Source organism: Eurytemora carolleeae, unplaced genomic scaffold, assembly GCF_000591075.1.
Source record: "Eurytemora carolleeae unplaced genomic scaffold, Eaff_2.0 scaffold134, whole genome shotgun sequence".
NCBI classification, from domain to species: Eukaryota; Metazoa; Arthropoda; class Copepoda; order Calanoida; family Temoridae; genus Eurytemora; species Eurytemora carolleeae.
The window spans coordinates 13668-157846 of NW_019396059.1; the positions used below are offsets into that span (position 1 = coordinate 13668).

The following is a 144179-nucleotide window of genomic DNA, read 5'->3' on the forward strand; positions in this document are numbered from 1 at the left end:
TTCAACCCAAACTCAACAAAAAATGCCTCTTTAAAGGGACTGTCCTTGTAATTTCAAGTTACCGTCCATTTAAAAAGAGCAGCATGCCCGATGTATAACGGTACCCTTGAAACCTGTTTATGATCGAAAATGTGAAAGATAATTTACTCTGTCTGTAGCAAGTCACGTATATATAAAAGCCCCAAAATCGAGAATAATCAATTTTTAAAGTTTGTTTAAAAAAAAATCTCAAATATTTTGTGGGACTCTTAGCCAGTCTGGATTTAAAAAAGAACCCAAACTTGATTTTTATTTTTGTTAAGAAAAGAATACAATTTTGAAATAAAGCTTGCCACACACAATTCGGTCCTTATCCCAGTCGGCATATGGGTTTTAAATGAAAAATTAAAAAAAGACATTTCGTAACCTTATAGGCTTTTGAATTATAAACTTAAACGGGATTGAATTCAAGTAACAAGACGCTTTTATTGTAAAGTAATATTTGAAAATAATCTATTTTTGAGAGACAAAGAGGGATATATCATTCATCCTTGAGCCGACACTGGTTTTAAGAGCTAGTACCGATGTGCATCAGACATTCTACTCTATCAAGGAAAGGCCACTTGAAATTACGTTTACAGATCCTTTAAACACAGACTTTTATTATTGTATATTATTGTATATTATTGGATATTATTGTATATTATTGTATATTATTGTATATTATTGTATATTATTGTATATTATTGTATATTATTGTATATTATTGTATATTATTGCATATTATTGTATATTATTGTATATTATTGTATATTATTGTATATTATTGTATATAATTGTATATTATTGTATATTATTGTATATCATTGTATATTATTGTATATTATTGTATATTATTCTTGTATATTATTGTGTAATGTTGGTTGGATAAAAATGGCGGAGGGGCGCCTAGTTAAGGAAATTGGCAAGATTTGTCTTATTTTAGACATAAACTCGGTAAAATGAAATAGTTCCACAGATTCTAGTTACTTGGATACTTTTGTGAATCGTAATGGAAGTATTTTATAACAAAGGAAATATTGCCACGTCTTTTTGGGGTCTGGGAAAAAATCATCATTAACTACTATTGGAGATCCACTTTCTTTGGAGACCCCTCATGGATGTCTCGTTGGAGACCCCCAGATGTCATTGAAAACCCCCATATTTTCATTTGAGACCCCATTTTTTCGTTGGAGACCCCCAGATTTTCATTGTAGACCTCCAGATTCTCGATGAACACCCCCATATTTTAATTAGAGACCCCCCATTTGAATTGGAGACCCCCATATTTTCATTGGATACCCCCATTTTTCATTGGATACCCCCATATTTTTATATTATTTATATTAAAGACCCGAAAATTTGGGGTCACCAATGAAAATATGGGGGCTCTACAACGAGAATCTTAGGGTCTTCAATGAAATTATGGAGTTTTCCGACTAGAATTTCGGGGTCTCCAACGAAAATCTGGGGTCTCTTACTAAAATATGGGGTCTCTCACGAAAATCTGGGGTCTCTCAAGAACATCTGGGAATGTCCAATGCAAATATTGGGGTCTCCAACAAGAATCTGGAGGTCTCCAAAAAAAAATATGGAGTATTCAATGAAAATCTGGGGGTCTCCAACGAAAATATGGGGTCTCCAATTAAAATTGGGATATCCAATGAAAATATGGGGTTCTCTAATGAAAATATGGAGGAATCCAACAAGAATCTGGGGGTCTCCAGTACGAGACGTCTATGGGGTCTCCAATGAAAGGAGGTCTCCAATGAAAGGTGGTCTTCAATAAAAAGAGGTCTCCAATGAAAGGTGGTCTTCAATGAAAGGAGGTCTCCAATGAAATGTGGTCTTCAATGAAAGGAGGTCTCCAATGAAAGGTGGTCTCCAATGAAAGGTGGTTTCCAATAAAAGGAGGTCTCCAATAGTACTCTAATAATGATGATTTCTTCCCAGATTCATTTTTTTGCATATTAAACGCATTTTTAATATTTTCTCCCCCGACCCACCTCCAAATGCTTTGGATATTTTCTCAAAGTATGAATAAGTTAAAAAATGATGTTGTTTCCTCACTCTTTTCTGTACACACTGCACAATACCTTGAACCATGTAAAGAATAAACAAGATAAAAGATATGAAAATAAATCATCCTGATATATTTTAAGCATCCTTGTATGTTCCGTCTCAAGTATGGGGAGATATAGTAGAAGCCTAGGTTTGGATAGTGTATCCCTGGTTCCAGCTGTACCTTGAGCTCCTGGTGTCCAGGTAGAATGGGTTCCTAGGGTTGATATCTCCGGGATAAAGATTGATTGGATCATCTCCTAAGTAGACTTCGAGTTGTAAATCCTGACAGTTTAATTTTGTTTACTTTTCCCTCGGGGATAAATTGACTCGGATTCCCCCTGCAGCCCCCCCCCCCCCCATCTATGGGGTCTCCAATGAAAGGAGGTCTCCAATGAAAGGTGGTCTTCAATAAAAAGAGGTCTCCAATGAAAGGTGGTCTTCAATGAAAGGAGGTCTCCAATGAAATGTGGTCTTCAATGAAAGGAGGTCTCCAATGAAAGGTGGTCTCCAATGAAAGGTGGTTTCCAATAAAAGGAGGTCTCCAATAGTACTCTAATAATGATGATTTCTTCCCAGATTCATTTTTTTGCATATTAAACGCATTTTTAATATTTTCTCCCCCGACCCACCTCCAAATGCTTTGGATATTTTCTCAAAGTATGAATAAGTTAAAAAATGATGTTGTTTCCTCACTCTTTTCTGTACACACTGCACAATACCTTGAACCATGTAAAGAATAAACAAGATAAAAGATATGAAAATAAATCATCCTGATATATTTTAAGCATCCTTGTATGTTCCGTCTCAAGTATGGGGAGATATAGTAGAAGCCTAGGTTTGGATAGTGTATCCCTGGTTCCAGCTGTACCTTGAGCTCCTGGTGTCCAGGTAGAATGGGTTCCTAGGGTTGATATCTCCGGGATAAAGATTGATTGGATCATCTCCTAAGTAGACTTCGAGTTGTAAATCCTGACAGTTTAATTTTGTTTACTTTTCCCTCGGGGATAAATTGACTCGGATTCCCCCTGCAGCCCCCCCCCCCACCCGGGGGAACTGTACGAGACACAAAAGGTACATGGGGAAGTTTAGGGCTAAGATCCCCCCCGGGGTAACCTTGACTTTGCTTCCTCAATATTTAGTATCTGCCCCTCACACTTGGTCTAGTATTGGAGCTGAACACTATAGGACGCATGCTCCGGCTTCTGTGTTCTCTAGATCTCAGATCCGCATACTAGTCCAACCTCGGCTCAGCCTCAGTCTACAAAGTGAGATCTAACTGACAGAGGGTTGATCCAAGGATGGGATAGCTCCTAACACCGGTTTAAGACAAGGGTAAGGAACCGGTTTAAATTTACATAGTTCAAGTTGTAAATATCCTAAAATCTTGGTCCGTAGACTCTAACTATATAAGGAAAATACAGTGTGTTGATAAAACATGAAAACATGGTTTAGAACTATACTTGTAATAAAACCCTCCCCCCGCCAATCCAAATCACTTTAAAACATTGTCCTGACACGGGGGGGAAGAAAGTTTGTTAGAACATTGTTCTCCTGTATTCCAGGCTTCCCAAGATACAAGTTTTATTCCTCTTCTCAGCCAGGGTTTAACAACCGGGGTTTAACACTCCGGTTTAGTTTAACAGATTGCTCCTTGGTTCATGAGATATATTATCATATAGAACAATGTAGGAAGATATACACGCTACAAGGGGAAACCATTTTTATTCTTTTAAAAACTTTACGATCTCTCTAAAGCTAAAATAAAATGGCAATTTGTTTACTAACGGAATTGCAAAATTAAAAGTTTTGTTTATTCAAACACTTTTTAAAAATTTTATTTGAAAAATTTATTTCAATGTTTTTTCTAAATTATATTACCTATAATATGTTATATAGTTAGCTTAAATACTAAAATAGAATGGATAGGATGGATAGGATGGATAGGATGGATAGGATGGATAGGATGTATAGGATGGATAGGATAGATAGGATGGATATGATGGATAGGATGGATAGGATGGATAGGATGATAGGATAGATAGGATGGATAGGATGGATAGGATGGATAGGATAGATAGGATGGATAGGATAGATAGGATGGATAGGATGGATAGATTGGATAGGAATGGATAGGATGGATAGGATAGATAGGATGGATAGGATAGATAGGATGGATAGGATGGATAGGATGGGTAGGATGGATATGATGGATAGGATAGATAGGATGGATAGGATGGAATAAATTAAGTATCTCCGATACCGATAAATGTATCTGGGATGGTATGAGCTTATGTAAATGAGATGAATTAAATGTATCTGGGATGAAATAAACGTATCTGGGATGAAATAAATGTATCTGGGATGGAATAAATGTATCTGGGATGAATTAAATGTATCTGGGATTAATTAAATGTTTCTGGGATGAAATAAATGTATCTGGGATGAACTATTGTATCTGGAATGGAATAAATGTATTTTGGATGAATAAAATGTATCTGGGGTGAAATAAATGTTTCTGGGATGAATAAAATGTATCTGGGATGAAACAAATGTATTTTGGATGAATAAAATGTATCTGGGATGAATAAAATGTATGTGGGATGAGTTTAGTGTATCTGGGATGAAATAATTGTATCTGAGATGAGATAAATGTATCTGGGATGAAATAAATGTATCTGGGATAGAATAAATGTATCTGAGATGAGATAAATGTATCTGGGATGGGATTAGGTTATGTATATCTGGGATGAAATGAATGTATCTTGGATAAATAAAATGTATATGGGATGAGTTTAGTGTATCTGGGATGAATAAATGGATATGGGATGAATAAATGGATATGGGATAAATTTAGTGCATCTGGGATGACTTAATGGAATCTGGGATGAAATAATGGTATCTTGGATATGAATATAATTGTATCTGGGATAAAAATAATGTCTTTTGGATGGTTTGAGTGGGATCTAGTAAAGTGTAAACTTTAATACCCTAAAGTTTACAGATTTATCAAAGTGAACTGTAACAGAAGTTTATATATGTACATAAATATAAGATAAGATATCTATTCTATAGAATTACCTTCTATGGGGTCTCCAATGAAAGGAGGTCTCCAATGAAAGGTCTACCATCTATTTATCTATTTATGATTTACTTATCTCTCTATGATATTTATTTATTTATGATTTACCTATCTAATATCTATTTATGATTTACTTATCTCTCTATGATATATTCTCCTTCTCCCATTGTAAAGAAAACTAGTGAAGTCCTCTCAGCAAAGCTTTCTGTTCTTAGGTCAGGTTATATGAATAGCGACAATGTAGTTAAACTAGGAAAGACTACTTTAACTACTTTTCTAGTTCACTACATTTTCAAGTAGTTTTCAGCCTATTTGGAAAAGTAGTTCATTGCCATACTTGGAAATGTAATTCTTCGGCTACTTGAAAAAGTATTTCTTCTGCCTATTAATTGGTTATTTGGCCTACTTGAAAAAGTATTTCTTCTGCCTATTAATTGGTTATTTGGCCTACTTGAAAAAGTATTTCTTCTGCCTATTAATTGGTTATTTGGCCTACTTGAAAAAGTATTTCTTCTGCCTATTAATTGGTTATTTGGCCTACTTGAAAAAGTAGTTCATCTATTCGTACATGGTTTACCAACAACTCAGTATTTATGTAAAATCCGACCCAGACCCTTCGTTTTTATCAATATTTATATCCTCATAATGATTACAGACCTATTAGTTATGCTTGAAATTAGGGAATAAATAATGAATATTTACAAATCCAATAATCTACCCCCCCCCCCCTACCCTCCCCTAGTTACTAATATTAATGGATTATGAATGATGAGACGGATTTGGAAACAATGGATTATCATCAACATATTTTGCATATAATGAAGAGGACATTTGTACTTTTAGAATAATTGTGGGAAACCACGTTATATTTATTTAATGTCTAATTTTTCAGATTTTTTAAAAACAATTTATTTTCTTTGAATCTAAGAATTTAAGATATTCAGAGATCAGAACTTTTGAATGAAATTTCGGTAATTTTTCGGCTTCCGCAGTGGAAACCTTTACTAATTCAGCGATTAAGTGCTTAATCTGTAAAAAAGATACGAGTGTTAAGAATACAATAATTCCGACCTTTGGGGTAGATAAAAATAAAAAGCATAAAAATACATCAAACCTTGGAAACCATTAAAATCGTAATCTGATCAAAATGTTTTAATTCTGATCATTTCTCCATTGCTTCTTATTTTCAAGAAATACTCAAGTCACTTTTTCAAAGAAAAATAAACAGTTTTAACAAACAAAAAAATGGATCTTATTCATACTAGTTCTGACAAAGCTTTCTAGGGTACCGTTGTAAATCGGGCATTGCCATGTCTTTGCATGGAGGGTCACTTTACGCTTACAGTCCTTTAACACGATAAAAAATTCAAGTTACCTAAATCCATTTTGATATTACCTTGACGTGAAAATATTCTTTCCTTGGAGATTTCAGAATTTTGTTTGTTCTGTGAGTTTTAATTCCTGGGGGAGGGGNTATAGTTCAATTTCTTAATGCTGTTAAAAAATTGATTTTTAAAGGTTTGTCAAACAATATTTTCTTTTTGCTTTTCGATTTTCAACGAGGCCTCCACATCCATTCTAAAATTAAAGATAATTTTTACATTTTCAGTTTTAATCCCAAACTGAAGAATAATTTATTTTCTATAATTATTTGGGAGGAAATGAAATTGATCTTGAGGTTGAGCTCCAGGATTGTCTGAAGCTAGATTAGAGAAGATTTCATTATAATTTTCATAATTAGTTTCCCCACCTTCAAGTCTACCCGGAGCTAAGGGGTTAGTTGAGACCTGGAGTATAGTTTTCCCACCTTCAAGTCTACTCGGAGCTAAGCGGTTAGTTGAGACCTGGAGTATAGTTTTCCACCTTTAAGTCTACCCGGAGCTAAAGAGATAGTGGAGACCTGGAGCTAATTTTACCACCTTAAAGTCTACCCGGAGTTAAGGGGTAAGTGGAGACCTAGAGTATAGTTTAACCACCTTTAAGTCTACCCGGAGCTAAAGGGTTAGTGGAGACCTAGAGTATAGTTTACCCACCTTTAAGTCTACCCGGAGCTAAGCGGTTAGTTGAGACCTGGAGTATAGTTTCCCCACCTTTACTACCCGGAGCTAAGGGGTTAGTTGAGCTCTGGAGTATAATTTCCCCACCTTTAAGTCTACCCGGAGCTAAGGGGTTAGTGGAGACCTGGAGCTGTAAAGCTACCGTGGAACCCATAAAAATGTGGAATAGGAAGACGACATTTATAAATAAGTTTTGATCAAATAGTTTTTGTTTCAGAACATTTTAGACATAGGTTTATCTTTATACACTCTATTCTTATAGATTAATACACTTTATATAAAATGTTTATATTTAGCTGTAAAATTATTATATTAAATTTTACCTGAAAATTTTACACTTGTCGAGTTTTTGCACGTGCATTATACGGTTTATTTTTAGAATTCTAAACTTAAATACAATTTCATCGTATTGAGATATTGAAGAATCTAATATAAAATTCTAAAATTAGATCAGCTCAAGAACCATATTTGTCAAGTTCTCTGTTTTATTATTTTATTGGAGTGTAAAACAAATTTGAATTTGTTTTATTTCACTCCGTGGAATTGAACAAATCCAGTACTTTGTATACTACAGTGAATCCCGGATATATGAATACATGGACCGTCATACGTTTTTTTGATAATTCTAAAGAAACTTCTTTTTATTTTTAATTAATTAATTAAATTCATAGACCTGAAATATGAATGCACTTAATATATCATAATTAAACTCATTTTTCCGCGGCATTTGATCTTAAATATGTAAATACGACATATAAACTTGCTATGTATTCATATATCTGGGATTCACTGTATATAAATGAATATATTGACCACATTTTGAAAACTATAACTGCTAGACCAAATTGGCTAAAACGTTTTGAAGGAACCCATGCATTGTACCCCTCTGCGCCCCAGGGCATTTAAGCTAAAATTGTGATGATGTAATATGAAGCTCGGGTAAACGGCGGAAATAACTATGAATATTAATATAAAATTGGGCAACGCCGAGACTCTAGCAGTGTATATATATACATAAATACTATATTATTCCGTTGAACTTGCTGCGTATTTCTCTTCCTCTGTTTTTGCTCTTTTACTCTCCAGTCTAAACCAGAACAGCGTCATGAAACTAATTGTTTGATCTTTTCATTCAAAATAAAAAGCAAATTTACAAGTTTTAGCTTTTTAAAAAATAAACTATTATAATAGCTCGGGAACTCAGCTATGGCTGAAAAATAAAAAGTTAATCCACACATTTTTTAAGTCTAACAGCCTAGTAGTTCTTTCGTATTAAAACTTGAGACAAAGGGTTCCTGAGTTATGATCGAAAAACAAACAGAGATTATTACTTTAAATAATTAAATTGATTATACATATTTAAAAATGTTATGCATAGAATTTAAAGTAAATTGAAATTAAATTTTGCATATTTCAAATCATAGCTTCTCTTATTAAAGAGCTATTGCCAGGAAATAAAATATGAAACCGGATAGATTTGCTTCCCTCACACTTGCGCAACAAATTTAAACTTTAGGAGCTACGAAGCTATAAAAACGTTCATGTAACGTCCGTATATTTGACCTTGTCCTTCTGTCTAATATGTATATATGTAAGTAGGTTCCTGGAATATATAGGAAGGAAATGAAGAAACGGCCGAAATAATAAAAATGATTTGTGCCCAAAATGGCCTCCAACTCCCAACTCCTAGAGTTCCGGCTTCTTCTTACTTTACACCAGAATCAATAAGCTAAAATCGTTTTACATGAAACGGAGAAAAAGTGATTTTGTACGAAACAAAACTGTAAAATATTTAATTTAAAATACAATATTTTTGAAAAGCTATTTCTATTAACTTTTTTCATCTGTATTATAATACAATCTTCATTGATGATTTCATATTTGAATAAAATATTACGCTTTGAAATTGGCATCGGCATGTATCTAAAAAATATGTATTCTTTTAAACTATTTCGTTAATGATTAAGAAATAATAATCAAGTCAGAAAAGATTAAATTTAAAAAAAAAAAATTTAAAAAGAGAAATCAGCGTACGCTTTCAGTCATAGTAATCTGGCACTTTCAACTACATATTCTATTCTGCCCCCCCCCCCTGAGTCTAGCACAAGATGAAAAATGATAAATTGATATAATCCAACCAAAATCTTGCTGCGGGGTAAAACATTTCACCAACGGAGGGTGTACTTTGCAGTACATATATTTACTTTGCAGTACATCTATATATATACTTTGCTTGATTGTTTGTTTCTTTCTTTTTTGTATTGTTTGTGTGTCAATAAACGTAAGACAGCTCAACCGATCGGGCCCAAATTTTGTGTGGGGCTTCGCATGAACCCAGGGAAGTGAATGAATGCTCAGAATTACAAACACTTGAGTCCAAAAGCTTTTGATTTTTGTGAAATTTTATAAATGCGCTAAAAAATATTTGAAACTTCGCGAACTTTTTGTTGTTGTTTTATACTTTACTGTACAAAGGAAAGATGCTCAATTAAAAGTTAAAATAGAGGTTGGGCGCGAAGCTCCCTATGAGCCTAGTTTTAATATATAAGAAAGATAGACCAGGAACCCCTATGAATTTGTTTACAAATAAGTGTACTGCAGATTCTGGGAAAATCATACAGAGCGTCCCATAACATATAAGATTATCTACAAGCTTTAACGCCAAAATAAAAGTTTAAAATATCAAAGTTTTACATCATCAGGTTCCAAAGCGTATAAGAACTAGAATATTTCAGTTGGTGGCAAAGACTCAATTCCTTTCCTTGGTAAACCAGGACCAAAATCTTTATAGCAGAGAGAACACAGTTAACCAACGAAGCGTGTATTTTCATGAAGTACAATATAATCCGGGAAATCTTACTGGGAGAAAGTAGTAAAAGCATGGATATAAGAGAATTTATGTAAGTCAGGAAAAAAGTTCCTGGAAAAAAACTTTAAAAAAATATGATGTCAAATTTTTGCCCAAACAAATTTTAATTTCCAGATTATAGTAATCAACATCAGTCAAGTCTATTAGAAGCATCAAGAATGAATTTACTCCCATTAATATGCTGAAAAAGTCTGTATGCAGTTTGAATGTGTTTTAATTACGAGCTGACTTGTTCAAAATATTGCTTACATTTTTACTGTTACCAAAATTTGATACTTTTCTAAATCAACTTATTCAAGTGCAAGGAATTTAATCCTGAAAAAAAATAATTATCTAAAGGCTGATTATAGATTTCTTTAAAATAGCAGGTTTATGAAATTGGATACTATAAGAGCAATGAATACATCTAATATCATTCCTAACAAAACAAATTTAAACTATACCATTAATATATGCAATATGCAATATATGTATGTATATTAAATGTGTGTGAATAAATCTTTAATAATAATAATAATAATATAAAGATTGAAAGGACTGTGGAATGATATTTATGCAAAAAAAATTAATGCAAAAAGCTACCCACCTTGCCATAAATAAGAAAAGGCAGTTTGAAATTTTGCAGCTTTCTGAGTGAGCAAAATATGTGCAATAATGATTCAGCATTAAAAACAAAACTACGGATTTCTGAAACATTGAGGAATTTAATGCTTATGGAAAATGTAGAGAGAAATTCAAATTTAATCTAGAATAAGAAAAATCTGAAGTTTGATTAATATATTTCTTGTTTATCTTTTTCTTTATATTAATACAGGGTTACCAACAAAGAATGAAACTGTAAAGATGACTTGAAACTCTCAAAGCACAAAGATCCCAAGGTTGAATAAAGTCTTCTCTCACGTATCTCTGCCCCTTTAGTGAAAGTAAATTCAACCTATATGAAGCATAAAGTCTGACCACGTTAACCTTGTTGCATCGGCTAGTCCTGTCCGTAGAACAGTACAAACTGGGACCGGAAAGGTTGACCCGGCTCGGAAATTCAAATGTACTACGGCTGCCTGTGTTGTCTCAAGTGTATTCTTTCAATTGCTTATTTCATGATCTGACAGAGATAGGAAACCAGTTTACAGCCACAGGGAACCATGTCCCTAAGGAAACAGACAGTATTAATTTCGGACAATCGTCTCTGAAGTCTCATCCTTACAGGGTCACATATATACAGGGTTACCCATATAGGATGAGACTGCAAAGACGACATGAAACAGTTACAAGTTTAAAACAAGTGTTCTGCATTGCATATTGTCTTGTAACGGCCTGTTAATGGACATGGAAAAGAAAGAAACCAGTTAACAGTTGCTAAGAATCATGAATATAAGGAAATAGACAGAATAAATTATGTAAGGTAGTCTCTGAAGTCTCATCCTTTGTGGGTAACCCTGTATATATATATCCGAAAGTCTAACTGTCACGTAGAGCACAGCATGAAGGAAGAGTTAGATTTGATTATATCAGATTATATTAAGATCATGTTTAATAAATATCATTCTATATTAACCACGATGTATCCTATACTATCTTCAATATAGAAGATTGAATATTGTATATTGTCCTTTGGTTCCATCTAATTCATGAACTGTCAAGACCGTTTCAATCTTTATTTGAGCAACAATGAAATGTACAAAGTGACTTTTCTATTTCACTGTTTCTGTTGCAAAATCCGCGAGACACCCTTCTAAAAATCTTCAGTTCAAAATCATACAATTTTAGGTGTAAAAAAACCCCAAAATATCCATTACTTTTGCCCAAACGTATGTTAAAAGGGCTCTCTTGTAAATCTAGCACCCTCTCTTTAAGTGAAAGGGAGTGTTCGCGAAAAAGGAAAGGGGGTATAGGCTAACGTCGAAAAATTATCGATGGTGATCGCTACTAATCTTACTTCTATCTGTTGCGTCTGTAAGGAGAAAATTGGTTAAAACTGACTCATACTCGAAATTTTGTCGACAGTAATCTCCAGGAACTGTTCAATTTTTACACACATAGTGCATCTTTTTTTATAAAAGCAATATTCATTGTTATTTTCTCAAGGTGATCTAACAATATTAGCAAAGAAAAGATTCACTTTGTCCCTGCAGTTTTCAGTTCAGAAGCATTTATTTCCAAACAATGATTGGTATCTCCCACATAACCAATTTATCCTGAACTTTCCCTTTATCCGTGTATAGAAGAGATCTAGTGTTTAAAACATCTCTATGTTGGTAAAGTTGTGAATTAAAACTGTCTCATTGTAAAGTTTGTAAAGTCGAATGATAAAGTTAAAGGAGAAGGATTAAAGAAATATGGAAGAAATGAATGGAAAATGAAGATTAAAGTTTGATTAAAAAGTTTAAAGAAAATTACAGGACAATGAAAGCAAAACAAAATTCAAAAGTTTAAGAATAGGTTGAAGAACTGAAAAAGAGGGAGTCAAAGTTAAAATGATATGTAAGAGAAAGATGGATGAAGGATTAAGGTTAAAGATTGAAGGCGAAGTGGGGAAGGAAATATAAAAGATGAATGAAGGATGAAGGATGAAAGATGAAGGAGAGGAGGGGGGAAATGTGAAAGATGGCTGAAGAATGAAGGATAAAGGAGGGATAGGGAAGGATATATGAAAGATGGATGAAGGATGAACCTTGGTTCTTGAAACCAGATTCATTTCCTTCCTCTGAGAAATCCCAAGTGGAGATGACAGATCTTTAAACATAAGCTTTCAGATAAAAATATATAATAGCGCACGCTTTGTACTCTCATGTTCAACATACTTTCTTATTCTATTATGAGAAAATAGAATGAAAAACATACTTATTGTCTGGCAATGGAACATCAAATGCAACATTAAATCTTTCAGTCTTCAATAAAACCACAGAAAACCTTACATAAGAAAAGATCGAAATATATAATACGAAATATAATAATGAACTTAATACAAATAACAGATTTACAAATAAATGATTTATTAATTATCAACATCCCTTCTAGATATATTTATGAACACCTGAATCCTATTTACCGTGACAAGCATGGGAGATGAAACTAAACTGAATCCAATTCTGAAGAGCAGGGTGATAAAACTAAACTGAATCCTATTTGCCGTGTCAAGCATGGGAGATGAAACTAAACTGAATCCAATTCTGCAGAGCAGGGTGATAAAACTAAACTGAATCCTATTTGCCGTGACAAGCATGGGAGATGAAACTAAACTGAATCCCTATTCTGCAGAGCAGGGAGATGAAACTAAACTGAATCCTATTCTGCAGAGCAGGGAGATGAAACTAGACTGAATCCAATTCTGCAGAGCAGGGAGATGAAACTAAACTGAATCCAATTCTGCAGAGCAGGGAGATGAAACTAAACTGAATCCAATTCTGAAGAGTAGGGAGATAAAACTAAACTAAATCCAATTCTGCAGAGCAGGGTGATGAAACTAAACTGATTCCTATTCTGCAGAGCAGGGTGATGAAACTAAACTGAATCCAATTCTGCAGAGCAGGGTGATAAAACTAAACTGAATCCAATTCTGCAGAGCAGGATGATGAAACTAAACTAAATCCAATTCTGCAGAGCAGGGTAATGTAACTAAACTGAATCCAATTCTGCAGCGCAGGATGATGAAACTAAACTGAATCCAATTCTGCAGAGCAGGATGATGAAACTAAACTGAATCCAATTCTGCAGAGCAGGATGATGAAACTAAACTAACTCCAATTCTGCAGAGCAGGATGATGAAACTAAACTGAATCGAATTCTGCAAAGCAGGATGATGAAACTAAACTAAATCCAATTCTGCAGAGCAGGATGATGAAACTAAACTGAATCCAATTCTGCAGAGCAGGATGATGAAACTAAACTGAATTCAATTCTGCAGAGCAGAATGATAAAACTAAACTGAATCGAATTCTGCAGAGCAGGATGATGAAACTAAACTAAATCCAATTCTGAAGAGCAGGGTGAAAACTAAACTGAATCCAATTTTGTAGAGCAGGGAGATGAAACTAAACTGAATCCAATTTTGTAGAGCATGGTGATGAAACTAAACTGAATCCAATTCTGCAGAGCAGGGTGATAAAACTAAACTGAATCCTATTCTGCAGAGCAGGGTGATAAAACTAAACTGAATCCTATTTTGCAGAGCAGGGAGATGAAACTAAACTGAATCTTTTTCTGCAGAGCAGGGTGATAAAACTAAACTGAATCCTATTCTGCAGAGCAGGGTGATAAAACTAAACTGAATCTTGTTGTATGAGAGGCTAAAATGAATATTTTATGAATGAATGCGACATTAAAGAAAAAGATAAATTATTTGAGTTTGAAGATGAATAAATGGATGATTTGGCAGAAAGTTTATCCAGTATTTGCTGAGGACCTTCTTATACTAGAATTGATGGGAGAGGAATACTTGGGAGGAAAATAGACAGAAAGATAGAGATTAAGGGACAATCACATGATATGAAATATGATACAGGATACAGGATACAGGATACAGGATACAGGATACATGATACAGGATACAGGATACAGGATACAGGACACAGGATACAGGATACTGGATACATGATACAGGAAACATGATACAGGATACAGGATACAGGATACAGGATACAGGATACAGGATACTTGATACATGATACATGATACAGGATACAGGATACAGGATACAGGATAGAGGATAGAGGATATAGGATACAGGATACAGAATATAAGTTACAGGATATAGGAAACAGGACACAGGATACAGGACACAGGATATAGGATACAGGATACAGGATAGAGGATACAGAGTACAGGATACAGGATACAGGATACAGGATACAGGATACAGGATATAGCATACAGGATGCAGGATACAGGATACAGAATACAGGACACATGATACAGGACACAGGATATAGGATATAGGATATAGGATACAGGATACAGGACACAGGATATAGGATACAGGATACAGGATACAGCATAGAGGATACAGGATACAGGATACAGGATACAGGATACAGGATACAGCATAGAGGATACCGGATACAGGATACAGGATACAGGATACAGGATACAGGATACAGGATACAGCATAGAGGATACAGGATACGGGATACAGGATACAGGATACAGGATACAGGATACAGGATACAGCATAGAGGATACAGGATACGGGATACAGGATACAGGATACAGGATACAGGATACAGGATACAGGATACAGGATACAGGATACAGGATACAGGATACAGGATACAGAATACAGGATACAGGATACAGGATCGGATGATTGAGTAGCCTATGACTACTGGTGATATACCTGCTTCAATCCTCTTAGTTGCAGTTTTTGTGCATTTAGATTCAACCTTGGACATTTGCATAAATTTATCGTTTATAGGAGAACAAGAGGAATACCTGATTTCATTAGAGAAATATATTGTGTACATATTTTCTTTTTCCTGTTCTTGCTTATCTTACTATTATCCTCATCCTCTTTTTTTTCTTTTCTTAATTCAACCATATTCTTGAGCAGATCATATTTGTAATTCCATTTGGTGAATGCATTCCGTTTCCTTAGTTATGCAATAAGCGTCCTTACTGATGTAAATAGATAGAAGAATATCTATCTATATTGATGGTATAAGTTATACTATAGTTCTACGTGCCAGATGCACAGAGGAGATTATTCTTTTTCAAACAAGAAAACTTTATAAGTGTAGAGGGGAGAAGGTTGTATTTAGGCAGGCAAGGGAAGTTTCCTTACAGTAGGAGGGATAGAGAATGAGGAATGGAGGGTTTCTTACTGTGAGAATAAGGGAGGAGAGCATCTTTAGTATAAAGAATGAGGGATGAAGGTTTCCTTGGTGTAGAGAAGGATGGATGAAGGTTTCCTTACTGAAAAGACGAAGGAATGATGGTTTCCTTATTGTAGAGAAAGTGGGATGAAAGTTTCCTTAGTGTAGAGAAGAAAGAGGGATGGAGGTTTCTTTAGTATAGAGAAGGAGGGATGGAGGTTTCCTTAGTGTTTAGAAGGAGAGATGGAGGTTTCCTTAGTATAGAGAAGGAAGGCTGGAGGTTTTCTTAGTGTTGAGAAAGTGGGATGAAGGTCTTTAGTGTAGAGAAGGAGATATGGAGGTTTCCTTAGTGTTTAGAAGGAGAGATGGAGGTTTCCTTAGTATAGAGAAGGAAGGCTGGAGGTTTTCTTAGTGTTGAGAAAGTGGGATGAAGGTCTATTAGTGTAGAGAAAGAGGGATGGAGGTTTCCTTAGTGTTTAGAAGGAGAGATGGAGGTTTCCTTAGAGTAGAGAAGGAGGGATGGAGGTTTCCTTACTGTAAAGAAGGAGGGATGGAGGTTTTCTTAGTAGAGATAAGAAGGGTTTCCTTAGTGTAAAGAAGGAGGGATGGATGTTTCCATTGTGTACAGAAGAAGGAATGAAGGTTTTCTGAGTGTTGAGAAGGATGAATGAAGGTTTTCTTAGTGTAAATTAAAAAATTTAAACCAAAAATTAAAGAATTCAACGAACTGTTAAAATGTTTGAAAAAAAAATGTAATTGAACTGGGGTCCGAATCCTTCATACTTTTAACAATCAAAGTTTTTATATAAATTTTGCCGAACTGCGGGAAAATAGAACAAAAGAAGAGATTAAACTTTAAACTCTATTTTTTTTATTATTTTATACAGCTTGCAGGAATTTTTGCTACTGTTTAATTTTCAGAGCTTTTTATGGCCTAATTACATCCAGATTTCTAATTTTGTTACTAGTTCCAATATATTACTCCTCTCCTCTGCTGAACAATTACACCTTTGGAATTGAGGAGGATATTTGATAAATTAAAATATATTTAAAACTGAGTAATCATCAAGGTTTTTCTAAGCAGTCTGAATTCTCATCTAGTAATGGAAATTTATCCAGTTTAATTATATGTATCGATAAAGGTGACAGGTTGGAGGACATGGTTGGAGAGGACAGGGTTGTACAGGACAGGGTCGGAAGACAGGGTTGAACAAGACAGGGTTGGAGAGGACAGGGTTGGAGAGGACAAGGTTGGAGAGAACAGGATTTGAATACCGGGTTGGACAGGACAGGGTTGGAGAGGACAGAGTTGGAGAGGACAGGGTTGGAGAGAACAGGGTTGGAGAGAACAGGGTTTGAAGACAGGGTTGGACAGGACAGAGTTGAAGAGGACAGGGTTGGAGAGAACAGGGTTTGAAGACAGGGTTGGACAGGACAGGGTTGGAGAGGACAGGGTTGGATAGGATATGGTTGGAGTGGACAAGGTTGGAAAGGACAGGGCTGGAAGACAGGGTTGGACAGGACAGGGTTGGAGACGACATGGTTGGAGAGGACAAGGTTGGAAAGGACAGGGTTGAAAGACAGGGCTGGAGAGGACAGGATTGGAGAGGACTGACTTGGATAGGACAAGGTTGGAGACGACTGACTTGGAGAGGACATGGTTTGAAAGGATAGGGTTGGATAAAGTAGGGTTTAAAGGACATATTTGGATGGAACAGTGTTGAAGAGGACAGGGTTGGACAGGACAGGGTTGGACAGGACAGGGTTGGACAGGACAGGGTTGGAAAAGACAGGGTTGGACAGTACAGGGTTGGACAGGACAGGGTTGGACAGGACAGGGTTGGACAGGATATATATATATATCGATGATAACAGGAAGGAAGATGTGGGCCAAAATTATATTTGATATAGATTTGAAGTGTGATATTTAAAGCCAGGTTAAGGACAGGAAAAGAAGGATTTTGTGAGTGAAGCGTAAAAATAGAAATTCTGGATAAAAATTTTGAGAACAGGGAAGAATACATTTTCTTTCAACTCCATAGAAACTATTTGAGCAAGTTTTGTCAGCAGTATTAAAAATAAAGTTCTAGGATTTATTCAGCATTTGAAACTAGACTTTGATACAGCTTTTACAAGTTAAAATATGAATCAAGATTTTTATACAGCTTTTGAGTCGGGACTTTAATATAGTTTTTGACGCTAGGATTTGATGTATCTATTAAAACCGAACCAAGCCATAATTCTCAAATTTCTCAAAATGGAGAAAAAAATATTAAAAAATTGGTAAAATCTAGATATTTTATCGATGTTGTATCCATCCCTTCAGAATATTTCTCATGACGTTTAATGAGGTTTGTCACGTAGAAGAAGATTTCTGTATGCTAAACCTTAAATTTATGAGATAGTATTCCTCAAATACAGTCTTAGATTTGAACCAGCAATTTCCTGTGCAATGCACTGTAACAAAAGTTTGTATGAATAGTTTGAAATCCTGGTTTGTACTTTGTAAATATAGAATTATCCTCTCCTCTAGATCCCCTACCCTTATAGTTACTAGTTTCAATCCCTCTAGATCCTACCCTTACAGTTACTAGTTTCAATCACGTTGTACTTTTCAATTTATTACCTCAAAGCTATTCATATGTGGTAAATGAAACGGTAAATGTGGTATATATGTAAAAGTTTATTATAATGTTAAATTAAACGGTAAATGTGGTATATATGTAAAAGTTTATTATAATGTCGATGTGGTAAATGAAACGGTAAATGTGGTATATATGTAAAAGTTTATTATAATGTTGATGTGGTAAATGAAACGGTAAATGTTGTATATATGTAAAAGTATATTATAATGTTGATGTGGTAATTGAAACGGTAAATGTGGTATATATGTAAAAGGGTAGTAAATGTTGATGTGGTAAATAAAAAAGGTAAATGAGGCTAATGTGGTGAATAAAAGGTATGATAAATGTGAACATGGTAAATGAAAGGGGCATATGTGGTTAAAAAAGGGGTAAATGTGGCAAATTTGGTAAAAAAAAGGGGACATATGTGACAAAATACATGTATATTAAAGACATATCAACAAATTGTCACTATTTATAAGACTATTCAATGTTTTTAAAGTTCCTTTTACCAGCTTTATGAAATTTTAGATCATTTTTTGTTGAAAATTAAATTCTAAAATTCTTAAAGACTATTTGAATTATTTTTCTAAAGACATTTAACACTATTGACAAAATTTGATGTTTATTGAAACTTAGAAAAATTAAATGGATGTTTCTGATCGAAAACCGATGAGAATTGAGCCAGGGAACCTGGAAATAGAATATTGAATTTCTTAATCACTCAAAACTAATTTCTAATCAAGCAGAAATGTTCTCTGAGAGATATATATATGAATTTGTTATTTTCTCGATCTCCTAAAATAACAATGTGAAAAATCTCTAGATATTTACGAAAAAATAGTTTTGTTCGTTATTTGTCGATTCGATGACCGAGAAAAAATAGGAAATTTATTAAAATATATGAGACTATTGTGCACTTTATCATTCTTCCTCACTTCATCGTGATTTCATATGAACGTGCTATAAAGTAATCATCGTGCTATAACATTAAATTAGCTGTACATTATAGCACGTGTGCTATAAAGGATTGGGTCCGAGATTTTCTCCAAAAAATTTAGGATATTTCCAAAATATTTTTTTCAATTGAAATGAAAATAAAATTAAAATCAACTTATCTTTTGACTTCTGCTTTGTTTCAAAGCTTATTTGATCTATACATAGCCATTGAAATAAGACAAGTATAAAATTAAGTGTTTTATAAAATTATCTAAAACACTATTATTTTGGCACGACGTGCTATAATGTTTTTGGCCTTAAATTTTCTCGATATAGAGAAAATTTCTGTCCAAAAACTTTATAACACTGCGAACCAAAATAACAGTGTTACAAATAGTTATTATAGAAATATAAAGGTAAACCTCATAAAGATTTATATGACAGGCTTCGCTGTCAAGGATTATCTTTAAATGGAAATAAAAATAAAATGTTAGTAAATAAATACAAGCTTTGTATTAAATGCATTAATATTTAAATATCAGTTTTTATGTTTGAATCAAACACAATTCAATATAAAACATTTTTTTCTTTTCTCACTAAATCATCAGTTTAGTATTTTAATGATAAAGGAATAGAACTTTATAACCTCATATAATTTTTAAACCTGAAAGTATAAACCATTTATATTTTAAACTTAGATTATTTGAACTAACAGAATCGATTATTTGGCCTAACAGAATTGATTATTTGATGAAGCAGAATTAATTATTTGATCTAACAGAATTGATTATTTGATCTAACACAATTGATTATTTGTTCTAACAGAATTGATTATTTGATGTAATATTATAAAAATAAAATATTATAGGTTTACGACTATAGGTGGCAAAGATGTCGGGGTTAGAAAATTGTTGATTAAAATAATTTATTTTTATTTCTTACTTTTGATTGCAAAAACAATTTTACGTGTTTACAGCGTTATCCTCAATTAGACCGTTGTTAATCGGACCTGTCCCTCCAGAAACGGAGTATAGGTTGTAATTAAGTGTACAGTCCCTTCCAGTAATGAAGTTCTAGGCATGAATATCATCTTATTAATTAATTTCTAAACTGTAATCCATAGATTAATTAAGAATAAGAGACAGAACACTATATGTCGTCTTTTCAAGGGGTTTTTCGTTCACGAAAAACCCTAAATCTTGAAAAGACGACATCTAGTGTTTTATCTCTCATTGTTAATTAATCTATGCTATAAACTATCAAAGAATGAATAATGATGATAAATATACTCACTTCCTAAACTTTTCAGTCTAAACTTTACGGATCATAAATATAGCTGAAAAAAAATAAAAATTAATTCTTAAAACATAAAACTATCCTACACAACCTGCCAGGTTTTTTGAAAAATTATAATCTAAATTAATGGAAAAAATGCATACAGCTCAAGTTAAAATGGCTAAATTTAAAATTTATGAAGGATAATGAAATCGCTTTTAATAATTTTGATATACTAGAAAAGGTTTTAGTGTAAAATCATGTAGAGCTCTTACAAAATGTCGAACTTAATCTTGATATATGTATATTGAAAGTAAAAAATTAAAATGCCCTATAATTTTAAATTATAGAACATTAGGTTCTTATAACATTACTCAAGAATCATTAATATCCTTTTTCCGAACTTGTAAACCAGGCATTTAATGAAAATGTAAACATGACTGAATAATAGTTTTCAGTATATATAGTATTCCATAATGAATAGTAAAGACCTCAAATTATTACAGACAGACAATACTGTTTAGCGTCCACAATATACGCATTAAGTTTACTGTTTTGCGTCCACAACCAACGCAATAATCGTCCACTGTATACGCATAAATCTCATCGTTTTGTGTCCTCAGTATACACAATAAGTTTACTGTTTAACGTCCTCAATATGCACAATAATTTTATTGTTTAGCGTCCACAATAAGTACGATAATTTTACTGTTTTGCGTCCACAATAAGTACAATAAAATTATTGTTTTGTGTCCACAATATACACAATAATTTTACTGTTTTGCGTCCACAATATGCACAATAATTTTACTGTTTAGCGTCCACAATATGCACAATAATTTTACTGTTTAGCGTCCACAATAAGTACAATAATTTTACTGTTTTGCGTCCACAATAAGTACAATAAAATTATTGTTTTGCGTCCATAATTTTACTGTTTTGCGTCCACAATAAGTACAATAAAATTATTGTTTTGCGTCCACAATATACACAATAAGTCTACTGTTTTGCGTCCACAATATACACAATAATTTTACTGTTTTGCGTCAAAAATATACACAATAAGTTTACTGTTTTGCGTCCACAATTTACACAATAAGTTTACTGTTTTGCTTCAAAAATATACAGAATAAGTTTACTGTTTTGTGTCCCCAATATACACAATAAGTTTACTGTTTTGCGTCCACAATATACACAATAAGTTTACTGTTTCACGTCCACAACATACACAATAAGTTTACTGTTTTGAGTCCACAATATACACAAAAAGTTTACTGTTTTGCATTCACAATATACACAATAAGTTTATTGTTTTGCGTCCACAGTATACACAATAAGTTTACTGTTTTGCATCCACAATAACGCAAAACTTCCACTCTACACACATAACTCTCACTGTTTTACGTCCTTAGTATACATATTAAATCTACTGTTTTGCATCCTCAGTAAACTCATTAAGTTTAATATTTGCGTTCTCAGTAAACTCACTAAGTATAATGTTTGCGTCCTCAGTAAACTCAATAAGTTTAATGTTTGCGTCCTCAGTAAACTCATTAAGTTTAATGGTTTTGTCCACAGTTCAAACATTAAGTTTATTGTTTTGCATTCACAGGGTAAATATTTAGTTTACTGTTTTCATTGAGTTTCTAATATTTTTATCTATTTTAGGAGATTTGTGAGAACATGAAGTTCCCTGGTCTAATACTCTGATGTAGAGATGAAATGCAGGATCAAAGATGGACCAAAGATAAGGTTGGTTTCACTCCTCACTCTTTTCTCGTGACCTAGTTTTATTTCAACCCGGAGTTTTTATATAAATTAATTCATCATCAAGCTAACAATCTAGTCTTTAAAAAAAACACTTTTATTAAACATTGTTGAGAGCAGTAGGTTTAGAATAGAGAGAATTAGGGTTAAAGGAGTGAGAGGTGGGTTTAAAATAAAGAAGAAAGTTTAGAGTAGAGAGAAGTAGGGTTAAAGTAGAGAGAACTAGTTTTAGAGTAGAGAAAAGTAGGTTTAGAGTAGAGAGAAGTTCAATGTAAAGGGTATAGATTAAAGTAGTAGGTTTATAGTAGAGAGTAGGTTTAAAGTAGAGAGTAGGTTTATAGTAGAGAGTAGGTTTAGAGCAGCGAGTAGGTTTAGAGTAGAGAGTAGGTTTAGAGTAGATAGTTGGTTTAGAGTAGAGAGTTGGTTTAGAATATAGAGTAGGTTTAGAGTCGAGAGTAGGTTTAGATTAGATAGTTGGTTTAGAGTAGAGTGCGGGGTTAGAGTAGAAAATAGGTTTAGAGTAAAAAGAAGTGGGTTTAGAGTAGAGAGTAGGTTTAGAGTAGATAGAAGTAGGTTATAAAGAAGTAAACTTAGATGAGAGAGTAGGTTTAGAGTAGAGAGAAGTAGGTTTAGAGTAGATAGAACTAGGTTTAGAGTAGAGAGAAGTAGGTTTAGAGTAGAGAGAAGTATGTTTAGAGTTGAGAGAAGTAGGTTTAGAGTAGATAGAACCAGGTTTAGAGTAGATAGAACTAGGTTTAGAGTAGATATAACTAGGTTTAGAGTAGAGAGAATTAGGTTTATAGTAGAGAGTAGGTTTAAAGTAGAGAGAAGTATGTTTAGAGTAGAGAGAAGTGGGTTTAGAGTAGAGAGAACTAGGTTTAGAGTAGAGAGAAGTAGGTTTAGAGTAGATAGAACTAGGTTTAGAGTAGAGAGAATTAGGTTTATAGTAGAGAGTAGGTTTAAAGTAGAGAGAAGAGTAGAAGCAGGGTAAAGTAGAGAGAAGTGGGTTTAGAATAGAAAGAAGAAGGTTTAGAATATAAAGAAGTAGGTTTAGAGTTGAGAGTAGGTTTAAAGTAGAGAGAAGAGGGATTAGAGTACTTAGAAGCAGGGTTAGAGAAGAGAGAAGTGGGTTTAGAATATACAGAAGTATGTTTAGAGTAAAGAAGAAAAAACTAATAAAAGAAAAGAATGTGATAAAATTTTACATCTTGTATTTTATGTTTTTATGTTTCCTTGTTTAGTTACGAGAGAATAATGAGGTTCCAGGATACTCCAGAAACCAAACACAGAGCAGGAAATTCATCTATTCATCCTTGTTCATCCTTTCATTCTTTATTCATCCTTTATCCTTTATTCATCCTTTATCCTTTATTCATCCTTTATTCATTCTTTATCCTTTATTCATCCTTTATCCTTTATTCATCCTTTATCCTTTATTCATCCTTTATCCTTTATTCATCCTTTATCCTTTATTCATCCTTTATCCTTTATTCATCCTTTATCCTTTATTCATCCTTTATCCTTTATTCATCCTTTTATCCTTTATTCATCCTTTTATCCTTTATTTATCCTTTTATTTCTTTATTAATCCTTGAATTCCAGTCATTTATTTCGAAAATCGTCAGTCATCTCTTTCTTCATTCTTGAGTTTCAGTCTTTCATTTCTTTATCCTTCCTTGAATTTCAGTCTCTCGTTTACTAATTCATTCTTGGTTTTGTCGTTCATCTATTTACTCTTAAATTTCATTCTTTCATCTCTAAATATATTCATTCTTGAATTTCAGTCTTTCATCTATTTATTCATCCTTGATTTAGTCTTTCATCTCTTTTTTCATCCTTGAATTTCGGTCATTACTTCTTTTCCCCATTCTTGATTCAGTCAATTATTTCTTTATTCATCCTTGAATTTCAATCTCTAAGTTCTTTATTCATCCTTGAACTTCATTCTTTTACTTCTTTATTCATCCTTGAATTTCAATCTCTCATTTCTTTATTCATCCTTGTTTTTAATTCTTTCACTTCTTTATTCATCCTTGAATTTTAGTCTTTCATTTCTTCCTTAATCCTTTAATCTGCTATTTATTATTTCATTGATTCAGTCTTTCGCTTTTATCCGATATCCAAGCATCTTCAATTCTTTAAAACATATTTATTAAATCTATAAATTTTCATCAATCATTCTCTTATCATTCATTTTATATTTTTCCTTCCTGCCCCCCCCCCCCCCATCCATTTATTTCTCTATGTTTTTGGTTGGATAAATTCTGGTCTAAAAGCCAGAATATTTGCCAACTTCAGTAGATTTATTTTTAGATTTTCATATCAAACTCCTTGAATGTTTTTACATTCTGGTAAATTTTGTCTAGTAGATGTAAGGAATGGTTAGATAGAGATTGCAGAATATTTCAGATATAAATTCTCACTGTTGAGTGTTCTGAAGTGCTCACTGCTCTCCTTAATCTGACCTTTCCATCCTCATTTACATACATACTTACACAGTTCATTTCTCACTGGTTGAATGGTTTAATAACTCCAGGTCTCAACACTCAACCCTGTCAGGTTCTGTAGGACCTGGAGCAAGATCTAGAGAGAAAAGTGGAGGTCGTTCACAATCTTCAGGAAATTTTAAAATAAGTCTATTTCTCGCTCTTTTGGGTCAAATCGTAATTTCAAATGAAAACTTAGTTTTCTGTCTCATCTAAATATAAATTTGGCTTGTCTGACTGTTTGTTTGTATCCAATAAACGTCAAAACGGCTGAACCGATCGGGCCCAAATTTTTTGTGGGACATCACGTGACCACAGGAAAGGTTTATGAATGATAAAAATTTTTAAAAAAATGTGTTTAAAGGTTTTTAATTTTGCAAAAAATTAAAATTCTTGAAAATCCGCGAATTTTTTTTTTAAAAATGCGCAAAATTTTCTTCTTCTTTGTTTTAAAATGTAAACAAAAAGAACATGTTCACAATTTAAATAGAAGATGGGCGCGAAGCGCCCTAAAAACCTAGTAAGCATTAAATCAGCAAATGGCTTTTATAGAAAAACTAGCATAAGAAATGATCAAAATTTACATATTAAAGCGATTATATTTTTTACCATTTTTAAAGGTATCGTTTTGAATCGGTTACTTTCAACAAAATTTCCCTTGAAATTGTGTTTACAATCCCTTTTAACTGGTTCCAGTTTTAATTTTGTCTGTTTGTTTGATTGATTGATAGAGTAAGAAAGAGAGAAGAGATTTTGGCAACCTAGATCTCGGCACAATGCCACAAACATTCTGTTGCAACCTGGTTCTAGTTCTTCTCCTTGTATGAGATTGAAGAGAAGGTTTAATGAAGGAAAGGGCTTGGGATAAGAAGGGAAATATTAAGGAAAAGGACGGGGGGCGTTGGAGGGTGCATTACAAAATTGTATATTTTGTATTGTTTAAAAAATAGTTAATATAAGTTATACAAACAGTTTGTATATTAAACTCTTTTAAAATGTAAAGTTAAACCGATTAATGACATCTTAAAGAAATGAATACATGGTTGAGCTGATGTTCAAAATCCCTCCCAAGAAAAAAAAATAATTGATAACTTATTTTAAAAGCGTGTACCTAGATCACCGAACTCTACCCCGTTCTTTTTCTTCCTCCCTACCTCGGAACTACTCCGACCATCCTCCTCCTCCTGTTCCTCCTCACCAGGGATACCTCATCCCTCCCTCTCCTCCTCCTAGACCTCACTCCAGGCACAACCCCGGCAGATCTCATCCCAGGCCGGAGAACCAGGTTCAGAGAACTAGTTCAGCTCGAACCAACTCCGAGCAAGTGATATACCGGCCAGAGTCAGGTCGGACTAATTATAGATCCGATCAGTATAATGATCATGTGATTCATCGCTCAAGTTCAGTTCGACGATCATCGGATAAAGGATCGAGGAACCAGGATCCTAGTCATAGAACTAACCTTCAGGATCAATCTCAAGCTCGTTCTGATCAGAGATCTTGTGAAGAGAGAAGATTGATCGAACATCCTGTCCATCCTGTCCATCCTGTCCATCCGGTCCATCCGGTCCATCAGGTCAAGCGTAAATCGAGCAGAAAAGGTGAGTGAAGAATTTCTATGTTTTGTTTCAACTATCCAGAGCTCGAAACTTTTGGGTTCTATTTGTAATCCAAAGGATTAATTTGATTTATTTTGAATATCCCGGAGAAGGAAGTCATCAACTAAAAATTAAGGGTTAACCTCTCAATATAAAAGTTTGAACAGTGTGGATATCAAGATCAACCCAAAGTTTAGACCTCTATTTCCCTAATGCAACGTCAGTTGACAAAAACGTGGATATAAATAGTTTTCTCTTTTATTCTTCTATTCTGGGAGGATTCCTGGTCCAAGAATTTTATTTATATTTATACATAAATCCTTTGCATAGACATCATCTAGTCATTTATTCGACCGTTCTTTTACAATTTTAAAAGTAACAACTTTATTTGCACATTTAATTTGGTTTTAAACGTTTTAAATTAGAAAAGGAAGGAAAATAAAAATTTTAAAAGACGGAAGGTCAGAGAAGGAAAAGAAAGTATGGAGGAGAAGAAAGGAAAGGGAAAGAAAGGAAAGTAAAGTATTGAGAAAAAGGAAGGTAAGAGAAGGAGTGGAAAGTAAAGAGGAGAAGGAAGGGAAGGGAAAGAAAGGCAAGTAAAGTATGGAGAAGAAGGAGGGGTAAGGAAAGGAAAGGAAAATGTATAGAGAAAGGAGAGAAGTGAAGGAAAGGAAAGGAATGTATGGAGGAGAAGGGAGGGAAGGGAAGGAAAGGATAGTATGGAGGAGAAAGAAGGTATGGGAAGGAATGGAAAAAATAGAGGAGAAGGAAGGGAAGGGAAAGAAAGGAAAGTAAAGTATGAAGGAGAAGAAAGGGAAGGTAAGGAAAGGAAAGGAAAGTATGGAGGAAAAGAAAGGTAAGGTTTATTTAAGAAAGAAAGGTTTTCAACAGTAAAATCTCTTAATCAAATATGAAATATTTTATACTTTGCTCTTCAAACCAGAGAAACCTTTTGATGTCTGATTAGAGGGTTGAGTTGAAATTTCTAATTTTGTGAAAACATAAATCTGCAGACCCAACATTTGATTAGGATCTTCATGGGATGAAAACCAAAAAGAGAAACTTTGCCAAAAATTATAAAAAAATGGATATTTATTTTCTTATACATCATGTTCCCAACTTACTCCGTCCATACCTCTATCCTCCAATTTTCTGCCTCAAGTTTGAAAAGAATAAAAGAATAAAAGAATTATGATTATGCTGGTTAAAAATTCGGATCAGCATTTCTATTCTTACTTCACCCTTGAGTCCGAAGAATGGAAAATCCGAGAAAAATTCAATATCATCAGTCTTGGATATTAACACTTTACATTTTACACCGATCGCTGAACACTGAACAGTCTTATATATATATATATCTCCATGTATACATCTATACTGAGGAATACTCTATGTTAAGGAAGAACCGGAGAGGTTGAGGTTCACAGATATATTGACTCCCATTCTCCTCCTCCAGAGTTGAGACAGGTCGTTAAAGTAGTATATAAACACCCGATAATCTTATATTCTTGGCCAGACTAGAGACTAGAGACTAGAGAGAACTTGATAAGAAAGAAGGAACAGATGTCAGGAACGGTTTACCAGTAATCTAAACGGATCAGCATGTCTAGAGGCTAGAGGCTAGAGGGACAGAAGAAAAATCTAAATAACAGGGTAATGAATGCAGGACAGGGAAAGGGGTAAGATGTAAAGATAGTTTGTGGATCGAGAACAAGGGTGGGATATGAAGGAGGTAAAGGGGAAAAGGACTGACATTATAACCCGTAGACGATAAAAAGAGGGTTAAAGTAGAGTAAAACGTAGTTTTTAGGCTGTAGATTGAGAGAGAGGAAAGTACATAGATGGGGCTATATAGAGGCAAAGGGATGGGGCTAAAGGCCACGGGATGGGGCTAGAAGCCTCGGGATGTGGGTGAAAGCCAGGAGATGGGACTACAGGCTATGAGATGGGACTATAAATGTCACGAGATGGGACTATAGGCCACGAGATGGGACTAGAAACCACGAGGGAGGACTAAGAGACCACGAGGGAGGACTATAGAGGCCACGTGATGGGACTAGAAACCTAGAAAGAGGACCAAGAGGATAACTGAACTAAGATGGTTAAGAGGGTAAAGTAATAATAACATAAACAAGGACAAGAGTAAAGAACAAAAAGAGAGATGGAATGCTTAGGACGTAAAAGGACCAGAGAACAAGATTGATGGTGTAGTAAGTATATATAAGGACAAGCAGTTAGAGGACAATGAGAATGCATAGAGGAAAGGCAGGACGACCAGTAAGGAGCGTGAGAGCCTAGAGGACAGGGAAAAGGGTCTAACGAACAGCATAAGCGCTTAGAGGACAGTCTTAGAGGCTAGATAACGGAATGGTATGGATTGAGTACTGGTATCAAGGTTTGTGTATGAGACATGGATGAGTTCTAGTCTGGAGTAAAATGAAGAGAATTGTGTACAGAATATTAAAATCTTTACAGTTTATAGAGTGCTTGGTTGTAACAAAACCAAGCTCTGTATATCAAATTATTAGATGCTGCAAACTTTTCTTTTCTTGCTAGTTTGTAGTTTAAAAGTTGATATTAAATTATTAATTCTAGAATGATGTAATGAAAACATGTAAAGTAGTTTTCCACAATAAAAATAACTGGAAAGGAGTATTTTTTTCATGAAAATGAAATCTCAGTGAGTGTTTTTAATAAGATTAAAATACGAGGGAGTGGTTTCTAATTAAGATAAATACCAGGGAGTGGTTTCCAATAAAAATAAAATATCAGGGAGTGGTTTCTAATTAACATAAATACCAGGGAGTGGTTTCTAATTAAGATAAATATCTGGGAGTGGTTTCTTATAAAAATAAAATATCAGGGAGTGGTTTCTTATAAAAATAAAATATCAGGGAGTGGTTTCTAATTAAGATAAATACCAGGAAGTGGTTTCTAATTAAGATAAATACCACGGAGTGGTTTCTAATTAAGATAAATACCTGGGAGTGGTTTCTAATAAAAATAAAATATCAGGGAGTGGTTTTGATGTCTCCGTCCTTGGAGACCAACTGTGCTCTGGTGCCCGGAGAACAGACCCAATATGCTCTCCTTTCTTTCAGGAATATATTTCATTATTCTTCTCATTCTGCTTTACTATACTCCTCTTCAAACAAGAACTGAGTACTCGACTCAAACCTGATTTTTAAAATCGTATAACTTCGCAGCCTGATATCTTGACCTTTGATATTTTAAACTCTAAATTCTGCTGGATCAATAGGCTAAAATTTGGAATAAAAAAGTTAAACCATCAGGTAGCAAAGATATAAATATTAGAAAATTAGAGTCTTGGACGAGTAATCAGTTCATTATTGGACCATTGGTTTCTGATAGTTCATTTCTTACACTCCCTTGCTTCTATATTCTTTATTCTCTTTTTATCTCTTTATCCAGAGTTCTCTTCCAATCCGTACTCCATCCAGTACCTAGAAACAGTACTGGTAGTAGTACTCCATCCAGTACCTAGAAACAGTACTGGTAGTAGTACTCCATCCAGTACCTAGAAACAGTACTGGTAGTAGTACTCCATCCAGTACCTAGAAACAGTACTGTTAGTAGCACTCCATCCAGTACCTAGAAACAGTACTGGTATCCGTACTCCATCCAGTACCTAGAAACAGTACTGGTAGTAGTAGTAGAACCTGGAAACTAGAGCAAATAATTACAAACTTTCTATTCTTTAATTTTCCAATGTTTCTTCAGCAAACACAATAAAAACTTCTCAAGGAGAACTAGGCAACAAATTGAAATTTGTTAGTTGCAACCTTCCTGGTTATCTTTCCCTAATTATTGCATCCGTCCTCTCATTTTGAACTAACTGTTGCATCCTCCCACTACTTACTATTTTTTTTGCAATTTTTTTCCTTAGGAATTTAGGAAATTTTTCATGTGCGCTTCATGTCATTTATTTTGTTTCCTGCCTAATTTCATTTAAAGTTTGTTGCATCTTCCCTGCAAAGCTTTCAGGTTTGTTGCAACTTCCTTGATCGAACTATACCTAACAAGACTAATTTGATTCCTTCCTCCACTTTATTTTGACCTTCGAAAATGCAAGAAAATTTAACTTTTAAAGGGAAAAGTTTGATAGAGGGGGACGAAAGGATAGGAGAGGGAGAGGAGGGAATGGGAGGGGAGGTATGGGGGAGGGGGAGGGGGGCTGGTATATAAAGAAAACCTTTAGCTTTTACACGATCCCATCTACTTATCCTGCAGAGTTTTCAGGAGAATAAAGGAATCTAAACTATCAGAGAATCCGCAGTAAGAAATCCACCCAGTGCTGTATTCTCTACCCGGAGTTCACAATCCCAACCCAGCTCCAGGAGCACGACCCAGCAGAGAACTTCAGTATCCGGGATAGTCCAGAGTAGGAACCAGCAGTCTTCTAGAACACAATCTAATGGGGTTCCACGGGGTTCCGAGCAGAATATGGATCCTACAAGAGGATTAATGTATGCTAGGGATCAGATGAACGGATCACAACACAGTTTGGATCCCATGAGAGGATCAGATTTTAACCGGGGATCCCAACTGCACCGGGATCCAATGATGGGATCTCAGTATTCTATAGATTCTAGGTTAGAATCTCAGGATGGATTTAGAAGATCTCAACCCAACCTTGATAGGAGGAGAGGTTCCCCTTCATCTTTATCCAGGGCAGAGCAACCAATGAACAAGGCAGGGGAACAGATTTAATTCTTTATTAGCTTCCATCCTTCACAATATGACACGGGAAAAGTATATATTTGCCATTTTTATTAGGATTTAGAAATAATCACAGAAATGTTAGTTTGGTTTGAAAATTAAGTAGGTTGACTTATAGGGAAAATGTTCCAGACCAAGCGGGGTTCCCAACTTAGCACTTAAACAAAATCTGTTGAATAAAAAGCAATAATCAATTGTCCGTTGGCTGTCCGTATGTTGTCCGTAGGTTGTCCGAGGGTTGAAAAAATACATATCTCCTTGAATAGAATTCAAATTAGGTAAAAAATTATAAGAATAATGAGTGGAAAATTTGAAAGTAAGGATCTTCTAATTATTTAGTTAGTTTATATATCTCTTCAGAATCTAATTGGTTTAATGGATTGAAAGATTAAACCAAAACTTTGTTCTCTTTTCCCAGCAGTTTCAGGTCCATTAGAAATTACAGGGGTCCCAGGTCCATTATACGTTAAAGGGGTCCCAGGTCCATTTCAGGGTTCAAGAACACTACTTTAATATGTCGTCCATTATTATATTACAAGGCAAATTTTTTATTCCATACATATCATTAGTCATTAATTACCCTTTACCCTAATATGAGGTAAATATTGTACAATAATATTTATATTTGCTGGAAAACTCAATTTATTGGTTCTTTTCTAGATCTAATAACAAACCGCTGGGTTTATATTTAGATATATCTAGCTTTTATCTGTCTATCCATCTAGGTATTTGATCATGTGATATTTATTTGATCATTGTATATTTGTGTTTGATCAAGTAATGTCTATGTTTGATCATGTTGGGACGCCTTTGATCAATTTGGGTTTAAACGTGTTTATGTTTCTATATAACCTAGTTGTGCACGACAAAATTATGTATGTTTAAATGGAGATATTTGAACTTAAAGTGCATTATTTTAGAGAAAAGGATATACATTTTTTAGAATATCTCTTTAAAGACAGTTCTATAAACCCTGGTTATAATTTATCTTGATAATACACATAAATAGATAATTTGTTTGAAAGAACCGGACATTTTGCATCTGAAAGTTTGAATGTTGAGAGAAGAATGTTTTATGTTTGCTAAGTTTGATTATATTATCTTGTTCCCTTGAAACAGATTCCCGGGAAGTTTCGGAGAAATGGTTCACAACCTTGTCTCAGGGTACCTCATCAAACCTTCCAACGTCAGAGCTCGGCATCTGATATTCTCTCCGGAACTAGACACAGACAACCCTCCTCCGATACTCTGCATACCAATACTGTTAGGTAATATACTTACAGTCCACTCAAGTACCCGGAGTAAATGTATTCATTCTTCTCTATTTCAGATTTCTCTCCAAGTCTAGAAGTTTCTCCGACGATGGATTGGATGGAATGGATAAGCAGACTGCCCTTGAAGTTGTCAGACATAAAAGAGCTAAACAACTCCAACCGGAGAAGACGAGCAAGAACCCGTCCAAGGTTGGACAGCAGAAGTATGAGTCCGGAGAAGGACTAGATACATCTCCACAGAAACTTTCCCAACCTCTCCTCCCTCCCCTTCCTCCAGTACCACACACACATCCTACACACTGCCATCCTTCTATACCGGTTCATGTTTTATCTCCGGACTCTAGTGTACCCCCTCCACCTTCTCCCCCATGCACCTGTGGTAAGGTGCTGGGTGATATGGGACCTCCTCCTCCTGCCTCTGATCCCTGGGACTCTCAGAGTATAGACAGTCATCTGACAGGGGAGAGTAAAGGAACCCTGGAGAGTAGAAGATCTCAAGGATATATATCTATGACAAGTGCTAGCACATATCTCATAGATGCAACCGGTGCAGATCCTGTTATACTTCCAGGGGACGGATACCATTACAGGGGTCCAGGGCAACCAGGGCCCTCCTATCAAGGTCAACAAGGCCCCCCCTACCAGGGGCAACCAGGCCCCCCCTACCAGGGACCCCCGGGGCCCCACTATCAGGGTCCCCCTGGTCCCCCCTACCATGTATATAAAGAAGTAGAGGATACGGATGGATTATATCATCCTCACCCTGCTCCTCCTCAGCTCAACGGTAGATCAGGGCATTGTAACCATATGGACGACGGCTGTGAATGTTTTAGAGAAAATTACTCAATAAATAGAAAGGTGAGAGAACTTTTTGTTTTTTTTTACAAAACTTTTAATTTTTTATTGTGGTGATTAAGTAAACTCATTTTATTTTAAGCTTCTGATCTCTCTCGACTGAATATGAAAGTGCAGTGCACATTTTTGCGATAAATTCTGGCGAATTAATACTTTCCAGCTTCTTTTTCTCCAACCTTTCCCACCATATTCCCCTCCTATCCCTCGCTCAAAATTATAAGTTTTTCAGAATGATTTTCAAAAAAGCATTGATATTAATTAAAGTTCTAAATGGAAGAAAAAGTGAAAAAGTTTCTCCTGATGTTGGTTGAGAGAACTGTAAGAATGAATGAATGTGAAATCGATACAATAGTTTTCTTTTTCTTATTGAGGTTTAGATTGCAAACTCTGTTAATACATCAACCTGAGAGTATGGAAGAAGGAGAAGGTTAATGGTTTCAGCTTTCTTGGATCATTAGTTCACAGCAGAAATATCATGCATAGACCTTCTCCTGTAGTAGAATACTACCGGAGCTGAGTTTAGTGTGAATATTAGTATCCGATATTTATTATTTGTATTTTTTATACACTGCACCATACCACAGATTTTTCATTAAGATTGCTTAGTATAGGAAACAGGATTAGATTATCAATTTACTGTCCAACGTTAGTTTTAGATTATTGATATCCTGAACCTGCTACAGTTAATGGATATTCTTAACCTAGTACAGTTTATCGATATCCTGAACCTACTACAGTTTATGGATATCCTGAACCTAGTACAGTTTATCGATAGCCTGAACCTACTGCAGTTTATGGATATCCTGAACCTAGTACAGTTTATCAATATCCTGAACCTAGTACAGTTTATGGATATCCTAAACCAATACATACGAGTCGACCCCTATGAGATAGGTTTTGTGTTCCCACGAGGAAAGAATAAGTTTAAATTGTTCTACCCTTGTAGTTTCAAGTCGCCTTCCAAATAAATAGGGGAATGCCAGATTCACAAAGGTACGCCTCATCCCTGTATCTCATCAATAATGTTGGAGATGTCTAGAAAAGTGTTTGATTCTAATAATTGCATACACTGATTATAAATCAGAAATCAGTAAGTGATTTCAAGGAGAAACCACAATAAAATCATGGGAATATCATGCTTTCTTTATCAGTCAAAACATTCAAGGGTACCGTTGTGAATTGGACATGCTACTTTAAAATAGTGAGTTCTTTGAGATTGCGACTAACTTCTAATATGTATATCCTGGACACAATTGTTATATAATCCTTATCCTCAAGACCAGAGATTACATCGTAGAACCGGGAGATAATTTATCTTGATTCTAGAGAAATAACATTTGATTCAATGAATTATGGATACTAATCACACATATTATGTATCTTGCACTAACAATTTGTACATATATCCCAAACCTATATTTTGGTTCTCCTACCTCTCTTGGTTCTCATGGTTCATCTAGTTTTCATGGTATTTTTGTTTCTCTTAGTTTCCCCAAATTTCCTAGTTATCCTAGTTTTCCTGGTTCTGCTTTTTTCCTGGTTTTCAAAGTTCCCCTGTTTCATTTGTTTTCCTGGTTTTCATAGTTTTCCTGTTTCACCTTGTTTTCTTGGTTCTCCTGCTCCTCCAGTTTTTCCTGTTTCTCCTTTTCTTGTTCTCCTAAATCTTCAGGTTTTCTCCACTTAGCTCTTATGCTTTTTTAGATATTCTAGTTTTCCTATCTTTCCTGGTTCTCCTAGCTATCCTGATTTTCCTTGCTAATCTAGTCCGCCTGCAGGATCCTGGTTCTACTGGTGTTTTTGATATTTCCGCGTTCTCCTGAATTTCCAGGCCCTCCTGGTTTTCCAGCTCTTCTGGGATTCCATGTTCTTCTTTGATTCCAGGTTCTTTTGGGTTTCCAGGTCCTTTTGGGTTCCAGGTTCTTTTGGGTTTCCAGGTTCTTTTGGGTTTACATTACAGACTCTTTCGGGTTTTCAGGTTTTTCCGGGTTTACAGGCTCTTTCGGGTTTTCAGGGTATTTTGGGTTTCCAAGTTCTTCTGGACTTCTAGGGTTTTCTGGGTTTCCAGGTTTTCCTGATATTTCTCTTTGATGTTCTGTTCACTAATGATTCTCCGAGTTGCGCATTGCAGAACTATATTAGAGTCTATATTTCAATATTAATGTCTTCAATCTGAGAAATGAATATACTTTCTTCTTATTCAATAATATCAAAAACGAAACATAAATATTTTTAACCATGGTATTCTTTAAAAATTCTCTTGGTTTCTTAATTTTCAATCTTCAACGGTTGATTCATAAATGTAAAGTTAACATTTTTCTCTGCTACTTGTACAGTGTTATTTTCTATATTTTGTGAATATATGTACAATATACAATATACAAATTTATAAAACTTCTTCAAGGATTTTCTTCCAAAACTTTTTAAATCTTGAAAAACATTTGATAAATAAGAAATGCGAAACGTCTAGAACAAAGTCTTATTTGTTTTCATTCTTCTTTGTTTAGTTGGCTCGAGCTTCTAATGGCAGCTGCTCCAACGGGTTCTTGAAGGAGGTGGAGGAGGAGGAGGAAACAGGGATCACCTTCAGGGTCGGCAAGTTCATCGGGCAGGTCACCATTGAAAGTAAGTTTTTATTGGGTAGGTCACCATCGAAAGTAAGTTTTATTGGGCAGGTCACAATTTAAAGTAAGTTTTTATTGGGTAGGTCACCATTGAAAGTAAGTTTTTATTGGGCAGGTCACCATTGAAAGTAAGTTTTTATTGGGTAGGTAACCATTGAAAGTAAGTTTTTATTGGGTAGGTCACAATTGAAAGTAAGTTTTTATTGGGTAGGTCACCATTGAAAGTAAGTTTTTATTGGGCAGGTCCCTATCAAAAGTAAGTTCTAATAGGCAAGTCGGCAGTGAAAGTAAGTTTTTATTTGGCAGGTCCCTATTAAAAGTAAGTTCTAATCGGCAGGTCGGCAGTAAAAAGTAAGTTATTTTTACAGAGCTGAAAACTTCAGAATTGTAAATATCGAGATCAATGCATAATCACCTCTTCTTATACATCTTCAGACTAATTTAATCCTACGTTAATATCCGAGAAATTGGCTAAACTGAAACAACTGATTGTCTATATAGATGTATATATAGATAGATATAGATAGATATATAGATAGATATAGATGTATATATAATTAGACATAGATGTATATATAGATATAGATGTATATATAAATAGATATAGATGTATATATAGATAGATATAGATAAGAAAACAGTTGCCTAGTAACAGTACACTGTTTACATACATTTCTATATTGATAGCTGATGCAGATTCAAGCTAAATAAATAAATATGTTTGCACAGTATAAAGATATATATATTACATTATGCAAGCAATATTAAATGATAGATTCATAATATACAAATACTTGTCTCGCCTTTGATAAAATGTTTTGTAAACAAAAATTCTTAACGCCAAGATTTTCGCCGTAATTTTAGGTCATATTCCATTTAAAGAGGGAAATGCCCGATTCACAACTGTACCCTATAAAACTTTATTGGATCAATAATAGAGAAGATATCGTCGTTTTAAGTCAATTTTTAGAGAAATCATATATTTAGTTTTCAAAGAGAAGAAAATGGATATCTAATGCATTCTTGGAACAGACAAAGCTTTCCATGGTACCATTGTGAATCGAACATGAATGTGGAGTCAATTGAAATTAAGTCAACTGCCCCTTTAGTTAGAAAAATGGGAATTATTCAACCGGTTAAAATTGGACGAAATTCATAAATTTTTATCTGAGTTCGGATGTCTAACACAAATAAAAGGGTATAGTTTATAGGATAGTAAAGGATAGTAAACCATTCTCAGGTTTTATTGCTCTGTAGATTGGAATACTCGGGAATATTATTGAACAACCTTCAAGATAAATCAATAGGACTTCACCAACCCCAACATAAGAAAGAATTTGTCTAATTTCCAATCTTTGCACCCTAATAACATCTCTGTTATCTATATATAAATTTGGCTTGTCTGTCTGTTTGTTTGTCTGTCTGTTTGTATGTTTGTTTGTATCCAATAAACGTCAAAACGGCTGAACCGATCGGGCCCAAATTTTGTGTGGGACCTCACGTGACCCCAGGGAAGGTCTATGAATGATCAAAATTTGAAAAAGTTTTATTTGAAATTTTTTTATTTTTGTAAAATTTTGAAAATGCGCGAAAAAATTTTATGAAATCCGCAATATTTTGTTGTTTTTGTTTTATACTATACAAAGAGTAGATGCTCACAGATATAGCCACAATTAAAAGTTTAAATAGAAGATGGGTTCGAAGCGCCCCGAAAGCCTAGTTACTCTATATTTTGAATATATGGCTTGTCTGTTTCCTAGAGGGATAGGAATTCCTTATACGATCTCTAGCAGGGTTCAAGGACAGGGATTTCTTACACGATCTCTAGGAGGGTTTATGGACAGGGATTCCTCATAGGATATTTAGGAGGGTATATGGATATGGATTCCTTATACGACCTCTAGGAGGGTATATGGATAGGGATTCCGTATACGACCTCTAGGAGGGTTTATGGATACGGATTCCTCATACGATCTCTAGGAGGGTTTATGGATAGGGATTCCTTATACGACCTCTAGGAGGGTTTTTGGATAGGGATTCCTTATACGACCTCTAGGAGGGTTTATGGATACGGATTCCTTATACGATCTCTAGGAGGGTTTATGGATAGGGATTCCTTATACGACCTCTAGGAGGGTTTATGGATAGGGATTCCATATACGATCTCTAGGAGGGTTCATGGATAGGGATTTATTATACGATCTCTAGGAGGGTTTATGGATAGAGATTTCTTAAACTTTTTAAATTTTTAGAATTTATGTGAAAAAATCTGTGCAATAAGAGTAATATTTAAACGCTAAAAAAAATTGTTTCAAAAACGAGAGGTGCCCGAAATCACAGTTTAATTTATTTTTCTATTATTAGTACACCAAAAGACTGGCAGTTTTTTTTTTTATTTTTGCACGAAAATATTTATTTAAATGCTAGGTAAAAGTAAAATTAAATGTTGTGTTTGGATCAAATATATTCTAGTTGACAGGTCTACAAACATGAAAACATGAAAACATGAAAGGTTAAGGAGAAGAAAACATGAAAAAGAGGGGAATGCCAATTGTTAAAATAAGATAAAACAGGAGTGAAACAGTTCAGGAAAAGAACAGATTTAAACAGATTTAAGATTTAACTTGTGATAAATCTGGAATAAAACAGAAAAGAAAAAAAATAAATGGACAGAGAAAATCAGAATAAAACAGAAAAAAATGATGAGAAAGTTTAGGGTCAAATATTTTATTTAAAGTCCTTTAAACTATCTATATACATTACATGCATTAAATCTTAAAAATATCTTTTTAATAATTTTTGTTATTGATTCTTGAAAGACAGTACTATTTGTTTTTCTTGTGTGGAGTTAAAAGAATTTTAATTTAATTCAAGCATTCAAGATTTTACAAGTTTAAAACAATTTAATCTATTGAATCCTGGAATTTCTCAAGGTTTCTGCAAAATGATTTGAATTCCGGATAAATAATTTAGAGTCCCCCCCTTCCCCCCCCCCCACGTCACGTCACCACCTCGTTATAAATTCGGTTTAAAATAACAGTTTATTCTCTATAATAAGGGTGAACCTATTCCATGGAAAAAAATAAATCCTTATCTATATATAAATTTGGCTTGTCTGTCTGTTTGTCTGTCTTTTTGTCTGTCTGTCTGTTTGTATCCAATAAACGTCAAAACGGCTGAACCGATCGGGCCCAAATTTGTTGTGGGACATCACGGGACCCCAGGGAAGGTTTATGAATGATCAAAATTTCAAATATTTGTCTCCATCAAAATTCGATCGTCATTAAATTTTTTTAAATTTTGAAAATCCACGAAATTTTTTGTGAAAATCCGCGAATTATTTTTGTTTTGTTTTACGATGTACACAAAGAGAACATGTTCACAATTAATTTAGGAGATGGGCGCGAAGCGCCCTCTAAGGCTAGTTGTATAAAAATTAGATGCAAACATTCGATACTGAAAATTGGCTACTTGGGAAAACTCATTCAGTAATTAACGATTTATGAAAAATTAATATTTTTTTCAAAACATCTTTATATGGTTATTAAAGATGCACCATAAACTGCTAACTGCCGTCCATTTGTATAATTATAAAATATTTGATTTAAGTCTAAAAAACTAGCTTTGACTTATTTCATCGATTAATATTTTAATAAGGCTATTGTATACGTACAACAAAGCTAAAATATGAATGATTTTTTAAATTAAAAAACTAATTTCTCAATATTTTTAGAAAATTTTGAGGACTGAGTGCCCCATAGTTTCATTTTTTTTTATTGAAAACTTAAAATAATTTCTAGGTTATAATTAGAATATTTGAGAACTTGAAAGTGTAGAATGAATAAAGTAAAAAAAAATGTTTAATTGAATAGAATTCAACATCAAACACTTAGTTCTAATCTTAATCAGTTCGTTAATTCTCATCTTTTTTCTTAATTGAACTGAGGTCGTCTGTTTGTATTTAGAATTGGATTAATGTTTAAGCTCAAATGAAGAATGATCGGGTAATCGTCATGGGTTTCAATATATACAAAGTCAATGAGTTAAACTCCTAAATTAAAAAGTTTAAATTAAGAATAATGAGTTAAGCTATTTAGTTGCATTCAACATTATCAACATTTTCCGCTCAGGACAGATTACAAATATCTTTTTTACATTTTCGTTAGATGCTTATAATTAAATTTATACTGAGAAAAATACAGATTCTATAAAATCCTAAAAGTTGATCCTCTACAAGATTTTTGATCCCACAGTTAAGTACAAACTAACTTAAAAGTGAGGAAAGAAAAAATTTTTAAACGTTAAAGTTTTAAGAAATAAACTCATCACAAATACCCCCCCCCCCCTTCACACCTACTTGGTTTATATTTAATGGCTGAATGTTGTGCTTCGAATAAAAATAGATTAGTTTCATCTTGATCTTGATAATTTATCTTTCTGAATTATTATTCTGACAAGACTTATTATTTAGTTCTTATTATATAAATAATGGGTAACCCCCTGATATATATATTAATATTTATCAGAATCATTTTAGTCACACACTACATATTCGCATCTTTATATATATATATATAAATAAAAAAGTAATCTCTGTTTGTCTGTCTGTTTGGTTGGGTGTCCGATCATAACTCATAAACCCCTGGACCGATTTGCCTCCAATTTTGATCGGAGAACTCGGTATGATAAAGGGAATGTTCTTATTATTACAATTGCTTCAAATTTTGATTGGAAAAATCGGCAAAACCACGGGAATATTCCTAGCTTCGTTTTCAATTTATAAGATAAGTGAGTTGACTTTTACCTACCAGACAAAGCTGGGTTCCCAAGCTAGTTATTCAATAATTGTAAAAATGTTTTATTTTATTTGTGCAGTAAAAAGTAAGCTCCGATTTCAATAAAAGTGTCACAGTATAGTAAATATATAGAAAATATCTTTGGGTTAGTCCTGGCTGTTTAGAACAAGTGTTTATCTGATAATATTCAAAAGTTTAGACCAACTTAGGTTAATCTTATAATATTCAAAAGTTTAGACCAACTAAGGTTTTATCTGATAATATTCAAAAGTTTAGACCAACTAAGGTTTTATCTGATAATATTCAAAAGTTTAGACCAACTAAGGTTTTATCTGATAATATTAAAAAGTTTAGACCAACTCAAGAAATATATAGACCAGGAACCGTCAAATCTGTGTACTGCAGTGGGAGGAGATCAAAACAACGAATTCAGGGGCATAACATCAATTATGTGGGAGGGGGGATAATAAGATATTACGCTGTCCTAAAATGATGTGCAAAATAAGAATCAGGTGCAGTAAGAAAACTAATTAAATAAATTGAGTTTACAGCTAGTGACACCTGGTACTCTTCTTCATATATACAAATTGGTATTGTATTGGCTTCATCGAACAAGAGTAATAGAATCTATTGTTTTTCCGACCTAAAACTTTGCTGGTTAGGTCTTTAAAAAAGTCGGATAACATAAAGATTGTCTGAACGTCAAAACGGCTAAACCGATCGGGCACAATTTTTTTGTGGTAACTTACATGACTTCAGGGAAGGTTTATGGTTTGTCAAATTTTAAAATATTGCCTAGAAAAATATGAACTTAAAAAAATTGGAAAGCCATCAATCCCTTTGATGATAAAATTAAAGGGACTGTTAGCGAAATGACAATTAAAAATCTGTGAACGTGCGTAGTAATATAAAGATTATCAACATTTTCTGTCTTCCAATATTGTCAGATTTGAGCTAAAAACTAAATAAAGAAAACTTTGCATTTTCCAATTGTACCAGACAAAACATCAAATTTAGGGAAAAAATATTTTTTTTCTGTAACATTAAGTTCAAGATTGAATTCCTTTAAGTGTTGTTGACAAATTAGAAAATAACCTAAATAACATAAAATTCAGGCTAAAATTACTTATGCAGGGGGGGGGGTCTGCAACTTCGGGCCCCGCCTCGTTTACTACGTTTCACTCGGTGCTCCTGAGCCCATACTACAACACCCCTCTTTGCACCCCTCTTGGTCAAATCCTGGCTACGGGCCTGGTCATCTTTGCATATTTAAAATTAAGCTTACAGTCCCTTTAAACCCCCTTCACTGTGATTTAATGGTCTCACGATCTCAAGCAAAAATCGTTGAGAATTTTGCCAATTACTTCTAAAAAATCAAAGCTAACAACAAGTGCTTTACAGTGCTAAAATGTATATGTAAAGGGCTACAGAAAAGCATAAGTGAGTTAGAGCGGTAAATTCTAAGCTTAGGGAGTTTAGACACTTCAAAGTCAACCCTGTCTTAAAAATTGATGAGATATTTTATAAGCAGCCTTAATCTATGTGCCTTGTTCTTACTCTCTGAAGTGATTATATTGTTTCTTATGTTTATGTTTTGAGAATAAATAGCTGTGTTGCTCCTCCCCTAGTTTCAATATATAGAATATTGATAGTACTAAACAGATTTAACTTTACTGTGGAGAATTTAGAACAGTGGGTGCAACATACAAAACAAAACACCCAGTTAGAAAGGAACTGACAAACTTTTTTTCTAATCCCCAAAGTTTTGCAGCCTGATGGCGTTAACCATCATTATTTCAGACTTCGATTATTTCCCCTATAAATATTACAAAGTATAGAAAAAAATGTTATTTTATTGAACATTGCTTCTTTTTAATAATGTAAATTAAGAATTTTCTTACTTACTCTGAAGTATGAAAAAGATATCTATTTGATTCCTATTACAATGAGAACGAGAAAACTGTGGAATATGAAGACGACATTTTTGCGATGATGTCGCAAAGCAAATAGTATTTCTAGTAACTTATTAAAATACTTATTAGTCAAATGGGTCTTTTATACTACAAAATTGCGGTGTTTCATGTTCATTAAACTATTTAAAAATATGACTGGAGTCGTAAAGACGTCTGCATATCCTAGAGTTTTAAGGTTCTCACTCTGGAAATTTAATTCTTCTCAATAGCTCTTTAAAATGACGAGCTATTACTAAAAAATAAGTAAGATTTCAATCTGGCATGAAAGTACTTTAATAATTGTCGTTGACTGTCATTTTAATAAAATCTCCAAGTACTTCTTTTCATCCTTGTTTTTCCTCATTTTTAATAATATGTGATGTATCTGTCTATCTATATATCCGTCCTAACCTAGAAACTTCTCTTGGGATATTGGTTCCATCAATCTCCATCAGCTGGTGGAGATAGGTTGCTAGATAGTAAATACACAATAATAGATATCTGGAGATAGACAGATAGATAACAACATAGTTTACTAAACAGATTTAGATAAATATTTATGTCCTCTTAGATCATGGTGATTCAGATGTCAGGGTTGAATATAGTCAATGAGCCTTCACTTTCAATCTAAGAAATGTCAAATTTTCTTCTAAGAAAATTTGTTGGAGCACTGCACTGGAGCCAACTGAACTTGTTAATGAAAGATAAAAGAATTGAGTATTTGCCACAAACTTTCTAACCCTATAACTCTGCAATGATGGAAACCTTTGATATTTCAAACTTAGATTATTTGATCTAACAGAATTCATATTTGATATTTCAATATCTAGATCAAAAATTCAAAGTTCAAAATATGAAAGGTTTATAGTTGTGCAAAGATTAGGGATGAAAATATCTGAGTTTGATACAAGTAATTATTATATTTGATAAATGTATTTTTGTTTAGGTGTACGGTTTCGGAGACAGCATTGGTTATTCCTATTCGCCTGTCTTCTCATTCTTGTCATTATTCTCTCCGTATACCTGCCCATTGTAACAAGAGGACCTGATCTTCAGGTACCTTCATATTCTTGATCTTCAGGTATCTTCATATTCTTGATCTTCAGGTACCTTTATTTCTTGATCTTCAGGTACCTTCATATTCTTGATCTTCAGGTACCTTCATTTTTTATCTTCAGGTATCTTCATTTTTTATCTTCAGGTACCTTCATATTCTTGATCTTCAGGTACCTTCATATTCTTGATCTTCAGGTACCTTCATTTCTTGATCTTCAGGTACCTTCATTTTTTGATCTTCAGGTATCTTTATATTCTTATCTCCAGGTATCTTTATAATCTTGATCTCCGGGTATTTTTATATTCTTGATCTCTAGGTATCTTTATATTATTGATCTCCGGTTATATTTATATTCTTGATCTCCGGCTATCTTTATATTCTTGATCTCTGGGTATATTTATATTCTTGATCTCTGGGTATATTTATATTCTTGATCTCCGGGTATCTTTATATTCTTGATCTCCAGGTATCTTTATATTCTTGATCTCCGGCTATCTTTATATTCTTGATCTCCAGGTATCTTTATATTCTTGATCTCCGGCTATCTTTATATTCTTGATCTCTGGTTATTTTTGAAGCCTATTTGTAGCTTATTTATAAAAAAAAGCATTTCTGATGAATTTAACAGAATTTGAATTTTCTCGGGGAACTAGGAACTAGTGAAAGTGTAAAGTGTATTTAACTCTGTTTTGATAAGTTTGAAGGGAGGTTTATAGTTATGAACTAAATTTATCCTTCTGTTCACTTCTATAATATCAAATTTGATCATAAATATAATTTATATATCATATCTATATATTATGGATTCCAGATTTTATACGCTTGTACAATCTATCAGTCAGAGGCATATACGGAGAGGGTCTATGGGGGCTTAGTAAAAACTATGATTTTCAGAGGAATCTATCACNCCCCCCCCCCCCTTAGAGAGGAATCTATCCCCCCCCAGAGAGTTCAAAAAAGGGTCCACTTGGACATATTCCTATATTATCTCGTATCAGTCTAGGCAATGTTTGAACGATAAAAACTTTAAATCTTTTAATTCTTATTTTAAATCCTTTTCCTTCCAGAATTAAAATATAATTGTTAAAGGTAAATTGGGATAAGATCGGAATAAAGAGGCTTTTTAAAAAAAATTTTATTTCTGAATAGTTTGTTTGGAGTTACATCAGCTCAAAGCAAACTTTACAACTTATAATTTCCCCGGATTTCTGTTCTGAATATTTGGTTTGGAAATATGTAAATACAATGATAAATTAAAAACTATCAGCTGTAAACGAAGTTTATTCTATTTCTAATTGCTGTTATTAAGTTCATTCATCCTTAATCATTACATTAATGTTATTACTTATATTTTTCCATCCACAGCTTTTTTTCCCTCTACAGCTTATATTTTTCCCTCCACAGCTTATATTTTGCCCTTCACAGCTTATATTTTTTCCTCCATAGCTTATATTTTTCCATCCACAGCTTTTTTTTCCCCTCCATAGCTTATATTTTTCCCTCCACAGCTTATATTTTGCCCTCCACAGCTTATATTTTTTCCTCCATAGCTTATATTTTTCCCTCCACAACTTATATTTTTCCCTTCACAGCTGATATTTTTCCCTCCACAGCTTATATTTTTCCCTCCACAGCTTATATTTTTCCCTCCACAGCTTATATTTTTCCCTCCACAGCTTATATTTTCCCCTCCACAGCTTATATTTTTCCCTTCATAGCTTATAGTTTTCCCTCCACAGCTTATATTTTTCCCTCCACAATATACTTGTTACCTATAGCTGGTCAAACGGCTGAACCAAATCAGATGTATTTTTTTAGGGAAACCTTGAGAACCCTGGGGGTAACATAGGCTAAATCAATAATTTTTTTTCCAAGAATCGAAATTTTTTAGAATTAAATTTTTTTTCTTCAAAATTCTAAATTTTTTTTCAAGTGTTTCTTAAATTTCACAGGTAACGCTAGTATTTCTTTAAGACTCAAAATACTTTAGATGTTAAAAAGCAGGGATCAAACCATTTCAAAAACAGATCACCGATTCAAATCCTCAAGAGTCTTTAACTTTGAATCAGGGATTCAGGATTTGAATCGATGGTAACAACCTCTCTCAAATTTCTTGCAAATATATATATATATATATAATCTATATAATAAAGCAAGATATTAGTCTATATGTTCCCTATAGCCGGCCAAACGGCTGGACAAAATGGGCTTAAATTTTTTTAGGTAACACAGGGGTAACATAGGCTAAAAAAATAAAATATATAATATAATATATAAAATATAAATATAAACCTTGTGTTTAGAATGCAGAATTCAGAATGCGGGTTGTGAAACAACTACTCAAGGAGGTTCCTTTAATAGACGGGTGAGTTAACGTAGATAGATAGATATAAATAGATATATAGATAAAGATAATAAATATAGACTAGATATAGATATAGATATAGATATATATATAGATATAACTACATAAAATACCCATGATTGTTTAAATTTCGTCTTATTTTGGGTTCCACAGTAGATAGGAAGACAACGAATAATCTGAGAAGAAAAAATTATTCCAGGATTATGCACTATATGCAGCATATGCAGCATACTGAATTTTAATATATTTTGTATAAGATACTATTCCCTACAGATTCAGCAGACAGATTGATCATTACATATTTATATTGCGCAAACAAAAATTACAAGAACGGTAGAAGAAGAAATATTTAAAAAGATGCCTACAGGGTTACCCACAAAGGAGAGACTGTGAAGACAACTTAATAATCTTCAAATATGATACTCCCAAGTCTAAATTAAGTCTAAATTAAGTCTAAATTAATTAGATTAATTAAATCATGAATTAAGTCTAAATTAAGTCTAAATTAAGTCTAAATTATTTAAATCCATTAGATCATGAATATAAGGAAACATGGCTTTATAAATTAAGTACAGTCGTCTCTGAAGTCTCATCCTTTGTGGGTAACCCTGTATCTGAACATTTCTGAAGTGGAAGGTAGTGAAGGGAGGAAGCGGTTTTAAAAGGAATTGCATAGGAAGGGGGTTTGAACGCAATTAAAGGGGGAAGGCGTGTTTGAAAGGGATTGACAGGGGAAGTAGGTGTAAAAGGGATTGAAGGGAGAAAAGGAGATTAAAAGAAAAACTAAGGAATAGAGTGTTAATGGAATTGAAGAGGATGGAAAGAATGGCCATTTTTAGTGTTAATCTATTCTATATGTATATTGTATAATGTATAAGAAAGGTATATGTAATGTATATGTATACAAGTATAGCAATATTGTTGCGTGATAATAGAATTAATAATGAATATATTATTCAGAAAATATCATTTCATTATTCATTTATTCACGGAGAGTAATAACTGTGATAATGATGGTGGGTGGTCCTAGTAAAAGTTAGGGGACATTTTTTAATCTTCTTTTAATGACTTAATTTATAACTTTAAAGAGCCCAATGAACATGACACACAGCAAAATTTCACTTAACAAGTTCATTTTCAAACTACTCTCTTTATAAAACTATTATATACAAAAGTATGCTTTTATATCGTCTCCGTATTCCAGAGTTTTATGGGTCCCACTATAATTGCCCTGTATTTAGGCACAATGATCTGGCCTGGAATATCCGGAAGTTTGTTCACAATAAACTCGGAAATGTAAACTTCTCTCAGAACCTGGCAGACGTAGAACCCTGGTCTATTAGTAAATGGTCGCATACGGATATTCCAAGACTCGTCCAGGGGGGACTAGGAGCTCAGGTATAAACTCGTCCAGGAGGGACTAGGAGCTCAGGTATAAACTCGTCCAAGGGGGACTATGAGCTCAGGTATGGCTCAGCTACATTTTGCCTAGTCACAATTTGCCTAGTCACATTTTGCCTAGTCACAACTTGCCTAGTTCACTTTTGCCTAGGTAACTTTTTGCCTAGTTCAAGTTTGCCTAGTAACATTTTGCCTAGGGTAACATTTTGCCTAGGTAACGCAATAGCATAATTTTTGCCTATTGCTTTTTTATAACAAATTTTGTCAAAAATTAAACATTTAGCTTAACCAGTTCAATTTTAATGAATTAAATGTTATAGGACAATTGAATTGTATCTTGTAAAGGTTATATATGTATTTATCATTATTTATCTTATTTCTCAATCTTTTCTGTGGCTTTAATTTTCAGCAGCTTGTTGGTAAGGCCATGGTTATTCTTATCCCTGTAGTTGGGCTTACCCCGCATGGTAAGCCCTGCAGTTATCATGGGAGCCAATTTCAATGTGTCTCTCGATCTGATTGGTTTATAGAAAATTGAATTATTAAAAACAAATTGCGCAATTTTTGCAAAAAAAAATTTGCGGATTTTTAAAAAAAATTATCGGATTGTTGAAAATTTCTTTGTGAAAAATTATAGACTAGGCGAAAAATTCGCTCTTTTGTTACTCTAGGCAAAATGTTACCCTAGCCAAAATGTTATTAGGCAAAATGTTACCTAGGCAAACTGTTACCTAGGCAAAATGTGAGTAGGCAAGTTGTAACTAGGCAAAATGTGACTAGGCAAAATGTGACTAGGCAAATTGTGACTAGGCAAAATGTAGCTGAGCCTCAGGTATAAACTCGTCCTGGAGGGACTAGGAGCTCAGGTATAAACTCGTCCAAGGGGGAATATGAGCTCAGTTATAAACTCGTCTAGGGGGGACTAGGAGCTCAGGTATAAACTCGTCCGGGGGGACTATGAGCTCAGGTATAAACTCGTTTAGGGGGGACTAGGAGCTCAGGTATAAACTCGTCCAGGGGGGAGAAGGAGCTTAGGTATATTCTCGTCCAGGGGGACTAGGAGCTCAGGCGTATACTCGTCCAGGGTGAACTAGAAACTCAGGTATATTCTCGTCCAGGGGAGACCAGGAGCTCAGGTATAAACTCGTCCTGGAGGGACTATTGGAGCACAGGTATATACTCGTCCAGGGGGCGTCCAGGAGGGACTATTGGAGCACAGGTATATACTCGTCCAGGGGGCCTAGAAACTCAGGTATAAACTCGTCCAGGAGGGACTATTGGAGCACAGGTATATACTCGTCCAGGGGGGACTAGAAGCTCAGGTATAAACTCGTCCAGGAGGGACTATTGGAGCACAGGTATATACTCGTCCAGGGGGGACTAGGAGTTCAGGTATATATCGTCCAGGGGGGACTAGAGGCTCAGATATGTTAAAGTAAAGAAACCAGATTTAATATATAGTGAGATATGATAGAACCACGTAGACGGGGTTTAAACACCTCTCTGTTTGAACCAAATTAAATCGCCAATAAAAACATTAACTTTCGTTTTTGAACGAGATTTCAAAATAAAACTGAAAATATTCCGGACAGCATGTATTTTTTTGTGATTAGGTGATTAGTTTTACGCGAAACAGACCTGTGTCATTTTTTTAAACCTGAATAGTTCTCATCCTCATTAGCTATTTGTTTAGTTTTACTACTAATCCACAAGTATCTGAGTAACTCCTTCTTAAATACTCTGATCCCACCAATTATACAATATCTCTTTCTAATCCCTTCTCATTGTGTATACATGACTATACTATGTGTGTACATGTATATGATATAATTATATTTATATATATATAAATATTATATGCATAATTATATTTATAATGTTCCCAACTACTATGTGATGTTCTAGGCCCCATCTGCTCTATAGATATATATATTAATATCAGAAGTGTCTCCGACTTCTTTTAGTAAATTTTCTTCAGTAATTCCCTCAGGACCCCCGTTTCCACTTCTTCCTTCCTAATCACCTCCCACCCCCTCTGACGTCCCTCCTGATTCAACAGCCCCCCTACCTTCGTAGTCATTAAATGTGACCACAATATTTCGAAAAACATGAATTTGTTTTAAGTTGGGCAAAAGAACGTTATAGATCAAACATGAAAAGCAGGATAAATTCTTTAAATAAACTAGCTAACTATCACGGGCAGCTGTAGTACATTTGAATTTCGGAGCTGGGTCAACCTTTCCGGTCCCAGTTTGTACTGTATCGCCCGGACATTGGGTAAATAAAGCAGACACTCAATAAGGACTAGCCGGTGTAGCAAGGTTGACGCGGTCAGACTTTAGGTTAAAGGAATTGAGTTTTGTCACAAACTCTACTTTTCTAATCTCTATATCTTTGCAACCCAATGTCGCAGACCTTTGATATTTCAAACTATGAATTCTGTTAGACCAAATAATCTAAGTTTGAAATATCAAACGTTATCATCATCAGATTGTAAAGATATAGGGATTAGACAATTTGAGTTTGTGACAAAAACTCAGTTCCTTTACTTTTACTAACGGGTCAGGGGTGCGTGCTATGATCACCATTTTAAAAGAGATTGAAACTTTTATATTGGTAATCCCTTGACAGAGTAGATCCGTATCTTTTGCGTCTAGCGATGGATTAAGTTAAATTAATCAAATAAAACTATTTCAGATGGTTTGACAAATCAGATAAAGTAAAAATATGGGTTAGCTCATTTTAATGGATTTAAGACTTAATCACTTCAAAATAAAAGGTTTCTATTGTGATAACTGAGCTGAGACGTTTATATAGTTCCGATCTCTGGTTAACAGAATAAGTCTTCAGACATGATACCAAGATACTTCGGTTTCCGAACTATTCTATCCTTTATCTTTGCTTCTGGATAAACAAACAACAAGGATTAATGAAATTTTGGTTTATGGACGCCAGATTTTATGGATAGGTTGGTTTCTGTCTACCAGAAAACAATAACATCTTTGTTTATGGATACCAGAATACAACAACCTTTGTTTTCTGGATACCAGAATAAAGGATATATTTCTTTCTAGATACCGGAACATAGGTTTACATTGGTTCCCGGATACAAAGGCAAAGGTTTACATTGGTTACCGGATACCTGAACATAGGTTAACATTGGGTTCCGGATACCAGAGCAAAGGTTTACAATGGTTCCCGGACGAAAATATTTATTTTTAGTTTGGTTTACAATACTTATCATTTCTGGGCTCAGTAATATAACCATAAATAGTTAATATCATAATTAGTTCATAAATATTTTTGCTTAAATAACTAAACAGTCCCTTTAAATATTAAAGATGCGTCTACCCAATCTACCTGTTTAAATATAAAGGTTGAAACTAAAACATGTGTGTGGTCATCATTGTTTGCACAGTGGGTTAATATCAGGCTGTCAGCTCCACACTGGGCCAACATCAGTTTTTTCAGTCCTCAAATTAACTTTACATATTACTTATTGCGGGTATTTATTTAATACCACGGGTGTCCCACATCATATTTGATCGTTTATGGCTCTAAATTTAGATTTTCGGGACTAATCAGAAAATTGTGTGAGCCATCTTTATATAAATTTGGCTTTTCTGTCTGTTTGTTTGTCTGTCTGTATTCAATAAACGTCAAAACGGCTGAACCGATCGGGCACAATTTTTTTGTGGGATATCTAGGGAGCCCAGGGAAGGTTTATGAATGATCAAAATTTCAAATATTTGTCTCCATCAAAAGTCGATCTTCATTAAATTTTTGAATATTTTGAAAATCCACGAATTTTTTTGTGAAAATCCGCGAATTATTTTTGTTTTGTTTTACGATGTACACAAATGCAGTAAATCATCAAAACCACATAAAAACCTGCACAAACTCTTACACACTCGAATTCCACACACTCGTTTCACACATCACACACGCTACACCCTCTTGGGAAAACACACAAACACACAAATATTAACAAAATATGTTGTGAAAAGATCCGGTCAAACATAGATCTTTCCTAGTCCTGATACTAAACACCTGCTTAACACAGCTGGAGTACTTTCATCCGTACTCATACTTCTCATCCTACTCATCCTATCCATCCTACTCATCCTTTACATCCTACTCATCCTATCCATCCTACTCATCCTTTACATCCTACTCATCCATCTCATCCTACTCATCCTATTCATCCTACTTATCCTCCTCATCCTACTCATCCTATTCATCCTACTCATCCTATCTAACTCTTCTTACTTATCCTACTTACCATACACATCATACTCACTTTCTTATTATATTCATTTTTCTTATTCTGCTCCATCTACTAATTTTATTTATCCTACTAATCCTACTCATCCTTCACTCCTCTTTTAACCCGATCATTTACTATTACTCACCTAAACCCTTCAGTACTCTTTTTGACCCCTGATAAATGATTTTCTAACCCTTGATTCTTCACTGTTCTTCTAACGTTAAATCCTTCAGTAATCCTTTGGACCCTTTCAACCTGTGATTCTTTCAAAACTTTTCTAACCTTTGACCAATCACTACACCCCCAACACCCCTTTATCCTTCATTTCTCCCCATGCAGCACCATTGATCCTTCACTACTCCCCTACTCCCCTGAGCTGAACCGGGATCCTTTACTTTTCTTCTAAGCTGAGCTGTGATCCTTTACTTCTCCCCTGAGCTGAACCGTGATCCTTCCCTTCTCCTCTGAGCTGAACCGTGATCCTTCCCTTCTCCCCTGAGCTGAACCGTGATCCTTCCCTTCTCCCCTGAGCTGAACCGTGATCCTTCCCTTCTCCCCTGAGCTGAACCCAGATCCTTCACTTCTCCCCTGAGCTGATCCCAAATCTTTCACTTCTTCCCTGAGCTTAACACTAATGCTTTACTCCCCTAAATCTCTGTTATATCTTATTGAATCTAAATATAAGGTTTTGATGTTAATATGTTAATATTGATTGATTGGAACTATTAATAATAAATAAACGGAGAATATTTATGGCCATTGTACTCAGTTTAGATGGATATAGAATATAACAAGAATCGACTAGGGAAGAAGGGAGGGTGAAAGGGAGAGTATGAAGAGAGGAGAGAAGGTAGGGAGAGAAGAGAGGGAGAAAAAGGGGGGGGGGAGAGTATGAAGAGAGGAGAGAGGAAGAGATAAGAAGAGGAGAAAGTGAATATTGAAGGGATATTGAGGGGAAAAGTGTATTTCAATTAAGGCTAAGCCCGAGGCTGTAAAAAGATAAAAATGTCCCTGTAAACTCTAAAAGTTTATTCGTCAGCACTGGACGGGAAATTAAACTGATGAAATCTATACTTTGTGTCCACTAACATAGTGAATACGAACATTTCTATTTATCTACAGTGATATCCAAAAACTCTGGAATAGGAAGACGACTTTTAATTAAAATATTCCAATGAGCATGGGACACAGCAATTTTGCAGTGTAAACAGACCTATTTTACTTGATAAGTGATTTAATAAGTGTCTGTAGTGTCTAATTGCTTTTTTAACAACATCAAATAAACTGAAGTACTGCTATGAAGTCGTCTTCCTATTACAGAGTTTTTCGGTTATCGCTGTATCATTTACAATACTTCCAAAAGAAACAAGAAAAAGAAATGAACCTCCACTCAAGTTTAAAGTTTAAAAGTTCAAATAGTTAATTTTGAGTTGTTCTGCTCTTGACTCTAGATTATAGAATTGTGGTTTAAAATTAGCTATATAAACTATATAAACTGTAGACGTATATTCATGCACTCTCCATTTATAGAGTGAAATATCTCATTCACAATAGTACCCTTAAAAAAAGCTTTATCTGATCAAGAATTTATGAGATATCAATAACTTTCTCTTTGAAAATTTACGACTTTCGTTTGTGGTTTTTTTAATCAACCCGCATATTTGTGGTATAGAAAAAATGTCGGAAATTGTCAGTAAGTAAACAATTTTTAAAAAGAAAAATGACAATATCTTTGATATTTTCGTTTAGAGAGAAAGGTTTCAAGAGTACCGTTGTGAACCGGGTGTGCCACTCTTTAGGATAACTTGAAATTACAATGACAAATTCTTTAAATATATTAATTAAATTGTTTACAATTTAGTTGTGGGTTGCATATGCTCCATGTGGATCCCAACACAAGGACGCAGTTCAGATCACCCTGGAGCAGATAGATCTCATTAAACGGTTTGTGGAGCAGTATGGAACACACCTAGAGTTTGTTACAACATCTGAAGGTAAATATATTTATTCAAATATACATTTTCACTTGATCTAACAAATCAAAATCCACAAAAAAATTTTCTCTCCGCCGATGAGAGATGGCGAAAATACAAGTCAGCTATTTTTTCTTCAAAAGGTATACCTCTCGATAAACAGCTTTTTCTATTATTTTGGTTTAGTTAATTATCAAAAAAAAACACGCATTATTCTGTGAGAAAAATTAATAATAACTGATTTATGGCATTCAATTCTATCATTTTACTAAAATCGTTGCTTTTAAGTATAAATTTCTTAATATTGTCATAATTTTGTGATTTTATTCAAGAACTAGTTGCTGTTCATCAGAGGGGTAAAATATCCAGCCTAATCTCCGTAGAGTCCGGACACTCTATAGGGACCAGCCTCGGGGTCCTCAGGATGTATCAGAGGCTGGGGGTCAGATCTCTAGCTCTAACTCATAACTGCAATAATCCATGGTTAGTAATTAGTAATCGGGTTTTAGAAGTTGTCTAGAATCAAGCGTTGGTTAAAAACTGAGAGTTTTTAGCATGATTTTACGTCCTTACATTTGAATTTAGGTTCTATAAATACTTACGGCGATAACATTTGATGTATTATAATTTTTGTAAAATTCAGCGGGCTTTTAATGCCAATGCGCAATTATAAAACGGATATGAACCAATTAAAGTTTTTTTTTATTTATAATTTTTCTGTTTACTGATCACTCTGTTGGAAAGAAAAGATTAAAAAGACATTTAAGGGTGTCAATTAATTGATTAAAATTGTTTTTTAACAAAAAAGTTTTTTTGTCTAGAATTTTTTCCATTAATATAAAAAGTATTATTTTTAAAAATTCCACAATAAGTCAAAAGCTTTGAATAAGTCCAAACTCATCTCGAATCATTGTGTACAAAAATATACACTATTAATTTTACGGAAACATCTGGCAACAAATTCTAAGAAAAAAACTACTTGCCTCAAACTCTAATTTCTAATTCCTATATATGGTGTAAATCTGTATTTCAAGCTTTGATTATTATTACTGGCTTGAAATATCAGAGGTTCATGACGTTATTAAATAAAGTTTACAGTTTCCTTAGAAATATAAAGTAAAAAACCATTTTGTTAAAAGTTGCGTAGAATACCTTTAATTCTATGCTATTCTGTTTGTGGTGGAGAATCCCTTTAATTATATGGTATTCTGTTTGTGGTGGAGAATCCCTTTAATTCTATGGTATTCTGTTTGTGGTGGAGAATCCCTCTAATTCTATGGTATTCTGTTTGTGGAGGAGAATCCCTCTAATTCTATGATATTATATTTGTGGAGAAGGATCCCTCTAATTCTATGGTATTCTGTTTGTGGAGGAGAATCCGTTTAATTCTATGGTATTCTATTTGTGGAAGAGAATCTCTTTAATTATATGGTATTCCATTTGTGGAGGAGAATCCCTTTATTTATATGGTATTCTGTTTGTAGAGGAGAATCCCTTTAATTACATAGTATTCTGTTTGTGGAGGAGAATCCCTTTAATTCTATGGTTTTCTGTTTGTGGAGGAGAATCCCTTTAATTATATGGTATTCTGTTTGTAAAGGAGAATCCCTTTAATTATATGGTATTCTGTTTGTGGTGGAGAATCCCTTTAATTCTATGGTTTTCTGTTTGTGGAGGAGAATCCCTTTAATTATATTGTATTCTGTTTGTAAAGGAGAATCCTTTTAATTATATGGTATTCTGTTTGTGGTGGAGAATCCCTTTAATTCTATGGTATTCTGTTTGTGGAGGAGAATCCCTTTAATTCTATGATAATCTGTTTGTGGAGGAGAATCCCTTTAATTCTATGATAATCTGTTTGTGGAGGAGAATCCCTTTAGTTCTATGGTATTCTGTTTGTGGAGGAGAAACAAGACATAAAATCTTAATTACAAAACTAAATCTGATAAATGGGAACAGTTTGTTTAAAATTAGATTTCATTTATATATTCATTAATAAAGGGACTGATATTGTAAATTCTTGCCTGATTCAAACTCCTATCCTTCAAACCATTATCTGATCAATAATGAGGAAAATATTGAATATTCTAGCTTAAAAAGTGTTTAATTCTGACAGTCCCTTTAATATTGAAATTACGTGCACAGTCCCTTTAATATTGAAATTACGTGCACAGTCCCTTTAATATTTAAGCTACATGCACAGTTCCTTTAATATTGAAGCTACGTGCACAGTCCCTTTAATATTGAAGCTACGTGCACAGTCCCTTTAATATTGAAGCTACGTGCACAGTCCCTGTAATATTGAAAATACAGTCCCTCTAATATATCAGGGCTGATTCAAGCCTGGTTGACCGGCCTGGAGGAATACCTCTACATAACGGGCTTACAGAATTCGGCAAGGTAACATTTCCCAGTTTTATGAGACAACCCAACCCTTTCAAAAAAATCTAAACCTTTTTAAAGTCATAGTAATTGAGTTATTGTCACAAACTCAAATTTTCTTGTCCCTATATCTATTCAACCTGAAGTCGTAAGGTTTACAACATTTGGTTGCAAAGATATGGGGCAAAAACTCAATTCCTTTGTTTGATACTTACTAAGTTGTCCTTGAGAAATCTTGAATTGATCTTTACCTTGACTTTCACGGTGATTCAGATGTCCAGGTTTAAAAGTCAGTCAGGCTTCAGTATCAAGCCCATTTTCCTCATTTAACGTGGACATTCTACACTTACTAGGATATTTAAAATCAAAGATTTCTCTTATACAGGGGAAGATGGGGGGGGGGGGCTCAGACCAAATAGCCACATCCCTGTCCATGCCCTGGCTTGATCACTGATAAGGTTTTAATTTTTCAGGAAATGCATTTAATTTTTTCTAGTATCTAGAACCCTGTAAATTTATGGGAATAGATTCTCTTAAATACTGAATGAAGAATTTATCACAGTTTTCAAACAATGGACGAGTTTCTGAAATATAGGATTATGCTAAGACGGAAAAATATTCGAATAAAAATGAATAAAATTTAGACATTCATGAATATTTATCAAATATAGGATTTTAAAAGGTTTGGTTTCTGAACTAATCTTAGGCAAACCTTTTAATGTCTTAGCATAAATAGAATTGATTGATTCAATTTGAATTAAAATCTAGTTTTTTCTCTTAAATATTCTTACATTTCAAAATGTTTCCAAGTTTTGTTTTGTTGATTTTTTTCAGATAAAACAATACGACATCCCAATACAATTTAATTCTTTGATAACTTCCAATTTAATATTTCTGAGAAACTTTTGTAAGCAGAGGACAAATCCCTAGGGGATTCCTGCTAGCCCCTCCCCCCCATCTAACAAATCCCTAGGGGGACTCCTGCTAATTCTCCCCCCTCTAAACCTCCCTCATTCCAAAATTCCCCCTATTATGATGATTTAATTATTAATTTCAGACTGTGATTGCTGAGATGAATAGGCTTGGTATGATTGTAGATTTGTCGCATAGTTCTTTAAAGGTAGGAATATACCTTGAACAGTCAGATTCTAATTTAGAAAATTTGGATATTTTAAAACAAGCTAGCTTCAAGCTTGTTGATATTAAAAAGTAAGCTAGCTTCTAGCTTATAGATATTAAAAAGTAACCTAGCTTCTAGCTTATAGATATTGATAAGCAATCTAGCTTCTAGCTTGTAGATATTAAAAAGTAATCTAGCTTCTAACTTGTAGACATTAAATAGCAATCTAGCTTTAAGCTTGTAGATATTAAAAAGTAAGCTAGCTTCTAACTTGTAGACAATAAAAAGCAATCTAGCTTCTAGCTTGTAGATATTAAAAAGTAAGCTAGCCTCTAGCTTGTAGATATTAAAAGTAAGCTAGATTCTAGCTTGTAGATATTGATAAGCAATCTAGCTTCTAACTTGTAGACAATAAAAAGCAATCTAGCTTCTAGCTTGTAGATATCAAGAAGTAAGCTAGCTTCTAGCATGTAGATATTTAAAAGTGAGCTAGCTTCTAGCTTGTATATATTGAAAAGCAATCTAGCTTTAAAGGGGGTGTTCGCGAAAAATGAAAGGGGGTATAGGCTTAATGCGATAAAAAAGCGCCTTTGATCGCTACTAATCTTACTTCTATCTGTTGCGTCTATAAGGAGAAAATTGTTAAAGACGTCTCATACCGAATAACTTAGCGCCCATACAAATTCAGAAAATTGCAACATACGACTTAGACCGTAAAAAATCAATTTAATTTCAAACAAATCATTCAGATATTGCAATCTATAGTCATCGATTATCTTTCGCCACATTTGTATATAGTTTATATTTTATAATATTTTTTAATTAATTTGTTTTGAACTTGATTATTTCTCTTGTCGCTTGCGCAACTATCTAAGAATGCCGCGCACCACTCACATTTTTCGAAATCCGTTAAAACGTTTTCAAAAAAATGAAATATTATAAATATTGAAAAGTAAGATAGCTTCTAGCTTGTAGATATTGAAAAGTAAGCTAGCTTCGAGCTTGTTGATATTAAAAAGTAGGCTAGCTTTAAGCTTGTAGATATTAAAAAGTAAGCTAGCTTCTAGCTTATATATATTGAAAAGCAATCTAGCTTTAAGTTTGTAGATATTAAAAAGTAAGCTAGCTTCTAGCTTATATATATTGAAAAGCAATCTAGCTTTAAGCTTGTAAATTTTAAAAGTAAGCTAGCTTCTAGCTTGTAGATATTGAAAGTAAGCTAGCTTCTAGCTTGTAGACATTGAAAAGCAAGCTAGCTTCTAGCTTGTAGACATTAAAAAATAAGTTAGCTTCTAGCTTGTAGATATTGAAAAGCAAGCTAGCATCAAGCTTGTAGATATTGAAAAGTAAGCTAGCTTCTAGCTTGTAAATATCGAAAAGCTAGCTAGCTTGTAGCTTGTAGATATTGAAAAGTAAGCTAGCTTCTATCTTGTAGATATTGAAAAGCTAGCTAGTTTTCTAGCTTGTAGAAAAATTAAAAAATAAGCTAGCCTCGAGCTTGAAAACCTAGTTGAAAAGCCCTGTATATATTACGAAGGATAGATTAGAAAATATGAAATTAATCCTGCTATATCATCAATCCATTAGAAATAATTTCTTTAATTTATAAGCTTTATACTGATTAACCCTTCATTATTAATCATTGAAAATTTAATAAATAAAATATAAATAAAAAAGTCCTAAGCCAGCAAAAGAACGCTTCGAATAAAAATGTAGGTGATTGATCGATAGATTGCTTAAATGTTTATCAAATCAGACTGGTTATTAAAAATGAATTTTTAGTTGGTTATCTTTTACTTTGTTGCGAAGTTTATTGATCACTATGTTGAGTATATAATTGATTAATTGATCATGTAATTAAAGGATTTATTGATTGATTGATTATACTGCTGAGGACAGTAAAGCTTGATTGATTAATTAATTATCAATCGATTGATTGATTGATTAGACTGCTGAGGATGATAAATCTGTTTTAATCAATTTATAAATTGATTGAATTATTAACGAATTGATTGATTGATTAGACTGCTGAGGACAGTATATCTGTGAGTTTAGCCCCTGTGATATTTTCCCATTCTTCTGCTCAATCTCTCTGCAACTCCAGTAGAAATGTACCTGATAAACTAATAAAAAAAGTGGTAAGCATTTAAAAAAAAATTAACCAAATGTCTTCGATGAAACCGACTATGTAACAAGATGATTTCATAAGCCTACTTTTCTAGTCTTTTTAGTAAAAATAATTTAGTTAAGATATCTTTTTTTGCCATTCTAACGGCTTTCACACATCTATGAGATTAAACGTCATTTTTCATTTTTAGTCTAGATTTTTGTAATTTTTTCCTACTTGTGAGTAAAATCATCACAAGGTCATAAAGTCGCACCAGCACTGTTGCATAAATATGACCATCTTCTTCTGTCTTTAGTTTTCGGTGTGTAGGGAGAACATATACATTATCAGAATAGAACGTCTAAACTATATATCTGTATTTTGTTCATTTATCTATCTATACATTTATTTATTTATTTATTGTTGAATAAATTCCTTGCTCTATTTGAAATGTGCATCTCGGCAAAAAGTTGTAAAGGGAATGGTCACGAATTTAGATGTTTACTTTTGTTGCTCTGATTTTAACTCCAGTTCTTTAAACGGAAATTATTCAACTTTTAAAATAATTTAAAGGAAAATGTCTGAATACTTTTTAAACATGATATTAAATCTTTTATAATGAAATCCATGAAGCTTCTTGTCTGTTGATTGATCAGCCATCTTGACGTCAGCTGATCAGTAATCATAAAGTCCGCTGATAAGCCAGCTTAAAGTGTACCGATCATCTTAAAGTCAGCTGGTCAGCCATCTTAAATTCAGCTCATCAGTCATTTTAAAGTCAGCTGATTAGCCAATTAAGAGTCAGCTGATCATCTTAAAGTCAGCTGATCAGTCATCTTAAAGTCAGCTGTTCAGCCATCTTGATTTCAGTTGATTAGCCAGCTTGAAGTAAGTTGAACATAATGAAGTCAGCTGATCAGCCATCTTGAAGTCAACTGATCAGCCATCATGAATTCAGCCAAAAAATACAAACAGTCTTCGGAAAATCTTAGTTATAGAAGACATGTACCCCTTTTTAAAATTTGTGACCCCTCCCTTTAAAAGGTTTAATTTTCTCCCAAGTTCTGGAAATTTTCATTGTACCATAAATCTTTGTTATTCTTACAGTCTGACAGAAGAATGATAAAACGGATATTTATTGATATTTAGTCGGAGAAAGATGGGTTGGTCATAATAAACCTATATTTAGTCGGAGAAGGGCGGGTTGGTCATAATAAACCTATATTTAGTCGGAGAAGGGCGGGTTGGTCATAATAAACCTATATTTAGTCGGAGAAGGGCGGGTTGGTCATGATAAACTTCTTCTCCTACTTCATCACGTGTTCAAATATGTCTACCATTACAGATGTGATAAGTAAGTATATTTTATTATTTTGTGATTTATAGACACCAAGACAAAGTTTTCCGAATATAAGATACTAATACAAATTGATTGTAAGTCAAGATCATAGATCTTTTGGGTTTCAATAAAATACACAAATATTATTATTTTCAGACCATATCAACCACGTACGCAAAGTTGGGGGCGTCGACCATGTTGGAATAGGTGCCAGCTATGACGGAATAAATGCGTAAGTATATTGTTAATTAGAATTAAGAACTTTACATCTGACGCAAATTTTAAACGTCTATAACTGTAACAAATAAATTGTATTTTATATGTATTGAAGAAATCTCAATCTGGCAGAATGATTTTTTTTGAAAAGTTATAATAATCTAACTTTCCGGAAATCTTTAAATTTAAAGAACATTATCCAGCACGAAAAGCTAAAACACGATTAAATTACTCCCCCCCCCCTGCAATTTTTTATGATTAAATGGACTCTGACTGTAATTTCAAATTATGCAATTACATGGCAATGCCCGATTCACAACGGCACCCTTAAAAGCTTTATCAGATCAATGTTTATAATTTTGAAAACTGATTATTTTCAATGATGGTTTCTCGACTAAAATGATTTGTGCATTTCGACTGCAGGAAAACAAACAAGAATTATCGGAATTAAACAATTTTAAACCTAGAAAACTACAATATATTGACCAGATAAAGTTTTCAAGGTACTGTTGTGAATCAGACATTGCCATCTTTGCACGGAGGGTCACTAGGAATCACGCTTACAGTCCCTTTAATAGTGTGAGGGGGGAGGGTTGGTGGAGGTTGATAAGTTTAAGAACTGACGGGTTTATTTGACTCCAGGGACTGAACTAGACTAAAACAAGATGGATGAACTCCATTTTAACTCAAACCTGTTCAAACCACGTCAACTTTTATATTCGGTCAATCCGTCAAACTTGGAATTCAAATGTCGTCATTGTAATTTTGCGCTTTTAGATTTAACAATTAGGGCAAATAAGAAAGTAAAAAATATTCACTTAGTGTACGTACACAATTGTGTTAATATCATAAAAATATATCATACCATCAAACTTTTCAAATTTTTAAGGTATTTTTGAATAATTTTAATTCATAAGAATTGGAGCACAAAATCATGTTTTGAAATTCAAGTATTGAAATATTTTCAATGTATTTTATAGAATTTCATAATACTGGATCCTTTGAAAAATCTTTATGATATAAAACACTCAACTTTTTCTGCGGAGTAAAATAGAATATTTTGTGATTTATGGTGAAATGTAAATACAGGGATATTTGTGCACCTAAGTCCAGAAAATATAAATATCCATATATAACATATATTTTATCTAAAGGGATGTAGATTGTCAGTTTGTTTGTATCCAATTAACATTACAGGGGGTATGGTTGTATGGTTGTTAAACCGAGAATGTAGTATTGTGGAGAAATTTTTTAGAATTCATTTGAGACATATAGAACGCTGTAATGATGTATAGTGACTGAGTTTGAGCGCAAGTCGACGTTCAAAATCATCCGTTTGGGTGGTTACGTTTTGACAATCAAGTTTTTAAAACTTTTAAGCAACGACGAAAAATGTAAAAACATTCTGTAGTAAACTAATTAGATGTTTAGGAACATATTTCTTAATTAAAATTTTCTCAATAAATCAATGCTAAGCCTAGAATCAATAATATCTTTTTCATCATTTTAATGAATTTCTTATTCTTTAGGAATTTGTTCGCAGATTTCTTCAATTCTTTAAATGTCGTCTTTTTAATACAAATTCCAGGAAATCGACAGAAAATGTTTGCGAACAGTGAGACATTACAGAAACCAAAAACTATATAAGATTAGTTATTTTAGATGATAAGAGTTAATTTTTATTTTCTCTCTTTTCCTAAACAACTAATTAGTTTACTGTAAAATTTTGACTACATTTTTTGTCGTCGTTATTGAATAATTTTTTAAAACCAATTCTCAAAATCATCCCTTAAATATGAACAATCTGTGAGGATTTTAAAGATTGAATATCCGATCTTGCTGAAAACGTCTCACAGGTCTCAAATGATCCCTAAAAACGTCTCATAGGTCTCAAATGATCCCTAAAAACGTCTCATAGGTCTCAAATGATCCCTAAAAACGTCTCATAGGTCTCAAATGATCCCTAAAAAAAATTTCCGCAATACTACATTCTCAGTTGAACTACCATACATTGCCAGTCACTCCCTTTAATGAAGACCTGTAAATGTAATACAGTTTTCTTGTATACTGTATAGGCATGTTTAAAGATGCGTGGGACTATGAATGTAAAATGGATGAATTTCGTACAGTCGTCAGTAAAATGTCATCTTGAGATTTTTATTCTTGTTTTAATAACATTACATCTATATATAAATTTGGCTTGTCTGTTTGTCTGTCTGTCTGTTTGTATCCAATAAACGTCAAAACGGCTGAACTGATCGGGCCCAAATTTTTTGTGGCACCTCGCGTTATCCCAGGGAAGGTTTATGAATGATAAAACTTAAAAAAAATGTGTTTAGAAGGTTTTTGATTTTGTAAAAAAAATTTAAATTCTTGAAAATCCGCGAATTTTTTTTTAAAAAATCCGCAGCATTTTTTTCTTCTTTGTTTTTAAATGCAAACAAAAAGAACATGTTCACAATTTAAATAGAAGATGGAGGCGAAGCGCCTTGAATTTCTAGTTGCTTATACTGTAAAAGTCGCATTGTGTTGTTTTGTAAAATTAAAAATTCCTTTTTTTCTTTTATTCTCTTTCTATTGAAATTCTTGCAATAAGCTTGCACAATGCACACTGTTGCAAAATCCTTTATTAGTCCTTTTCTCATTCGTTCTTATATCATAATTTATTTTTAATCTTTGGGACAGAAACAATCTCAAGAACTGACGAGGGTCATCCCAGACCGAAAAATATTTTCAATAAATGTGGAACTAACATCTACTCTTTTTACTCTACAGAGGTTTGGTCCATCACCGAATTTCAAATCACAATATCTCATTTCTTACTTTCGTATTCCTTCTTCTTTTTTTTTGATGTTTTTCTTACCTCTGAAATCTTTTTAGTTCACTACTAATGTCACTAGTTTTTTTTTTAATTACTTCTTTCCCCTCCTTTTCACTACCTTTTCCTCCTTTCTCCTGCAGTTTCCTCCTTTTTCCTCTATTTTCCTCCTTTCCCCTGCCTTTTCCTCCGTTCCCTTCCCTTTATCTCCTTTCCCTTCCCTTTATCTCCTTTCTCCACCATATTCCTTCTTTCCCCGCCCTTTTCCTTCTTTCCCATATCATTATCTTATTTCCGTTCCCTTTATCTCCTTTCCCCTCCCGTTTCCTCCCTTCCCTTCCCTTTTCCTTCTTTACCTTCCCATTTCCTCTTTTCCCTTCCCGTTATCTCCTTTCCTTTCCCTATATCTCCTTTCCTTTCCATTCCCTTTATCTCCTTTCCCCTCCCTTTTCCTCCTTCCCTTCCTCCCTTTTCCTCCTTTTCCTTCCCTTTATCTCCTTTCCCTTCCTTTTTCCTTCTTTCCCTTCCCTTTATCTCCTTTTCCCTCCCTTTTTCATCCTTCACCTCCCATTCCCTCCGTTTCCCTTATTTTTCCTCCCTTTTCTTTCTTTCCCCTCATTTTTCCTTTCCACAGTAGGTTTATCGAATTTCTTACTTTACTCAAATCTAATAATTAAAATCAAATTATGATGTAACAAAAGTTTATTTTCAAAGGCCTCATGACATCATACCGCCTATTTAATAAACTTGCATCAAACTTTGAATTTCTTATCCTCATATTTGTATTAAATAATGGGGTAAACTTTTCTATTTCAATTTTTGACTAAATCTTAATTCATAGTTTTAAATACAAAAGATTTTAGACTTTTGATTTTAAAAATAAAATGACTCGAAAATTAGAGTTTAAGGCAAGTGTTTAGTTTCCTAGTTTATCCTGAGCTGGGAACTTCTATACGCTGGATACCCATAATCCCAATCGCTTGATTTCGATATACGCTGAGAGCCCTTTTGTGTTTAGTCAAATTGTATGTTTATCTATTGTTGTAGTGTACCGACGGGTCTTGAAGATGTCTCCAAGTATGTTGAACTGATCTCAGCTCTATATTCAACCGGACAGTGGACAGTAGAAGACTTGAAGAAACTTGTCGGGTTGAATTTTCTCCGGGTCTTCAGAGAAGTAGAGAAGGTAGGTGTCTAGAGTGCTATACAGGGTGTCCCAAAATTCCTGCAAATTTTTTAAATTGCAATGTCTTAGCACCGTATCATTTCTAACGTTTTGCATTCATTGAAGTTAGATTACTAAAAGAATTAGAAGTACTAAATCTGGAACACCCTGTACTAGAAGTACTAAATCTGGAACACCCTGTACTAGAAGTACTAAATCTGGAACACCCTGTAGATGTTTTCGTAGAGTGCGCTTTGTACTGGCAAGCCCAAGCCTAAATAGAGTATTAATCATCAATCATGCGTTTTAATTAAACAGTTTATATTCTTACCTAATTTTACCTTCCGAATCCTAAAGATTAACGTAAGAAAATCTTAAAATTTTCTCTTAGTTCTGAATATATGATTTTTAAATTAATTTTTCATTAAATTCAATTCTTAAATTCTCCGACATAGTTTAACGATTTAATGCTAAAGGAATTTTAATATTTTTAAACAATTATCCTAAAATACCTCCAGTATAATTTTCTTTTTCTTTTTTAAAGGAATTAAGACAGAATCTGAACTTACTTTGAAGTTTTAAAAAATTCCGTCATTTTAAAATTTATAATTGTAGGATTTTTAGCGTACTCTACATAAACCTTGTAAATATTTTTTTACCCTTTTAACAAAGAGAATAGAATATATGTTAGAGTGGAATTTACTAGAAAAAAGTGTAAAACGGCCATTTTGTTGTACTATTTCCAATTCCATACTGCAAGAAAACCAAATTATGAAATAGGCTGGTTTCATAATTGACCAATGATCATTTCACTTAGACTCTAAGCCTTTCACTTTACAAACGATGATTTTCCGTTATAACAATAAATCAAATGATGTTTTTATTCACCTAATTCATTTTATAAAGTTTATTTAACAGCTTAAAAAAATTCGAAATTGAAATGGATAGTCTAGGGAACATACTGTATTAATGTACTCTACTGCATATAATTTGTGAACATTTACATGATTTGTACACTTTGAACTCCCTTTCAGGCTGAAAGGGACTAACAAAATTCAAACCGAGGAATTAGCTAAATTCCGCTCTAATATATATTCTATTCTCTTTGCCTTTTGATCACCTTTTTTACCAGCTGAAGTTTTAAATAAATTATTATTTTTAAATCAGATAAAGAATATACCAGGACAAAAACTGCACGTCAATATATTCATTTTTTTAATTAATTTTGGTTTCATAAATTTCATAAATTCTTAATTTCTGTTTATTAAACCTATTACCAGACTTTTAAATATATATTATATGTGTGTGTATATTGTGTGAATATAATGTAAAAATAGGTTACATCTTGGTTTAGGGTTAGATTTACATCTTCATTAAGTACCCCCCCCCCCCCCCCGCAGGTTTTTTAGATATATAGAGTCGGGTCTCATGTTAGTGGTAAGTTTCTGCTCGGAAAAAGGGTTAAAGGTATCTTTTAGGTCAAGTCGGATCAATAATGTATTTTAGGTCAAGTCTAAAGGATCAATAATGTATTTTAGGTCAAGTCTAAAGGATTAATAAATAATGAATTTTAGGTCGGGACTGTAGGGTCCATTGTTTATTTAAGAGGCTCAAGGCCGGGTTAACCGTACATTAAGGATTGGAACTAAAAGGTTACCGGCATATTTAGGCTTGGGACTAAAGGGTTAACCATATATTCAGGGTCGGGACTAAAAGGTTACCGCCATATTTAGGCTTGGGGCTAAAGGGTTAACGATATATTCAGGGCCGGGACTAAAGAGTTAACGATATATTCAGGGTCGGGACTAAAGGGTTAACGATATATTCAGGGTCGGGACTAAAGGGTTAACGGTATATTCAGGGTCATCAGGGGCGGGACTAAAGGGATAACGGTATATTCATGGGCGGGACTAAAGGGTTAACGATATATTCAGGGTCGGGACTAAAGGGTTAACGGTATAGTCAGGGTCGGGACTAAAGGGTTAAGGGTATATTCAGGGTCGGGACTAAAGGGTTAACGGTATATTCAGGGTGGGGACTAAAGGGTTAACGGTATAGCCAGGGTCGGGAATAAAGGGTTAACGGTATATTCAGGGTCGGGACTAAAGGGTTAACGGTATATTCAGGGTCGGGACTAAAGGGTTAACGGTATATTCAGGGTGGGGACTAAAGGGTTAACGGTATACTCAGGGTCGGGACAACAGATTTAGAACTCTGAAAGGAAAAGTTTCCCCATAAACATATATCATCCTTTATTCTTGATAAAACTAATATTATTATAGACAGGGATTATTTTTACAAAATAATATTTATGTCCAAACTAATCTTAAATATTTCATTTCAAAGTTTTGAGTATTGTCTATTGAATGTTTATTTAAAATACTACCCTTTTTATGTGTCTCGCACCCCCTTTTCTAATAACAATTATAATGTTTCGCTGCTGCTCTTCAAGTCAGCATTTCTTCACAATTCTTCAATAAAAACAAATTTCACGGATTATCTATTGAAATTTGTGCATTTTCAAAAATTTTAAATTTAAACATTTTGTTAAAATTTGAATGTTCATAAACCTTCTCTGAGCTTTTGTGAGTTGACACAAATATTTGGTCTCGATCGGTTTAGCCGTTTTACCATTTTTTGCACACAGACAGACAGACAGACAGTTTTACAGATAATTAATAAGTAGATACATATATTTATAAAAACAAATAGTAATACCTGTAAATCTAACAAAGATTAAAGAAGAAAATGAACTAAATCGCGAAAACATATTTCCAAGATTAGAAAAAGTAAATGGAAAATATCTTTATTTTTATCTTCAGATCGTAATGAATTTAACATTTTTTATCAATAGACATTTTCTCAGCAATATTCTTAAATCTCTTATCTATTGGATTTTTTTGTTAAAAAAGGAAACTTTGGAGCTGAAGTGAGATTAAAATTTGTAAGAAAATATTTCAGATAAAAAAGAAATAAGAAAAATTATTGTGATTATTTTACTTTTCGATCCTTTTTATTTTAGAAGTTTTAATCATTTCAAACTAAAAATATCATATTAGACAAAAATAAGATTTGTAAAATCATTGATTTCCTTTAATTTATTCCTAAATAGCTAAATATCTTTGAATTTTATCTTAAAATTAGATTTAAGAATATTTTTCTTGTAACATACATATGATGGGCAACTTTTTTAAAAATTATTATAAAGTATGTATATTGTATATGGATGAATATATATTTATTAGTCTGGTACAGGGTGTCCCAGAAGGCTTCTTGTAGATTTAAAACTCAAAAATAACTTTTAATTCTTTTATAAATTAAACTATTTGATGTTTTCTTGGACACCCTGTCTCTCCAAGAAATGGTAAGTCTTTTGGGACACCTTGTGTGACCTGATGAGCATGTATTGTCCCCAGGTATCTGGATCTGTATCTGATACAGGTTGGAGAGAGGTTGGAGCAGAGTGAGGTGGGAGAGGATCTTATCCCTGGGATAGATATCAAGGATTCAGTGGAGTGTAGAACTATAAACAAGAGAAATACCAATACTGTTCCTTGCTGATCCATAGTTCTCCTTCATACCAGACAATACATACATCCTAGATCCATAGATCTATAGATCCATAATAGATAGATCAACAGATCGAAAGTTCAATAGATCAATAGATCGATATATCAATAGATCAAAAGATCTATAGATCAATAGATCGAAAGATCAATAGATCAATAGATCGATGTATCAGTAAATCGATGTATCAATAGATCTATCAAAAGATCGATAGATCAATTGATCGATAATTCGATAGATCAATAGATCTATGTATCAGTAGATCGATATATCAATAGATCGTTAGATCAATAGATCGAAAGATCAATAGATCAATAGATCGATATATTGTATCAGATATATTGTTTAAAGGTGTTGGTTGCAGGAATCTTGAAGAGAAATTAGTAAAAACGTAGACAATAAAACTAGAGATTATAGAATAATAAAACTAGGAATTTAATATAACAAAATCATCCATTTTTTATCATTCTGAAGACATTAAGAAATTCAAATGTATCTTGACGACAATTAAAAACATTTTGAAAAGGCATTTTTAATTACAAAAAATGATTTCAAAGGCGCTTACATCAAATTTGTTCTAAAATCATTTTATTTTAGTGAATTCTACTTTTGTATATTTAATCTTCTTGTTTTATTCTCAACTCACCACTTTAAGAAAATGAAAAGTGAGTAGCGAGTTTAATATTCGGATAAGTTTAAACCCTTCAGATGAAACTATTAAAAAACGCGAAAAATCCGATTTTTTTGTTCTGTTAACTTCAACAATTCACTCAAAAAAATTTTTTCGATGATTCAACAAAATTTGAAAAATACATTTAATTTATTTTTACTCTACCGATAGAACCTACTTAAAATATAAGTTTTAAAATGACATAATTTGTATTCATTTAGTTTTCTAACAACACTTATACTGAATCCATCTTCCCTTGAATTCAATGTTCTGATTCTAAAATACTGCCATATCCAATATATTCATTATTTTCAATGTTTCTGTAAACCTATGCATATTAATTGTTTATTCATTTTTCGTAATCCATTAATTTGTTCATTTATTAAATATTTTTCTAGCATTCATTCTGAGATATCTTTCATTTTTTAATACTTTATTGAAAAGTAAATTTTACAGACAATACTTTTCATTGCTTCTTTATAATTTGATAAAAGATGTTCTACTTAAAATTTATAAAAAAAATCGTCGTCATACCATTTCCAGTTTAAGCAAACACTTAAATACAGTATCTTAAGTTACTTAAATTCCAAAAAATTATGTTTTTTAGTTTTAGTCAGAGAGAAGTATATAAATCATGTTTGTTAACATTAAATAATGAATTTTACTGGTAAATGTTATAAGCTTTTGGAAAACTTTACACTGTGCTATAATAATAATAATGTAACGTAAACCCGGTTCATAAAGACACAATACCCCGTACCCCGTCTCTATCTCTTACCTATCTATCTCTCTCTCTAGTCACTTTTCCAAAGATAGTCATTTATATACCAAAAAAATAGTCTAAATTTGTTGATATATATCGCACAAAATGTATTTAGGAACTTGTTGATAAAATGTATATACGGATAAACCTTTAATAAATATTATTTCAAAAATATATTTTATTCTTAATGGGAAGACAGTTTAAAATTATTATCTTGAAGATACATAACCCAGAACAGGAACTGGAATGGAACAGGACCTGGAACAGGAACTGGAACAGGAACTGGAACAGGAACTGGAACAGGAACTGGAACTGGAACAGGAACAGAGTAAGAATAAATAAGTTATCCAGTTGGTTTAGTTGCAAAGGGATGTTTTATTAGGTTATTGTGAGATAATTTCTTGTATATAGTTACCTAACTTTTATATTCCCCTCAATGCAATCCAGTTTTTCTCTCTTTTTTATTTCTTCATGCAGAGTATAAGTAATATTATCATTATAATCCATTGATCAATTCAATTCAATCTGAATTTAAGATTTGTTTGAAAGTCGACATTGTAGTACATAAGTATGACATTGATTCTTTGCCACAATTCAAACCTAGATTATATGATCTAACAGAATTTATAGTTTGAAATGTCTTAGGTCCACAGTTGCCCTCAAGCAAGGATAGGTATAAAAAAATGTCAACCTAATCTGTCAATACATTTCATATTGCACATAGATTTTTTGGTCTCTGGACAAAAAGGGGCCTCGGAATAAAATCAAAACACCAAAAAACCTATGATTTGATACATCACATGACCTACTTTCATTGATTTTATATTTTGACCGGAGGTCAAAATTAGAAAACAGGTTATAATGAAATAATTTCCAAAAAGCTCTTGATATGATTTTTTTTTTGGTGGAAAATACTCCTTAACCTTGTGCAATATTAAATATATTGACAGATTAGGTTGACATTGTTTTATACCTATCCCTGCTTGAGGGCAACTATGGGTCTACGACTCCAGGTTGCACAAATATAGGGATACGAAAATTTGAGTTTGTGGCAAAGACTCAATTCCTTTGTCCATAGTATGGAATACTTAAATGCATTGCGGACCATCCACTAAATAGAGTGTTTAACAATTGGCTTCAATTTTATGTTTTAATGTAATATTAGCCCCGCCCCACCCCCTCATTTCACCATGCCAAAATAGATGTTGAACCCCCCAAGTTATCTGTCCTTTATGACAGGATAAACCTTAATATATTCAAGATTTTTATTGGAAATTACCCTCACAGGACAGGATTGGAAAATCATATAAAATATTGAAAATATGGAGAAAAGTCCTGCATCAGTAATATGATTTAGAAATATATGGCCTTGTTACTTTTTTTCATTCAGAACCAGAGACATCCAGTCAATTACAGACAAATTGACATTTACATTCAATATTAATAAAATACATTCATTACATTTTAGATATTGATAAAATACATTCATTACATTTTAGAAATTAATAAAATACATTCATTACATTTTAGATATTAATGAAATACATTCATTGCATTTTATACATTAATAAAATACATTCAGTACATTTTAAATATTAATAAAATACATTCATTACATTTTTGATATTAATAAAATACATTCCTTACATTTTAGACATTAATAAAATACATTCAGTACATTTTAGATATTAATAAAATACATTCATTACATTTTAGAACATTTTAGATATTAATAAAATACATTCATTACATTTTATACATTAATAAAATACATTCAGTACATTTTAAATATTAATAAAATACATTCATTACACTTTTTATATTAATAAAATTCATTCATTACATTTTAGATATTAATAAAATACATTCAGAACATTTTAGATATTAATAAAATACATTCATTACATTTTAGATATTAATAAAATACATCCAGTACATTTTAGATACTAATAAAATACATTCATTACATTAGAAATATAAATAAAATACATTCATTACATTTTTGATATTAATAAAATACATTCAGTACATTTTAGATATCAATAAAATACATTCATTACATTTTATATATTAATAAAATACATTCAGTATATTTTAGATTTTAATAAAATGCATTCATTACATTAGAAATATAAATAAAATACATTCATTACATTTTAGATATTAATAAAATACATTCAGTACATTTTAGATATTAATAAAATACATTCATTACATTTTAGATATTAATAAAGAACATTCATTACATTTAATATCAATAAAATACATTCATTGCATTTTAGATATTAGTAAAATACATTCATTACATTTTAGATATTAATAAAATACATTCAGTACATTTAGATATTAATAAAATACATTCATTACATTTAATATTAATAAAATACATTCACTGCATTTTAGATATTAATAAAATACATTCATTACATTTTAGACATTAATAAAATACATTCAGTACATTTTAGATATTAATAAATACATTCATTACATATTAGATATTAATAAAATACATTCATTAAATTTTAGATATTAATAAAGTACATTCATTTCATTTTAGATATTAATAAAATACATTCATTACATTAGAAAAATAAATAAAATACATTCATTACATTTTAGATATTAATAAAGAACATTCATTACATTATAAATATAATTAAATACATTCATTGCATTAGAGATATTAATAAGATACATTCATTACATTTTAGACATTAATAAAATACATTCATTACATTAGAAATATTAATAAAATACGTTCATTACATTTTAGATATTAATAAAGAACATTCATTACATTTTAGATATTAATAAAATACATTCATTACATTTTAGATATTAATAAAGAACATTCATTATATTATAAATATAATTAAATACATTTATTTCATTTTAGATATTAATAAGATACATTCATTACATTAGATATATTAATAGTTTACATTCATTGCATAATAAATATAAATAAAATACATTCATTACATAAGAAATATTTATATTATACATTCATTACATTAGAAATATTAATAAAATACAATAATTGCATTAGAGATATTAATAAGATACATTCATTACATTTTAGACATTAAGAAAATACATTCATTACATTCTAGATATTAATAAAATACATTCATTACATTTTAGATATTAATAAAGAACATTCATTATGTTTTAGACATTAATAAAATACATTCAGTACATTTTAGATATTAATAAAATACATTCATTACATTTTAGACATTAATGAAATACATTCATTACATTAGAAATATAAATAAAATACATTCATTACATTAGAAATATTAATAAAATACATTGCATTAAAGATATTAATAAAATGCATTCATTACATTATAAATATAAATAAAATACATTCAATACATTATAAATATAAATAAAATATACCCATTACATTAGAGATATTGATAAAGAACATTCATTATATTAGATATATTAAAAGTATACATTCATTACATTAGAAATATAAATAAAATAAATTTATTACATAATAAATATAAATAAAATACAAAAATTGCATTAGAGATATTAATAAGATACATTCATTACATAATAAATATAAATAAAATACAATCATTACATTAGAAATATTATACATTTATAACATTAGAAAAAGAAAGAAAACACGTTCATTACATAATAAATATTAATAAAATACATTCATTACATTTTAGACATTAATAAAATATATTCATTACATTAGAAATATTAATAAAATACATTGCATTAAAGATATTAATAAAATGCATTCATTAAATTAGAAATATAAATAAAATACATTCATTACATTAGAAATATAAAAAAATACATCCATTGCATTAGAAATATTAATATTATACATTCATTCATTCATACATACATTCATATGCCGTTTCCATTAGCACCTGATCCAATCAGGGTTCAGTCATGTGTTTGTTGTCTATTCTGAACCAATAGAAATAGTATGGCGGTAACATCTATCTTTCTATCTATCTCATTATCCAATTAGAGTTATGAATCCTGCAATCGGCGCTATCAGTAAATGGAAATATTTACTTCTTCTGAAACTATAGAGTTATGCAGGTTCACTTGAAATTACGCTTACAGTCCCTTACAGGCCAATGAAATATTCCCTGTATCGTTGGTTGGTGTGTATTACAGTAATGTGTACACTATAATATTAGGAGAAACTAGAGCATTATTACCCATATCATTTACTTTCCTTTTCCTTCACAAAACAATTAACAATAAACAATGTTTGCCAAGACACATTTATTTAATATTTATCTTCTTCCTGTAAAATCAAAATGTCCGGGAAATTTTGTCTTTCACTTGATCTTCATATCCACAGTGCGCACTTTTAAATTTTACGGATAATCTGCGGGATCTCTGTTCTCTCATTGGTAAAACACAAAATTCTCTGGCTTCTAATTGGCTCTGTAGATTGCCAACGATTGAGATCAAGCATTGATCTCGATATCCATAATACAAGAGTTCCCAGCCCTCTGGATAAATATTTGTTTACAAAAAAATGTACTGCAGTTTCTGGGAGGTATGTAAACAAACACAGTGCTGCTCAGGCTGAGCTTTGTTTTTATTCCTACCAAAAACTGTAATATTCCTGGTTTATTCTGCATTGACCTAACCGATCTGGCAAAATTTATGTTGGACCTGACATGACAACATGGAATGTGTATGAGTTACGGCAAATCAAAATTTAAAATGTTGCTTTAAAAATATCTAGTCTTTTAAAAAATTTGAAATAAATTTTTAGAAATCCAACATTGTAAATAGAAATCTCCGAATTCTTTTTAGAAAAAAAAACAAGGGTTGCAGATGAATCAGCAACGAAACGATAATTTCTAGAAGAAGTAGGACCCGCAGCGCCCTGTAAAACTAGTATATATAATGATATATATATAAATGATTAGCAAGCTTTACATTACAGCACTGATTAGTTTACCAGATTAAGGCTTGCTTGTAAACATATAATCCTGTATTACTCTCAACTATATATATAATATATATATATTTATATTTATATTTTTTTATAAATTCATATAGATATTTATATTGTAGAGATCAGATATCGTCTTTTGCACAGAATGTGGAAATTCGGGAACAAGAAACAATAAATCTGCAATCCAGAATTTTGTAATTGTTAACATGTATAGCTCCATATTTATACAAATACATGTAAGTCTAAACCTTTTTCGAGCTGTGTAAGAGAGAGAGATGTTAAAATATTTATATCTATATATATATTTATATATTATTCCAACTGATGATTGGCCATTGGGCTAGACCCATGAAACATTTTGTCTAGGAAGAAATATATATTTAAACATCTAAAATGTATATTTAAACTGAAAAAAGTTGAAAATACTCTATTAATATTTATATATATATCTATTATATTAACAGAATCAATCAAAAAAATGTATAAAAACAACAACGAGAAGAAAATAAGCAAATAATTACTGAGCATACAATTCTTTAAGGATTTTTTTCAATCATTTTAAGATGAGTAATCATAATTTCCGTCTGCTGCTGTGTAAAACATTTTAAAATCTTTAAATAAAAAACTAAATCAAACTTTAGTTGTTGGCCTGCAAAACTTGAATACTAAAGCCCTAATCACCCATTTTTATGAAAACTCTGTAATTGGTTAGAGAAAAAAGGTATTCAATAAAATTAGTTTGGATTAAGAACCCTGAGATAGATTTGGGTTTGGATTGAAAAGTACTAAACCCCTCAGATATATTTGGTTATGCACATATACAATACTTTTTAACTTATATTTCACAGTTTAAATGTAACTAAAAACCTGAGAAGTTACGAGATCGCAAAGTCGATCCAGTAATTCTGCATTTAAAGAATGGAATAGATGAGATTGTAGTGAACCTACAAGTAAAGGTCGAGGAGGGTTAATTTCTATTATTTTCTCAATTGTAGAAAGAAATATTTGATCAATTCTATTTTTCTTTTTTTAATCTTTTGTATGAATTATAAAACTTTATCAATTATATCTAGAATAGACTTCTTTTATTATATTTTATATTTGTATGAATGTTATTATTTGGTTCAGTGGTTTCTGATCGAGATTAACAAACATAATGGAGAGTAATTAAACTAAAAATATTCTGTAGAGAAGTAATCCAAACCTAATTATATGCAGTACATTGAAATCTGAGAACTTAATATGGGTTTTTAATGAATAAGAGAGAGGTTGAGTTGTAAAGGCACACCGCACAGCTGGCCGATCACTTCCTTTGTATTGTAATTCCAAAATCTCATTTTTTTGTAAAGTAAGAATTCTTGACTTTTTCTTAAAGTTGTAAAAATTGATAACAGTTTTGCCAATTACTTCTTAAAAACTCAGTTGCTTACCGCTCAGAAGAGAACAGACCTCTCTTACAGCAGCTCTCTTACAGCAGTCCCGGCTTTCGGGGGAGCGCTAGCTGCGTTTAGTTCCACATCTCATATCCTACAGGGGAGTAAGGAATGTACATAGAATAAAACAAGACTTCAACTTTAGCCTGGTGTAACTGAAAGATGGAGTTTGAACCCTGATGGGAATACCAGCCATGCACAACAATACCGGTTTTTTACTCCACCAGCTATGAGGACTGGACTGCTGTGAAAGATTCCTCTCAATGGGTCTTCAAGGCTTAAAACTCCCCATTTTGCACAAGGGGTGCTGTTATGGGCTTCCTTAAAATTCCCCTTTAGTCGGAAAGACTATAACACAAAGGACAACAGGGAGCAATCCCTTATACCCTTCCTCCTACAAACCTCCTAATCTCTCTTCTACCTGCTCCAAAACTCAGTGTCAAAAGAACTATTTGGAGAGGCCTCAAAGTGTAGAAACAAGAAACAAAAAGCAAGAAGAAAAAAGAAAATTGAACAGGAAAAATTTGAAGGGAAATCTCTTGATATTAGAGATTTGGGCTTGGAAGATCGACGTGAATTTTGCCAAATTACATAATTTTTTAACTATGTGTTTGGAATTGTTTAAGAATTGCTGACCAAAGCTTTTTATTTTCAATTTTTATTTCCAATGTTTATGATTTAATGTCTTGTCCTAACACCAATTTGCCAGAATATTTATGTTTGAAATACAGTGTATCGAGTGTTACAGAACAAAATTAATCTTTTTCTCCAATAAAAAATACTTCATCCTTAATGATTATATAAAAAAACGGTGGCAACCTTTCCATAACAATTTTAGTTCAGAGCTTGTTTTTCTGAGCCCACCATTTTAAAGGAACTGTGTAAGAGAAATTGACCCTTCATGCAAAGATGGTGACTTGAATTACAGTGCTATTCTTGAACCCTTGATTTTTAGTGTGGAGGATATTGTAATTTTTATGGGTTTAAAAGTGTATATTTTGATAATTCTTTATATTTTCCTTCAGTGGAAATGCGGAAATGCGCAATTTTTTTTGGAAGGAAACCACAATTTAAAACAGTAAACATTTATGCTTGATCAGACAAAGATTTTAAGAATCAATCAATCAATCATTACACTTGAAATTACGCTTACAGTTCATAGAATTCCAGGGGAGGGGGTAACTCGTTCTGCTTCTTGTAGAATTCTGGGGGAGGGGGGTAACTGGTTCTTCTTCTCACTTTGTAAGTATGCAGTATGCAGTGTAAAGTCAATTCCAGGGGAGGGGGTAACTCGTTCTGCTTCTTATAGAATTCTGGGGGAGGGGGGTAACTGGTTCTTCTTCTCACTTTGTAAGTATGCAGTATGCAGTGTAAAGTCAATTCCAGTATTTAATTTATCAAGGAATAGTCAGTTAATTTAGTTTTTATAGACAAGGTCTGTAGTTAATGGAATGAATTTCATTATATACCTCTTTTTATAAGAAATAGATAATAGTGGGGGCTGCCCCACCCCCCTCCTTCCATTACCGTCCATTAGATGAACGAAACTAAAAAGACACAAACTGTTATTCCAGCAAGCTGTGTCTTTCGATCCCAATTTGACCATGAAATTAAACAAAAACAAAACAAAAATTTTCTTTTTTATACTTTTTAAAGTCGGGGAATGACCAAAACGTGATTGAATTGAAATGAATAAACCGGCCGCTTCTTGCCCTGGCTAGTCCAGGGGGGGGGGGGCGATGGTGCGAGACAATAAGCTGTTTACACTAATGATGATAATATATTGTCAAATTTTCCATTTGTCATCTTAAAGCAATAAAGTTTGATTAGATTTGATTAAATCTTGCCCCCCCCCCCTCGTTATTTCTTTTTTTGTTACACTTTTATTTATAGATTCTGAATTGTTAATACATTTTCCTGATACTTCACAAATCTTACTGAGAAAAAAAATAAATACGTTGCTTACTTTTATGTATGTTGCATCTGTTTTTATATTCCCTAAAACACAAAGACAAAAATAGTATAGTTATTATCTCCATTTTTTCAAATTTTGAGGCCAGGAAGGATCTTTTAAAAACATTTTTTGTAACTTTCTAAATAAGTACTAAACGTAACATAATCATAAACAGTACAAAAGTATTTGTAGAATTTTCCTCATCTTGTTTTCTCTTTTATCTTTACCTAATTTGATCTTGGTCGCTGAATTACATACACCAAATTTAGTGAATTTGAGCTAGGTCGCTGAATTACATTCACCAAATTTAGTGAACTTGAGCTAGGTCGCTGAATTACATACACCAATAGTGAATTTGAGCTTGGTCGCTGAATTACATACACCAATAGTGAACTTGAGCTAGCTCTATGAACTACTTACCGCCGCCGCCGGTTCAAATCTTGAATCACCGATTCAAAGTTAACGATTCATGGAGATTTGAAGCGGTGATTTAGGCTTTAAACCGGGGTTTGGTTGTTGAACGACCTATCCAAATCACTAAATTCGGTCCTGGAGCTTTCTTTTATAAGACCTAGCTTTATTAATACGTAATTTAAAAAATTTATCTAAAATGTTTTGAAAATTAAAGATTATCCGAACACCATGTTGAACGATTATCTGGTTAGAGCAGAAGGGTATAATAAGTCAGGGTTCGCTAGTATAAAACGATTGAAGAACATTACGTTTTGTAATTTTCCAGGAAAACAGGGAAAACCTTTCTCCTGTTCTCCACATAATCACTTAAACAAATATATAGCTAGGGATGGAAACCCCGGATGCCTGAAAGCCATGAAGGCATACAGGTCCTGGAATAGAATGAGGTGATCACACAAGAGCTATTGAGAAAAACCAACATATTTTGAATTTCAAACAAATTTTCTTCAATGGCACATATTCGATCTAGTAATATCGCATACATTTGACTGTCTCCTTTTGTCTATAGCAGAGCGCATATAATTGATATATGAACACACCTGATCACTTCTGAACACCATCAATCATTATATATACATAGTTGCTATGAATGATAAATGAAGATATTGAAAGGTTCAATATATTGTATATCTCTGGAATCCAAACTGCAAGAAATTGGTTTCCATGGTTTCAACTTTGATATCAGAGAAAACTTGAACACATTTATGTTAAACTAGCTTGAGAACCCGGCGTTGCCCAGGGTTCTCATAGTTACTCCCGGTATTTACGTTGATAGAGCACGTTAAGCTTAAGTAAATTGCACGTTAATAGAGCACGTTAAGCTAAAGTAAATTGCACGTTGATAGAGCACGTTAAGCTAAAATTGCACTCATGTTTTCACTCATAATTCTTTCTTTCAATAAAAAACCTATTGAGAGGAATAAACATGGTTTAAACCGGATAAATAAGTCTCAGGCTTTTGCGTAAAAACAAAATCTGAGGACCTACGAGGGCCCAAAGTCGTCCCAGGAATGACGCATAATTTTGAGCTTCTCCTTCCGTCTCGTTTGCAGTGGAAAACAAGAACACTTGATGATCATATTGATACTTATATTCTCAAGTATATAAAAAATAGAAAATAAAAAACAAATTTGATCAAAAATAATGTTCATAATAATACAGACATTTCTTTCTTGTCATTGTATGTAAATTTGTATACAAATATATAAAGATGGACTAGACATGTAATAATTGATTGAAGATAGTTGTTGTATCACAATAGATATAATCATAGTTTTCTTAACATAAACCTTGTTCCAGTTTTCTCTTCACATCATATATGCGGCAGAATAACAAGTTAATAATTAAAATGTTAGATTTATAACATTTTTACTACACTCCACTAAAGCTCGCTAATCATTCGGTAAGTGTACTGCAAATCACTGCAGTACACACCGAAAGCTTAGAATTAGTTAATGGTGACTACCTTATATGCAATGTACAAATAATATTTTGGATTATAATAGAAGTGTACCTAAAATCTTTAGGCAACTCTATATATCGCCTTTCTTATTACTTTAACAGTTCCATTAATTATAGCAAAATATTTCTATTAATAATCCAGCTGATCCAGGATCACAGACAACACAGACTGCTCATACACTCTACCTGGATAGGCTGAACAGGCCTATAGTGTCCCAGCACGCCATGCTACGGCTCCATGTAATGTTTTTTGACTGATATCTCACGGCCATATGTTGCATTCAGGGGTTAAGTTTTACAACTTTTAAAGAAATACTCCAATTTTAAACATTAAACATAAAGTTTATGAATATTGTCTATTTTTAAAGGTTTTGCATTTCCTATTCAAAGGATCCTTAAATATCCCAGAATACAGATGTCTCCTGATTGGTCGTGTACAGTACTTGTACACAATAGAACATGCTGTGGAAAATATCGCATATTATAGGTGTTAATCGATCTCTGCAACTCTCTTATCTCTGTGCACTCAGCACGCAAGCAGGTTACGCTCTGGAATACAACAAACATTTCACTCCACATTAAAGAAAATTTAAATTTGGTCAGAAAACAGCGCATGTTTTCAATCATAACTACTCTTTCTGAAGACCTGTTATAAAGTTACAAAAAAAACTTTTGACATCCGACGAAAGGAAATTGCTTTTCTCTTACGTAGGCGTAAAATCAAAATTGGCGGAGCTACGAGATCACAATGTTGAACCAGTAATATCACAAACATTTAAACTCTTTCTTTTATCTATATTTCATCAATGTGACCCAGTACAGCCGTCATGTATTACTAAATTAAATGATTTATTATTTTTAGTTAAACCTTTCATTTTATTGTTTTCCTCAAACCTTCCAATTTTATCAAAATAAAGGCGATTTTTACGACAAGATAATTTGATTAAATTTAATTTACTGAACCAGTTAATTAAGTATGTTTGGGAACCTTCTAAAAACGAAAAGATAAATTCTCCCGGGAAATTAAGTTAAATTCTAGGATTTAAATTTGAATTAAAGATTAATTTTATATTTCTTAATGAAGACAATCTTAAGGATTAAAGTTTTAACCAGAATTAATTTTCTCAAAATCTTTGCAAACATTGGAAACCAAAATTCTAAATTTATATACTGTATAGGTGTAAAATCAGCTAAATCTACAATAACAGATTGCAACTACAAAATAAAGCTGCAACGTAACAAAATACATCATTTTTAATTATTAATAATGCAAAAAAAATCTTAACCGTTTTAAAATGAAAATAGTTCATAGTATGATATGATTTAGTCTTGTTCCTTTTAGAGCGCCATCTTCTATATTAATTGTGATCTTTTAGATCGGTTACCAATCCAGGTACAACTAAATCTCAAACTCCAAGTTCTCCAATAATACCTTGGTCAGTATCATTCAGGATACGACTCTATCTGTATTCTCAAGTATCTGCATGAATTACAAGATACAACTAAATCTTGAACTCAAGGTTCATCATGAATACCATAGTCAATATCAACCCGGATATGACTCAGTCTGTATTCTCAGGTATCTGTCTTACAAGATACAACTCAATCTAGAACTCAAGGCTCATCATGAATACCATAGTCAATATCAACCCGGATATGACTCAGTCTGCATTCTCAGGTATTTGTCTTACAAGATACAACTCAATCTAGAACTCAAGGTTCATCATGAATACCATAGTCAATATCAACCCGGATATGACTCAGTCTGTATTCTCAGGTATCTGTCTTACAAGATACAACCCAATCTAGATATGTATTACATGGTTATCCACAAAGCATAAGACTATAAAGATGACTAAAAAGGTATTGGGATTAGAAAATCATGGAGTTTGTGGCAAATACTTCATTTCTTTAAACTTTAAACTGAAATTTAACTGAAATTTTATTTTTTAATGTTTAGAGAACTATTTAGAAAAAGGTCATTTGCAAATAAGAAAATTCTAGTATTGACATTTAACGATTAAAATACAAAAGAAGACAACGAGAATTTCAATGTTTTCTGGTTCTCACTGATATTCAAAAATTAATCTTATTGTATTTTGAATTAGCTTTGATGTTTAAAGTTTTATTTACAGATTCAGAGTTCAAATTTAGAAGTTCAAAGAGGATCAATTCAACAAATTGAATTAATTTCGTAGATTTTTTAATTGAAGCTCTTTCAAGGTAAATAAAAACTCTCCTGAAATGAGCATTAAATTAATTTTTATTTCTAAACGTGCGCAAAGCTCTTTCATACGTAATGTTATTTCTTTAAGTTAAAATTTGACTAGTCGACCTGAGGTGGGATTTTAATATCGAAAATCAATACTTGATTCGATCTTTTGTTAATCCACGGATTAATTTAATCTTTATTAGATTTCCCGCGAGTAAAGAGTGTTGTCTTTGAAAATAAAATTGCCTTCAACCCATGGAGAGAATAGAAAAATTGCGGATAACCAAAATTAAGTGATCAAGAATATTCTGATTTAAAATTCAAAAGTGGATATCGAGATCAAACGAACGGGATCATGTGTATCCAACACAAATGTGCCCAGAGCTGAAAACTTTTGAATGGGATATCCTTAATCCTGATCGGATAATCAATCTGAAGATTAAAAATGAGAGGAGAACAAGCAATATGTAATCTCGAGATTAAGAAAAAGAGTGGATTAAGCATTAATCCCGATATCCACCATTCTAAAGTTTTCAGCTCAGCTCAGATGACATGGATTTGAAAAAAAAAACATGAAGGGTTATTAGGTTTTTGAACATCTTTGAATCTTTGAAACCACATAGTATTTATTCTGCCATCTCTGTTTTTGATCTACATGAAAACAACATATTTTCTTCAGTTTAAGTTATTTCATATTTTAGAAAAACATATTTTTATTTCTTTCATTAAAATTCTACATTCTTTCTCTCTCTCACTCAGAAACCCGTTCCCCTCTTTTTAAAGACAAAAAAATTAACTCTAACTGCAAATTCCAAATATTCTCCCATTTAACAAAAAAATTAAGTAGAACCACTTCCGGAAATTTCGTTTTAATTTTTTATTCATTATCACAGAAAGTTTAATTTTAAGTTAAACTCCTACTTTTTTGCTAAATTTTATATATATTTGGCTCGTTTGTTGGTCTGTTTGTTAGCTTGTATCTAATACATAACAAACATCAAAGCAAAAAAACAATCGAACCCTATGGGAGGATTATAGCCGTTTCAAATTTTGCTGTGGAAAATGTTGATTTAGATATTTTTATAAAATCCGCGAAATTTTTTAGTTTTACATTGTTAAAAAATGTCGGCTTGAAAAAAGACATCTAAAAGTTGGAATTGTTACTAGAAAGAGGGTCGCGTCTGGAAAGCCTAGTTTGTTAAATATTATGAAAATCTCATATTCTTTATCCAATAAAAGTGTATGTGAACAAAACTGTTTAACAAGAAGTTTTTCCTCGCCAGGTTTCCTTTGTAGAAGTTCTCTGCAGTTTTCTTATTAGAATTCCCTAAACAGTTAACTCTCAGCTATTTTTATTAAAGGTCTTCAATTCCATCGGTATTCTTTTTTTTATAAAAATATTATTAACCTACGTATTTTAGGTACAATAAACAATTGCAGATAGGGGTGTACACAAAAATTTGTCCAGGGGAACTTAAATTTTCTTTTACTTTCCAGGGAAGGGGGGAGGGGGCTCAACAACTGTTGGGATCTGAACACTATACCTGGAAACCATAGATGGAACTGGTTCAGGGGGAGGGGGATGAGCAATGTTTGCAGACTTAAAAAGAGTTTTTTTAATTTATGCTTTCTAATTGTCAAAAAAAAAAAAATCCATTTAAATTTTTGAAAAATTATTTTAGATAAATTAGATAGGCCAAAAAAGCAACAAAAACGCTTGTTTTTAGAAAAAATAAATGTTTTGGAGGTTTTTTAAACCTGACACATTCAATTTTTAAAATTTTTCAAAAATTTCAATGGATTTAATCTTTTTGAACAATTATGAAGAAAATTATAAATGATAAATGATATCATCGTAGGACACCCTGTATTTTTTATAATAATAATATCACTGTAGGACATCCTGTATTTTTAATAATGCTATTGTAGGACACCCTGTATTTTTAATAATATTATTGTAGGACACCCTGCATTTTTAATAATATAATTGTAGGACACCCTGAATTTTTAATTATGCTATTGTAGGACACCCTGTATTTTTTATAATATTATTGTAGGACACCCTGTATTTTTAATAATATTATTGTAGGACAACCTGTATTTTTAATAATATAATTGGGGGATACCCTGTATTTTTAATAATATAACTGTACGACACCCTGTATTTTTAATTATATAATTGCATGATACCCTGTATTTTTAATAATATAATTGGGGGATACCCTGTATTTTTAATAATATAGTTCCACGACACCCTGTATTTTTAATAATGCTATTGTAGGACACCCTGTATTTTTAATAATACTATTGTAGGACCGACAACCTGTATTTTTAGTAATATCATTAATGATGTTGTAAACTGTAATTTATATATCCTATATATTGTTATCATTGGATTAAAGAAACTTGGGTTCCCTTCGGCCTCAGAACAAACATAAAGATTTATATTATTCTAGAGCCGGTAAGAGAGTATCGTTGCACGAAACTCCCGAGTTTCCTTTTTGGGGTCTAAACATTTGTGTTAATATTGAATTAATAAATTAAACAAAATGAGGAAATCAAGAAATAAAATAAAATAATAATTCGTAACAAAAAGATTGGTATCTACAAAATTATCTAACCTAATTCATGAAACCAGGTTTCCGATACTGGGTTTCATAACGATATCCTGTTTGAAGTTTCGGGCTCTGAGGTTCTTAGCCACATGCAGTTAGATTTTTAACAGTCAAGTTTTTAAAAACTATTTTAGGATTTTCATGGGAATTTTTTAGATAATGCGTATTTACGGCTTGTTTGAAGAGTTTTAAAAAACATTATTTTGAGAGTTTAAAGAAAACATATTTAAATCATGTAAATCTATATTTATCCCTTCTTAAAGACGTCAGAAAAAGAAAAATAACTAGAATTTAAAAAAAATTAAAAACTTTGAATTTTGAGAAGAAAAAAAACTCGAGATTTTACAAGTATCAGTGACAGGTAACATTGATTACTTCTTGTTTTTAACCAATTTGTTCCGAGCTTCAACTTTTCAGGTTCTGTAAAATAGTAAAGGAAATGAGTCTTTGCCACAAACTCAACTTTTCTAATCCCTATATCTTTTAAACCTGATGGTGTAAACCTTTGGTATTTTAAACTTTAAGTATTTGATCTAACAGAGTTCAAAGTTTTAAATATGGGAAGGTCTACAACATTAGGTTTTAAAGATATAGAGACAAGAAAATTAGAGTTTGTGGCAAAGACTCACTTGCTTTGTTCTAATATGGAAACTTTTAGATGTCCAGAATTTAAATTACAGAGATTTCACAAGATTTGACCAATCAGAAACCGCTTAACTATAAACCGAATTCTCATTGGTCGAATCTTTACAGTTTTGTATAATTTGAGATCAGTTCATCTCCTTGCATGGTCAGAATAAGATTAACCTTTTTTAATAAATTCAAAAGTTTACATGGTCCTGTGCTCACATATAAGAAATATCATGCCATGCAAGGAAGTACACTAGGAACGATGAACTCAACCCCTCGCACATGAATGATGTTTTGCCCCTGGATTCTTTGTTTTGATCTCCTCCCACTGCGGTACACAGATTTTACGAATATGGCGGTTCAATAGATAAAGATAGACACTCAGCCAACTCATCTCACTAAACTTCGAATCCAAGAGGAAGTGGGGTTCATACAGTACACATACTGCAGGGCCTGCAGGGGTTTGTTTTATACTTCGATTTTGCATATATTTAGATCATATTGTTGTCGGATAGCTGCAAGATTCTCAATATGAACAGATAGACAACGGGATAACCCTCAAATCAAAACCGATAATGAAGAGAAACTCTTTATTTCCTAAAGAATGACATGGATAATAACATATAAATTATTAAAATGATTTATGAATTTTATAATGGAAAGATTCTTACGATCAATCAAGGATCTGTAGGGTTAAAACCGTCGGAGAGTCCTAAGACGTTTTTTTATTTAAACTTCTGAAAAGAATGACAATTAAATGTTAACGAAAGTCACTAATTCTTTATATGAAAATATTCTTTGCTTAACTTTTGAAATGGGTTCACAATAAATAAAAGTGTTTAGACTCCGTTCCCGGAGAACAAAGAAAACGGGGCTAAAATTATTTGGTTTGGTGTCTACGAGAGGGCATTTTAAGTTAAAGACGACATTACACGGAAGGAAGGAGAGATCTTATAGTTAATGGTTGACACATATATTTTGTAAGCATTTTGCCGGCGTACACAACACATCAATACTAAATGATCTGATAGATAGATACTTTCCTCCTAAAATGTAAACAAAAAAATAAGAAAGTAAACAATGGAAGCCCTGGAAAAATAATTTGTTTTTAAGAATACATACACTAACAATTCCAATTTTTCTAAAATTTTACAGTTTTGCCCATCTTGCCTGAGCCCGAAATTTAAAAGATTATCGTTGAACGAAACTCCCGAGTTTCATTATTTGGTGTCTTAACATTTTTGTAGATTTTGATCTAAGAGATTCGAAAAAATGGAGAATATGAAAAAAATAAATACAATAATATTTCATAACAAAAATGTTGATATCCACAAAGCTGCCGAACCCCATTCGTGAAATTCGAGTTTAAAAACTGGTTTTCATAACGATACCCTGTCTTAAATCTGCAAAATTGTTTAAAAGAAAAGTCGCCAAGATCTATTTAGATAGTTATGCAAATTATATCTGTAAAAAAAAATGTGTATCATGTGGATAAACTTAGTCTTTACTATCTTCTTCACCCTCTAGTTCATAAACATGATTCTAACAACTTATGTTACCCTCTGTTCCAACCCTTACGCTGAGTATCCTCCCTTTTCTTTATACTCCCTCACCTCCTCCTTACCTTTTACCTGATTTTGGTTAGGCGGGTCCAAACTACATAGTAAATTGTGATCTTTTTATTTGTATTATCTCGTGCTTTGTAGTTGAATAAAAATATTTTAAAAAAAAGTTTTAGGCCCTGCTGTACTCAGTACACTGAACTTCTATCAAAATTTACTCTGTTCCTAGTCAATGTATATTAATGTATATGCCAAGAAGAAATTTTAAGGCTTGATCCCTTAATGCTCTTTAAAACATTTTCATAAATTTCAAGTTTAAAAATTTGCATAATCTATTTGTGAACTACAACATTATTGAAAACATCAACAAGAAAGATTTAAATCATGGATGCAGCCCACAGAGCAGACAATAAATAAAGTGCTGTTCACTCCAAAAAAAAAGTAAAACCTCCATTTTGTTGCACTGTCACCGTACTGTAGAGCTCAAAACTTAAGACAGGGTATCGTCATGAAAACCAGTTTTGAAATTAGGGTTTCATAAATGGGGTTAGGCAGTTTTGTGGATATCAATATTTTTGTTATAAAATATCATTTTATTTATTTTCTTCATATTCTCAATTTTTGTTGAATCTTTTAAATCAAAATCTACAAAATGTTAAGACCCCAAAAAGGAAACTCGTTTCGTTTCGTTCAACAATACACTTTTAAATTTCAGACTCAGGCGATCTTTTTGTACATTTGACATTTGATTTTCATTGACTTATGTATGCACTTCAAATGTAAGAACAAACATGATTAATCATCTTTGAATAAATTCAAAACATAGACAAAGATATACACCCAGCCAACTCATCTCACGAAACCTTGCTTCTAGAAGGAAGTGGGGTTCATACAGTACACATACTGCAGGGTCTGCAGGGATTTTTTTTAAACTTCGATTTTAGCATATAATTAGCAGGCATTTTATGCCCCAATGGCCAATGGTAGATAAGCCCCCCTGGAATGAAACAAAAAATGTAAGCTCCCCCTGGACAAATTCCTGGCTACGCCCCTGAATATAAACTTTCCCTCAAGTCTCCTTAAATTAAAATTGAAAGCAAAAATGATTTTAATTAAAAATTGAGGTTGGAATATTTAATCTTGAATAGAAAACAGGTCCAGGGGGGGGGCAGGAAGTGACCTCTTTTTCACAGATGAAATTATTTACTCCTCTGTTTTTTAATATCTTTTTCACAAATGAAATTACTTACCCCTCTGTTCTCATATCTTTTTTACAGATGAAATTATTTACCCCTCTGTTTTGACATCTTTTTCACAAATGAAATTATTTACCCCTCTGTTTTTCATATCTTTTTACAGCTGAAATTACTTACCCCTCTGTTCTCATATCTTTTTCACAGACGAAATTATTTACTCCTCTGTTTTGTATCTTTTTCACAGATGAAATTAAGTAACAACAAAGGATGAGACTTCAATGACGACCTTAAACTCTTTAAATACATTAATTTGAAGATTTGATTTTGGTTTTTAGCCTTTAACGGTATTTTAAAGGATTTGAAAAAGAAAGAAACAAGTTTACAGTTTTAAGGAACCTTAAATGTAAGAGAAAAAATCTGATTAAATTCCGTACAGTCGTTACTAAAGTCTCATCCTTTGTGGGTAACCCTGTATAGAGATAATGTTTATAAACGGTTTAAAATTCAGAACCTTGATCAGCCCTATGTTCTTAATATGTGTTTACAGAGATCTTTGGTTGTATAATAGTTTTCAGATGGGAGATTTGCAGAATTTAATTTCAATACAAAAGTTTTTAATTTAAAAGTAAGGTCGCTGGAACTTAAAGTTTTCATTTAAACTTCGAGTATATAATAAAAGTAGGGGAGGAGGGAAGGAGTATTTCCAGAAAAAAAAACCCTCCTAACAAAACTTGAAAATGCGGGAAACCCAATTTTCTTTTGCGGATTGGCCTGCATGCAGCAAAGACAGAGAATTTTATTGAAATCTGTTTTTTTAAGATTATTCCAGGATTTAAAATGGCATACCTTTTTTTCAATTCAAAATTTTCTCGATAAAAACTCTCTCAATTTATTCAGTACCATACTTCCAACATTTCAGAAGATAATTTGAAACCTTCAAATCTGAATTCAACTTTTTGAAGGAAAATTTATTCCAATTTAAAAGAATGCCCCTGCCCCCCCCCCTAAAGAAACTGAGTTTTTGCCACAAACTCAAATGTTATAATTCCTGTATATATCTTTACAGCCTAATGATGTAAACCTTTGATATTTCAAGCTTGGACTGAAGATTTATCTAACATATTAAAAATATACATATATGGTCTACGGGTTACAAAAACAAAGTGATTAGAAAATCAGAGCTTGAGGAAAAAACTTAATTCCTTTGTAGTAAAAATTCGAATGAAACATTATTCTCCGTATTGGTGTATACATATATGATGGATATAGGACTGGTTCCAGGATTGTATTCTAGAGAAGAGAAGGAGAAATATTTCTTCTATCTCTTCTCTCAACCTCAACTATAAGAAGTATTGCAGGTTCCGTCAACTAGGATAGATAAATGATTCAATGGTTACGTTTATATTTACATTTACTTTTCCACACAGATACAGGATACAGGATAAAGGATACAGGATACAGGATACAGGATACAGGATAAAGGATACAGGATACAGGATACAGGATACAGGATACAGGATACAGGATACAGGATACAGGATACAGGATACAGGATACAGGATACAGGATACAGGATACAGGATACAGGATACAGGATACAGGATACAGGATACAGGATACAGGATACAGGATACAGGAGACAGGAGACAGGATACAGGATACAGGATACAGATATGATACAGAAATAAAAATAGTAAATGGCAGAAAAGGTCCAAGTAGTTATATTGTGTATAGATAGTTTATAAAAACATGTTAAAGAATTATGTACACACTCTTGAAGTTGATAAATTGATGTTATTATCTCACAGAGTTTCCCCCTTTCTTATATCTATATATATTCTACACCTTCTCCGCAACAGATAATTAGATTTTTACAAAACACTTCAATCCTCAAACAGAAAAGAGAAAGAATAGAAGAACATTGTGCTACATGTTCTAACTTTCTTAAGTAAAATATATATATCACCTCTGCCCCTTTAGTAAAAGTAAATTCAACCTATATGAAGCATAAAGTCTGACCGCGTCAACCCTGTTGCATGCCCGGCTAGTCCTACTGATTGTCTTCTTTATTAATCTAATGTCCGTGCCGTGCAGTAAAAACTGGGACCGGAAAGGTTGACCTGGATTGGAAATTCAAATGTACTACGGCTGCCCGTGATATACTTTGCTTGTCTGTTTGTGTCCAATAAACGTCAAAACGACTAAACCGATGAGGCCCAAAATTGTTACTTTTAAATTTAAATTTTAATCTTAAATTGTTAAAAGTTGAAATAGAAGATGGGCGCAAAACGCCCTAAAAGCCTAGTATATGTATAAAGTGGTAATCTCTGTTTGTATGTTTATGGGTGTATGTATGTATGTTTTCTTGTTTGTGTGTCCTAACAGAACTCATGTATCCGCTTGACCGATTTGCCTTAAATTTGATTGGTAACTCATCAAAACCAAGGGAGTGTCGTCAACTTGATTTGAAATTTTTCTAAGTTTCCCATGCAGCCAAAGCTGGGTTCCCAAGCTAGTTGGAAATAAAGAAGTTTTTACTGCTCCCCTCCCCATCTTGAATACATAGTTGCGCCAATGATTGATTTGTAAATATGTATTCATATACAATCATACATATTTGTACATTATATCAATAAATAAATAATATTTTATTGTATTTGGAAATCAATCAATCACTTCTCAGATCATTAAGAACTCATTATTACCTATAATATATATACTGGACACTAGGTTCAGAATTCCTTTCTTCTATCGAAAATATTGTACAACGTAAAAATGAAAAGTTTCTTAGATAAGAGGGAAGACAAGATGAGATTAATGATTACGAATCGTGCCAATTATTCTAAAACTTCCAAATAAAATGTTAAAAATGGTGCATCGTTAAAATGAAAAATGACCGTTTTAAGGAGTTGAGTTTTTTGCACAAACTCTGATTTTCTAAACTCTATATCTTTGCAACCCATTATCGTAGACCATAGATCAAATGCCTACACCATCAGGTTGCCATGATATTGGGATTTAAATTTTCAAAAGTTCGACAAAATGCAATTTAATTCTCAAAATGTTAAGAAAAAATGTTTAAACCAGTTATTTACTTTGTCCAGAGCCTGCGATTAAAAAAAATTCGGGAAAATACGGCTCGGGTCCAATCTGTCGTTGGGGCTTGTTTACGGCTTGAGCTTTCGGATTCAAGCTGCATCTTATTGTCCACAGAGTTGAGTTCAAAAAAATTGACGCATTCCGGGTTTTTATGAGAACAATACTCAATATTGAGCCTTATTCTCTACTAAAACCAACCAAGGTCGGTTTTACTTTCATTGGGCCTAACTCCTTAAGTCGAGCTGAAGATCTTGCAGCTGTCAATCACGTGACACAAGCTGTCGTTAGAGTTGGGTCGAAAATTTGGTCTAAAAGTCGGGTTTAAGGAATTACGACTTTAGACGAAGTTTTTAAATCGTGGGCTCAGATCTATGAATTGCTAAAGAAATTATGAGGTAAAAAGTTGGACCCAAATGAAATATCAAAACTAAATATTTACAAAACATTGCTGGAAATAACAGAATTAAAAAGTCTAATATAATTTGTTGGTACTTTTTTGGTTTCCAACGGGGCAACAACGTTGTTTGAAGTTAGAAATTTTGTATTGAGAATCTTATTCATACATTAATCTAATTCTTCCTTAATATCCTGTGGAGGGCATTCCCTCCAGAGATTAATAGAGAGATCAAGCATTTATCTTCAAAGGAATTGATTCTTTGCAACAAAACTCTGATTTTCTAATCCCAATATCTTTGAAACCCAATGTCGTAAACCTTTGATATTTCAAACTTATGTTATTTGATCTTACAAAAGTCATAGTTTGAAATATCAAAGGTCTACTACATTAGAATCCAAAGATATAGGGATTATAAAATCACAGTTTGTTGCAAAGACTCAATTCCTTTAAAAGTGCCCAAATCGGTTATCAAGATCAAGCGTTCAAGGTTAACGATACACAGATCAAAAGGGCAACCTCAGTGCTTATGAAATCATAGCTATTTCTTTCAACCCATTAGCTTATTTTCAAATTTTACAATCAGCAAATGTAACTTATTTTTTTTAAATATGGACTTTTATTCATTATAAAAGATGTTCGAAATAATTATTTAGAAAGATTAAAGTGCAATTTAACTCAAATGTATTTATAAAGAATGACTCTGAATCGAATTTTCAAATGAAATAGAATGATTTACGTTTCTAAAATCCAATCTTTAGATAGTTTAATCAATTTAAGGAAAACTTTGCCAATAAAGGATAAATTATTTGCATTTCAAATATAAGCAGATTGGTGCAGAGTGCATCTGTATTCTGTAGAATATATTTATCTGAATAAATTTAGATTAAGATGAACTAAATTGGAATATATGAGTAATATTTCAAATATAAACAGTCTTAACATCAACCTGGGGAGTTCTTTCTTTATATGCAGGGTTCAAGCACAGAGTTTATCAAATATGTTTAATGGGTTTACTTCTTACAGGATACAGGATACAGGATACAGAATACAGGATACATGATACAGGATACAGAATACAGGATACAGGATACAGGATACATGATACAGGATACAGGATACAGGATACAGGATACAGGATACAGGATACAGGATACAGGATACAGAATAAAGGATACAGGATACAGGATACATGATACAGGATACAGGATACAGGATACAGGATACAGGATACAGGATACAGGATACAGGATACAGGATACAGGATACAGGATACAGGATACAGAATACAGGATACAGGATACCAGATGCAGGACTACTTAAGGTATACTCAAGCTGTAGACTGAAAACCAATTACAAGACTGAACTTTATTAATTGTTATTTATTAACATTGTGAATATTTGCATATTTTTTTCTTCATTTTTTTACTTTTTGATGGGTATGGAAAATGATCTTCACTGTTTCTAAAAAAAAGAAATGTTTATTGTAGAATTATGGTTTTTATTCGTTTAGAGAATTTTGAGTAAAAGTCATTCAGTAGAAAGGTTAAAAGAATAAGGGAGATCAAGGCAACCCTCCCCCCCCCTCCCTTCATGTCAGACAATGAATATTTTAATTTCAATTCTAAATTGAAATTAAACATAAAGGGATTAATTAGTAGAGAAGAGGGGCCGTTTAGATCAAATGTTTAAATAGATCGGATAGATGTATAGATAGATAGATGTATAGATGGTTAGATGGATAGTTGGATAGATGGATAGATGGATATATAGATAGAAGGATATAAGGGTAGAAGGGAAGAAGGATAGATGGATATTTTACAATTGAAAGATTTAGAAAAAAAGTTCTTTAACCTCGATGCTAGACTTTAAATGCATTTTGGTTTGTTAAAGTCAGATTTATGAATATCCAAGATTCATATATTTTGTCTAAAACTGTTTAACCAACTCATCCTTTTCTCAGTCAAACTTTACAAACTCAAATACATGACTTTCAACTTTGAAATTGATTCTCTTTAATATTTATGAGTTTTTAATTTTTGTTTTATCTTATTCTTTAGGATAGACAAACTGCAATATATATGAATATAATAATACGAAAGTGGGAAAAATTGGAATACTGTGATACTTTTTAAATGATTTTTTTTTTAATTTTTTAGTTTCCATAGATGCTCCTACTAGCTGGTACAAGGGGGAGGGGGCAGATCAAGATCATATTGTTTAACATGAAAAAGAAGGACTAGAAATAATTTGCAATTAAAATGATGAATAGCTCTCCCATATTTTCGAAAACGAATTCCAGACCAACTNCCACCACAAATCTCCAGCTACGCCCCTGCGGCGTGAGAAAGTGTTGTTTTAAAGTGTGCTATACAACGAGAAATCGCCCCAGTTGTTGTTTGGGTTTAAACCTGACTAGTTTCAGTGGTTTCAGCTCCAGGGTTCAATCCTGGTTCTAGACATAGATAAAAACACAGATCAGGAGATAGGTTCGGTTCAGTGCTTAGGTTTCAAACGCATTTTTGTTTAAACTTTTGAAATGAAAAAGTAAAGTTCTAAGACAAGACGTTTTAAATATCTTGAATATACGTGGTTTCAATTCTATTATTACTCTTCCGTGAGACGTAAGTGAGTTCTAGATAAGTATTGTTAGGAGATAAAAATTACGATTCGAGACCCGGGTCAGAATTTAGTACGCATGACGTGTTGTATCATTATTGAATTTGTACTGTTTAGTGTATTATACACAATGGAATACATAAAGAAGAAACTCGACAAATACGTAAATTTAAACAACTCAATTATTTTGAAAAAAATACAATTTGATCGAGATTTTGATTCGATCAAAAACTTATTTCCTAGAAGGTAAATTCAAGTTTTTTGACATTATTTCTCAGAATACTTGATCGTTAGATGCACTTTTTAGGCATCAAACTATTAGTAAACGTGAAAGTAGTGTAAGTGTTTCATGAGAGAAGACTTACTCACAGGTCGTGGTGAAAGTTTTCATGAACAGGTATTTTATGATGCATACATCTATATAATAAAACAAGCCATTCGTATATATATATGTTGCGTATAGCCGGCCAAACGGCTGGACCGGTTGGGCTGAAATTTTTTGTAGACACTTATGGGTGGCCGGGGATTGTTATAGGCAAAAAATTTAATTTTTTCTAATTTTATTTGAAAAAATTTTTTATCCATTTTTTTCACGGGCAACGCCGGGCACTTCAGCTAGTATACAATATACCACTGGAAACTAGACAGAAAGGAAGACATTACTGGTAAGACTTTGAAACCTCGTAGCTCCTAGAACAAATTTATTCGGTTACACGATAGAAATTTTAAACATTTTTGTTTTACTTAATAGCTTTTTAATAGGAGGAGTTAGGATTAAAAACATATACAATTTCAATCTTTTAACCTTACGTGTATATACGTTAAAATGTTACTTAAGTTTAAGGCTTGAAATAGTTCTATAAAACCAAAATTGTTTGATGTCAGTTCAGAAAGCCAGGCTTATTATAAAAAAAGATATTGCAAAACTTGAGAAATTTGTATTAAATATTTTCTAATTGAATTGATTTATGAAAAGTTTTCGTCAAACAGTGAATTGATGTTTATAGACACGATCGGTTAAAGTCATTTTGTTTATTAAGAAAAATATACAAAATTTAAAGGATGATATTAGAAAAACACTCATCGAAGCTTTTAATTGTAATTTTATCAATTGCTATATATTTTAGCCACCTAACCAAGTAACCATAATAAAGACTGAATTTCAAATCATTTTGTTATTTTTTTTTCTTCATTTTTTATGGCATTTTTCAGATCAAACGATTTACTTCTATAAAATATTTAGAAAATAATTTGTTTAGAGATGCCTGTAAGCTATCTATTTTGTTATCTTTTTCTTTAAAGGAAATGAGTTCTTGCCTCAAACTCTGATTTTCAAATCCCTATACTTTTCAACCAGATGTCGTAGTCATTTGATATTTCAAATTATGTCAGATTAAGTTTGAAATATCAAAGGTTTACAGAATTAGATGGCAAAGATGGGATTAGCAAATTTGAGTTTGTGACAAGTACTCAGTTCCTGGCTGTATAACTGAATACATCAAGTTATGAGCGGCCATCTTGAAATTATGTAATTATTTGAGAAATTAGAAATGCCATAATAAATATTTGACTGTTTGGTGAAAGGACCTGAATGCGGTGAAAATCAATTTTGTCTGGACCTGTAATTCTATTTCAGAAAATATGAAAAGATGATATTTATCTTTAGTATCCTAGTTCTAGCAGGGGTGGAGGGAGCTGAACCCCGTAAACCAAACATCTTGTTTATCCTGGCAGATGATCTTGGATACAACGACGTATCCTGGCACAATCCGGAGATGCCAACGTCCGGGTTGGAGAAACTGGCGAGAGAGGGGGTCATCCTAGAGCAGGCTTACACACAGCAGGTATAGGTATAGGAGGAGTGGAATGTCCGATTCATAACGGTACTTTTTAACTTTTGTCTGTTCAAGTACAAACTATATATTCATGTTTATAATTTTGAAACTAATTATTTTTTATTGTGTTTTCTCTCAGTAAAATTGAATTTATGCATCAAGGACATAGGGGTGGTTAACAGTATTCAAAAACTTTTTTTAGATAGAAAATTAGTATCTTACAGACAGTTCTGAAAGTTGGTTCATAATTTTCTTAGCTGTACGTGTGGATCGATGTCCGGCAAAAACTGGTTTTTGATTCAAAAACGTTTCTGTAAATTCGACAGTTTTGACTGGATTTTAACCATTTAATACAATACATAAATATGTATGTATATAACCTCTATATTACATATTATCAAACTTATTTCCATTCCCAAATTGTTTCTCTGACAAGTGACGTGTTCACAGACAACACAGACTGCTCAAACACTCTACCTGGATAGCCTGAGCAGGCTTATAGTGTCCCGGCACGTCATGTAATGTTTTTTGACTGACGGCCACTTGTCGCATTCAGAGGTTTTACAACTTTTAAAGAAATACTCCAATTTTAAACATAAAACATAACGTTTAATTATGAATATAGTCTATTTTTAAAGATTTTTTATTTCCTAATTAAAGGATCCTTAAATATCCCTGAATACAGATGTCTCCTGATTGGTCGTGTACAGTAGTTGTACACAATAGAACATGCTATGAAAAATATCGCACATTTTAGCCGATAATCAATCTCTGTAACTCTCTTATCTCTGGACGTGTTGTTTTCTCCTTGTACTGTGTACGTCAGCTGAGACAGAACTTCAATAATTGGAAAATCCGGGAAACTTTTTTCACATTCTTGCAACGTTTATTCAAGGAACAAATTAAAATAACTTTTAAAAAAATTTTCTTCGCTGTCTCACCGATTCACAACGATACCTTTAAAACCTTTATCTGATCGAGAATGTGAAAAATATGATTAGAGTTTAAATAATACATATTCCTCCGTTGTTTTTGTACCAAGAAATCCGCAAGTCAATTTTATAAAGAAATCACAAGTTAAAATTACCAAATATTTTTAAATCAAATTTAATCTTGTTCAGACAAAATTGTGTAGGTACCCTTCTGAATTGGAAAGGTTGCACGTCAGGTCTTCAGACTCTTTATCATCCAATAGTAAACAGATAGATTTTTCACAATATTTAAAAAGATCTATTATCCTTAAAATGGCGGGGAAATGTTTAAAACCGGCTAGAATTCAACCAAAACAATATTGAACTTTGGTTTACAAAATATACTTCTCAATTATACAATCCATAACCTTTAAGTGAAGTAGAAATAAGATTTTGATATTTCTCCTCTTACCAAATCAATTTAGAAATGAATCTGAAGGTATCACTGTTAAAGGGACTGAAAGCGTGATTTCAAGTGACCCTCAATGCAAAGATATCAATGCCCAATTTACATCGATGCCCTTGAAATCTTTGACTGATTGTTTTTGTTTATTTAATTTGTTTATTTTCATTTGCTGCTTTTGCGAAGCAGGGTTGGAGTTGGAATAGGAAGCAAACTTGGAGTTAGAATGGGGAGCAGAGTTGAAGTTGGAATAGGGAGCAAGGATGGAGTTGGAATTGGAAGCTAGCTTGGAATTAGAATGGGGAGCACAGTTGGAGTTAGAATGGGGAGCAGAGTTGGAGTTAGAAATTTTTGCTTATTAAACAATGGAGAAATTTTTAGAGATGAAGTCTGTTCGAGTCAGAAAAACGACGTTATCTTTCACATTTTTGATCAGATAAAGGTTTCAAGGTAACCATGTTGTTCACGTAAATTACGCTTACATTCCCTTTAAAAAAAGTTCTGGATTTTCTGTAATTCAAAGCTATATATATCCAGTATATGATATTACGTATTTGATGTGGGACAGATATTATTTGTTCAAAAGAACTGAATGTTGCAAAGTAATCAATGTTTATCTATGATCTATTGCACTAAATTCTGACATTCAAGTATATCAATTGAACAGAAGACAAGAGCGTACTGGGGGTGGGTCACTGGGTGCACATGCCCCTCCCCCCCCCCCTACACGTGCCCTACTATGGGCACGCGTAGGGAGCCTCATTTATGAAATGATTTTATGTGATGAGGGAAAAAATGATGAATTGGACATTAAAAGGCAAGTTTTTTTTCATCGTTTTCATACTTTTTAACAAAAAATTCAGGAAGTACTAATTGTTTTGGCGATCAGCGCGCGCACAAGTTTCCCCCTCTCCCCCTACTCGAAAGCTCCAGTTTGCATTTAATTGTGAACTCCCCCCCCTGATTTAATAATTCTTTATTGTAAATAAATTGAAATATATGTTGTTGTCTTCATCAATGATATCCGGGATATTGAGTCTTTGAACTAAATTCAATCTAATAATCGTATATTTGCAAACTCTAACATTTTTATCAACTTTTCCTCCTGTCTGTTTCATACCTTCACATTTATCATAAATTAAATCTTTTATATTATATATCTTTTATTATACCGTATTTTTGTGGATTAAAGAAACTGTAGGCGAAAGATGGCAATGTCCGATTTACAAGTCGAAAAAAAGAAAGATACCAAAGTGTTTATTTCTGTGTGTTTCTTCATTGCTTCTTATAATCAAGAAATGCAAATGAAAATAAAAAATTTAAAGAAGAAAAAACATAGATATCTAACTTTTAGCTTTCAATGGTAGCTTCGTAAATTGCAGCACTGCCATCCTTGCATGAACACACTCCTCTGCAGCTTTAGTAAATTGTAAATTGTCGGTACAGTCCAAAGTAGGAAAAGTAGGACTGCAAAGGTTGGCCCAGCTTGGATATTCAAATGTACACCAGTGGGGTGGGGCTGGGTGGGGCCAAGGATTTAATGCAAGGAAAGTTATTTCAGAGGTGTACGCATGTTGCCTTACACTCTTGGGTGGGGCGTGTGTAGGTTCACTTCAAAATTATTAATTGACTCTTTCCTTAAATGGACAGTAGACTTAATATTATGTGCTCACTGTCAACAGATTAGCAGGTTCGATTCACAATTTCACCTTTTGAACCTTCATCTGAGTAATATTGAGGACGGTATCGTATTTTCTTGAAATGTCTCCCACAAAAATGCTCAACTCACTTTTATAGAGAAACCCTGGAGTTGAAATAATCTGTTTTTAGATGGAAAAGCACGCATAACTCCTTCCTCTTTGACTAAACAAAGGTTTTAATTATATCGTTGTGAATCGGTCTTGACACTCTGAAAATGAAAAATATCAAACCTTTATTAAAATAAATATTTTCTCTGGAAACATTTCGATCAAAATATAAATAAGTCGTCTTCTTTATTTTAAATTCTTATAATAAAGAGACTTAAGTCTGAGGTTTCCTATAAACCAATATAAAATATACAGTGTGAGGTTGCCTCCTATATGCATCTTTGCAATCCCTGCAATATTAAATATTAAATCTTATCTCAGATTTTCTTAAAATTAAGAGACTGTGGTTTCCTATAAACCAATATATAATATACAGTGTGAGGTTGCCTCCTATATGCATCTTTGCAATCCCTGCAATATTAAATCTTATCTCAACTTTTTAACTTTATACTCAACTAATTGGGAACCTAACTTGGCCTGGAAATTAAACATTAGCTATAAAAGTAAATTTATGGAATCATAAACCAAGGTAATAACATTTCCTTGGTTCTACTGAGTTCCCCAATCAAAATTTGAGGCATAAACGGTCAAGTGGTTTCGGAGTTATGATCAGACTTACAAACAATAGACAAACAATCAGATATTACTATTTCTATGTATGTATGTATATATACTTATCTTGTTTGGGTGTTTTTTGTAACCGATAAACGTCAAAACGGCTGAACCGATCGGACCCAAAAAAAATGTTAGGCAAAAATTTTTGAAAATCCACGAAAAAATAATATTAAATCCAAGAAATTTTTGTTATTGTTTTATAATGTACAAAGTTTTAAAGGTTGAAATAGAAAATGGGCGCGAAGCGCCCTAAAGCCTAGATATATAAATATATATATATATGTATATATGTATATATATATACATACATACAATAAATATTTATATCCAACAAAACTTCAAATCATGTTTTAATACTTATTTTCTTATATTTATATATAAATAGATACTCTATAGGTTATCTACAGTGACTTTACAAAATTTATCTTTAAAATTTTGTGTTATTATTTTATATATTTGTCAACATTTCAAAGATTATATTTAAAGTAGAAGCTTAAACTACACATTGATTTTCAGGTCGTCAGTATACGGTCTCATCCTTTCTGGATAGCCCTGTACCAATACATAAGTTGTTAAAAATTCAAAATGAAATTTAAAGGGACTGTAAGCGTAATATAAAAATTTTGAAAATACTCAAGGCTCATAGTTTTAGATATATCTAACAGTTATAAATTTAAATTCAGCTTTAGCTTCTACTAAAACTAGTAAAGCAATAATTATAACAAAATGAAAATTAAATGAAATCAATACTTTTATCATTTTTGTACTTTTTAAATCCAACTCAAAACTAACAAGATAGAAGTTATTTGAATTAAATTCAATTTAAACATTTCAGTTTCATTATGCTATTTCAACCATATATACTGCTAAATGTTAAAAATTCAAAGCATACATTTTATTTGATCTAGAAATGGTAGTACTCAAGTACAGATGAAGAGCTGATAGAGTTGATATTTTTAAACTCCAAACTCTTCGCAAATAAAGAATATAACTGTAAAGGGATTGAAAGTTTTTTCCATACCAATGGAAATCAGCCTTTGCCACAAACTCAGATTTTCTAATTCCTATATCTTTGTAATCGCAATATCGTGGACCCCAGATATTTTAAACGACAAATTTTGTTAGATTAAATAATTGAAGTCAGAAATATCAAAGATTTACATCATCGGGTTCCAATAGTACAATTGAGTTTGTGGCAAAAAATCAATTTCTTTTCAAGCAAGGAAGTGATTACTCGTCTCATACTCTAATTTTCCAATCCTTAGACATATATTTGCCACTGCAAACAAGATAGAAGGAGAAAGTCACATTTATGGAGATTACCTGTACGACTTTGTAACCTTGTAGCTTCACTTGTTTGGATTTTACGCCCTAGTGAAGCAAATTCATCCTGTTACATCTATATATAAATTTGGCTTGTCTGTCTGTTTGTATCCAATAAACGTCAAAACGGCTTAACTGATCGGGCCCAAATTTTTTGTGGGACATCACGTGACCACAGGGAAGGTTTATGAATTATAAAAATTTTAAAAAAATGTGATTTAAAGGTTTTCAATTTTGTAAACAAAATTAAATTCTTGAAAATCCGCGAATTTTTTTTGAAAATCCGCAAAAAATTTTTCTTCTTTGTTTTGAAATGTAAACAAAAAGAACATGTTCGCAATTTAAATAGAATATGGGCGCGAAGCGCCCTAACAGCCTAGTTATATTAGAAATTTAAAAAATTTATGTTCTTCTCAATAGCTCTCTTATAAGAGGAGTTATTATTGAAAATATAAGAGTTTCAATCTTTAAACTCTGATCGATTAAATAATCAGAGAGTGTGAAATATAAAGGTTTTAAACCAGGAGGTGCCCAAGCTATAGGGATTACAAAATTTGAGTTTGTGACGTAATTGTTAATTTTCAAAAGACAGCTTGGAAATAATGTTTAAAGCGAGCTAGGAAAGCCCGGTTCAATTTAATGGCGAGATAAAACCAAAATTAAGATTTTAATTTACAATGAATATTTTAGGTGTGCACACCTTCCAGATCTGCTCTTCTTACAGGGAAATATCCTTTTCATATAGGTAAATTTTGGGAAATATCCTTTTCATATAGGTAAATTTTGGGGGATTTATTTTTAATATAGGTAAATTTTGGGAGATACCCTTTTCATGAAGGTAAATTTTGGGAGCTACCCTTTTCATACAGGTAAATTTTGGGAGATACCCTTTTCATATAAAAAATATAAATGATAATATTATTTATACGCCCGTGTCAAGTGACCAGAACTCCCATCAAATGGTAGTGCAGTATACTGGTCACGTGATAAGGACGTATTTATAATATTATCAATTATATTTTTTAAACATAGAACATTATTAAATTCACATAATAAAAGGAGCAAACCTAAGTTTCCTAGGATCCTCTGGGATATCGTTGTTTTCCGATTGGTTATGCATTAGTTTAATATGATCCGTTTAAACCTACTATTTTTACACAAAATTTTATAAATATAAATTTTCATATAAATTTTACACAGTTTTATAATAGTTTCTCGAGACAGGAACTCTTATGGGTCTCCTAAAATGCTCTGTTTACAGCCTTTACCCTTTTTTATTATTCCTTTACAGTCTTTTAAAACAGATTTAAATAAAAATATCTAAAAGATAACTTGTGAGAAAATTTCAATTCTACAGTGATAGCCAGAAAACAATGGTTCAGAAAGACTACATTTTAGCAATACTTAGGTACTTATGTCATTACAAAGCAAATATTATTTAATCACTAATCTAGTGAAATGGGTCTGTTTCACTGCAACAATTGCTATAGATCATGCTTATTGCACTTGTTAAAGTTATAACTTGATTCTTAAAGTCGTCTTTCTATTTCACATTTTCTGATTATCACTGTAGCAGTGCAGCATTTCTTAACAGTAGAAATCAAAAATGTTTTTTTACCAATATGACAAATTTGAAATGTATTTATCATAATAACTCTATTTTTTTATTTATTTAATTTTTTAAAAAATGTTCAGGCCGGCAGAAACGTGCTCTCAAACCTCTTCAACCAACCGGTTTATCGGTCAACCTGACTACTCTACCTGATCAGCTTAAACTACTGGGATACAGTACACACATGGTTGGGAAGTGGCATTTAGGTAACAATCACCAGCCTGCTAACCAGCTTTTACGTGATAGGCCAGACAGGCCTTTAGTTGTACCGACACGACATGCTGCATTTTAACATCAGGTTTTTGACTGCCATCTAACGGCAACTTGTTGCATATTATACCCATACAGGGGTTAAGTATTACTATTTTTAAAGAAATACTCTAACTTCTAGCATTAAACATAATATTTATGGATTTAGTCTATTGGTGAAGGATTCGTATTTCGTAATCAAAGGATCCATAAATTTCCCTGAATACGTAAGTCTGTTCATGGGTAGTGTACTCCAGTTGTTCTCAATGGAACACGTTGTAGAAAATATCGCATATTCTATCCTTTAATAGATCTCTGATAACAATAGATACCTTCCCTTTTGGTTCAAAATATCGTATTATCGAGAAAACTTCGAAATTACGAAGATTTAGTTCGGTAATACAAACAAAATGCTAGGTTTTTTTTTGTTACAGCGCAGTGATTCATGAATATAAGAAGTAACATTAAGATAATTCTGCTAAAATTTTCTTCTCTGAAATAATCTCTAAAGTAAAAATGCTAGATATCTCTTATTTTAATCAAATGTTTAAAGGAACTGTCAGCATATTTCAAGTGAGCCTCTCTACAAAGAGTAGAATACCCGATTTACAAACAGTCTGAACTTAACACAGTGCATACCTGAATTTGCAAGCGGGTTTCGATTTGCACAAACCTGTACTCGACGAACACACTAAGGTTTTTAGGGGTACCGTTTAAATCGGACCTTGCCGGGCCCTCTTAGGGGTACCGTTTAAAACGGACCTTGTCACTTAAAATCATGCCTACAGTCGCTTAAAATGTTCAGGATACTGTGCTGAGGAGTATACCCCAACCAGGAGAGGATTCGATTCCTTCCTCGGGTTTTATCTGGGCAGTCAGAACTACTTCTCTCATGACAGGTTTGTCAACTAACCATTTTGAAAATGGTTAAACCACCATTTTGACAATGGTTAAACCACCATTTTGAAAAATTGGCAAGTCACCATTTTTAAATATTGACAAGCCACCATTTTGAAATATTGACAGGCCACAATTTTGTAATATTTTTTTTAGATCTAAATATTTATTTTGTAGCAGAGATTAAGATATTACAATTGTATTACAAGTTTACAACTTTCATAAATGGAAAAACTACATTATTTATTTTCTATATAAATGATTCATATGATAGACACAGATTAGACTTTGAATGCCAGTGCAATATTTCGCAGCTGACTCCCTCGTCATCCAATCCTTCAGAGTTGACATCACACCTTTGTTTCTTCTCCTTCTCCTGTTGACGGGTCGAGAAACTCTAGAAAATGAGAAAAATTCTTCTCCATCTTTAGTCCACAGGTTAAGCTTGATATCCAGTCCTAGATCCACTCCTTCCCTATACAACTCCAAGAGTTTATGTGTAATTCTCATTGTTCATGTTTTAAACTCCCCGCCATAGCAACAGATAGCTGGGTCAGCTGGTATCTGGCTAGGAGACAGAGAGTCACAGAGATGTGTTGTTGCCAGCAGGGTTAGGGGGAGACTGGAGCAGGGTTAGGGGAGACTGAATTTTGTAATATTGGTAGTTAATCATTTTCAAATATTGTGAGGCCACATCAAGCCACCTTTTTGAAAAATTGTCAAGCCACCATTTTAAAATTTTGTCAGGTCATCATTTACAATTAGTTTTAGGCCACCATTTTGAAAAAGTAAAAGGTCACATTTAAGAAATATCGGTAGATGACAATTTTTAAACATTGTCGGGACACCATTTTGATTTAACATCTAGCCGGTCCCCTTTTTGCAGGTTTAAACTGACAGAATTTAATATAGCTCCTCTTCACTTCAATTCTATTCTTAAAATCAAAATTAATATTTTAATTACATTTTTCAGAAGTAAAATTTTCTTCACCTCGTCAATCTTTATTTTTTTATATTTGTCTGAAAAAATACATCTTTATTTTGTTTTGATTAGATTCGAGATTGATTATCATTTTACTTGTTACTCCTCGACCCTTCCTCTCTCTTCTGCTGGGAAAATAAAAATGATCTGGCATTAAAAGTGCAGCAGCACTTTATACCAATTAAACATTAATTCTTAGAGTTGAAAATAGAAAAACAAATACAGACAAGCTTCTTAGATCTATATTCTATTGTGGTAATCTCTGTTTGTCAGTTCGATCATAACTTATGAACCCATTGGCCGATTTGCCTTGAATTTTTATTGGTGAACTCGGTAGAACAACGGGAACGTTCTTAGCTTGGTTTAAAAATTCTAAGTTGAGTGGGTTGACTTTTAAAGTTTTGTTTCCAGGCAAAGCTGGGTTCACAAATTAGTTTTTAAATAAAATTGAATTTGTATAACACTAAAGTATTTGTAAAAGAACATGAATTATATTCCAAATAGATAAAATATAAAGAGCAATATAAACAATTAACTGAATATATTGATGAAAGAAAAACTTTTGGAAAAATAATAATTTAGCAACGTATCCAAACTTAATTACAAAAGTTAATATTTCTGGAAAATGAAAAAATTAGCTTTCCTCAAGAAACTGATGAAAAAACTTATTCTCCTAATATATTTGATAAAGATAGATGAAACCATCCTAAACAGAACTACAGATGGATTCAAGGTAATGGTCACTGTAAGAGCCACGTTATTAATTTTCTTTTAAAAGGGAGTGCAGGAATTAAAACGCCTAATAAATAACTATATTTTAAAGTTTAATAATACACAAGAGGTAAAAGACAACAATATAAGATAGAAATGTTGTCTTAATACTTTTAGTTGGACGTTTTCTTCGATTCAATGTTTACGCAAAAATAAAATGCATTTCCATGAAACATAATTATTTTTGTTGTTGTAAGATTTATGTGTTCTAGAGCATTTACTTTTTTGTCTGAATGCCAAGAATAAACAATTACTACCATGTACCATGGTTAAAAAATCAAGTTATTATCCAGGGATTACAAGACACAAGCTTCAGATCCTCCAGCTTTCTATGATTTCCGAGAGAATGAAAAACTAGCAAAGCAATATGAAAATGTATATTCAACTTCAGTTTTCAGGTAAAGTCAGAAAAATAAAATAATAAATGTTTTTGCCAAAACAAATTTACAGATTACAAATTATTGTCACATTGTCATGAACATTTATTAACTTTAATTCTTTGAAAAATATGTATACAGTTTAACCCTTAACTTCGAACGAATTCATAAAATGTGGTTTTCTAAACCTACTGATAATGGAATACTGCAATTATTTAGTTTTTAAATTTAATAATCATGTGGAGCTCTTTAAAACTACTTATTTTTACAACTAATGAGTTTTAGGTCCGGTGGTAGGCGATTATATAGATATAATGAATACGACTTTTTTATTTAAGTTTTAATTGTTAACAAGCTTTTCTGGAATTACAAGTTTACACTTAAAGAGAACCTTTTCAATTGACTGCTTATTTTCCATTCCATGTTTTGTGTATCCATGCTGTTTCACTCCTGTATGCCGAGCCCATTAGTGCCTGATCCAATGGTTCAGTCATGTGTTTGTTGTCTATTCTGAACCAGTAGAAATAGTATGGCGTTAACATCTATCTTTCTATCAATCTCATTATCCAATTAGGGTTATGAATCCTTCTATCGGCGCTATCAGTAAATGGAAATATTTACTTCTACTAAAACTATAGTTTAAAAGCTTGATATAAACAAAAAAATTGAAATCAAAAGTAGTCTTCGTCATATTGACATGATCGCCTACCACCGTATAAAAGTATAAGACCCATTTAAAAATTGCCAAGACGACATTTTAAAAATTCTTTTGATGATAAAGTTTTGGGTTTAACTGTATATATTGTTATACTGTAGTTCTGTCCTAGGGATAGAAGCATTAATATTGTGGAAAGTGTCGGAAATGCAAAAGCAGTAAACGCTTACGGACACTACGATCCTTTCTTTCTTTATCTTTCATTTCAGGTAAAAATGGCAAAATTTCTGTGGAAATTATTTTCTAAAAAAAGACCACATTCTACTAAATAAATTTAGTCTTTGTCACTGCTAGTGCTGCCATAGCTTCTAAATTTATCAAACAATTGAAAATCAGATAGCGGAGTGCAAATCATTCAATGATTGCTGAATATTCCTCTTTAAGGGATTGTATGCACGTAAGTTCAAGATTGGCATGTCCTAATTACAACGGTACCCTGTCCAACTTTATTTGTTATTCTTATTTTTCGGTCTGAAAATTAAAAATTTGTACAATTGTGTTTTCCCTGTAAAAGTCACTTTAGTATTTATGCGGAAGAGAGAAAGAATAAAATTGACAAAATTCAGCACGTTGTGAAAGGAAAAACGACAATATCTTCCTCTCATTGCTGATATATGTCTTTAATCACTAATCAGGCACTCTACTCTTTAATTTGGGGTCACTTGAAAACGGTACAGTCTCTATAAACACATGCCAAGACCTGGATAGTTTTCAACCTAGGATAAAATCTCTTTCATGGACGATATTCAATACTGAGTACTGAGTACTGAGTACTGAGTACTGAGTACTGAGTACTGAGTACTGAGTACTGAGTACTGAGTACTGACTACTGAGTACTGAGTACTGAGTACAGAGAATAATTTTCAAAGAGTTTTTTAAACGCTGAAATTCATATCCTCATGAAGAAAGTTTTGACATTTTATAATTCTGCTTGTTTGGATTTCAGCATCTGTATATTTAGACTATTTGAATAAAATAAAATAAAATGTTTGTATTCAGGCTACCCATGCCCCGCTACAAGCTACAACTGAAGCACTGGCTAGAGTTACCAAAGCTAGAAGATCTTCAAATCCTGCGAGGGAACTAAACCAAACTTTTAAATCATCTATGATCTAGCAATATAATACAGAATAACACTGCAGAGACAGAATCTATGCAAGAAAGACACGGGAAAAAGTATCTGGGAAAAAACCTGGAAATAAAAACTTGTGGAAAAAAGTTCGAATTTTCTCAAGTCCTGTGGACTTTTTTAATTTAAGGATGTTTACAACCAGTATTTTTCCGGGGACGTTTTTGTATAAAATAATACTGGAACCAGAAAAAAAGTCCAAGAAAATAGAGTCTCGAATTGGTAGGACTTTATTTCCAGAGACTTTTTATTTAAAGAACCTTCTTAGTGCGAAATTTTATAATTTTTTTGAGACCTTTTTGGCGGTTAAATACCAATGCACAAAAATTTTACTTGGACTTTTGGTTTCATACAGTTGTACACTTGTTCCTTTCTTGGCTAAAAAATTTGTAATATTAAAAACTACTCAAGTCAGATTTGACCAATTTCAAACCTCAGATTATTATACTTAAAGAGTTTTAAGGTTTTTGTCAATTTGTGGGTAACTCGCGAAGAATTTCTGAGATCCATAAATGGGAGTATCTTAATTCTTGATCGAAAGTTCAAAATAAAAAAAATGTCTACTATCTTGACTCAAAACTAATAAGCTGGTTTACTTCAGAGACATCTACAAAGCCATGGTACTAGACATGGATGATGCTGTCACTGATATCGTCGCTAGTCTCAAGAAGAATAATTTGTACAATGACACAATAATCGTCTTCACAACAGATAACGGCGGTGCGATCAGCCACGGGGCATCTAATTGGCCGCTAAGAGGAACCAAGGGAACAATGTTTGAAGGAGGAACTAGGGCCGTGAGGTAGGAATATATAATAAATAAAAACCTCTTACTTTGAAATACAATTAATATTCCTATTCCTAGTGACAACGGGCAGTACAGTGAATCAAAAGAAATTGAGTCTTTGCCACAAGCTACAATTTTCTAATCCCTATATCTTTGCAACCTGACTGTATAAATCTTTGATATTTCAAACTTAGATTATTTGACCTAAATGAACTCCTAGCTTAAAATATCTACGATATTGGGTTGCAAAGATTAGAAAATCATAATTTGTGTCAAAGACTCAATTCCTTTGCGACCAAGTTCTAGTCCCGGTTGGATTTTAAGGAATGTCCAATTTGTGAGATAACTTGTGTTTTAAATGTGCTTGGTTCGTTTCTAATATGTTGACCAATGCACAGTGAGGGTTGAGTTATGAGTTTGGGTTTTCATAGTTATCTCGTTATGTCTGGATCTTCATATCTCTCTCTTAAGCTTTGTACATAATCACTGCAAAACCTAGATCTTAAAATATTCCGTCTCGCCCTTGACTATGTACAATTTACATAAATAGTTACATTGTATTCAATCAGAATTTAGAAAAAGCTCAAATAAATCTTAAAACTAAAATTTATTTAAACAAAAAGAGGATTTCTGAAAAATAACTAATTAATTGTAAAATATTTAGTTTTGTGCATGCTCCGGGATATCTAGATAAGACTGGATACACCAACTCCAGGCTTATTCATATCACAGACTGGATGCCAACAATCCTAAACCTAGCCGGATACAATCAGAATATAACTGATGAGCTTGGGCTAGATGGTGTGGATCAATGGCAGGCTATTTCTAGGGATGAAGAGGATGCAAGAGATGAGATGGTTTATAATCTCAAGATTGGTCCAGTCTCCGGAGCTATCAGGGACAATTTAGAAAAATATCTTCTAACATTTATTTCCCAATATTAACAGATTAATAATACATTCCAAGATTAAAGGGACCGTTAACAGTATTCTACTTGACCCTTCAGTTACAGCGTGGTATTTGCCTCAAATTCTTATTTTCTTATCTAATACCTTTGCAATCTGAAGTTACATCTTTGATATTTCAAATAAAGAATTTTACTTCAGATGAAATAGTCACAATTTGAAATAACGAAGATTTACTCATCAAAGATATAGGGATTAAAAATATGAGATTGAGCTCCATACCACCAGTTTTTATTTCTGATAGAAACCGTTGAATACTTTTTTATTGCACTTTTAAACGCTAAGGGCTGCATCCCTCCCCTCAGATCATGCTAGAATATTTTCTTGTCTAGAATTGGTGATTATAAACTATTGTTTGGGAAGAAGTTTAACAAGCAGGGTTGGTATGATGTAGACAACTCAGCGCTTCAGTGTCAAAGGTTTAATAAGAATAAGAAACAAAAGAGGAAGGACGCGGATGAAAACTGGGAAAAAAAGAAGAAGAGGAGACAGAAGGAGAAAAATAAATTAACACCTACGATTGTAGAAAAAAGTAAAAAGAACAGGACACAAGGAAGAAAGGAACATAAAGAAAAAAGAAACAAAAAGAAATCAAATAAAAAGAAAAAGAAATCAAAGAAAAACAAGAAAAAAACAAAGAAGGAACGACGAGAGGAAAAGAATGTGTCCAGAGAGAAACGAGGAGCAGGACGGAGAAACCAGGAGAAGGTTGAGAGAAGAGCAGAACTAAAGCAGGAAAAGAAGATTGTCAAGATATGGAAGGACTGGTTGCCAGAACCTAGTATACAGGAACAGAACCAGATCAGGTATTCATGTACAGATAATCTAGAAGTACTGTACATAGTGTACAGGAACAAAACCAGATCAGGTATTCATGTACAGACAATCTAGATGCACTGTACATAGTGTACAGGAACAGAACCAGATCAGGTATTCATGTACAGATAATCTAGATGTACTGTACATAGTGTACAGAGACAGAACCAGATCAGGCATTCATGTACAGATAATCTTGATGTACTGTACATAGTGTACAGGGACAGAACCAGATCAGGTATTCATGTACAGATAAGCATAATGTACTGCACAGTGTACAGAAACAGAACCAGATCCGGTATTCATGTACAGATAAGCTAGATGTACTGCACATAGTGTACAGAAACATAACCAGATTCGGTATTCATGTACAGAGTACAGATTTTCTAGATACAGTTCTTATATCGAATATTTGCACAGGATCACATAAAATGTCAAATATCACAAAACTTTTTTAACAGGTTTCGAATTTTGGATTGTAATTGGGAAGATTTTGAAGACTCCGGGCATACTGAAAACCTCACTCTGCAAGCAAAGTAAGATATCATTTTGATTTGTAATAACTTTAAACATTTCTAATCATGACAACTTTTAACTAAAACATTTTAATCTTTTATCAATACTATTACTATACAGGGTTACCCATAAAGGATGAGATTTCAGAGACGACTGTATGGAATTTATAATGTATGTTTCGTTCTTTGCCAAGTCAGTAAATAAACCAATAAACTACTTTATTCGAGGCAGTAGACTTATTTCAACCTTGGAATCATCATATTTAAAGAGTTTCGGGTCATCTTTAAAGTCTCATTCATTGTGGGTATCCCTGTATGAATATGATTTCTCTAGGATTGATAAACATGGAAATAACCTGGAAGTGATCACAATTATTAGTGAAGATCCTAATCTGTTTAATATACAAGCTGAAGACGAGAATACAGAGTTTGAGGAGGATAATCTAGACAGTAGAAGGTAACAAAACAATAGTAAAGATTTAAACAAACTCATTAAGATGAAAAAGGAATAATTCATAAGAAATGGTCCCTTTCAATAGGAAAGAAAAAAATTATGAATTGCCAGGATACATGAGAAAAAAGGTGATCTAGGAAACATAAGATAAGAGGAGATCTAGGAAACATGAAATAAGAGGAGATCTAGGAAACATGAGATAAGAGGAGATATAGGAAACATGAGATAAGAGGAGACCTAGGAAACATGAGATAAGAGGAGACCTAGGAAACATGAGATAAGAGGAGACCAAGGAAACATGAGATAAGAGGAGATCTAGGAAACATGAGATAAGTAAAGACCTAGGAAACATGAGATAAGAGGAGATATAGGAAACATGAGATAAGAGGAGACCTAGGAAACATGAGATAAGAGGAAACCTAGGAAACATGAGATAAGACGAGATCTAGGAAACATGAGATAAGAAAAGATCTAGGAAATTAACGTCAAATAAGAGAAGATCTAGGAAACATGGGATAAGAGGATATCTAGGAAACATGGGATAAAAGAAGATCTAGGAAACATGAGATAAGAACAGATTTAGGAAACATGAGATAAGAGGAGATCTAGGAAACATGAGATAAGAGAAGATCTAGGAAACATGGGATAAGAGGAGATCTAGGAAACATGCGATAAGAAAAGACCTAGGAAACATGAGATAAGAGGAGATCTAGAATTCATGAGATAAGAATAGATCTAGGAAACATGGGAAAATAGGAGATCTAGGAAACATGAGATAAGAGGAGATCTAGGAAACATGAGATAAGAAAAGATCTAGGAAACATGAGATAAGAAAAGATCTAGGAAACTTGAGATAAGAGGAGATCTAGGAAACATGAGATAAGAAAAGATCTAGGAAACATGAGATAAGAGAAGATCTAGGAAACATGAGATAAGAAAAGATTTAGGAAACATGAGATAAGAGGAGATCTAGGAAACATAAGATAAGAAAAGATCTAGGAACATCAGATAGGAGTCTAGGAAACATGGGATAAGAGGAGATCTAGGAAACATGAGATAAGAGAAGATCTAGGAAACATGAGATAAGAGGAGATCTAGGAAACATGATATAAGAGAAGATCTAGGAAACATGGGATAGGAGGAGATCTAGGAAACATAAGATAAGAGGAGATCTAGGAAACATGAGATAAGAAAAGATCTAGGAAACATTGGTTATGAAAAGACCACTACTAAAACCTAGTAAACGAGATTAGGAAGAAAAGAAAAACAATGAATAAAAGTGAAGAAATCTTTCTTATATTTACTTTTACAATCTGGGCAGTACTATTAGTGTAAAGATACAATATATATAATCACAGTGATCCTTCTCTTCTCCTGTCAAATCCACCTTCCCACCCCCACACCCTCCCTCACCTAGATAATATAACCCCCCCCTCACCTAGAATATACAACTCCTTCCTAACCTAGAATATACAACTCCTTCCTTCTCCCTCACCTAGAATATACAGCTCCTTCCCAACCTAGAATATACAACTCCTTCCAAACCTAGAATAAACAACTCCTTCCAAACCTAGAATAAACAGCTTCTTCTTAACCTAGAATATACAACTTTTTTCTNCTTCTTTAATATACAACTCCTGTCACCGAATATAATCCTTTACAATGCTTCTATAGGATTAGTTATGCTTCTTGTCTTCCCTCATCTTCATCTTTAAATTTTTCATAATTTTACAATTTTATTATAAAATAACTAATATATCAGCACGATTTGTGAGATTTATTGCCGACTTAGGCTTGTTTAAGTTTAGTTAATTTCTCACTGATATCCCAGAGTTTGCTGGCGTCTTCCGTACTCTGCGCTTCCTTTGACGTAGTTTCCACTCTACAATCACTATAGTACAATCCACTCTGCTGTCCTATACTCTCCTCTACACAGCAGAATATACTGGTCTGCGAACCATTCTCAGCAGTTTTCAACAACGGTCGACCAAGTTTGAAGATAAACCCAACAACAGAGCCGAGACTATCTGGAACATGCCTGCCAAGGTCGGTTTGGATTACTCCGGGATGAAGGGAGTAAGTATTTACTCCGGATCCCTTTAATCGCCTGGCTAGCTCTGTGGTAAACAAAATGTTGGCAAGCTTGGATTGTGCATATGCCGCAATTGGATAATATGGATTTTTCTCAAAAAACAAATCGTCAAAGTTCATTTTTCCTCGAATATGAGCTAGTGCGCTTACATTAACAATTCTAGCTCCAGGTGCACCTTTCAACAGTAAAGGTACGAGAAGGTTGGTCAGAAGAAAGTGTCCAAGATGGTTGGTACCAAGCTGCATCTCAAACCCATCCTTGGTTTTCATCTGAGGACAAACCATGATTCCTGCATTATTAAGCAATATATCTATCTTATCCAAGGAAACAAGAAGTTCTTCCGCGCATTCACGCACGCTTTCTAGGCTGGAGAGATCTAATATCTTTACGCTCACATCTCCTTTAGTATCCGTTCTTATCTCTTGAGCAGCCTGTTCTCCCTTCTCCTTACTCCGACATAGTAGAAGAACCTTAGCTCCTCTTCTACTTAGATCCCAGGCACTGTATTTCCCTATACCAGTGTTAGCTCCGGTAATCACTGCAATTTTTCCATCCAATCTCACCCTACTCTCACACACTGGTCCTTTCATCCATTGTCTGAAGAGGAGGAGAAAGGAAATAAGTCCAACTGATGAGATTAAAACAGTAGAGCCGAGAGAAGTGATAAGTTCTCCATGAGAAGAGAAATCACTCATACTGTATCCTGTATATTGTATTATCACCTGGTGGTGTCTTAGTTCGAACTAAAGATTTAGGCACTCTATGCTTGTTAGGTTGTATATAAACTGTTACTATGAACTACAGGTTTAAAAGCAAACTGGATATAACTTGTAATATCTCTGAGCACAGGAGTAGGACAGGTTGCAGTTTATACCGTTCATGATAGATGTCGGTTTGGTCGGACGGATGATACGCATCTCATCTGCAAGATATTTTAAATTCTATAAACTATAAGTAAATGTAAAAGTTGTAAAGGTATTATTCACATCACTAAATAATTATTTTCATTAAGTTTTTATGTTAATGGCTTAAAAGGATTTGTTTACGGGACAAAAAATGTCGAATGTAAAAAATGACATTGCAGGGCTATAAAGTAAATATTTGGCTTGACAAAACTGGCTGAATTTTTTCAGTGAACCCATAAGGACCCCGGGGTTCACATAGGCGAAATAAATTGTTTTAAAAATCTGGGCAACGCCAGGTACTCCAGTATGTAGATCTATAAATTATATATTTGTGATGTAAAGAGTAAATATATTAAAGTTTATGAAGTAAATATTTGTCAGATTTAAAAGTAAATATGTTCAGGATTAAAAAGTATAACTATTTATAACCCTACTGGTTGAAGGGAGGCGAGGTCTAAAGTAAAAAAAGTAAAAAGAGAAAAAGAAATGTTTTTGGCGAAAAAAATTTATGAGCCCCCTTCAACCAGTAGGGTTTTAGATAATTTTTTGGCCTGGAAAGAAAGAAGTATGAATTCAAATGTTAACACTATCAAAATAAATAAATACACAAAAATGGCACGTCAATTATAAAACATCTAATATAAAGTTTAAATTTTTTAAAAGTACATATTAAAGAAAATCCCAAATATTAATGCTGGAAGATGATCATTCAAAAGATTGCGGGAACTTCATAGCAAAAAATGTGCAAATATTGAAAGGTGTATTCAGCTGGGGTGACATTTTACTTTTAAACCCATAAGAAAATAGTGAAAATTTTACCCCAGCTTAGCTGGGAATATATGGGTTTCAGGATATGTTCACCATAGATTAAAAAGAGGCCACCCGGGGCATACAATATAATGATAAAGTAAATATGTTCAGGATTATAAAGTAAATATGTTCAGAGCTGAAAACTTTTGAATGGTGGATATCGAAATCAATGCTTGATCTCCTCTTTTTCTTAATCTCCAGATTAAATAATGCTAGTTCTCCTCCTGTTATTAATCTTCAGATTAATTAACCGATCGGGATTAAGAATATCCCATTCTATAGTTTTTAGCTCTGGATTATAAAATAATTATATTCAGGATTATAAAGTAAATATATTCAGGATTAAAAAGTAAATATATTCATGATTATAAAGTAAATATATTCAGGATTATAAAGTAAATATATTCATGATTTTAAAGTAAATATATTCAATATTATAAAGTGAATATATTCAGGATTATAAAGTAAATATATTCAGGATTATATAGTAAATATATTCAGGATTATAAAGTAAATATATTCAGGATTATAAAGTAAATATATTCAGAATTATAAAGTAAATATATTCAGGATTATAAAGTAAATATATTCAGGAATATAAAGTAAATATATTCAGGATTATAAAGTAAATATATATTTAGGATTATATAGTAAATATGTTCAGGATTATATAGTGAATATATTCAGGATTACAAAGTAAATATATTCCGGATTATTAAGTAAATATATTCAGGATTGTATAGTAAATATATTCAGGATTATATAGTAAATATGTTCAGGATTATATAGTAAATATGTAAAGTAAAATAAAAAATTATAATTATATAGTGAATACATCAGGATTACAAAGTAAATATATTCAGTATTATATAGTAAATATATTCAGGATTGTATATTAAATATGTTCTGGATTATATAGTAAATATATTCAGGATTATATAGTAAATATGTTCAAGATTATATAGTAAATATATTCAGGATTATATAGTAAGTATATTCAGAATTATAAAGTAAATATATTTTGGATAATAAAGTAAATATGTTCAGGATTACAAAGTAAATATATTCAGGATTATAAAGTAAATATGTTCAGGATTATAAAGTGAATATATTTAGGATTACAACGTAAATATATTTAGGATTATAAAGTAAATATATTCAGGATTATAAAGTAAATATATTTAGGATTATAAAGTAAATTTGTTTAGGATTATAAAGTAAATCTATTCAGGATTATAAAGTAAATATATTTAGGATCACAAAGTAAATATATTCAGGATTATAAAGTAAACATATTCAGGATTATTTAGTAAATATATTCCGGATTATAAAGTAAATATATACAGGATTATATAGTAAATATATTCAGAATTATAAAGTAAATATATTCAGGATTAAAAAGTAAATATATTTAGGATTACAAAGTAAATATATTCAGAATTATAAAGTAAATAAATCTAGGATTATAAAATAAATATATTCAGGATTATAAAGTAAATAAATTTAGGATTATATAGTAAATATATTCAGGATTATAAAGTAAATATATTTAGGATTACAAAGTAAATATATTTAGGATTATAAAGTAAATATATTCAGGATTATAAAGTAAATATATTTAGGATTATAAAGTAAATATATTCAGGATTATAAAGTAAATATATTCAGGATTATAAAGTAAATATATTTAGGATTATAAAGTAAATATGTTTAGGATTATAAAGTAAATATATTCAGGATTATAAAGTAAATACATTTAGGATTACAAAGTAAATATATTCAGGATTATAAAGTAAATATATTCAGGATTATATAGTAAATATATTCCGGATTATAAAGTAAATATATTCAGGATTATAAAGTAAATATATTCAGGATTATAAAGTAAATATATTCAGGATTATAAAGTAAATATATTTAGGATTACAAAGTAAATATATTCAGGATTATAAAGTAAATATATTTAGGATTACAAAGTAAATATATTCAGGATTATAAAGTAAATAAATCTAGGATTATATAGTAAATATATTCAGGATTATAAAGTAAATATATTCAGGATTATAAAGTAAATATATATAGGATTATAAAGTAAATATATTCAGGATTATAAAGTAAATATATTTAGGATTACAAAGTAAATATATTCAGAATTATAAAGTAAATAAATCTAGGATTATAAAGTAAATATATTCAGGATTACAAAGTAAATATATTCAGGATTATAAAGTAAATATGTTCAGGATTATAAAGTAAATATATTTAGGTCACTGAAGGATAGAAGTTTTGAAGAACAGTTTGATGCAGTAGATAGTGCTCTGTACAATATAAAGGAGGACCCGGAGGAGAGGATTGACGTGAAAGCTGAATACCCGGAGATATTCAACCAACTGAGGTAATTGGACATTTTTAAACTAGCTTTTCATCATTAAAATCTATATAATAAAGGTCTTCGCTCAAATATATTTTAATATATGTGTATATATGTTGCTGAAATGTAAAACATGAAACACAGTGTCCAGCAATAAACTATGCTAAATAAACAATAGAAAATGTTCTGAACTTATTTTAAGAAGATATATTTGTATATATATATATAATAGCTATAGCTGCAAAACGGCAAAATATTTTATCTTAAAAAATTCAATTATTTTTTAAATTTCACGAGTAACGTCAGGCACTTCAGCTAGTGGTCTATAAATCTAAGTAATTTAAAGTAACATTTTGTTTATAGAGTAAATATGATATGATTTTTTTTCTATGAAAATTTATCGATTTTATTTTTTGTTTCTTTAAAAGTTTTACCACTTTTCAACCTTAAAAATACACGATGCTATCCTCCTCATTATTTATCAAAATTGACAGATTTGTTCCTACAGAAACCACGGAAGATATTGCCAGTGTTAAACACTAATTATTTGTATGAAAAGTTTTTCTTCCGATACTGATTAGAAAATGTTCTTTAAACTATTATTATTTCAATAAATTTCATAAAAACTATTTATAAATAAAAAATTGTTCAAAATAATCCGCGAAACATTGCCAGTATTTACTTGCACCAAATCTTGCCAAATCTGACAAAGTTGGCAAAAAACAACTTAATATGTTAATTTTGATTTAAAATTCAGTGATGGTGATGGACCAAACCTCTGTAGAGTAAAAAAGTAGATGTTAGTTCCACATTTATTGAAAATATATTTCGGTCTATTTTACCCTTTTCATAAAATAAACTCTAGCAGACATAACACTATTTAGGCTTTTAAAATTAGGTATTACGATGCTAATTTATAACAAAGACGATATCGAATTCGTCACTGAATTCCCATGTTTTTTGGGACACCCTGTAGTACGTAGTCTGTATAATGTATACATTATTCCCTGTTTAGATCCCGTGTACTGTATCACCTCAAGAATATATCACCAGAAGATTTCCCTCCAGCAGATTTTTCCGGTCATCCTAGAAACTTTGACGGGGCTTTCTCTCCAGGATGGTGTACACCAAAATAATCCACTAACCCATTTTTCTCAGACACCCTGTAAGCTAGGATTTTTTTAAACGGGTTTGAACACCCCTAGCCATTATACAACTTATGGTAGAGGTTGTTTTTAAGTTACACAAAGTCGACTTCATGTGTTTAGTTGTATTGTGCAGCGTAGGCATCTCCAAATGTATGTATACAGATGATTCCTAACAACGTGTGCTGGAAATGTAAGACGACATAAAAAATCTGCCTTTACCACTTCTTGGACAAACCCACAAAGTTACAAAATCTCAAAGTTACTTTTTTTTTGTAAATTTACTGCTGAATTCAAATTTGAACACCATTTTTAAATTTAACCATATGAATAGGAATCAGAACACGAAATCTCACCAAAAGCGTTGCAAAAGTTAAAAGATTTTCGAATCTAATTTCAGGATAAAATTCGTAGAAAAAGAGGTGTAACATCAATTTCTTAATATTATTTTTCGGCCTATGTTGTAATTATACTTCGATATTAAATCGTCTGATCTATAGTTCCGTGCCTGAAACATGTCTGCAAATATATTTGCATGTATTTGCAACCTGATGTTACAAATATAAATAATTGTTGCTGTTTTATATAATCTGACCTAACTCTGTTTTCACCTCATACCTTTATTATTCAAAGCTGTTGTTAGAGATGTATTTGAGGCAGAAGTCTAGTTTATACTGCCCAGAGTTTGAGGAGAGCGAGTCCCTATATAACTTTGTATCTGCACAGTGCAAAGCTGTGCAGATCTGAAGCCTATAGCTAGGACTCTCTCGCTCAAATCCTGGGTTTAACATATATTTTAATCACAATATTTACTATGTTTGTATGTCTTAGATTTCTTACACAGCTAAACTATTTACAGAATCTCAAAGTTCTGGTTCAAATGCTTGTATCACGAGAAATTTGCATTTCTTGTTAAAATAAACTCTGATCTTCCATATCTTAAAGATGTTTTTTAACAATGTATTTAACAGAGCGGAAAACCTCTGCTGCTTTTAAAAAACTTTTCAAGTTGTTGCTTAGAAAAAAAACTTCGAGACATTTTCCAATTATTCTGTTTAAAATTTTTTTTTTCACAAAAATTATTACATTCCAAGTCTAATAAGTGTTATTAATTGACATTCACATCAGTTTGGTTTCATTTAATTTTGAAAATTATAATATTTATAATCAACGTGATACTTATGTTGCTCTGCCTTACTTACAAATAAATCTATATAACAGTTTTAATGATTTTTTAAATGGACTGAAAGTGTAATTTCAAGTAACTATCCATGCAAAGATAGAAATTTCCGGCTTATAACGATGCCCTTAAATCCTTAATCAAAAAACGGAAGATTACGTTGTTTTCGTTTCCTGAATTGAAAAGTGTTAAATTTTGATAATTTCTCCATTGCTTCTTATAAGCAAGAAATGCGAAATTCCCCAAATGAAAATAAACAGTTCAAAGAAAGAAATCATGGATATCTCCAATTCATACTTACTCAGACAAAACTATTAAGGGTACCGTTGTAAATCGGACATCTTTGCGTGGGGGTCACTTGAAATTAGACTTACAGTCCCATTAAAGAGCATATAAACAGTTTTTTTTTTACAGGGTGTCCCACGAAACATAACAGTTTCAAATGTCTTCTTCCATAAACTGCATTAGATTTAAAGAAAGTTGTTACAGTTTTTTTTCGGTATAAAAAATCGATTACTCAAATGAATGTTGCTATAATATGACTCCCATATAACATCTTTAATGTTCTGGTTGGTATTAACCCACTAGTGACGAGACAAATAATTCTTATCGGTCTTGCTGAAATTCACAGGGTTAACTCATTATACTGTCCATAGAGTAGATCTAAAGTTTCAATTTTTTTCAATGAAGGGTTGGGGAGATACAAAACCCGGCACATTTTGTCCGTCTCGGCAACGGTCAAAATTGACCGCCCGGTCAATTTTGGCCGTCTGCAGCAGGAAACGGTCAATTAATATTGGGGTAGGGTGTATACTGCACAGTGTGTGCCTAAAAACCGGCATTTCGACTGGGTGGTCAAAATTGACCTGGTCCGAGACGGGCAATTTTGACTGGGCAGAAAAAAAGGCTAAAAAGAGCAGTAAACATAAACTTTTTACACTGAACGTAACATTAGCATAGAACTAACATCAAATGCAAACTTTTCATAGAAATAAAAAAATGTCGAAAACAATTTTTCACAGATTTATATCTTTTAGGAGTTGGAGGTTCCTGAATTTGAATCTCTCCCAATTGTTGCTAGCTGCTCTATCACCCTATTGACCTGTAACATGCCTGCAACCTATAGGCGATACTCGGCATATCTAAAGGAAGGGCGGGAATGAAACAGGACGACATTTGGTTTAAAAATGAAGGAGCTAAAAAATAAAAACCTTACCCGGTCAAAATTGACCGTCTCGTCACTAATGGGAGTATTAAAGCTATTCACCCACTGTTATGTCTCGTGGGACACACATGTATCTCATTAGAGAGCAATGACAAGAACGAAAAATTCACATAAAAACTGCGTTAAATTGCAACCTCGTCAATATATTTTTATTCTTCCTGAGTAATAATGTGAATTATTTTATAAAAAGTTGCATATTTTTTAACGTAAGAACTATTTATAACCCTACTGGTTGAAGGGAGACGAGGTATAAAGTATTTGAGCCAAAAACTTTTCTTTTTCGAGAACCCTCGAGAAAAAGAAATGTTTTTGGCGAAAATACTTTACGAGCCCTCTTAAACCTGTAGGATTTTAGATAATTGTATGCCCTGGAAAGAAAGAAGTATGAATTCAAATGTTAACAAGTATCAAAATAAATAAATACACAAAAATGGCATGTCAATTATATAACATCTAAATTAAATTTTAAACTTTTAAAAAGTACATATTAAAGAAAATCCCAAATGTTAATGCTGGAAGATGATCATTCAAAAGAATGTGGGAACTTCATAGCAAAAAATGTGCAAATATTGAAAGGTGTATTCATCTGGGGTGATATTTTACTTTTAAACCCATAAGAAAATAGTGAAAATTTTACCCCAGCTCAGCTGGGAATATATGGGTTTCAGGATATGTTCACCATAGATTAAAAAGAGGCCAACCCGGGGCATAAAATTAACAACTCTACTCTCCTACTAACCGGATACAGTAATAAAACCGTACTAACTTTATGTGATTAATGTTTTTCTGTCTGTTATTAGAGTAAAATTATGATAGAAGTGAAGAACTTGGAACAAACTGCAATAAAACATGATGCGAGTTGTAGAGTTTAGTGACATTAAGATTAAGTGGTTTGCCAGGTTACAGTAGAGTGCAGGAGTCAATAAATTCATTCTATCCAGAGATCAGAGAGTTACAGAGATCAATTGAAAATATGCGATATTTTCTAAAGCATGGTATATTGTGTAGAAGTACTGTACACGACACGACCAGTCAGCAGACATCTGTATTCAGGGATAATTTTGGATCCTTTGGATTCGAAATACAAAATCTTAAAAAATAGACTAAATTATAAATTTTATGTTTCATGTTGAAAATTGGAGTATTTCTTTTTAAAAAGTTGTGAAACTTACCCCTGAGAGGGGAGGTGTTATATGCAACAAGCAGCCGTTAGACGGAAGTTATAAAACCTTTCATGGAACTGTAGCATGGCGTTCCGGACACTAAAGGCCTGCTTAGTCTATACACTATACAGGTAGAGCTTTTGAGCAGATATTTAATATTAGCAACCAGATATATAAACAGGGTGGCCCAAGTAAACAGGAATTAGCGTAAATGACTCGAAAATGGACTTTATATTCTATATTATATAGTTTTAGAAGGGGTCGTTTTAAGTAAGTTTTTGTCTTCCGATCCTTCTACAAAGGTGAAAAACTGAAGTTAAAAAAAAAAGAGAGGTTTTCAAACATTCGACATAGTATTACGATAGTTTCAATTGGAGCACTTTTTCGCGTTATTTAAGGATTATTGGTGGTTAAAACCCCTAATCCCTGTTTTGGGGGCCACCCTGTGTATATATAATCTATATATATTGTATGTATGTTTATATTATTAGGAACCAGATACATACATACAAAAATACAATTACGACGGTCTGCTTTAAAGATAAGATTAGAAATATATTTTTCTTCGGAAAATTATCTTCACGTGCCTGTATGACAATGACAATGACAATGACAATGACAATGACAATGAAAATAATCATCAATAAAAAAACAGATATGTCAATTTTAATCCGATATATCATTATAAACCCGAAAATTACAAAGATCTGCTTTGAATATAGATTACTTATATATTTAGGTCATTCTTGTGTCTGCGCCTGATATTTATTAGGCAAAAAGGCTTCTCTTGATAGTTCAATAGTTTCAGAAGTCGGATATCATTTTAAAATTGCCAGAATTACTTTCTTTTCAAAGACTCAGAAAGAATTGAAATCTTAAAAACGTTGTGCTCTGAAAAAGTTAAATAAGGATCTGAAAGAGATTAAGGAAAGGTTGAATGAAAAAATTGTAGCAAAAAGTTCAAAATTGGTTTTGAATTATTGTAAACAGATAAGTTTTAATAACGACACACACACTTTTATTTACCAATACCTATATCATTGGACTCTGATGTAGAACTATCAAACAATAAATTATTCAAGATTAAATCTATAAATATATCTTGCAATAGTCTGTCTATATCCAATTAGCGTTAGAACGGCTGAACCGATATAGCCTAAGTTTGAAGTGACGATTCCATGACCCCAAGGGAAAAACTTTGACGGGGAAAAAATGCCAACATTTAGTGTTTCCAAGAGTGCACCAATTCAATCAGAAAAAAACCGCGACAGTTTTTGTATATTCAGGGTGGCCAAAACTTTTTTGAACAAATCCGTACAAAAATCCGTACATTTTCAGAAGAAATCCGTACAATCCGTACAATTTTCGAAAAAAAATCCGTACAATCCGTACAATTTTTTTTTTAAATCCGTACAATCCAGATATTGGATACAGGATACTGAATACTGAATACTGAATACTGAATACAAGATACTGGATACAGGATACTGAATACTGAATACTGAATACAAGATACTGGATACAGGATTACTGGATACAGGATACTGGATTGATACTGGATACAGAACACAGGATAGTGGATTGATACTGGATACTTGATGCAGGATACTGGATCCAGGATACTGGATTCAGAATACTGGATACAGGATACTGGATACTGGATACAGGATATAGGATACTGGATACAGGATACCGGATACTGGATACAGGATACCGGATACAGGATACAGGATACTGGATACAGGATACAGGATACAGGATACAGGATATTGAACTTAATACAGGATACAGGATACTGGATACATGATACTGGGTACATGATACTGGGTACATGATACTGGGTACAGGATACTGATTACAGGTTACTGGGTACAGGATACTGGAACATCTTCTTGAATAAGCAATCAAATAAATACTTATGGAACATATTCTCAAATAAACACTTCTTAGACATATCTCGAAAATTATGAATGAATTTTGATTGTCAATTGAAACATTAATCAATCTAATATTATTTAGAATGCAGAAAATAAGTTAAACTAACTTCATTTTGACGAGAATTTTTTTTTATTTTCATGAAAAATTTGCTGAAATGAGTGAAAATTTAAAAAAACGGTGAATTTCCAGGATAAAAATCCGTACAATCCGAACAATTTGAAAACAAATCCGTAAAATCCGTACAATTTTAGGGTTAAAAAAAAAACAATCCGTACAATCCGTACATTTAGGCCACCCTGTATATTGCAGAGTACGCTGAAAATGTCGACTTAAAATCCAAAAGTAAAAAGCTAAAATTGTTATTTTAAAAAATGGCCTATAAGCGCACAGAAAGCGCATAGTAGTCTAAATTTCAAATATCAAAGGTTTACCATCAGATTGTAAAGATAAAAGGATTTGTGTTTAGTTCTGTTCTGCAAAATGTCTGATATAATTGAGGTTAACAGTTTGTTTAAATTTATTAATGGAGTGAGTTTGTAATATAGAATACATGAATGTATTGTGTACATTAATTATAAACCTGAATTAGAGGAATTAAATTAAATTAGGCTCCAACATAAAACCCAATTATTGAATTAAAAGATCAAAAACTAAATTTACGAAAAAAAAGATTAAAAAACTGAGATAGTACAAAATTATAGCAGAGACAAAAAAAATGAATGATATGAAACGACTATTACTAATCTGGGGTTCCAAAAAATCCTAATTGAACAAGAGAACAAGAAAATATGAACAATGAAAAGGGAAAAACTACATATAGCAAAATATACTGTATTTATATCACGAGATTGGTTTTAGCTTTTCTTTTCTTTAACATTTATTATTTATTTGTTAAATATTGTTTCAGAAGCAAGCTTGTGCAATTTGTTCACATATTTTATAACTTTCTTATTCTACTTTCTAGATTTAGGATCTATATATATATATATTAGCAGTATCAAGCTTATTTCATCTGAAACTAATCCAATTTTCTTGTTTTACATCTAGGTTTAAAATATAGGTTCTGTCAAATCTAGAATGTTGTTGAATAACACTGCATCTATAGGTTTCTCAGCTTCATAAACATTGAAATTCATGCACTGTACAGAACTGTACAGCGTACATGTAACGTCTAAACTACACGTACCGTGCAAAGTGTACATGCTACGTCTGAACTACTTTTACTTTACATCGTAAACCGTACACGTGACATCTGAACTACATGTACATTTGCACCTCTTGACTCTGATAGAAGCAAATATATGCATCGGAGATTAAACGCTTGGCTTGCGGAGATATTGGAAGGTTTGGGTTCTCCCGGAGAAGTTTTGCTCCCTCCTCAGACAGAATGTAATCCACCTCTGGTGCAGGAGTTAACTCAGGTATATTGTATCCGTTCTGCTCACCTGAATTTACAGTAATTATTACAATATAATATTTATGTATAGAGTTGTATGTCCGGTTCACAATGGTAACCCTTTTAACCTCAGTCAGATCATCGACGGCGGAAAAATCTATAATTTTTAGCTAAAAAATCAAAATTTTGTACTTATTAAACCGGCAAAGTGTAGTGCACACTATTTAGTAAATATTTACCAGAATGTCAAAAATTTTCAAAAATAAATTAATAACACTTTTATTGCATCCGGATATATTTTCCACAGATCCAAGATTTCTATCAAACTAGTTTGTAAATATATTACCATGTTGGATAAAATTGAATTGAAAAAGGTTCTTGGTCCCAAGATTGATTGTTCGAACGAATATGAAGATTGAAATATTGAAAAGTTAAATCTGATAAAATAAATCTTTTCAATTGCAGAATACAGAGTGTCAAGAATTTGAACCTTTCTGAAGGCATTGTGTAGTAGGGTGTCTCAAAATATAACTTTTTTTGGTTCCTGGCTCATTTTGGCCCACTGAATCTTCAAATATTTTTCTAATTAAAAAAAATAAAACCCTTCGGCCTTATCATTTTAAAAATAATTGAAAAAATGTGGTTTAAATCTAATTTCAGACTTTTCGCTTCCAAAATAATTTAAAAAATATTTTTAGATTTGGTAGACCAAAATGAACCAGATATGTCGTTTTGGGTCGATTTTAGAAAAAATTTAATGAAACTTAGCTTTTAATTAACTTAGCAATGTCTTTAACCTAAGAAAAATCAATAAGTGCAAAAACGATCCGAAAATGATTGTTACAACACATTAGATAAATAAATAAATAAATGAATATTTAGAATAAATAATTTAAAATACATTTGCTTTTCTTACACTAGGCTAAATGTTGACCCTGAATGAATATATAAACCAAAACCGACCCAAAAACGAACTAAAAGCAAACCACAAACAACCCCAATACGACCCAAAAACATCCCAAAAACGAACTAAAAACGATCCAAAAACGACCCAAAAAAGAACCATAACGACCCAAAAACGAACTAAAAACAAACCAAAAACAACTCAAAAACGAACCAAAAAACAACCGAAAAACGAACCAAAAAACGAACCAAAAAACGAACCAAAAAACGACCCAAAAACGAACCGAAAACGACCCAAAAAAAAGAACCAAAACAATCCAAAAAAGTCCCAAAAACGAACCCCTAGATCCAAGTAAGAGTATCTAAATCTAATTTTGAGACACCCTATTGTGCATATATTTGGGTAATGTTAGAGCTTCAAAATATGAAACAGAGGATTTGTTTAACACCAAATCCAGGTTTCAAAATGCAGACGACAAAAATTGCGAATTTTTACAACATATTTGATTTCCGTCGCGTACCCGAGCCAAAACAATAGGTTATCTTGTTATCGAACGTTATTAATAATCTTCTTTATTAATAACGTTCGAACCAAATTTTCTCTTTTAAAGATCTAAAAACGACAATTTCCTTATTGTTTGAAGGTTTAAAGGGTTCCACTGTGAATCGTGAATATACAACTTTGAACGAAGGTTAAGTTTAAATGACGTCTACAGTCCATTTCAGTTAGGACCATAGTTAAAGATAGATTGCGCGCATAAGACAACATTTTTCATCTTGAAAGATATAAATGTTGATGTTTTAAAGATATTCCTATTATATAGATTAACTAGGTCGGTTGTGAACATTGGCTGTTCTTATGTCATTGAGTACTTGTGGTGTACATGAGTTCTGTAGAGAGAAATTTAAGTTATAGTTTAGTCCTTCTCATGTCCTTCTTCAGTTCTCGTCAATATAATATATTGCTCAGTGAAATATTGTTGTTAAAATAGTTCCATTCCCGGAGTTATTTTACACTCTATTCTATGAAATCCATTAAAACACCAAACAACCCCGCTTATCATTGAAGTACACTTTGACCCCTAGAAGTACGAGTTCGCGAACTGTACAATTCTTGGCGATTTTGCGTACATAAGCTATCTATGTTTATTTATTTATCTATGGTTAGGACTCCCCAAATAATGCCAACAAATAGTCTGACTGCATTAACATTAATTCCATGCATTTCTAGGAAAGAATACAGGTTTGACAAAATTTTCTAGCAAACATTTATTTAAATTGAAACTGAAAATAACGACAAAAGATTATTTTTAAATATTGTTGTTGTTGGTAATTTTTTTTAATTGCCTAAATATATTTAATCAACGTTCGGAAACAGAAAAAGAAAAGTCGGTTTTAATTTTAGAAAAATAGGATTAGTATTCGGTCTAAATACACTTTTTAGAATCAGTTTGAAATCCAGATAAAAATAACATGGATCCTGATTTTATATTTGAATAAAGCTTTGATTTACCTTTTCTATCCGCCATGGAATCAAAGAAAGCCCAGGGAGATCTAATACTATCCCCACACCGTACAAAGGATACATAATGACTAGTCTCTATACACACAACAGCAACCAGCTCCATGTTTATTCTGGGGATCCTGCTTTCCTGTTTCCATCCTGGAGCTCCCTCCAACCTAGAATATATATTCATTATCCATCCCAGAGCAGAGCAGCCTCCAACCTAGAATATATATTCATTATTCCTGTTTCCATCCTAGAGCAGCCTCCAACCTAGAATATATATTCATTATTCCTGTTTCCATCCTAGAGCAGCCTCCAACCTAGAATATATAATCATTATTCCTTTATTTCCAAATAGGACTATAAGCGTAATTTCCAGTGATTCTCAGTGGCACATCTACCTCACATTAGTACCTTTAAAAGCTTTGTTGGAATACAAATAAGCTCTCTTTAAAAAATGGGTTATTTATATCTACAAAAAATAAATTGTGAACTTCTTGCTAGAGACAATGGAGTAAATTGTTAAAGCTGGAAAAACAACGATATCCTCCTCATTTTTTATCAGATGAAGGTTATTAGGGTATCGTTGTGCATAGGGCATGATTTTTTTAAATACTGTCCCTCTAACCTAGTACATTTATCTACAACGCTAGTTGTTTAAAAAGCTTCAAAATACAATTTATCTTTTTCACGTGAAATACTGAATAAATATATTTAAAAGTTTTGTGTCCGCTGAAACTGTGATGTTCTATGTCTAAGAAATGACAGGTTGGTTTATACTGCAGAGTTTAGAGCCAACATTATATTTTATTAGAAATTCTCCGCTAACACTAAGTGTTCGTTCCCAGCTTCATTATCCACAACGTAGGCTTTCTTACCAAACATAGTTGTAAAGAGAGGGGAGCAAATAATACAACGGGTATAGGAGTAGTATAGAGGTCAAAACTCTTTTGTAGTAAATCTAATCAGAAACAAATGTGGAATAGAAAGACGACATTTAAGCAATCTATATGTTTTACCAAAAGACTAAAAATCAACATATTTAATGAAATGGAACGGTATACGCTATACAAAATATTTATTGGAATACTTAAAACCGTAACTGGAGTCTACCAGTCGTTTTCCTATTCCAGAGTTGTATGGGTAAAAGATAAAAAAACGCATGTAACTTAAAAAGTAAAATATTCTTTCTATCTTTCATAAAGGCTATCAAAGCAAACGTGTTATTGGCTGACCCGAACTGAAAACTTTAGAATGAGGTATCCTTAATCTCGATTACTTAATCTGAGTATCCAATGGACACACTTTTGATTTTCTTCTTAAACCGTTCTTTCTTGGATATAGTAGAGAAAAAATCTAAACCCGGTTTTTTAAATTAGAGAGTCCCTCCCGTATCTGTATATAATCTTAAATGGCGCGCAAAATTTTAAATTTATCGGCTTCATTTTCGCGACTCTGATTGGTTGAATTTTATACAATTTTCAAGATATAAGCACAAGATTAGGTTAGTCTCGATAATAGGAAAAAGAGAGGATCAAGCATTAATCTCTATATCCACCATTCTAAAGTTTTCAGCTCCGGCATCTAAGAGCTTTTCAGCTGAGACTTTATAAATAAATGTGAAAGAAAGAAAAAATGTTTTCAAAAAAACAAAGGTGACAGATAAAAATTTATCAAGAAATCATGTATGCTAAAAATGAGAAATTAAAATTATTAAAGGAAACGAACCTTGTATGGACATGATGCTTTCTCTTTGCATGCTGATGCAATCTTATCAGACATTTATCACAGAACGCTGTAGATTGTAAACCATGCTCCTGGTCCCCGTAACACTGGGCGCATTCACAGGTAGCCAGCTGACCGCAAACGACACACTGGCGCGGGATCCCGGAAATAACGTCTGTTATGTCCAGCAGTTGTGTGGGAATGACCCTGTCGTACATCTTGAACTGACGACCAAAGCGCGGCATTTGAAGAATGAGAACAGGTGGGGCGCAGGTCAGCTTTACACGACTTGAAAGGAAGCTCTGATCAAACAGATNGCAGTCTCTATAAAAGCTCTGATCAAATATTGCAAAACAGAAACCTAAATTGGGGGGGAATTCTTTAAAAAAGGGAAAATTTCCATTATTTACCTGGAGAGATGGAACAACGAGTTCTGGATCCTTCTCTACAAAGAGTTGATATGTATGAGAAGATTGACCGCTAGAGAGCTCCAGGTACGGGTTGGCGTGCAATACCTAGCAACAAGCAATCAGAAATTATAAATTGGAATACAACCTAATAAGTCCAGATTTTATCGAGTGCGTGCAGTAAATGAACAAGGTATGGCTTGTTAAATTACATATTTAGAGCGTTTAATGCCTATAATCAATCATGTACGTCAAAAGTTGAAATACAAACTAATAATTTAAAGCGTGCGATACCTAATTTATTATTTATTAAAAATTAGAATACAATCTGAAATCACCTTTAAAAACATCAAGAATAATATCAAAAAGAATAAATAAGATTTTGGGAGAGCAATTTCAACAAAAAGATCTCTATAATATTCTTTAAAGAACTTTTGATAAAACCAAAACTGATTTTGATTCACAATTTATTATGAATTTTACTTCAAGCCCTCTGATACCTCTTTTAAAAAACAAAACTCTATTGTTAAAAATCAAATAAAGAAAGAAAGAATCAACAAAAAATGAGGTTTCAAAAAGTGCTTACTTGATTTAGAAGAGAGTTCAGAAACTCCTCTGGATCCTTCTCCTGATCCATGAGACCGGATACATTGCTGAGATTGTTGAGTAGGGTTCGGAGAGACATGACCCGGTCAGCTCGTACAAATAGACGCTGGCGAAGAGGGTTCACAATTTCATCCCTGAGCACACGCTGAACCTCCTCATACTGCAATTATTATTATCATCAAATAGCTGAAGTACCCGGCGTTGCCCATGGAATTTATTGAACACTTTTAAAATCCTCCCCCCCAATTTTCGAATTTTGAAAAAAAAAATTAGCCTATGGCACCCCCAGGGCAGCCATGGGTTTCCTGATAAAAATGCCAGCCAATTTGGTTTAGCCGTTTGGCTCATATATATAATATATATGAGCATATGAGCATATATATAATATATATGAGCAAGAAGCTTTATTATATACTAATTCCAAGGAAAATAATGAAAATTTTGAAAGAATATAAAAAATTGAAACAAAATTATAAATAATTTAGATTTTTTAACCAATGTCCGAAATTTTTTATGGCCAACTAACATATATATAAATAATATATATGAGCGAGCTTATCATATAAGACTAGTTGAAGTGCTGGTGTTGCCCGTGGAATTTTTGAAAGAAAAAAATTTCCGTTTTTTAGCCTATTGTTACCCCCAGGGGTACTCTACGAATCCTTCAAAAAATTTCAGCCCATTCGGTCTAGCCGTTTGGTCAGCTATAGCTGACATGTAAATATATATATATACACATTAATACATCAATTTAAGATTTAACAAGAAGAAATATTTTAAAAACAAAAAAAGTTTACAGGAACATTTTGAAACTCTTTTCATTATTATTATAGAATTGCGAATTCACATTTGGGATTTGTAAGAATGTTAAAATCTAGGTCAGGATTATAATCTACGCATTTAGGTGTTGAAATCAAATATGATGTGGAAAAGTGTGAAGTAAACTAACCTGTGGAATATCTCTGGGTCCCCTGGGTCTATAGAGTAAGGAATCAAACACACCGGTGAATGCAAACATGGAGAAGAGAGTAGCATCTAGATAACAAGAATTCTGATGCCCCTGGATACCACGATTCCGCCCTGCGACCTTACTTACTTCCGCCACGGCGGGATGCGGGGCGAATACTCCAGGTAGCGGCGGACAGTCAAGGGTTCCAAACTCTTGTGAAGCACCTAATCCAGATTCATTGAACCTTGGGTCAGGACGAACATGAGTCACCGGGACAAATACTCCTTTACCTTCGGGACAGGAGAACATAGATCTCCCCTGAAATAGGAAAGTGTTAAAGGGCCTGCTAGCGTAATTTCAAGTTAACCTCTTTTCAAAGATGGCAATGGCCAATTCACAATGGTACCCTTAAAAGTTTTGCCTGATCAAGTATGAATTAGATATCATTTTTACAATTGTGAAAACTGACAATTTTCAATAATGGTTTCTTGAAAAACAACAATATCTTCCACATTATTGATTAGATAATTGTTTTAAGGCTGAAGTTGTGAATCGGACATTGCCATTATTGAAATCATTTGAAATTAAGCTAACAGTCCCTTTAAATAAAATTCTATTAAAAAAAAAAAAAAAATACAAATTAAACACCGCTTACTTGAAAATTTAACAAAAATTGTATTGAGAAATAAAGACCTGCGTCAACTAAGGAATTGAGTCTTTGCCACAAACCCAAACCCAAAAATGAATTATTCAAGGTGTAACTATAATGGATATTGCAAAAACATTATAATACCAGATGGAAAAAGTTAAGTAAAAATATAAGAAAAAGAAGAAAAATGGATGATAGTTACAAAAATATAAGATTCTTTCTGAATTAATAATGGCGCAGGTAAATACGAGATTACTTGAATGAAAGGTTGGATAAAGGTTGAAAAGACTGTGTCCACTGTCCAGGCCTAAACCAATTCAATATTTTCTCTACTCCTGGGTTTATATATTCAATTCGAAAATTTTCATATTTTGACCTGAAACCTGCATCACAGAAATATATATTAAAAAGTCAGAAAGAAATAAAACTCAAATAAAGGATTTAGAATTGTTGGACAAAAATTCAAATATTTTTGGTTTGAAAATATGCTTCAAATTTTTTTAAATCCTGACTATTAGATACTTAATGATTCAGGATATTTCATACTCGCAAGCAAATGCGAATAATAAATTTTATTCTATAACAAGATTTTGACAGGTTTTAAATGGTCTTATTTTGTGCTGTGCTGTATAATTATCAAGTGTAATGTTAGTGAGTAGAAAGCCAACGTGTAGGTTAAATTACGAACTATACGAGAAATGTTAAAGGATAGGGAAGGGTCAAATGTATAAGGAAATTCTTTAATTAAAGGGACTGTACGCCTAATTTTAAGAGACCCTTTATTTATAGTGTCATGCCTGATTCACAACATTACCACTCAAAGCTGACTGAGATATCCATCTTTTTTAAATGGAGGGTCACTAAAAATTACAAGGACAGTCCTATTAAATATTTGTAAGACTGAAAGGAATTCATGGAATGAAGGAACGATAAGAACAGGTTGTAGGAAAGTATTTAGAACCGAATTAATGAATAGGACACACAGAAACAGTCAAGCTTAAAGGGAGTGTTCGCAAAAAATGAAAGGGGGTATAGGCTTAATGCGATAAAAAAGCGCTTTTGATCGCTACTTATCTTACTTCTATCTTCTACCGAAGAACGTAGTGTCCATACAAATTCGGAAAGATGCAACATTCAACCCGGATCGTAAACAAATCAATTTAATTCCAAACAAATCATTCAGATATTACAAACAGTAGTCATCGATTATTTTTCGACGCATTCGTAAATAGTTAATATTTCAAAATATTTTTGAATTGGTTGTTTCAAAATAATTTTCGCTGGCGCTGTATTTTCGAACATTCCTGGAAAATATGAAAATGTCGTCTTTATTATCAAAAATCCTAGAAACAGGAATAAATGTTTTCAAAAGTAATTCTCAGATTATGAAATATACAATATCTTCTAGTTCTACTGCAACCCTACCTGGAGATATCCTGTACCCACTCCAGGTACAATATCTTCTAGTTCTACTCCAACCCTACCTGGAGATATCCTGTACCGCCTCCAGGTACAATATCTTCTAGTCCTACTCCAACCCTACCTGGCGATATCCTGTACCCTCTCCAGGTATAATATCTTCTAGTTCTACTCCAACCCTACATGGCGATATCCTGTACCCCCTCCAGGTACAATATCTTGTAGTTCAACTCCAACCCTACCTGGAGATATCCTGTACCCCCACCAGGTATAATATTGTCTAGTTCTACTCCAACCCTACCTGGAGATATCATGTACCCCCTCCAGGTACAATATCTTCTAGTTCTACTCCAACCCTACCTGGAGATATCCTGTACCCCCTCCAGGTACAATATCTTCTAGTTCTACTCCAACCCTACCTGGAGATATCCTGTACCCCCTCCAGGTACAATATCTTCTAGTTCTACTCCAACCCTACCTGGAGATATCCTGTACCCCCTCCAGGTACAATATCTTCTAGTTCTACTCCAACCCTACCTGGAGATATCCTGTACCCCCTCCAGGTACAATATCTTCTAGTTCTACTCCAACCCTACCTGGAGATATCCTGTACCCCCTCCAGGTACAATATCTTCTAGTTCTACTCCAACCCTACCTGGAGATATCCTGTACCCCCTCCAGGTACAATATCTTCTAGTTCTACTCCAACCCTACCTGGAGATATCCTGTACCCCCTCCAGGTACAATATCTTCTAGTTCTACTCCAACCCTACCTGGAGATATCATGTACCCACTCCAGGTATAATATCTTCTAGTCCTACTCCAACCCTACCTTGAGATGTCCTGTACCCCCTCCAGGTATAATATCTTCTAGTTCTACTCCAACCCTACCTGGAGATATCCTGTACCCCCTCCAGGTATAATATCTTCTAGTTCTACTCCAACCCAATCTCTTTTATCTCCCACACTTCCTCTCCATCTAGAGAATTGTATATTTTATTCATTTATAAATACTCATTTTCAATTACAGATCAGAATTATGGAAAACTTTAAGAGGGAACGTGCACTTCTAAAACATTTTTCAACATTATCTTATGCACAAGATGCGCCAATATTTAGGACCAATATTAAAGCATAAATAAAGGATTCACAAAAGTGTGAAAAACGACATATAAACAAACATACATAATACTCATGTATATACATACATATAATATATGCACACATTGCAGCTATGAGCTTTATAGAATAGGATGAAGATTGAAAGGCGCTCAGGTAAGAGAAAATATTCAGCGTTGATTGGATTTAAATCAGTCAAGAAACTTCCCCCTCCCCCTCTTCTCTGACATTTTCCACTTGTTTTTAATAAATGTTCTTACTGAAGCAATCAATTATATTTGCACTTAAAGAAACTGTAAAAGAAGGTTGCTCAGTACTCACTCCAATATCATTATTAAATTAGTTGAAGTGGAGAGTAAATAAAACAGTAGGAAACCACATTTATGAACATAAGAAAATAATAAACTGTCATTCATGCAACAAAAAATATAGATATGATGACGACCGTCAGTGGCAGAGGGGTTAAAATAGTTTTTATTATTACCTGACAACTCCAAACACAGGTTGACCCGTCTGCTCTAGCTGAACCATACTGCCAACTGCTATGTGTACTCCCTCCTTACCCTCCTCAGTGAGCTGGTCGAACCTAGGAGTCTCCTCCCTTGGCTCTGACTGGTTGGAGGACTGAGAACCTGAGGGACTAGGTTTACTTAATATCTCTCCCCAGGTTCGGGTTGTGTCATCTTGGAGAGAATTCTCAATACAGGAGTTATTCTTTGTTCTCCAGGGTTTAGTTGGTTCTCCGCTCCATGGTACTTCCTTCACTCCCCGTCCTAGATCTACCAGGAGTGGAAACTCTTGTTCACTAGACCAAGGATCCTCGCTATCCTCTGAAACATTCAGTTTGTTTTAATTTACAATTTACATGGAACGATGATAGATGGTACAGGTTAAGAGAGGGAAGTTTAAAAGTAGTGGAGGAAGGTTTAAAAGTAGTGGAGGAAGGTTTAAAAGTAGTGGAAGAAGGTTTATCAGTAGTGAAGGAAGGGTTAAAAGTACTGGAGGAAGGTTTAAAAGTAGTGGAGGAAGATTAAAAGTAGTGGAGGAAGGTTTAAAAGTAGTGGAGGAAGGTTTAAAAGTAGTGGAGGAAGGTTTAAAAGTAGTGGAGGAAGGTTTAAAAGTAGTGGAGGAAGGTTTAAAAGTTGAGTAGTGGAGGAAGGTTTAAAAGTACTGGGGGAATGTTTAAAAGTAGTGGAGGAAGGTTTAAAAGTAGTGGAGGAAGGTTTAAAAGTACTGGGGGAATGTTTAAAAAAGTAGTGGAGGAAGGTTTAAAAGTAGTGGAGGAAGGTTTAAAAGTAGTGGAGGAAGGTTTAAAAGTACTGGGGGAATGTTTAATAGTAGTGGAGGAAGTTTTAAAAGTTGTGGAGGAAGGTTTAAAAGTAGTGGAGGAAGGTGTAAAAGTAGTGGAGAGGGTTAGAATTGGTGGAATTCGGGTGATGGAAGAGTAAGAACGGGTTGAGGTCTTAAGATAAGGGAGCTGCAGTACAGAGTTTTAGAAATATAGAAGAGGGGAAGGAATACTGGGAGAGAAAACAAATGACAGGGTTTGAAGAAAAAAGGGGATTTAACGAAAGATGATTTCTGAGGTTATTAGGATTGACAAGTGCAAGGCCTAAAGTTAATTATCAATGACGTCACAGTCTAAAATATGCTTTTACGTTTTCTGCGTAACTTTTAGTTACATTTACTACTTTTAAACCTTTATAATGTAAATTCTATGGATGGTGGAGTCTTTTTAACAATTTCTTCTTCTAAAAGATGGAAAGCTAGAACTCTATATATGTGTGAAAGCAAGTTTTGTGAACGAAACAAATTTTACTAAAAACACAAGCAAGCACAGAATTACGTCATCTCCTTACAATCATAAGGAAGAGGGGATAGGGGGGGTTATTATATCGGGAGGGGAATATTTAATAACTAATTATTCAAAACAATTTTTTTATCGAATAAATCAATAAATAAATCCATGAAATAAAAAATGGCGACTTCTGATGAATGAATGAATTTTTTAATTGTATTTAAACCATGTTTTAATTAACATTATTAAGATTTTCATTTAAAAGAATTCAGCCCTGGTTAAACTGTCAAAAAAAAAAGATTTTTTGTTAACTTTTGTTGGATACATGAAAATGAATTTTAAATGTGTATCAATGAATATTGGATCAGTATAATTGATAATGATTTAAAAATGTTAGAGAGGTTACAATATCACTTATTTGTCAAGGCAAAACATTCATTAGAAAAGAATATGTAGGAAACGAAAATGTTTTGAAATTCCTTTAAATATTTCTCAAGTTTGAAATGTAATTCTTAGCAAATACTCTTGGATTGCAAACTTTAAGTTTCTGTATTACATAGACTTAAGAAACTGAGATAAACTAGAAGTCATGTTAATATTTATCAGAATTTGTCGAGTTAACATCACTTCACGAGAAAAATAAACGTCAAGTAACTTAAAACTTTTTTAATTTTAATACTCACTTAGATCTTAACATAAGAAAGAATTTAATTTGATGGAGAACTAATGGTTCGACTTTGCGGCCTTGTAACTATTCTAATTCTGAATTTCAAAACCAAACGTGAAAAAAATCTAACATGTTTTTTAGGTAAGAATGTCAAAAGGTTTGTTTTCTGATCAATAATTGCTTAAAAATGCAAGATTTCAAAATAAACCGGTTTAAAGAAACACCAATGTGAATCCAATGAACCTCAATGAACCTGCAGACTTCAATGTAAATATTCTAAGCACTAGTTGGAAAACTTAATGGAACATTTGTATTATCATCATCGTTAAAAGATAATGAGGACTTAAAAAATGTATTTAATTAATTAAGATATGAATAATAGAAGGATCTATTTTGTGTAATTTTGAATTGAAAACGAGGTAAAGTTAATGATGTGGATAATTTTTCCATTTTAGTTTACATTTAGAGAAAGTACATATATTGAAGAACAGGGTATACAGACTAACAAACACTACAACTATGCTTTACTAGACTGAATAAGAATGTTTAGAAAGAAAAGTTTAGTTAACTCCCCGCCCCCTCCCCCCATCCCCCCATCCCCTTCCCAAGACTAAACTTTACAAAAGGAGGACAGTAAAAAAATCTTTAAAAAATAAAGAAAAAATAAAAGAAAAGAAAGAAAAAATTAGTTTTATGAACATTTTTTTTTAATCTTGGAAGTCAGCCAACTTCTGTGGTCAGTTTTACGCTTAGCCAATTATTGAAAAAGAACACCTGAAAATAATTTGCAACTGTTGCATATCCTAAATTTAACTAGTTCACACCTAAACTAAAACAATAGAAGAAAATGCAAAAGTTGCATTTAATGTTTGATCAGGTTGCAGGGTCTAATGTAAAGGGAAAGCATGGACTAAAGAGAATTTCTGAAATTCCGTCTAACTTCTGGAAACAATCCTTGTTCTCTTCAATCTGCGCCAAATCAATCGAGTATATATATATATATACTCAAAATTGTATTCTCTGTTTGTTTGTATGTCTCAGGAACCCAAGCAAAGTTAGGTTCCCAAGCTAATATACTACACTACAAATATGTTATAATATAATTTTATCATTGATTCGAAACAACTGTTTTGAGCAGACAAAAAACTGCATTCCTTACTTAAAACCTGCTTACTAATTAGTGTTTAGCTAAATAAACTTAGTCTTTACTATCTTCTTCACCCTGTAGTTCATAAACATGATTCTAATAACTTATGTTACCCTCTGTTCCAACCCTTACGCTGAGTATCCTCCCTTTTCTTTATACTCCCTCACCTCCTCCTTACCTTTTACCTGATTTATTATCATTCTTATGTTTAAAATGTACAATGTACATTGTTTTTATCTGCAATTCTCATTCGTTTATAGTGGGCCAACCAATTAAAACAACCTACTCTGGTTAGGCGGGTCCAAACTACATAGTAAATTGTGATTTTTTATTTGTATTATCTCGTGCTTTGTAGTTGAATAAAAATATGAATGAATAGAATATACACTAGAAATTTAACTAAATGTACCAGACAAGATATGTACATTGTATACTATGTACCACATGGTTCATTAACCAACAGAATAAACGCTGTACATTGTATACTATGTACCACATGGTTCATTAACTAACAGAATAAACGATGTACAGTTTACAGGGATACGGGATCATTTGAAGAGAGGAGTTAAAAACTTAAATGCAACCCAAAATGATTGAATTCCGCACTTTCAGGTGTTATATGCGTAGTAGAATTTATGATGTCGCAAAGACGTCACGGTAAAAGGTTTCTGAAAAAACCCTGAAAATACGCCTGTTGGAAAAAGTACCAATGTCGCTGGAAATAAAGTCCTGGGATTTGGATAACAAGGGGAGAAATTTGAGTTTAAAGAAAAATTAACCTAACCACTAAACAATTAGCTTGGTGTGCTGTAAACATGTCAGCTGTTTGTTTTACTCAAGCCTTAAAAAAATATTTTTAAAAAACGTGTACACTGTACACCTTACAATGCACATTGTACATATAGGCTCTTGTCAGCTGTGTACATAAACACCGTACAGTGAGCAATACAAATTAAAAGACAAACTTGAAAATTTGGCAAAACAAAAAATATTGGGGGGTGGGGGGTATCTAGACTACCACAAGAGACAATGCAAAAAAAATCATCGACGCGAAATCGTTATGAAATTATTTGTGACTTTATAAGTTATACAAAAGAGTTTACTTACGTTGATCGGTAAATTCCAGACTGGTCTCACTGTTATCTAGGAGCAAGCTACGCGAATCAGTTCTAATAAATCCGTCCTGACGAGATCCGAACCTGGATCCTTCCCTAGCGGAGTAATCAGTACAGCTGTTTCCTTCCAGTCGACTTGTACCACCTTGTCGACTATCTGTCCTGATAATGAGATTATCTAGATCCCCCTGTCGACTGTCAGAACGTCCATGGCGACTATCTGGTCTATCCAGTCCACTCCTAGGTCTTCCTTGTCGACTGTTAGTTTTGCTTTGTCTATTATCTCCAATACCGTACATCCTGTCTCCTCTACCATCGTAGTTAAGTTCCTCATAGGAACTTGAGGTTTCAAAACTTCGACCAGATACAAGTCCCCGCTCCTCCTTGAAATCCGAACCTGTCGACTTCCTCTGTTCTCCGGCAGGTTTATAGAGCTCTGGAATAACTCTGGGTTGGTTCCTTGAAGAATCAGGAGTTCTTCTTCCTCTCTTCTCTTCGTACTTATCCTTCTCATACTTCTTCTTCGAGTTTGGATCCCAACTGAATGAATCCTCGCCTCCACCAGTTCTACTCCGACTCCAGTCTGAGCTTTCGCTTGGTTTTCTCCGCCCAGGGCGGACAGGCGGAGCAGGATCGCTCTCACTCTCAGCATCCTGAAGAAAAAATTATGTTTTTTAAACGATAACTTAACAATTATCAAACAAATATTTAATACATTTTAGCTTTTCCTTTTCTTATTCAAATTCGTTAGGTTAAAATCTCTCATTCAATCCTTTTCCACAACCTAAATAACAACCCCCCCTCCCCCTTAGGACCCTAGTGGAATCATCTATGTTTCTTTAAAACCTGAGAGAACACAATCTCTGGGTATCCACCACTACAGCTGGAACTACTAGAGATACTAGATTCTTCTGTATCCTCCAGAAACAAATCAGTCTCAGTTAAAGGACAGGACGGTGTCCTCTGGAGAGTAGGGACAGATGACGCCATATCCCATAACGAGTCCTGCATCAGGGTTGGGACGGAGGACAAAGTGTCCCATTGAGATGAGGTTGCGGTCAAGAAGTCTGATATGACCGTAGGCGCAGCTGTTGCCCAATCCTCGGTCATTGTACTGGTCATAGCAGATACAGGACGAGACAGTCTTCCAACTGATAAACTAACCAACTAACAGAAAGAAAAATGGAGAGCACATTTACCAAGCGTAAGTATTGGTTGAAAAGATATGTAGAATGGTTTTAAAGTTTAGTGGTATGTATCTGAATAAAAATAATGAAAATTTAAATCCTATTTTCAGTCGATAAATTAAGTTTTGTAACTTCATTTTGAAAGCAAACATTCTAATTCGACTACTTATCGTTCTCTGGTATATAAATATTTTAGATGGTTATGGATTGTTTCCTTGTGGTTGGGTGATATTCTGCGGAATAGCTCCAGGTTCACAATACATCTGATGTTCTAGACCAGGCATATATCCGGCTCCAGACTGGTTCCAGGTTCCCTGGTCAGCTGACCAGCCTGTATTATACGCCGTGTAGCTGGTCAGATACATCCCGCCCGTCCCGGGGTTCACGACAGACACACTAGACGTCCACAGGGCCGGGGACATACCTCGACTTATATGAGATGGAATATTTTGATGCATTGTATTAATCATGGATGCATAACTACTGAATGAACCATAGCTTTCTACATCCCCGGAATACATATTCATGGTGAGAAGTTTTAGAAACCTTAAAACTATTTCAAATAGGTATATTACTAGTTGTCTGAATGGTTGGTACTTCTTTTTTTACAATGTTTCTTTTAGTACAGACCGTCAATATTTACAGTTCTTTTGGGTCTCATCGCAACTATTTTGGCATCAGTAAAAAAAAAAAATATTTTTGCCGTTTCCGCAAATATATTCACGTTACATGTTTAACTTGTTTTTAACTATTTTTATACCGGTTCTTTAACTTATATTGTGCCGGTTTATTATAACTATGTGTACGTTAGTTCCATAGACCAGGTTTTAAATTTCTCTACGCCTGTATATTTCAGATGTCAACCAAAGGGTTGTTTCTAACTGCGAGGAAAACCGAATGTTTAATCACTGAAGCTTATGTAAGCTGTTTTGAATGATAGGATGATAGGATAACGGAAGTATACTAAAAGTAGAAAGCTATTCCCTTCACATTCTTAACTGGAATCTATTTGCAGTTACACCTGCAGTACTATCTCGAAGNCCTGATTTTTTATTTATCACGCGAGAAGTAAAATAAATCAAATCAGTTACAAAAATTATGATTAAAAGGGAAAACGGATGAAAACCTCTGAGCACAATTTTGTAAACAGTGAATCGAGTTAATGCAATCCCCGAACTTGACACATTCCCCTAAAGTAAGGGGTTGAGAGGTTTTTAAGGAGGTTGGCCCCTTTCCAATTTAATCCCTGCACCCCACCTATAACAAAGTAATTAAACTGTGTTCTAAACTTTACTCAGAAACCGGCACAGATAAGACTAAGAAAACATGAGCTAATACAAATACATGGTCAACAGAGGTTGAAAATTTTGAATGAATGTAGTTAATTATTAACTCCTCCATACCCCCACCCCCCCCGGTGGGCAAGGAGAGATTAACTCAATCTTTATTTTACCAAACTCATCAATGAGTGTAGTAATAGGGGGGGGGGGGATTGACAACTTGTTTGAATTAAAGAAGTAAGAATTCCAGCATTTATGAAAGGAATAACAGACAACGAGATTAACTTCATAAATGAGATTTATCAATTTCCGCTTCTCTATCCTCAAACAAAGTTTATTAAGTTCTACAACTAAAAATGTTTTATGAAGTGTTAGTTTTACGGATAAAATTTACCCAGTCATACTTATTAAATAAAATTATTAATAATTTTTGTTTCTTGCTCTATTTTAAACCTACTTTTACTGTAAAGTGTACGTTGCAAACGGGACTCAAACCAGGGAATAGGAATAAAGGGAAAGGAAATGGCACTGGTCTGGCATGAGAAAGCCAGTCGCATTGCTTTGCAGACCAGTACGGTAAACTTTACACACACTCTTTTGGTACAGACACACGCACATGACGTTTCCGCCCCCTGACTGCGCTTGGGACAATTTAGAGGTAAAATATGTCTCACCCATGTAAAATATCCCTTGAATATAAACCATTAGATACTTGTCCCGCAAAAAAAAAAATATTCCGCACTTTCTAAATCAGCCGTACATTAATAGTTATAAGGGTGACCCAAGGGTTATCGAGATATTATGAAGCATAAACTTCTTTTTTGAACTTTTCAACTAAAAATGAAAAACTAGAATGAACTTATTTAAGTGCTAAGAATCCATTTCATTTTGATGTATATTGAATCCGGATCCAGATTAAAAACCGTATCCTAAGCAAGGTTATAATGCAAGGAAAGTTATTTCAGAGGTGTACGGATCTTTTGTACTGCAGTGTACTGTCTCTGGGTGGTAATGCAAACACAAGACGGATGTCGAAGCCTGACATGGGATCCATCTTTCACAAAAAAAATCAATGAAATATTCTGGTCATAGGAAACTATTATGTGAATTATCAAAATTATCATTTAATTCTTTTAACCTCCTTGGATACTAAACGAACGTTGATGCATCTATTCTTGTTTACAAATTCCGCCCAGAGAGAACTAGTTTCAATATGTACGCAGAGTATACGCAACTACAATTAACTTTCCTTTCATTAAAACCTTGATCCTAAGCAATGATTTAATATTAAAAGGTAGACAATCGTTACCTGTATATTCTGAAATTTCTTGAGGAATTTTGATTCTTCCCTGTAACATTTATAAAATAAAAATAAACCGTATAAGTCTTAATAATAATCCTTCAATCTTTAGAAATCAGACTTGAGCTACCGTCAAATTAACATTCAATGATTTAACACAGTTTTAGCTAAGTGTAAAGAAATAATTTGATTAAAAATAGATTTTAAAAATAAATGTTTTCCTGTCGTATGAGTTGATATTGTTGTTGTTGAATCTGTTTCTAGCACTATTGCTGTCGTAAAGCTGAACATTATAACGATTTGACTCTATGTTGA

General features: G+C 32.8%; 4 protein-coding genes across 7 annotated transcripts in view; 2 read left to right on the forward strand and 2 right to left on the reverse strand.

The window, feature by feature from the left end:
* The first annotated feature begins 3309 nt into the window (after positions 1–3309).
* LOC111708167 (uncharacterized) lies at positions 3310–70205 on the forward strand. 2 transcript variants are annotated; one of them, XM_023481465.1, is made up of 23 exons: positions 3310–3414; positions 22401–22484; positions 23741–23793; positions 25036–25118; positions 26101–26586; positions 27983–28050; positions 29599–29684; positions 30870–31296; positions 32443–32591; positions 32654–33455; positions 35957–36074; positions 43768–43877; positions 46182–46243; positions 47485–47641; positions 53773–53905; positions 54217–54367; positions 56215–56284; positions 57324–57386; positions 59411–59524; positions 60763–60847; positions 60989–61064; positions 64914–65052; positions 68473–70205. In XM_023481465.1, the coding sequence occupies exons 2-23, from the start codon at positions 22455–22457 to the stop codon at positions 68590–68592; spliced, it is 3582 nt and encodes a 1193-aa protein (XP_023337233.1). In that variant the 5' UTR covers positions 3310–3414; positions 22401–22454; the 3' UTR covers positions 68593–70205. The 2 variants fall into 2 exon arrangements, with proteins under 2 accessions (XP_023337233.1, XP_023337239.1); XM_023481471.1 differs by having other exon boundaries at positions 68448–68597.
* Positions 70206–96268: 26063 nt separating this feature from the next.
* Positions 96269–120407, forward strand: LOC111708209 (arylsulfatase B). The gene is made up of 14 exons (XM_023481517.1): positions 96269–96481; positions 102283–102337; positions 103288–103410; positions 104259–104352; positions 106397–106501; positions 107308–107404; positions 108195–108274; positions 108926–109126; positions 109776–110009; positions 110409–110882; positions 111354–111428; positions 111742–111864; positions 117935–118063; positions 119055–120407. Exons 1-14 carry the CDS (start codon positions 96287–96289, stop codon positions 119173–119175), a joined length of 2106 nt encoding a protein of 701 aa, XP_023337285.1. The 5' UTR covers positions 96269–96286; the 3' UTR covers positions 119176–120407.
* Positions 113529–114947, reverse strand: LOC111708214 (retinol dehydrogenase 12). Its single transcript, XM_023481534.1, has one exon. It carries the CDS (start codon positions 114646–114648, stop codon positions 113650–113652), a length of 999 nt encoding a protein of 332 aa, XP_023337302.1. The 5' UTR covers positions 114649–114947; the 3' UTR covers positions 113529–113649.
* Positions 120408–125505: 5098 nt separating the features above from the next.
* LOC111708083 (ubiquitin carboxyl-terminal hydrolase CYLD) overlaps positions 125506–144179 on the reverse strand; it is a 21841-nt gene continuing 3167 nt past the window's right edge. For 2 of the 3 annotated variants that reach the window (XM_023481348.1, XM_023481356.1), the window contains exons 6-16: positions 144086–144179; positions 143874–143913; positions 140090–140750; positions 135855–136200; positions 135143–135230; positions 132184–132501; positions 131215–131394; positions 130631–130736; positions 130225–130537; positions 128503–128669; positions 125506–126135 (exon numbers count right to left, since the gene is read on the reverse strand). The exon at positions 144086–144179 is cut by the window's right edge and continues 220 nt beyond it. In XM_023481348.1, coding sequence (XP_023337116.1) covers positions 125948–126135; positions 128503–128669; positions 130225–130537; positions 130631–130736; positions 131215–131394; positions 132184–132501; positions 135143–135230; positions 135855–136200; positions 140090–140750; positions 143874–143913; positions 144086–144179 — 2501 coding nt within the window. In that variant the 3' untranslated portion in view covers positions 125506–125947. Of the gene's footprint in view, positions 126136–128502; positions 128670–130224; positions 130538–130630; positions 130737–131214; positions 131395–132183; positions 132502–135142; positions 135231–135854; positions 136201–140089; positions 140751–140943; positions 141249–141498; positions 142274–143873; positions 143914–144085 lie in introns of those variants that run through there. The other variant, XM_023481363.1, reaches the window with a different exon arrangement.

Excerpts from the sequence above, each read along its gene's own strand:
- LOC111708167 (XM_023481465.1), top strand. The coding sequence starts at position 22,455 with ATGCAGGATCAAAGATGGACCAAAGATAAG. Across the intron at positions 25,119-26,100 it reads AGGTCGTTCACAATCTTCAG|ATCACCGAACTCTACCCCGT; the intron begins GAAATTTTAAAA and ends GCGTGTACCTAG. Across the intron at positions 56,285-57,323 it reads GGCTTACAGAATTCGGCAAG|ACTGTGATTGCTGAGATGAA; the intron begins GTAACATTTCCC and ends TATTAATTTCAG.
- LOC111708209 (XM_023481517.1), top strand. The coding sequence starts at position 96,287 with ATGATATTTATCTTTAGTATCCTAGTTCTAGCAGGGGTGGAGGGAGCT. Across the intron at positions 106,502-107,307 it reads TATTCAACTTCAGTTTTCAG|GGATAGAAGCATTAATATTG; the intron begins GTAAAGTCAGAA and ends GTTCTGTCCTAG. Across the intron at positions 110,010-110,408 it reads CCAGTCTCCGGAGCTATCAG|AATTGGTGATTATAAACTAT; the intron begins GGACAATTTAGA and ends TTTCTTGTCTAG.
- LOC111708214 (XM_023481534.1), bottom strand. The coding sequence starts at position 114,648 with ATGAGTGATTTCTCTTCTCATGGAGAACTTATCACTTCTCTCGGCTCT.